The sequence below is a fragment of the Bubalus kerabau genome, chromosome 4 (assembly GCF_029407905.1).
Source record: "Bubalus kerabau isolate K-KA32 ecotype Philippines breed swamp buffalo chromosome 4, PCC_UOA_SB_1v2, whole genome shotgun sequence".
Classification (NCBI taxonomy): Eukaryota; Metazoa; Chordata; class Mammalia; order Artiodactyla; family Bovidae; genus Bubalus; species Bubalus kerabau.
Window position 1 is genome coordinate 180803768 of NC_073627.1, and position 139160 is coordinate 180942927.

The 139160-nt window shown below is 56.7% G+C and overlaps 3 protein-coding genes across 6 annotated transcripts in view; 2 read left to right on the plus strand and 1 right to left on the minus strand.

Moving 5' to 3' along the window:
- The window catches only part of ADI1 (acireductone dioxygenase 1), a 7200-nt gene extending 6753 nt beyond the window's left edge, over positions 1-447 (plus strand). For both annotated transcript variants that reach the window (XM_055579542.1, XM_055579543.1), the window contains exon 4: positions 1-447. This exon is cut by the window's left edge and continues 835 nt beyond it. The gene's annotated coding sequence lies outside the window, so the exon portion shown is untranslated.
- An 8603-nt stretch (positions 448-9050) lies between these two features.
- TRAPPC12 (trafficking protein particle complex subunit 12) lies at positions 9051-45798 on the minus strand. Of its 2 annotated transcripts, XM_055579529.1 has the most exons (13): positions 45685-45798; positions 44844-44986; positions 37730-38944; positions 31891-32007; positions 27786-27899; positions 26404-26542; positions 18523-18635; positions 15361-15433; positions 14600-14673; positions 12870-12968; positions 11481-11581; positions 10789-10876; positions 9051-10678 (listed from the first exon to the last, which is right to left on the minus strand). In XM_055579529.1, exons 3-13 carry the CDS (start codon positions 38936-38938, stop codon positions 10436-10438), a joined length of 2370 nt encoding a protein of 789 aa, XP_055435504.1. In that variant the 5' UTR covers positions 38939-38944; positions 44844-44986; positions 45685-45798; the 3' UTR covers positions 9051-10435. The 2 variants fall into 2 exon arrangements, with proteins under 2 accessions (XP_055435504.1, XP_055435503.1); XM_055579528.1 differs by lacking the exon at positions 44844-44986 and having other exon boundaries at positions 45685-45791.
- A 3817-nt stretch (positions 45799-49615) lies between these two features.
- Positions 49616-117161, plus strand: EIPR1 (EARP complex and GARP complex interacting protein 1). Of its 2 annotated transcripts, XM_055579544.1 has the most exons (9): positions 49616-49792; positions 57075-57158; positions 64442-64574; positions 92739-92895; positions 102781-102880; positions 109819-109955; positions 112363-112530; positions 113851-114018; positions 116716-117161. In XM_055579544.1, exons 1-9 carry the CDS (start codon positions 49751-49753, stop codon positions 116888-116890), a joined length of 1164 nt encoding a protein of 387 aa, XP_055435519.1. In that variant the 5' UTR covers positions 49616-49750; the 3' UTR covers positions 116891-117161. The 2 variants fall into 2 exon arrangements, with proteins under 2 accessions (XP_055435519.1, XP_055435520.1); XM_055579545.1 differs by lacking the exons at positions 49616-49792; positions 64442-64574 and having other exon boundaries at positions 57140-57158.
- Positions 117162-139160: the final 21999 nt, after the last annotated feature.

Below are 139160 nucleotides of genomic sequence, written 5' to 3' on the forward strand. Positions count from 1 at the left end.
CTCCGTTGCCTGACGTGTGTACATGTGCGCCCCCTCCGCCTCCGTTGCCTGACGTGTGTACATGTGCGCCCCCTCCGCCTCCGTTGCCTGACGTGTGCACATGTGCGCCCCCTCCGCCTCCGTTGTCTGACGTGTGCACATGTGCGCCCCCTCTGCCTCCATTGTCTGACGTGTGTACATGTGCGCAGTTATGTCTGTGTTTCCGGGTCAGTGCTGTTACATGTGCGATTTCTAGGTTAAACTCGTACAGTAAACGTCTTCTACAATCAAGCCTTTGAATTTTAACAAGAATTGGTACATCGTTTGTATTTTTAATCAACAGTTTTGAGATACAATTATATCTCATTTGTTACAATCATAGAAAAACCCTGAATTAGCCTCAGATGTGAAGGGCAGTTTGCTTTGGGTATTCTTTTAAACTGGATTAAAAATCTTTATGTGGAAACGGATATGTCATCGCTTCCACGTTGGTTTTGGCACATGTCCACACACGGAGGGACCCCAGGCCTCGCCGTGTGGGTGAACGCTGGACTTAGGGTCAAGCTGTGTGCCGGCCACACGGGGGTAACACCGTCAGCCCCCAGGGTCGGGCGCTGCCCCTCCTCCTTCTTGCCGAGACAGGGCTCAGGAGATGAGAGGGAACCTCGGAGCAGGGGTGGCTCCTCCTGTGGGCACCGTCAGTCATACAGAGGGTGGTGGTTTACAGATTTGCAGTTGTCAGGGGCTCCCAGGAGCACACATCTGGGAGCTGAGCTGTCCGTGTGGACCTAGGAGCACTGCTTGTTGAGTAAGACACGTCTCAACGTGTTACTTGACAGACGTGTCCTCCCTTTAAAGGTGTGCAGCACTTGGGGGGTGGCACGTGGCTCACGAAACTAGACAGCATATTAAAGCCAGAGAAATCACTTGGCCTGCAAAGGTCCGTATTGTCAAGGCTATGGTTTCTCCAGTGGTCATGTATGGATGTGGGAGTTGGACCATAAAGAAAGCTGAGTGCCGAAGAATTGATGCTTTTGAACTGTGGTGGTGGAGAAGACTCTTGAGAGTCCCTTGGACTGCAAGAAGATCAAACCAGTAAATCCTAAAGGAAATCAGTCCTAAGTATTCATTGGAAGGACTGATGCTAAAGCTGAAACTCCAATACTTTGGCCACCTGATGTGAAGAGCTGATTCATTTGAAAAGACCCTGATGCTGGGAAAGATTGAGGACAGAAGGAGAAGGGGATGACAGGATGGTTAGATGGCATCACCAACTCAATGGTCATGAGTTTGAGTAAACTCCAGGAGTTGGTGATGGACAGGGAGGCCTGGCGTGCTGCAGTCCATGGGGTCGCAGAGTGGGACACGACTGAGCGACTAAGCACAGCACAGTAAGGAGGTGAAGTTAACAGCAGAAACGCAAGCCAAAGGCAGTGGGGGTGCCCCACGGGCAATGTTATTTGCTCTTTTGCAGGAAGTCAGGAGCAGAGCCCGACCTCACAGACCTCAGACACACCTGGGGCCGTGAGCATCACTGTTCCTCCAGGCCCAGCTCCTTGAGGGGGTGGGGTTGGGGGGGTTGGATGCTGAGGGGAGCTGCTGTGCCATGCTTAGTTGCTCAGTCGTGTCTGACTCTTTGTGACCCCGTGGACTGTAACCCGCCAGGCTCCTCTGTCCATAGGATTCTCCAGTCAAGAATACTGGAGTGGGTTGCCATGCCCTCTTCCAGAGGATCTTCCCAATCCAGGGATCGAACCCCGGTCTCCCACATTGCAGGCGGATTCTTTACCATGTAAGCCACCAGGGAAGTCCAAGAAGACGAGTGGGTAGCCTATCCCTTCTCCGGGGAATCTTCCTGACCCAAGAATCGAACTGGGGGCTCCTTCATTTTCAGGTGGGTTCTTCACCAGCTGAGCCACCAGGGAAACTCTGCTGGGGTGGAGGGGAGGGGGGGGTGGGGGTGGGGCACATCTCAGGAGGCTGAGCACAGGGGGTCTGCCTCCTCCCCCGGACACCCTGATGTTGCTTCTCCCAGGAGCTCAGGCCGAACAGGCTGGCAGGAGGGCATCTAGGTGACCCTGGAGCCCTAACCCTCTGGCCTCATTCTCTGGTCCTTATGGAGGGGACTTGGTGTAGCCGGGTTTGGGGGCTCGTTCCTCACACCGCTCCCTGCCCAGCTCTGGTCTCCCAAAGCTGGGGGCTTTCGTGTCTGCCGAGGGGGCCGAGGACACACAGCCTCGGAAGAGGGGCGCCGGGTGTCTACCTGCTGGAGGGCCAGCGTGCAGGATGTGACCCCCCCTCCCCCCGCAAGGTTCTAGACTCCGGCTTCCTTCCAGGGCGAGAGGCCGGCCCATTGCTTTGCTCGGGGAACCTGTCTCCCTGGCTCTGAGATGTCCGCGGCAGCCCTGGGGTCGGCGGGCCGGTTCTGGGAAGGCCCCTCCTGGCTGCGTCCTCACTCAGCGCGGGGCGGGAGCGGCAGCCCCGCCGGGTCCTCCTGAGACCACCGCCTGGGGTGGTGGAGGGGGGGCCGTGAGCCGGGCCCCGCAGACAGGAAGCTGACTCCGCAGGTGGACAAGGCGGCCGGGACTGCTGGGCTGGGCAATCGGCGCTCCTGATTAGAGACCACAGGCAGCGCCGCCCGGGCGTCATCACCAGCGCTAGTGCTGTGGGTGCAGGTGTGGGGGCAGTGTGTGTGTGTGCATGCATGTGTGTGTGTGAGGGGCAAGTGTGTGTGTGTGCACGCGCAGTGTGTGCGCACGTGCAGTGTGTGCATACGTGTGTGTGCGGGGGAAGTGTGTGTGCACGTGCGCATGTGCAGTGTGTGTGTGCATGCATGTACAGTGTGTGTGTACGTGTGTGCGGGGGAAGTGTGTGCATGCATGTGCACGCATGTGCAGTGTGTGCGGGGGAAGTTTGTGTGTGCGCGCATGTGCAGTGTGCGCACGTGTGTGCACGGGGGATGTGTGTGTGTGTGCTGGGGTCCAGCCCCGGCTGATCCAGGGTAGTCGAAGGAGAGACAGCGTAGGCGAGGATCAGGAAACAACTGCTTAATTAAACATTAATTAAGGATATAAAGAGTAATAGAATGAGGATAGCTCAGTAGGAAAATTCAGTGGAGAAAAGAGGCTGAGTAGCTTGGTTTATGCGGGAGACCAATAAAACTTCAAGACAAGAAGTTTGCACCACTTACGTAGGCCGCAGGCGTCCTTCCGTTCTCCCGAAGGAGAGGAGACACTGAGGCCTCCCCGGTCGGATCTTAGAAGCCCAGGCATAATTAGCAAGCATGGCGGGTTCCGCGCTCCAGATGGAGACTCAGCCAGAATTTGAGAGAGAGAGCGACATGGGGAGACCAAGTTTCGGTGAACAAGGCCCGCACTTTATTTTCCAAAGTAGTTTTTATACCTTAAATTGTGCATAGAGGATAATGGGGGAAGGGGTGGAGTCATGCAAGGACAGCAGTTCCTGGTTCTAATTGAAGCCAGGCTTTCAAACTTATCATATGCAAAAGTTCAGGGGATTGACATCATCTTCTGGCCAGGAGGCCTGTTAACATTTTAAGAAACTTATTTTTCTCTAAAGGTGATTATTCCAAAGTCAGGCACCAGCCTCCAAAAAAGCACTGGACAAAGCTGCATTCCTATAGGGCAAAGGTGAGGTGGGCTCAATCAAGAAAAGAATTAACTCAAGGGTCCAAGGTTACAAACATTGAGGTTACTACTTACATTTCTATACACCCATTATATCAATCAATACACTGCCAAGGACACAGTTGGTAAGGAGTATGGAGACTTAGCAGCAAACATTGGCCCAACAAGTGAAAAACCCTTCACCAATACAATTTCTAATCAATCTTTTAACTATTCAAAGGAATCTGTGTTTAGGCAGTTTAGAACATCTCCTGCCTCTCACAGTTGGGAGGCTCTGAACCATCACATGTGGCCGTAAAAACCTATTCAGGCAGGCTAGAGGACTTCCAAAGGAGTTTGTAGGTTGAAACACTGTCACACCCAGGAATTGTTAACTGGAGCTGTAAGCTAACTCTTTTTTCAGAGAGAGGTAGTGGGGGACAGCCCCCATAAAGTCAGAGGTGTAGGTGAGAGCACAAAGCAGAAAGTAGGCAGACTCTGGTTTGGGGGGTAGATGCTCGAGAATTTCCAGGGGGACTCCTGAGGCTCGATCCCGCCTTTGCGTATGCCGAGCCTCCTTCCTCATGACCTTTGCCACGGGCGGACTTCCTCACGCTGGCTCCCGGCAGTGATAGAATTCCAGTTGAGCTATTCCAGATCCTGAAAGATGATGCTGTGGAAAGTGCTGCACTCAATATGCGATATGCCCTCAATATGCAATCTGCCGGCTTCCGGCATGTGTGTGTGTGTGTGTGTGTGTGTGTGTGTGTGTGTGCACGCGCGTGTGTGTGCGTGTGCGCGTGCCCACGCTGCTGATGCAGATGCACAGGAAGTGCGCTGTCACCCCGCTTTTCCAGGTGTTCTCCAGGCTCCGCCTTAGGAGGCCGTTTTCCCAAACATGCTCTTAGACGTCCAGGTGGTTGCCGAGTCGGCGGCAACTGAGCCACTGAACTGAACTGAGCTCTTAGATGCGGTGGCGACCGGGAAGAGGAGGACACCCAGGTCGCCCGGGGCCTCTGTGCCCCGCGGCCCCTTCTGGAATGGGGCCTGCCTTTCTAAGGAAGGAGGCCCCCTACTCGGCCCCCGTCCTTTGGTTTCCCCTCCTGATTTTTAATGAATGCCTTTTATTTTTTGGGCTTCAAATGCTTGTGTTTGATTTGAGCAGACAGTTCCAAGAAATCCCGGGGCCAGACAGAGTCTCATCTGAAGGATGCAGGAGCCCAGCAGAGGCGCATCAGCGCCGTCCGGGCAGCCTGCTGTCACGCCCGTCTTGGGGCCCGTGCCACCGTTAACTAATCCTGATGGCTGGCTGGTGAGGCAGGTCACTGAGGGGGGCCCACAGGGACACGCGGGCAGAGGCACACCCTGGGGGTCTGTGGAGAGCAGAGACCCCAGGGGGCGTCCGGGAGGACCCTGGAGCGGAGCAAGCCTGTCTCCACCCTCCCGAGTGCTGCCAGCAGCTGTCGGGGGCTGAGTGCCCAACACTGAAGCCTCCCGTCGTTGGCGCCTGGGAACCTGACCTTACTTGGGAATGGGGTCCTTGCAGGTGTGACTGCATACGGCCCTCAGGGAGGTCCTCCTGGGTGGGGGCGGCCCTGAACCCGGGCCCGGGGTCCTTACCGAAGAGGAGGCGGGGGGCAGAGGCCATGTGGGCACCCTGAGGGCTGGGCAGGGCTGTGACCAGAGCCCCCCAAGCCAGCATCACAGAGCCTGGGAGTGCACCGCCGGCCTAGACTGAGGCGCAGACTCGGGGCGTGTCCAGCCGCCTGTCTGTGGGTGTCTGCTGTGGCAGCGTCAGCAGGCTGAGCCCAGCCTGTCCCCCATTTCTCAGGCGAGACCCGAGGCTCCGACTGCTCAGCTCTGCACCCGAGCTCCTGCAGGTCCCCTGGTCCCCGGACGCCCCCACGCAGGTGACCCCAGTCACGTCCTTCCTCGAGAACCCCAAGTGGGAGGCTCCCAACATGGCAAGCCCAACCTGCTCACCAGCCACACGAGGCCGCCCGGCATGTCAGTCATCCAGGGGCGCCCGTGCGGTCTCCTGGCCAGATCTGCTGTCCCCGGACAGGGCTGGGGGAGCCGTCCCCACGTCTTCCTGAAGTGAGTCCTCCCCGCTCCCTCACCCTCCTTGCCCAGCACCCACCAAGTACCCTGCTCTCTGGAATAACTGGGGGTGGGTATGGGGGGAGTTCAACGTGGGGACGGTGCTGAAACTGCAGCAGGTCCTGGGTGAGGGACCCTGAGGTCCGAGATGCTCTGTGATCAGTAACTGGAAAGGTTGGATCCATTTTCTAGGAGGGGGTCATGGACGGGGGGAGGCTGGCATGTACTTTATCTGCTTTATTTATGCGTCTGTTGTGGGTAACAGACTTGTCTGAGGTTCAAGTAGGGCCACATTTGCACATAATTCCCAACGCCTGAATTGGCCGTCTCCTCTCACACGTGAGACCAGCTGAGAAGGCTTGGTCACCAGTAAGCTGGGCTGGATGCAGGCACGGGCTGGGGGTCCTTCCCGCCTGGCCCAGGCCTAGCCCTGGGGGCGGCCTGGGTCTGCCTGCTGGTGAGGAGGTGGGGGGGGGTGGGCGCCGCCCTGACGTGCTGGGGATGGAGGGGGACGTGAGGAGCCCCCTGCCCTTACCTCCTCTGGAAGGACAGAGGCCCCCTACCCGGGGAGGGGAGGGGATGGCCTGCTCCACCCTTGCTGGGCATGAAGCCCTGCCTGTGAGCGGGTGCCCCCGGCCTCCCCCCCGACCGCAGCCTCTTTGCTTGATGCTCTCAGGACCGCTGGCCTCGCTGTCCATGCCAGGCCAGGGTGGCAGAGGGCACCCCTGTCCTTAGACAGCCCCTGGTGCCTGTGCCGCCGGGACAGTCACTCTGAGCCACGAGGCTCCTGCATGTGTTTTTCTCCAGTTCTGCAAATGTGTATCTACCTACAGACGACTTCCCTGGTGGTCCAATGGTTAAGAATCTGCCCGCCAATGCAGGCAATGAGGCTTCAGTCTCTGTTCAGGGAAGATTCCACACGCAGCAAGGCAGCTAAGCACGCGTGCCACAACTGAAACCTGTGAGCCTAGAGCCCATGCTGGGCAAAAAAAGAGGCGGCCACCACGAGAAGCCCCTGCAACTGCAACTAGAGTAAGAGCACGCGGCAAGGAAGGCCCAGCACGGCCAGGAAACAAATTAAAAACAACAAAAAAAACCCACGAAGAAAATCACGTGTATCTACAGTGTATTTGTTGCTGTTCAGTTGCTCAGTCCTGTCTGACTCTACGACCCCATGGACTGCAGCACGCCAGGCCTCCCTGTCCATCACCAACTCCCGAAGCTTGCTCAAACTCCTGTCCATTGAGTTGGTGACGCCATCCAACCATCTCATCCTCTGTCGTCCCCTTCTCCTGCCCTCAATCTTTCCCAGCATCAGGGTCTTTTCCAATGAGTCAGTTCTTCACATCAGGTGGCCTAAGTATTGGAGCTTCAGCTTCAGCATCAGTCCTTCCAATGAATATTCAGGATTGAATTCCTTTAGGATGGACTGGTTGGATCTCCTTGCAGTCCAAGGGACTCTCAAGAGTCTCCTCCAACACGACAGTTCAAAAGCATAAATTCTTTGATATCAGCTTTCCCTATAGTCCAACTCTCACATCCATACATGACTACTGGAAAAACCATAGCTTTGACTATGGGATATTTTGTTGGCAAAGTAATGTCTCTGCTTTTTAACATGCTGTCTAGGTTGGTCATAGCTTTTCTTCTGAGGAGCAAGTGTCTTTTAATTTCATGGCTGTAGTCACCAACTGCAGGGATATTGGAGCCCCCCAAAATAAAATCTGTCACTGTTTCCACTGTTTCCCATCTGTTTGCCATGAAGTGATGGGACCAGATGCCATGATCTTAGTTTTCTGAATGTTGAGTTTTAAGCCAGCTTTTTCACTCTCCTTTCATCAACAGGCTCTTTAGGTCCTCTTCACTTTCTGCCATAAGGGTGGTGTCATCTGCATATCTGAGTTTATTGATATTTCTCCCAGCAATTTTGATTCCAGCTTGTGCTTCATCCACCCTGGCATTTTACATGATGTACTCTGCATATAAGTTAAATAAGCAGGGTGACAATATACAGCCTTGATGTACTCCTTTCCTAATTTGGAACCAGTCTGTTGTTCCATGTCCGGTTCTGACTATTGCTTCTTGATCTGCATAGAGATTTCTCAGGAGGCAGGTCAGGTGGTCTGGTATCCCTATCTCTTGAACAATCTCCCACAGTTTGTTGTGATCCACACAAAGGCTTTAGTGTAGTCAATGAAGCAGATGTTTTTCTGGAACTCTCTCGCTTTTTTGATGATCCAACAGATATTGGCAAATTGATCTCTGGTTCTTCTGCCTTTTCTAAATCCAGCTTGAACATCTGGGAGTTCTGGGTTTGCATACTGTTGAAGCCTGGCTTGGAGAATTTTGAGCATTACTTTGCTAGTGTATGAGATGAGTGCAATTGTGCAGTAGTTTGAGCATTCTTTGGCATTGCCTTTCTTTGGGATTGGAATGAAAACTGACCTTTTCCAGTCCTGTGGCCACTGCTGAGTTTTCCAAATTTGCTGGCATGTTGAGTGCAGCACTTTCACAGCATCATCTTTCAGGATTTGAAATAGCTCAACTGGAATTCCATCACCTCCACTAGCTTTGTTCATAGTGATGCTTTCTAAGGCCCACTTGACTTCACATTCCAGGATGTCTGGCTCTAGGTGAGTGGTCACACCATCGTGATTATCTGGGTCGTGAAGATCTTTTTTATATAGTTCTTCTGTGTATTCTTGCCACCTCTTCTTAATATCTTCTGCTTCTGTTAGGTCCATACCATTTCTGTCCTTTATTGAGCCCATCTTTGCATGAAATGTTCCCTTGGTATCTCTAAGTTTCTTGAAGAGATTGCTAATCTTTCCCATTAGACTAGCAATCAGCAATGCATCTATTTCGTTTTAAACGTGAATGGTGTTTCAGGGCACACGCATCCTAACCTTGACACCTGGAGGCGTGGGCATGCCCACGCCCACACATGCTTGGGTCTCCCCGGTAACCGCTGTGTGCCGCTCCTCAGCTATGGAGCATGGCACACTTTCACCACCTTCTTTAAAGCACTGCCTATTTTTTAAAGGCAAAACATTTACCAGTTTTGGTGACTTTTCCCACTGCTTATAAAAATCACACACACACACACATTATGTAGAAACATAAGCTCAGTCGTAAAAGGGAAAATAAAACTGCGTTTCAGCCCTCCTTCCTGTGACTGTAGTTGGACACCAAGTACCAGTTTTCAGCCTTTTCTATCAACATACGCGTCGTGTAAGCACACCTTTCAGGACTTTTCCAGGTCATTAACTTTTTAAATGATATGGTCTTTCATGAATGCTTCTCAGGAATATGTGGTGATGAATGAAAACACTCTATTATAAAAACTTCTGAGTCAGTTGCCAGTTTATTTTCCAGAAATGCTGCATCATTTTTCTGCTCACACACGTGTGAGCATGTGTTCCCACGAGGCTCCCTGACAGCTGCGGGGGGTGCGGTGGGGGGTGGGGAGTGCGGCCCCCAGGGGTGTGGCTGTCTCAGCTCGAGTGACAAGCCCCGCAGACAACAGCTTCAGCAACAGACGCTGACCTGTCATGGCTTGGGGGCTGGAGGCCTGGGGCCGGGGCTGCAGGGTGGTCCCTGGGCCTCGCTCCTCGCTGGGTCCTCTCCTGTGCGCCCCTGGGCGCCCACCCTCGGGACTCCATCCCACCTGAACACCTCCTCGGAGGCCCATCTCTGCAGACGGCCATGCTGGGGTTTGGGGAGATTCCGGGAGAGCAGCTTTTGGGGTGCTTCCTGGGTGTGTGATGTGCAGTTGAGGCCTGGATCTGGGATCCGGGGGGCACAGGGTGTGGGTCTCCCTTGGGCTGGGACCCTCCCCCCTGTCCCGGGAGGCAGGCCAACACTACTTGATGCATTTGATTTAGAAACTTAAAGGAAAACAGAGTATAAAGCAGGTAGATCCCAAGTGTTAGTCCAGAGGCTGCAGATGCTTTGGGTGGGGGTGGGGGTGGGGTTCTCCTCCCTGCCTGAGCCGGAGGCGCCCCTCATTCTCTCTGGAGGTATAGGCCCGGTTGTTCTGGCAGCCTCTCCTGTCTCTCCTATTTCACAGGGTAACTAATTTGTTTCGACGACTGCGTTGAGACCGTCTGCCCAGGAGATGCTGCATTTGTGTGTTTACCACAGAAATGACTAGAAATAGAGCTTGGCTCTGCTTTATGCAATACATGTTTATATCAGAATCTTAAGTGAACTCTGTTTTAAGATGTATTAGCAGAGCTGGGAAACTTCAAGAGCCCCTGCCAGAGTTCTTTAATCCAGGTGCGTTAGACACTTTAAAGGCAGGCGTGACCATGTGAACACGAGAGCAGACACTGACCCCAGGGCTGAGAACAGTGACCCCTGTCCTGGCCCCACTGCACACGCAGGCCCGCGTGCTGGAAACGTGCAGGACGAAGAACGGATTTGCTCCCCTGGCACCAGACTCCTCCGAGGGGCTCAGCAGAGGCTGGAAAAGGCCCCGGGGAAGCCAAGTGCAGCTGCAGCTCTGGGGCGGGGGGAGCGGGCCCTCTCCTCCCCATCTATGAATCCCTAGAACGCTCCGGCTCAGGGCGAGAACCGTGTGTTACGGGTCGGCTCTCCCCCGAGGCTGCTGGGAGTGGCCCCGGGACGCCCCCGGCCCCGTGCGTGCGCGCCCCGCATCTGCAGCCCGCCTGATGGAGGCGGCGGCGGGCAGACGCCGGGCGGGAGGCCCGGGGGCGCGCGCGGGGGCGCTAGGCCAGCTTGAGGCACTGCGTGTTGAAGCAGTCGCCCTCCGTGCTGGCCACGGCCTCCAGCAGGGCCTGCTTCTTCTGCAGGCTGCGGGACGACTCCAGCTCATACATGGTGGTCAGGTTGAAGAGCACGCTCTCGTGCAGGTGCTGCCGCGGCTCCCGCTGGGCCATGGCCTCCAGCTGCCGCAGCGAGTCCTTGAGGCGGCCCAGGTACAGCAGGCACACGGCCGCGTTGTTGTTGGCCTGGGGGGCGGGGGCAGGGCTGGGTGGGCGTGTGCAGGCGGCCCAGGCCCCCCAGCCCTGGAGGGTGCCCGACGCCAGCGGACGCACCACCTCTGCCCAGGGCGTCTTACCACTGCATTCGAGGGGTCCACCCTCAGGATCTCTGTGAAGAACCTGTGCGCTTCCGCGAAGTTATTCTGACCGAGGTGAAGGAAAGCTCTGCAAATAAGCGACACGGGAGGGGTGATTCGGAAGTCGGGATGCAGGCGGGTGTGCGGAGGGGACACTGAGGGGACAGCTCCAGGAAGCGGAACCTCGCGGGAGGGCGCGGGGAATGCAGTCCGTAATAACGCCCTATCTTTGTGGGCGGACAGACCATACTAGACTAGCCGTGCTGCAGTTCGTGAGAGAGAGAAACATCAGGTCACTATGCTGTGTAACAGGAACGAATGGTGTTTCAGGTCAAGGACACTCCAAACTAACTCACAGAGAAAGATTCAATTTGTGGTCACCGGGGAAGGAGGGCAGGAATTGGATGAAGGTGGTCCACAGGTACAAACCTCCGTATGAACAGGTACCCGGGGCGCAGCGTACAGCACCGGGAACATCAACACCGCTGTCCGTTAGGTGTGAACGCTGAGAGAGTGCGCCCTGTCTTTAATTTTGTATCTGTATGGGATGATGAGTGTTCGCTATTTTGTGGGCATCACTTCCCAATGTCCCAATGTATGGAAGTCAAGTCGTTATTGTTCACACCTTAAACCTGCACTCTGCTGCAGGTACAGCTCAGCAAAGCTGGAGAACACAGAAAAGAAATACACACCTGTTCATCAAAACCATGGTTTTGCCCTGCAGTCCATCCAATTTCTGGGTTACTTTCTCTACGTCTTGAAAGTACTTTTCAGCTGTTTTTATGTCTCCAATCTGCTTTGACAAAATGAAGCAGTCAATTCATGTGACGATGTTAGACCTACATCCACACATACAGTTCCCCAATGTCAGGTGGGGACACTGAAGACATACTTACGTGTCAGGCAGGGTGAAACTTTGGTGACCACTTACTAACTGTCATTTTTCATTAAAAAACAAAAGGCAAAAGCCATTCAGGACAGAGCAGGATGTCAACATCTGTCCACGTGTCAGAAAGTGAGTGATTAAGTTATATATAAAAAGGCAATTAAAAAGGCAATATAATAAAAAGTACTGTGATATATCTAGTAAGCAAATAAACAAACCCAAACTAGTTATCTGAAGAAAAAACATGAGATAATAAATGGAAGAACTAGTCAAGGAAAAGAAAGTGTAAGTGAAACAGAATTATAGATGAGAGAGGAGAAACGCCCTCGGGTAAAAAGAAACTGAAGTGATTATGAAAGAGGACGACTTTGCAGAACTCCAAGCAAATACACGTGAACACACGGAGCAGACATGTGATCTGTATTTTGGCACTCTAAACTGCCAAAATTGATCCCAGAAACAGAGAAGAAACCTCTCCCACACATGGAACACTAAAGCTGTTAATAAATTGTCCCACAAGCCCCAGGAGTGTGGCTCAGGCCTCTTTGAGTCAATTATTCATATCTTCCAGCAACAGATAATTCTAGAATTATCTGAGAACAGAGAGAGAAAAAGCAAGCCACTTCTATGAAGACAGAAAACAGATACCAAGTGCTCCTGAGAATAGTGGGCACACACGCACGCGCGCACACACACACACACACACACACACGTGTACGCATGCACACGCACACACAAACCCAGACCAGCCTCAGCTGCAAAGAGCTGGGGCCCTCCCCTGGAGCGCAGGGTTTTGGAGGCTGCGCCCTGAGTGTTTCGGTGGTGGAAATTGAAGACGCTCCCACACCTGCTTCTCCCCTCCTTCCAGGGAGGAGGGCGCGAGGGGCCCTGGGGGGTCTGGGGCGGGAGAGGAGCCCACGGTGGCCGGCTCCTCGCATCAGCACGTTTCTACAGCAACAGGGCGACGCCTCAGGCACCTGCCTGTGCGCTGCCTGATGGAAATCCACGTACATTCACGTGCAGCAGCTGGCCTCCCCATCACATCGAAGCTGGAGGCTTGATACTCAGTAGTCAAACCAGGACCAAAAAAGAACCCGCCTTCTGACAGCAACAGACATCTGACTTGACACCCTTCCTCGCTTTCTCAGACCCATAGGACGCGCTGAGGTGCAGCCCCCGCGCCCGCCCCTCGCACCTGCAGGAAGATGCGGCCGATGCAGCTCAGCACCTGGGGCTCCTGCTCTGGGTGGAACTGGACGACCGCGCGGTACGCGTCCACGGCCAGCACGTAGTCCTGCGGGAACACTCAAGAGTCAGGAGATCCCGCTCTGTGTGCACGGCACGCACAGACCTCGTGAGCAGGGGACACGGCACCCGCCAGGAGCGGGGCAGATGGCCCAGCGGGCCCGGCTCTGGGGTCTGGGCGTGGCCGCGGTCCCCAGAGCCCTCCTCTCCCGGGGGTCTGGCTGTGCACTTGGCCTGGGGTCTTGCTCCCTCCATCTGCTGAGTAGCAACTAGCATTTCACCCGGACCAACTTTTTCCTGCTTATCAGCCCCCGGGGCCTGAGCTTGGACGGCAGGTGGCCTGTCCAGTCTACGGACACTGTTTGGGGCTCGTGATAACAGCTCGCTATCTCTTGACGGGTGTAGGCGCAGACCACAGGCCTCCACGGCAGTTTTCTCCCGAGCCTCCGTCAGACCCCTCAAGGTACTTCTCTTTCTTTATTCGCCTCCATCTTCACGCAGACCAGGACTGGAGTCACTAGTTTGCTAACTAGGGTGTTAGGTGACCGGGGACGTTCCACAGGAAAACCAGGCGCAGACGCGCCAGCCTAGCACCTTTGAGTGAAGCTCATCCAAGTGAACTGGGCCCCCGGTGCCTGCGGGGAGCCGGCCACACCCGCTGCCCGTGCCCCACGCATGTAAGTGCCCGTGTCCATGAGAGTGTGCAGTGGGCGAGGGCCCTCTCCTCAGGGTGCAGTGGCCCCGGGCCCCTCAGACCTGGACGGGGGCCCCGGGGCGGCTGCAGCGCTGGGCTCAGGCGTGCTCCCAGGAGCCCGGCTGCCCGTGACCCGGAGCCCGGCCCAGAGCTGCTCTTGGCCGGAGGCTGTTCCCAGAGACGGTCCTCTGCTGGGTGAGGACTCGCCGCCCTTTCAGGGACTTCAGCTGCACTGAGCTCTCCAGGGAGCGCGCCATCTACTCTGGTCGGGCAGCCGCGGCCTGATGGTGCCGTGAGTGGCCAGGGCGCAGGGCTGGGCAGGGCAGGTGACCCGTCGAGGGGCTGGGGGACATCCAAGCTGTGACTCAGGCCACTCTGCCTGAGAGCATTCCAGGCGGACTTTCAGGGCTGAGGCATACGGACAGACAGCTCATCATTGAAAAGGTAAGCGACCGTCAGGTCACCTGGCAGAACTGATGCCAGAGCCCACTGCCCCCCACCCGCGAGGCTAGCTCGGCACCATGGCCTCACGCTGCTGTCCAAATGGGCTTGCCCGAGGGGGCAGCTGGACACACAAGTGTGCCGAGGCTATGACAGCAAGATGCTTCACTCCTTTTAACTCAAGAATACTCAAGAATTATCTAAAATTTCACATTAACCCTCATTTGTAGTACAGGCACTCCTGAAGCACTGTGTCGGTTCTGTGCTGGGTTCTGAGAGCGCGGATGGCAGGCAGAGTCAGGGCGAGGGGACCCCCTTGGTGAGCACGGGGCCGGGACCCCGAGGAGCATGGAGCGCGAGGACTTCAGGAGCCCCGTTCAGACCCGCTGCAGCACCGAGCGTCAGCGCTGCACTCTGCGGACATTCCACTTAGTAGAAACTGAAGCACGTGGACCCCAGGCATGCCCCTGGCCCCTCTGCTTGCAGGCCGCACAGGGGCCCTTCCCCCCTGAGCGCCCAGGGCCCCCGCCTCCGGGAAACGGTACCTTCATGAGCAGCAGGCAGTTGGCCATGGAGCAGGTCACGCGGCCCAAGCGGGACCGCCACAGCTGCACGGAGGCTGCAAAAGAGGAGGGGTGAGTGCCCGGGGACGTGGCCAGCAGCCCAGCCACAGCTGCATGGAGGCTGCAAGAGAGGAGGGGTGAGTGCCCGGGGACGTGGCCAGCAGCCCAGCCACAGACGGATGGAGCCCCCACGTCTGTGGCCCTGCCCAGGCCATGGCTTCCTGTGCAGCTTGGCGCATTCCTTGGGCTGTGCTCTCAACGGCTGCCCAGCCTCAGGGGGACAGAGCCTGACTGGACCAGGAGATGAGCCCGTCGTGTAGCAGGGCCACCCCGGCGGGTTGTGGACGGGCGGGGCTCCCCGCTGTAGGGCTGTGGACAGTCACACAGGGGCGTCAGCACCGCAGCCCTGGTGACAGCAGCCTGCCTGCCCGAGGCCTGGGTGTCCCACCCGCTTATGTGGAAGCATCGGTTCCTAACCCAGCTGCCTCGCCAGGCTCCGAGGGCTGGCTGGGGAGGAGATGTGGGGTGGGAGGGTGGAGAGGCCGGGGCAGAACAGGCCCCAGGAGGACCCTCCTCCTGCTGCCAGGACCAAGGGGCAACCCTGAGGTAAGAACCTCCTAGAAAGGATGCTCGTTCTGGGAGGAAAGCAGCGAGGAGATGCGCGTGGGAGAGGTGAGCGAGACGGACAGAGGCTGAGACCCAGAGCAGGCCTGTGCCGGCCTGTGGACACGTGCGGCACTGACCTTGCCTGTTCTCCTGCGCGATGCTGCTTGTGGTCCCGTCCTCTGCCAGGCCCTGCTCCAGGTTGGCCAGGATCTGCGGGACACGCAAGGACAACAGGAGTGAGTCTGCTTTTGGACGCTCTGCTGAGACGCTCAAGGAGCAGCTGGTTTCTCTGCTGAGGAGGGTCTCCCGGGGACATGAATTGAGCGTCGCTGCTCGGGATGCACGGGGTGGACGGCAGACAGAGTGGTGACCCTCTGGCTTGAGGGTTAGGGTTGACGACGCCCGCAGAGCGCCCAGGGAGCCCGGACGTGTGGAGCGCGCGCCTGCTCTGTCTGGGAAGCTTCGGGTATGGGACACAAGAGGACGATCATTCACTTCTGTGAAAACATCAGTCTCGCTCCTCCAGGACCCCTGAGGCGTGCGGCCTTTACTGATCTATCACTTAAGCTCTGAGCATCTGTCACTTTACACCGGTTTTACTGTTTGGCTAATGTCCTTGAATCACTTCTTTTGTGACTGTTTCCCTGAAAGAAAGGAAGTTGCTGCCCTGGTGATCTGGGCAAAGGACGGATTCTCATGGAGGGCAGAATGAGGAGAACAAAACTGTTAACAGTGAACACTGTCTGCTGGAGAGAAAAATAAAGACGTGTCAACAGGCGTCTGGGGGAGAGCTCCCGGTTCTGTGACGACGGGCTTCAGGCACGTGCTTTGCGGAGACACCCTCGCTCCGTGGCTCACCCTGCCGTCAGCAACGCCCTCCGCGGCTCACCCCAGAGGGGAAGCTCACCGCCAGCAAAGCAGCTGCTCCAGGCTCTCCCTGGTCTTGTCCGTGTACCCGGGAAGGGCCACTGGACCTCCTCGCCCTCAAGGGTCTGCGCTTCACACCAGGAGGAGGACGACCTGCCATGAACACAAAGGCCTGTCCTACCGTGACTGCTCAGGACACACCTGCGTTTTACAAGCGTAACGGCTGCAAAGATGAGCTAGTTGGTCCAAGCAAGGCCACGTTTTCCAGCTACTCATCAGCCGTCTCCTGACCAGGAACAGAAGTCTTGATGGGCCACTGATCGGGGACAGTGACAAAGCGAGGGCTGGAGGCGCCGAGGAAGGGGAGCGGGGGCCTGGCTCTCCCAGCCCAAGGGCCGTGCAGGCTCCCGCGGGCCCTCCAGGAGCACCAATGGGGCGGGTCGGAGGCCGTGAGCCTCTGCCTCCCAGAACCACCCAGGTGGGCTGCACCCAGCGTGCGCAGCCTGGGAGGTGCTCGGGGGCAGGTCAGCCCCACCCCGGCTCCAGGCCAGAGCACACAGTTCCCGAAGCAGCTGCAGTACTGAAGTAACAGTGGCTGTGAAAAGTGAGGATGCTGCCTCGAGGTGAGGCGGGAGGACTCAGGACAAAGTGTGGGTCTGGGAGACGGTCCTCCACCCTGCGGGTGGGGCTGGCGTGACCAGAGCTGAGAGGCTGTGCGGAACTGACCACCTTGCCCCCGCCCAGGGTACAGCTTGTCCTGGGTGGGGCAGGCGCCCTCAGCACCATGGACAGCAGCGGAGGGAGGCCCAGGGTCCCGGGAGGCAGGCGCTTGGAGGTTCTGTCCAGGAGAAAACTGTCAGCCTCTCCCGGGCTGCAGGCGGGGACGGGTGGGGACGGTCTAAGGACGGGGTTTATGTACGAAGTGTCCAGTCCTCAGACCCCTGGGCGCAGCCCTGATGACTCAGTAGTGATCCACTGAGTCCACAGAGGGGCTTAGATTCCCCTGGAGCATCCTGGGACCCCCCCAGCCCTACCAGTCTCTTCTAGACTTCTGGAAAAGAGGCTTTTCAAAGTGAGCAGAGGCTTCTTGGAGCTTCCCCAGGCCACTGAAGGAGCATTAAGCACTCCCAGGAGCCAAGCGCCGGTCCGCATCCATCATCTGACCCCATGGCAGCCTGGAGGAGGCCGGGGACATTCCTCCTCCTGACACAAGCCGCTCAAGGCTTCCAAGGGCTAGTCATCCTGCTAGGAAGAGTCTGCTTGGCTCCGAAGTCCCTCCAACCACAGCCTGTGGACACACCCAGTGTCCGTTATACTTTGAAACAATACTCTTCCCAGTCAGCTCAGAGTGAGAAACTTCAGTGACAAGGTAAACCAGCCCTCACTTCCTGCTGGGAACCCAGAGGACCACCCAAAAGCTCCAGAAGCATCCACCAAGAGCAACTGGGGACTGGAGGAGTTCAGCAGGTACAAATAACCCCATTTGCCAATCTGTCAAACGTTGCTGCTCCTAACTGCTCACAGTCACAGCTCTGAAAGCCCCTACCTTCCAAGAGCACTGCGCCTGGGCGAACTGGCAGGGGGCGGGAAAGGGGCCAGAGCCGGGGAGACCCCAAGCCAGACATCTCCACCCCAGCGCTCAGTGGAGCAGTCTGATCCGCTGACGCCACTCTACGCCTGCCACATAACTGTTGCTTTACAACCAAGAACAAGCCGGGACGCCTGCGGAGCCTCGGCTGCCCGGGACGCCTGCGGAGCCAGGACTACGAATGGCAGCTGTCGTCATGACGCAGTCGTCATGAGTGTAACTTGCTTTCATTCTGCAACATTTCCAGCCATTATCTCCTTAAATCCGGCTCCAGCACCTGTGAGACATGGAACAGGCGCTCGGGGCCTCCGCAGGATGTGAGAGCGGTCGGGAGCCCGGGCATACATTCACAGGTGTGATTTTATATGAGAGGAAACGCTTCCGCTTTTCATTTACTGACAGCACCAGGAAGAAGGGTAGGCCTCGAGCTTTGCCAAAACCCTCCCAGCGCCCCCAGAACAGCTTCAGCAAGAAGAGCAAGTAGCGTGGCCACAGGCAGCTAGGCCACCTGCCTTCCCAGAGGGGCACGCGGAGCTGGGGGTGGGGACAGGGCGCTGTGAGGGCGGGCAGCGGGTGAGCACTCCACCAGGCGGGCAGGGGGTGAGGGCGGGCAGCGGGTGAGCGCTCCACCAGGCGGGCAGGGGGTGAGGGCGGGCAGCGGGTGCGCGCTCCACCAGGCGGGCAGGGGGTGAGGGCGGGCAGCGGGTGCGCGCTCCACCAGGCGGGCAGGGGGTGAGGGCGGGCAGCGGGTGCGCGCTCCACCAGGCGGGCAGGGGGTAAGGGCGGGCAGCGGGTGAGCGCTCCACCAGGCGGGCAGGGGCGGCCTGGCCGTAGCGGGGCTTACCTTGCTGCAGACGGCCTTCACCCTGTGGAGCCGGTCCAGGGACTCCTGGGGGTTCCCCAGGTACTGCTGAAGCTCCGCGTGCAGGATCCGCATGGAAAAGGGGACCATGGAGCCTGGAAGCAGAGCCAAGGTGGAGTCAGTCTGTCCGCCGCCGCCAAGCACAGCTGGGAACCCGCGGGTATTCCCAAAGCAGGGAGGACGGCGCTTCATTTCCTGGCAAAGTGCACAGTGATGCCAGTTCTCAGACAGGTCCCAGCTCTCGGTGAAGCGCGTGTCCCAGACGATGACCACAGGAGGCTGGCCGCCACCCCCGCCCACAGCTACGCCCCGAACGTGTGGAGGCTCTCACAGAGTGAGAAAAATGGTAGAGGCCACCACCTGCTCCAGAACAGGATGCTCGTGGACCCTCTGTGAATAGGCCAGTATCTATTTAAGAAATTAAATCATTAAGTAATAACTTTCCAAAACAGAAGGCACCAGGCGCAGACGGTGGCACTGGTGAGTTCTACAGAGCACTGAGGGAGAAGACGCACCAATTCTCTACAGTTTCTTCCGGAAAATAGAAGTGGAGGGGATGCTTCCTAACTTACTCTATGAGGCCAGCATTACCCGCGTATCAAAACCAGATACCATCACAAGAAACGAAAACTACACATCAACACGGCTGATGAACACAGACACAAAAGTCCTCGGCAAAATTAGCAAGTCAAATCCAACTAAATCTAATCTACCAAAAAATTAGTAAGTCAAATCTAACAGTGTATAAGAGAAATTATCCACCATGACCAGGTGGGACTCATTCCAGGTGTGCAAGGCTGGTTCAACATTCAAATATCCATGTAACCCATCATGCCAAACAAGCTAAACGAGAAAAATCACACGATAAACCCAAAGGAACAGAAAAAGCATTTGACCCGTCAATGGGGTCGCAGAGTCGGACACGACTGAAGCGACTTAGCAGCAGCAGCAGCAGCAATATCCATTTATGATGAAAACTCTCAGCAAATGAAGAGTGGAGGAAAATGTTGCCAGTTGGATAAAGAATGTCTAGGAAAACCTACAGCTAATGAACTGTGAGAAACTACACGCTTTTCCTCTACGCGCCCGAGTAACGCAGGGATGTCCCCTTTTCACTGCTCGTACTGAACGTGGCACCGGAGGTCCTCACTAACGCAGACAGAACAGGGAAGCCAAGAGATCGTGCCTGCACGCTGTCTGCCCTGGGCCCTCACGCCGTCGTCTCTCCATGCAGTGTCTTCCGTGGACTCGAGCCCCCACCAGAGCACCTGCCCCAGACTCCCGCAGCCCGGGAGGTGGACAGCGGTGACCCTCCATGTGCCCCCGTGACTTACGTCTGGAGTTGGGACTCTACTCAGACAAGAGTAGAAAAGGTGGGCAAGGGAGAGCCAGCGCTGGCATCCCATAAACACGTCACCCTTTGCCCGTGACTTTCCTGGGGGGGCCCCGAGACAGCCGGGCTCAGGTGAGAGGCGGCTTCCCCCTTCCTGGGGGACCCGAGACAGCGGGCTCAGGTGGGAGGCGGCTTCCCCCTTCCTGGGGGCCCGAGACAGCTGGGCTCAGGTGGGAGGCAGCTTCCCCCTTCCTGGGGGCCCCGAGATAGTGGGCTCAGGTGGGAGGCGGCTTCCCCCTTCCTGGGGGCCCCGAGATAGTGGGCTCAGGTGGGAGGCGGCTTCCCCCTTCCTGGGGGCCCCGAGATAGTGGGCTCAGGTGGGAGGCGGCTTCCCCCTTCCTGGGGGCCCCGAGACAGCGGGCTCAGGTGGGAGGCGGCTTCCCCCTTCCTGGGGGCCCGAGACAGCCAGGCTCAGGTGGGAGGCGGCTTCCCCCTTCTCTCTTGGCACCTCTGGGCTGGTGCAGCTTCCACATCTCAAAGGACAGAAGCCACAAGGGAAGCACACACAACGTCACGACACACAGGGAAAGTGCCCCTCCCTAGAGAAACACGGCTCGGAGTCGGGACAAGAAAAGGGGCGGCAGGAGAAGCGCCACCGGCTGCGTCCAGCCTGAACAGCGCAGTGGGAGAGCCACCCCTCGGCAGGCTTTGGTGCCAAGCACAAGTGCAGGCGCTGGACGCGCAGACGACGGGACGCGGCCGCCGGCCCCAAGCGAACCCTGCAGGCCCTTCGGTAAAACAGCAGACGCTGCTGTGACATAAGTCAGGCCTTTCCTACTTTAAAGAAATACAAACAAAAGTACCTTTAAACTGGCTCTCTCGGTCCGGCAAACCCGGCCTCGCTGCGTGTGAAGAGTCACCGGGAATCGGTGAAACCCTTCAGGCCAGCGGAGTCCAGCAACACCACCCGTGTGGCGCCGTGCCAGTCAGGGGCCCGTCTCCCCGGCAGGGAGCACGCGCCTTGAAACAGGGCATGTGTCAGAATCTGGAAGGAGACCGACTTGCCGGAAGGTCCCGTGTGTGGTCATGACCCGCCGACTTCTAGCTCGTCGTAAACCCTGTAGAAGCGCTTCCAGGAATCATGTAGGAAGCACTAAGAGCAACCGTTCCTACACCGCTCACGCTCTGGAGTCCCCGCAGGACTGCAGGCCCGCTCGGCCGCCAGCACCACAGCAGGTGCCCGAGGAATCACAGCCCGCCGGGCAGCGGGCCTGGAAGGCAAGAGCAGGGATGCCGGCCTGACCCCAGTGGCCTGCCTCCCTCAGCAGGCGCAAGACTTCCCGGCGTGGATGGGCTGGGCCTCCGGCCACCCACTGGCCCCATGTGCTGGGCAGGCGGCGCCTTCCCTCCAGCGCTCCGGCTACCGGCACGGGACAGGGAGCTGGACACAGCCAGGCGGCTGTGAGGCCCGAGGGGCAGATGCGACAGCATGGTGCCTGACGGACGCCCAGCAGAGCACAGACTCCACGATCAGCAGGCCCAGCTCACCCTCGCAAAGCTGGGCAGGGCCTCTCGCTGTCCAGGCGGCAGGGCCTGCTGCCTGACCGCTGCTCTGGGCTCGCTTCCCTGGACCCTCCCTGGTCTCCCTGACCCCTGGCACCCCAGCTTTCTATGCTCCGACGTGGGGACACAGGTCGGGGACGTCTGTGCCAGGCTGATGGCATAGTATGTCTCACCCGTGCAGATGCTGGAAACAAAGAGGCAGCCCGAGCAAGTCCTAGATAACTCATTACTAAGGGGTCATTCGGTGCTGCCCCCAAGCCCCACGGCAGACGGGGAGTTCCGGACGGCCAGGCGCCCAGCAGCGTCTCGAGCGCTGTATCTGATGCAGGCCGTGGGCACGCACGCGTCTCCCTGTTTCCTGCGTCTGGAGGAGGGCAGAGGCGGCTTCGCCCCGCTGTCCTGATGGAGATGGAGGCCGACCGAAGAGGCCGTGTCTCTGACCGTCTGTTCCAGGAAAAGACTGCAGACGCCTGAGTTCGCAGAAAGGGTGAGCCATGTGAAAGGCGGCAGGACCCAGGACCAGCCTCTTCGGACTGAGGAAGACCCGCCTGAGTTGCCCAACTCAGAAGAGTGCTGGCAGAGGGAGGTGAGCCGGAAACCCGACCGGCACAGAGGACGTTCACTCCGGGGGTGGTTCAGTCGCCTCACGGGAAACAAACGGGGACACCTGGAACGTGCCGAGGGGTTAATTCTCGGCCATTGTGTGAGCTCCCCTGCTCACAAGTGTCTGCATCCAGCCTGGGAACTAGACATGTGCGTTGTGTGATTCTGGAGGGAGAGCAGGCAGGGCCTAGAGAGCAGCGGCGGTTCACCCTTGCGGACGCGGGCGGGAGGGGCTGACAGGGGCCTCGGGGCCGTCAGAGCCGGGTGTGGGGTCACGCGGGCCCAGGGGAGGCGCGAGCTGTCTGCTCATGGCCCCCAGCCAGGGTTTGTACACGCCGCAGCCGAGCACTGCGCAGACGTGAGCAGCCTCTGACCCAACCTGTAGGCCCTGAGGTACAGGGCTGCACCCGCAGTGAGGAGGAGCGGCGATCCAGGGGGAGGACGCGGGCCAGGGCCCCGTGGGGAGAGGGCCGCAGGAAGGGCTCCCTGGGCCCCGGCCCAGCCTGCTCAGGCCTGGGTCTGTTCAGTGACCGGCATCACTGTTTCATTAGAACAAGGAGAGACTCCGAACAACCAACTAAAAGGCAGCCTGAGTGTGTGGAAACCACAATCCCCTGCAAGGAACTCCATGAAATTGCTACAAGTATCAGAGACATACAGAAGACCACAAAAGTCTTCCTTTCTTGGATGAAAATGAAAAAGGGAAATTTCATGATATTAGCTAGTGATTCATTATGACTTGTTTTGAATACTCTGAATGGGTAAAAACTATGCCCAATATTTAAATAAAACATATTAAAGCTCATTCATAAAAGTTATTTGTTTATATCGTTACAGCTTCTTTTTTACAGCACAGTTTAATGACCTGCTTTGCTTACGTATTGCAAGCTAAAATGAAACGAATGAATCAAAACATCACATTTACGCTTGTTATACCACAAAATGGAAAGAAAAATTGGTAAACATTGAACATACCATTATGGAGGAATGTTAGCACGCTTTAGCTAAAATATACGTATGATTTATGTCTATTTCATAACTTAAATTAGCTGCTTAATGCTGCAGGGCGACCAGCTCCTCTTTATCCTAAGACAACACGCTGCAATTCCAGCCGGGATGGGAAGCCTGCTCAGTCTGCGTACTGATGTCCCGAGAGCTGGGGGTGGGTGGGCAACGCACCGTCCCATGCCTGGGCCCGAGGGCCTGGGTTCTCACTTCACGGGAAGCTAGGTGTCATCTCCGCGAACCTCTGTCCCCGAGGAGAGGGAGCAGTGCCCAAATGGACCTGGTCCAGCACCCTGCCTGGCATCATCAACCAGGACCCCAGGGCTGCTGAGCACTCGGCGTGGTCAGGGCTGGACGTGTTCACTGGCCGCCCTGGAAATACCTCCTTCTCCGTCTCCTATCGTTCTTTTTTTAGGAAAACATGTTTATTTAGCTGTGCCAAGTCTTAGCTGCGGCACATGGGATCCAGCTCCCTAAGCAGGGACTGAACCCATGTCCCCTGTCCTGGGAGCTTGGAGTCTTAGACACTGGGCCATACGGGAAGTCCCAGCTCGTCTCATTCTTAGCCTGCAGTAAATTAAAAGTAGCTGATGTATGAACAGTTGTTTGAACTTACAATTTACGTGGGTCTCAGCAGGAAAAGAAAATCAGCATTTTTACGCAGCTGTGAGTCTTACGGCGCCTGCCTGTGTGCTCGGAGGTCTGACTCTGTTAGTAGCAGACAGACCGGCCGTCAGCACCGGCTGCCCACCCCTGGGCCCAGCACGGGGTCCCGCTCACGGCATGGCTGGGGGCACCCAGGGGCAGTGAGGCTGGCGGGGGCACGCACGCAGGCCAGGCGGGGGCTGACCTGGCCAGAGCTGGGACATGGTGCCAAGAAACTGTTTTTCTTTTTCCTAGGCTGGAGGAAAACAGGGCTGCTCCTTGTCAGAAGCACGGGAGAGTCGTCTCCCGATCATCAAAGCTTTCAGGTGGAATCTTTTGAAGAGAAACGTCCCAAACCTCCCCTGTAGGTGCCTGCTGCGTCTCCACAGAACGCCTCTCCCTGCAAGCAGAGGCCACAGAGCCTGGCGCTCGGGGGGCAGGAGGCTGCCCGCTGTCTTTTCTGGGAGGGACAGACCGCGAAGGCTTGGAAATGTGAACAAGGAAGTTCTGGCACTCACTCCCCAGTGGGGACGCGGCCCCCGACAGCCAGGGGACGCTGGGCCCCTGTGACGCGCACAGAGCTGAATGCATGGACGTGCCTTATGGAGCAGAGGGGCAGTGGCCTGCTCCCTGGGCTGAGGGGCGTCCCAGTGAGTGTGCGGGGGTCACAGAGAGACCAGGTGGGGGGTCCTGGGGAGAATGTGGGGGGGGTCACAGAGGGATGAGGTGGGGGCTCTGGGGTGAGTGTGTGGGGGACACTGAGAGATGAGGTGGGGGCTCCCTGGAGGAGTGTGGGGGGGTCATTGGGAGAGGAGGTGGGGGCTCTGGGTGAGTGTAGGGGGTCACTGGGAGAGGAGGTGGGGGCTCTGGGGTGAGTGTGTGGGGGACACTGAGAGATGAGGTGGGGGCTCCCTGGGAGAGTGTAGGGGGGACTCTGAGAGGAGGTAGGGGCTCGCTGGGAGTGTGGGGGGGTCACTGGGAGAGGAGGTGGGGGCTCTGGGGTGAGTGTGTGGGGGACACTGAGAGATGAGGTGGGGGCTCCCTGGGGGAGTGTGGGGGGGACTCTGAGAGATGAGGTGGGGGTCCTGGGATGAGTGTGGGGGGGACTCTGAGAGACGAGGTGGGGGCTCGCTGGGAGAGTGTGGGGGGGACTCTGAGAGGAGGTGGGGGCTCCCTGGGGGAGTGTGGGGGGGACTCTCAGAGAGGAGGCGGGGGTCCCTGGGGTGAGTGTGGGGAGGACTCTGAGAGACAAGGTGGGGGTCCTGGGATGAGTGTGGGGGGGACTCTGAGAGGAGGTGGGGGTCCCTGGGGTGAGTGTGGGGGGGACTCTCAGAGAGGAGGTGGGGGTCCCTGGGGTGAGTGTGGGGGGGACTCTGAGAGGAGGTGGGGGCTCCCTGGGGGAGTGTGGGGGGGACTCTCAGAGAGGAGGTGGGGGCTCGCTGGGAGAGTGTGGGGGGGACTCTGAGAGAGGAGGTGGGGGTCCCTGGGGTGAGTGTGGGGGGGACTCTCAGAGAGGAGGTGGGGGCTCGCTGGGAGAGTGTGGGGGGGACTCTGAGAGAGGAGGTGGGGGTCCCTGGGTGAGTGTGGGGGGGACTCAGAGAGGAGGTGGGGGTCCCTGGGGGAGTGTGGGGGGGACTCAGAGAGGAGGTGGGGGCTCCCTGGGGGAGTGTGGGGGGGACTCTGAGAGAGGAGGTGGGGTTCCCTGGGGGAGTGTGGGGGGGACTCTGAGAGGAGGTGGGGCTCCCTGGGGGAGTGTGGGGGGGACTCAGAGAGGAGGTGGGGCTCCCTGGGGGAGTGTGGGGGGGACTCTGAGAGGAGGTGGGGCTCCCTGGGGGAGTGTGTGGGGGACTCTGAGAGGAGGTGGGGGTCCCTGGGGGAGTGTGGGGGGGACTCTGAGAGGAGGTGGGGGTCCTGGGATGAGTGTGGGGGACTCAGAGAGGAGGTGGGGGCTCGCTGGGGGAGTGTGGGGGGGACTCTGAGAGGAGGTGGGGGTCCCTGGGGGAGTGTGGGGGGGACTCTGAGAGGAGGTGGGGCCCTGCCCACCCCGTGCAGACACTGTCAGACCCGCCACAGGAGTCACACCGGGTGAGACAAAGCCGGGTGGGCACAGCTCCCACCTACCCCTTAATGACCAGGACCATCCCCTCTGCCTGGGGCCGCACCCCTGAATGTTGCTCACGGGGCTCCTGGCTTTGGTCCCTTCCCCCTTGGTCTTCTGGAGACCTTCTGGACCTGGGGGGCCACTGGGGGGCCGGATGTTTCACTAACGTGGGATGGGGTCTGCTGCCCCTCCTGCATCCACGCTGCCCGGCCGGCGGCCTCATCAGCACCGTGAGCCAGCTTCATCAGGGCGACCGCCGGACGCCTGCCCTGTTCCGGGCTTGAAAGCCTGCCTCCCCTCCTCCTCCACAAGGGCGAAGTTCCCGCAGTCAGAAGAGGAGACAGAACTTTAATGCCAGGGGTCTCAAAGTCCCCCACGCTGCAAATCCTCCTCCAAGTCTGGGGAAACTCGGGGCAACACAGACCAGCTCCCATCAGCCCATTACGTGAGTGAGATGGTGACAGAGGAGGAAGCGCCAGGAACTAAGACAGTGCAGCCCCAGTCTCCCCTGCATCCCCACAGAGATGGGGCTGAGCTTCAAGGAGACACAGCGCAGAGAAGCAGCTGAGCCACGAGCCGAGGGGAGCCCACGCCGCCCGCCACCGCCCCTTACCCCTGCGCCCCGGGTACACGTGCGGGTAGTACTCGTAGTAGAGGTCTGGCTGGTCCAGGTCGCCGAAGGGCTCGAACTCCATGTCGGCGTTCTGGAACAGGCCCAGCTTCACCAGCAGCGCCAGCCTCACAAACCAGAGCTGAAAGCACAGAACACGAGGCACACAAACCAGAGCTGAAAGCACAGAACACGAGGCACGCGACGGTTACCCAGAGGCTCCTACACCCCACTGAGTGCTTTAAACGCAGGCGCCTCTTTAAATGCAGTTTACTGTCATTTAGGCTGTGCTGAACGGCCTGTAAGACCACCTACCGGCAAAGTCCCCGAGGCTGTTAATGTGATGTCAGAGCTTGATTTCAAACAGATTTAAACAAGGGCTAAACTAACACTTCCTGGGGGCTCATGAGGGAGACTGGGTTCGATCCCTGGGTGGGGAAGATCCCCTGGGGAAGGGAAAGGCCACCCACTCCAGGATTCTGGCCCGGAGAATTCCATGGACTGTGCAGTCCATGGGGTCACAAAGAGTCGGACATGACTGAGTGACTTTCACTCACTTCCCAAACTAACGCTCTTTCTTGGAAATTTGCATAACTACAAGTTTATAAAAATGGGTATAAAAAAAGACGCTCCCTGCCTGAAGGAAAGCATAGTCCAGCTGGGGAGGTGGCGGAGGCGGGGCAGCTGGACCGAGCGGGGGCGGTAGGCGAGGGCACTGGTGCGGGACCTGGACTCTCCACGAGAAGTGGGGAGACCCGGGGCACCTGATGGAGCAGGAAGGGGTGCACAGCCGACTCCAAGCGGCTGGAACGCAGGGTCCCTTCCGGAAAACGATGGCCGCCAAGTGAGAGGGCAGGACTGGAGACCCTGGCAACTGCAGGGGCCGCGGGGGTGAACCCGAGTCAGCCTTGTCCCACTGATGAGAGAAGTGAGGTTCAAAGAGACCTGGGGCAGGGGGCAGGGGGCTGCCTGGGGCAAGGGAAGGGGACTGCCTGACAGCGGGGCCAGGGGCAGGACTCAGTGGTGCTTTTGGAGCAGCAGTGGAGAGAGCTGCTGGCAGCTGAAGCCACGTCCGCTGAGGACTGCCCTGGTGGCGGGCACGGTCGGGGAGTGCGGCACAGCTGCTGTGCCTGGGGCCTTGGAGTCCCTCCCCTCCCCGGCTGTTGAGGGACCCGGAGAGCCTGGGGGATGGTCTGGCTGGGGAGGGGGCTCCCAGGGACGCCAGCATGAGAGACCGCGGCCGGGGCGGCGGGCTCGAGGACTTGGGCAGCTGCCCCCTCTCCTCGGAGGGCTTTCCTGCTGTTCAGAACCCGCTCTCCACACGTGAACCACTGCAGCCTTCGCTGTCCCCAGGTGACAGTGGCCTGGGGAGGACGCAGCCGTACCTGCAGGGAGTCTGCCGTGTGGCTGGTCGGCAGCCCGCTCTTGCCGTAGCCTTGGCCGTGGGCCGTGAGCAGCCGCCCGCACAGGTCCACCGCCGCCCGCCAGTTCTTGCAGCTCTGTAAGACACGGACGGTCACCATGGGGTCACCATGGGGACGGTTACCATGGGGGCCGCCCTGGGGATGGTCACCCTGGGGTCACAGGGATGGTCACCACAGGGGCCGCCCCAGGGATAGCCACCACGGGGCCGGCCACCCCGGGGATGGTCACCCCGGGGATGGTCACCTAGGGGTCATGGGGACGGCCCCCCTGGGGATGATCACCCCGGGGTCACAGAGATGGTCACCATGGGGACGGCCACCCAGGGGTCATGGGGACGGCCACCCTGGAGATGGTCACCCTGGGGGCAGTCACCCCGGGGACGACCACCATGGGCTTGGTGCTCAGACGCGCAGGCCACACAGGCACCAACCGCAGACGCCCTTCAAGACGAGCCAAAGATAAACCCTTAAAACGTAACCACGGATAGAACCCCAGGAGCAAAACTCTTGTTGGAAAGCCCCGCTCTGCCCCCAAACCCATCAGGCTGTTTCCTGTTTAGCAAGGTAACTCCATCTTGTGAGTTTTCTTAAATTAAACCGCAGTCAATATTTCATTTTAACCTGCCCTGGAAGCGTTTATTTGTGCCTAAGGTCTGCATGTGACTGTCAGTGGTTTAAAACGCTTAACAGGGTTCTGCGCTGTCAACACCAAAGACGACCAGCGAGCCGCGCTGACGCATCACGACCTGGGCCGCGTGTCTGCACGCAGCTCCCTGTCGGGACGGGACCCACAGGAGCCCCGCCGAGGCGCTGCAGGGGCGCAGGGACTCGGTCTCAGCTGCTCATCGCTGCCTGAGGGATGCAGGAAGGAGGGCCACCAGGCCGACGGGAGGAGGAACGTCATCAGAGGGACCGTCCGATCCCTGAAGAGGCTGCAGGAGGACGCTTGGTGTGCGGTCCCCAAGGACAGGCACTGCCTGCTGCCCTCAGCGCACAGGCCGGGCCTCGGGGCCGCCCGCGTGCCGGAGCAGGTGAACACTCACCCTGGGCCCTGTTAACCTCAGGTCCAGAGAGGGAGCCGGAAGTTAGCCCGCTGGGTTCTTTTTAAAGGATGCTCTGGGCATTCTGTGCTTACAAAGTGCTTCTAGAACAAGAAGCTGAGGGCGCCTGGAGAGCGGGCCGGGCCTCCGCTGCCGTCAGCAGGAGCTCACGCTTCCTCCTCTGGTGCAGCCAGCACCAGCTCCGTGAGGAGGAGGCCCCTTTCCTCGTCTTCCTGTGTGTGTGTGTGTCTGTGTATCAGTGTGTGTCTCTGTCTCTGCGTGTGTGTATGTCTTTCGTGTCTGTGTCTCTGTGAGTGTGTCAGGGTGTGTTTCTGTGTGTGCATGCACACAAACCCAGCATACCGAGTGCAGCTGGATCAGGAAGCATGCTGGTGTGCCTTACTCCCAGCTCCGGGGTTATGGGCCATATGCCCTAATGCACCCCACCTGACCCCCCGGCCCCAGGCTCCTCAGGGCTCCTCTTGACTCAACAATCAAGGCTTGTCAGTGCTGAATGACGGGCCACCGTCATGGGAGTCATCGCCACCCATTCATCTGCTGAAAGGCAGCTTGCGTGCCTGACTGCTAGGTCGCTTCCGTCGTGTCTGACCCTGCGACCCCATGGACTGTAGCCCAGCAGGCTCCTCTGTCCGTGGGATTCTCCAGGCAACAAGACTAGAGTGGGGTGCCATTCCCTTCTCCAGGGGGTCTTCCCAGCCAGAGGCCGACCCTGCGTTTCTTACGGCCCCTGCCCTGGCACGTGGTTCTTTAGCACTACTGCCACCGAAGGCAGCCTGACTGCTTCCCACTTTCGGCCACGGCGACTCGGGTGCTGTGAGATGCGTGTGGAGCCTGTGAGTGTAGGGCCGAGGTGGGGGCGGCGGCTGAGTCAGGCGTCGGGAAGAAGAAACTAACAGGAATATTAACACGTTTGCTTGTTATCTTCAGTCAGGGAAGAAGCCACTTTTTAAAACACTTACGTTAACTAAAAAAGCGAATACTAGGGTAGCAGGTTTCTGCTTCATTTTTAATAATGGTCTGGTTCGAATGACAGAAAACACATCTCAGTACAAAATTTATAGCAAGAGCATAAGGCTTTTCACGTGGTGCATTTTACTATTTTTAATCATTTATTCAGCTCAGTCGCTCAGTCGTGTCTGACTCTTTGCAACCCCATGGACTGCAACACCTCGGGCCTCCCTGTCCGTCACCAGCTCCCGGAGCTTGCTTAAACTGCATGGACTGCAACACCTCGGGCCTCCCTGTCCGTCACCAGCTCCCGGAGCTCAAACCCACGCCCACTGAGTCGGCGATACCATCCAGCCATCTCGTCCTCTGCCGTCCCCTTCTCCTCCTGCCTTCAAGCTTTCCTAGCATCAGGGTCTTTTCCATGTTTGGTGAAAAAATTGTTTTTTAAAGCTAGAATTTAAATATACCGTTCTAATCTTCAAGCACTGTGGAGAAGATCTTATGAAAATCTCTTCATTACTGTATATGACATGCAGAACTCTGATATTAAAGGTAGTTATATATGAGAAAAAAGATCTACATTTCAAAATATTGTTTTAAAACTAAGAAATAAGATAGAGACTCTGTTTGAGAAACTGAACATAACTGAACATTCCAGAACTTCCAGAAGAGGAGAAAAACAGTCCAATAAAAATCATTCAAGTAACCAACAGTATGCACCTAACTTTTCCCGCCTGAGACTCAAACGCAATCATCAGCGTCACGTGTGACACCAAGGACGCGATTAAAATGTCCCTCTCCACGGGCCGCGACGTTCATTCCCCCAAAAATGGCAATCTTGGAACACTCTGACGTTACTTAGGAAAATGTGCTGAGAAACTTTCCTAGTCTTAAAGACGAATGCGATTGTTTTAGGATGTAGTTAAAATACCAGGGCAAGGTAACGGTCTTTCCTCGAATACACTTCCCGCCTTAAACAGGTCTCCTTGCTAGCACTGTTAATATAATTTCTACCGGCCTCAAATATTTGCAAAGTGTGAGAAAAATCAAACCAAACTGCATATACTTGACACCAAGAATAACGAAGAGACGTAAAAAGATCGCCTGAGGATTAACGACAACGCCTGTGTGAGGCTTCGTGTGTCCCGTCCGAGCTCACAGTTACAGGTCACGCTTCAAATACAGCCGCCTGCTCGTGGCGCTGCCGCACAGCAGGTGCTCAAGGCCACGGAAAGGGAGTGAGAGCGGCCGCCCCCAAGGCAGAAGGGCCATTCCACCAGACGCACACGGCCGTGCACACCGTCACTCCCACACCTGCGGCTCCATGAACAGGGGCCAGTGCACACTTACAGATGAGCTCTCCTCTCTCCCTTTAAAAACTGAGTATCTCCTCATATTCCCTTCCCACAGCTTCTCATTCATGGGAAGAATTCTAGAATCACTTCAATGAAAGAAACTCAATGAAACATATGATTTACATTTACTAAAAAAAAACCAAAAACCTAAACTTTAATGTGAAAATGTCAGCAAACCACCTGAGCAAGTGTTCACTTGCACTTTTGTAACATCATGAAAGATGCTGTGGGGCAGATGGTTTCCAGCGGCCCACAGGCCCCCGGAAGCACCGCCCGCCAGGGTCAGGGTGCCTGCGATCAGAGTCCCCCCTTCTGCTCCATGACTGCGGCTCAGCCAGGGCGCCTACACTCAGTCTTGTTAATGAATAAAGAAAGGCTTTTGTGTGCGCTTCTGGGGAGTCTGCTAATTTAGTAATAAACCTTCTACACCAAGTGTAGAAAACAGAGTTCTTTCAGAAAATCAATGTATGATTACTTCACTCTAGTTATTTTGATGAAGTATATTTAATAAAAGTATATACTGCCTCAAAGAATTCACATATTGTATGATGCTCTCTGTTGCTCAGGACTGGTTATCTGATCCAACAGAACCCCATCTCTGTGCAAGGGCCAAGGATGAGACACTGAGAGTGACTGGCCTTCGGAAAAACATCACGAAGGGAGGAAGAACTTACACGGAAAATCAAATACACTGTTACTTACAATGAGCTGCTTCAATCCAACAAAAGATTGTTCCACCGAGCTGGCGGTTAGGACTTGTCTCTTTGCTGCAGCTTTTTCACCCAGGAAGCGAAGCATTAAGTCTTTAACTGCATCTCCCTGGAAAGAATATAAGAGAAATATGTCAGGACAATAGAATGCTAATTAAACTCAGCTAAGTGAAACTCACAGCTAACCAAAATTTCTTTTATCTTCCCACTGGTGTATCGAGGCTAAAATGCAGTTATGAGCTGCAACTAACCAGACGCTATAGCGCCCCAATCGCTGGTAAGACTTGTTGTTTAGAGTTGCTTTCTCCTGGAGAGGAGGTGGTAAGTCAGCAGTGGCCGTGGTGTGCTGGAGGGGGCCGGGGCTCGTGGTGTGAGAGGGGACGCTGCCCCTGGGAGGAGCCCAGGCTGGGCGGGCAGGCCTGAGCCTTCTGCCCACAGCCCACACCACAGCCCCCTGGCCTGGGCCTCCGGGGGTCCCCGGGGCTCAGCCAGAGCAGTGAGTGGTGGCCCGGGGCATCGCCATCCCCTAGGGCCGCGTCCCCCCAGCCCAAGCAGGGCCGTCTGTTGGGGGGCAGCTGCACAGGACTCTGCACAGGGGCCCCCGACCCAGCCTCGGGTTAGCCCCGCCTGCGCCCGGGCTGAGTGACTGTAGAGGGAGCACGGACAGGAGTGACCATCTGTGGCCCAGTGCCCAGGGAGAGACCGGGGAGGGGCAGGGGCGGACCGCTGACACAGACGGTGACAGAGGAGAGCCTGCAGCTCGGGGCGACCTGCGCCCGCCATGCTGAGGAAACAAGTCAAAGCAGCTCCGCTCAGAGGCAAGGCTCCTCTCCCGCAATCGCCCGCACGGCTGGTGTGTGCCGGGCACGCAGGAAGGCTGCGGCAGGCTCAGCTGCCTCCTGCTGCTGGAGGAGGGGAGGGCACAGCCTGGCAGTGGGGGTCCCGGGCCCTGAGCCTGGATCTCAGAGGCCAAGCTGCACCTCTTCCTCATGCGGGGCAGAGGCCTGGAAGCAGCAGGGTTACAGCTTCTGCCTCCAGAGAATAAGGTGAAATAGTTCAAATGCCCTGGCAGGAGCTGACTGATCCAGGAGGGTAATCAGAGGGCGGAGCAAGGAGGCAGGCGCACGGCTGCACAGAGCTCTGCACACAGGCGCCTCCGAGCAGACAAAGAGCTGCATCCGGGCAGAGGGCCTGCGAACCATGGAAGGGCAGACTCACCCTAAAGCCGCGGAGCCTGGAGGAGCAGTCTGAGTCCTTCGACCTTGCAGCACCCTTGGTAGCCAGCCCACACTGCAGACGCTGCCCGCCCTTTCGGTTCTGCCAGTTAGTTAGCACAGGATGCTCGAGACAGGGGCACCGTGGGGCTGACCAGCACTCACCCTGAAAGCCCACAGACGACAAAACGTCCTGACTTGACGGGCTCCCACCGCTTGGCCGGGGCGGTTCTGATACGGGGGTCCTGGCGCCTTGGCTGCAGACACTCCACGGTCACTGGAGTGAGGCGAGCGGCCCCCTCCTGTGATGTTTGGAGAGCTATCTCCCTGCACCTGGGGGGGACCCACCTAGAACCCCACGGACCCCTTCCGCTCAGCACTCCCTCGGGTGTGCCCAGGGCGGGGCGGTGGCAGACCGCGCGAACGGGAGTCTGTGGCTGGCCCTCCGTGTGCAGAGGATGGGCCGCTTCCCTCCTGCTGCGTGCGGACGGCTTCATTGGCACCTTCGAGGTTTTAGTGGACGATGTCCACGTGGAACATAAAGCGGCTGACTCACGGGGCATGGCCTGTAAGCTCTACCGTCAGGGACGCCCGGTCACGGGCAGCGGTGCTGGAAGGACAGCGTCCGGCCACGAGCGGGAAAGCGGTGACGGGGTCTGCCTGCTTCCCGGGTGGGACTCCCGTCACATCCACAGTGTGGGGGCCGGGGGCAGGATCCGGGAGCAGAATCAGACCCGGGCGGAGGAGAGGCTCAGCCTCAGGTGCAGATGTCGGGTTCGCAGAGCCCCCTGCGAGGCCAGAGCACCCCGAGGCCCCTGCTGTCCCCGTCACCCCCTCACAGTTGGCACCGACTTGCTGCCAACTCTGGTCTGTGGAACTGCCCCCCCTCACTGAACGACCTTCATAGAAATACTCTCCAACTTCCATTCTTTCCTGGTTCTAAACGTTTCTGAACAGTCATCTCCCCACCAACTTTGCATCCAGTTCTTCAAGAATGCAGGCTAGCAAGACTCTGAATAGTTAGAAATGCCGACACTCCTCTTTTGAAGCTTCTGCGGTTGGATGCAGAGTTACATGCTCACCTGCGTGGCCTCTACCTTAACTCAGACTGCTCTACGAGGTCACTTCACAAAGAAACAAGGTAACACTTCCCCTCGGCCCATATTTCATTTCTTAAGAAGTGAAAGTGACAGTGAGGTCGCTCAGTCGGGTCCAACTCTTTGTGACCTTGTGGACTGTAGCCCGCCAGGCTCCTCCATCCATGGGATTTTCCAGGCAAGAGTCCTGGAGTGGGGTGCCATTTCCTTCTCCAGGGGATCTTCCTGACCCAGGGATTGAGCATTGCAGGCAGACGCTTTGCTGTCTGAGCCACCAGGGAAGGAATCTTTCATTTGGCACCAACAGGGGAGCAATTTGGAAAAGCTGCCAAGTGTCTCAGAAAAGCTGGTGCAGCGTCGCAACAGCAACAGTGGCGAGGGCAGGAGCGCGCGAACAGGCGAACCCAACACACCCTTGGTTGGCATCTTAAAAGCCTGGTGTGCACAGCGAGTTACCACGCGTGCTGGACCGACCTAACTCCTCTGGAAAATGAACACAGCATTTCTGGCATAAACCACACACTTTTTCTTTTCTATGAAAAGTTCTTTGAAGAGTAATACACGACTGAAGAGACACAGGTGAAGAACCAACCCGCACACTGGTTCCACGGGAAAGTCAAAGGCCTTTCAGGAACCACTCTGAATTCATATTTCAATCCACCATGAGGTTTCCAAAACAATCACTGTGGACCACAAGAGGGAGGAAGACACCGCTCAAGGACTTAAAGGGAGCAGAAAGGACACGCAGCGTCTCCCGGCTGGCCGCAGGGTGCGTTCTATCCCGGCAGCGGGCGCCTGGCCCTGGCTGACCGCCGAATGCCCTGCTTACTCCACGATCAGCCCCATGGAAGCGTCCGAGCTCTGAGGGGCTGTCACAACCCATGCTTCCCACTGGCGGGAACGGCCTCCGAGCTCGAGTCGCCTGGGCTCACCCAGCAGCAAGCATCAGCACGTTGTTTCTTAGCTCAGGAGTGACTGACCTGCTTCCCTGAAGGGCGTCACGGGGCGTTCAGCGCCTCCGGCCCATGAGTGCCGCACTCAGCCCAGCCCTTCAGGCGGCCAGAGTGAAGCAGCTCTGCGTGGCCCCAAACAGACCTGAGGAGCCCTGGGCCCGGGACCGCCCCGCGGACCACGGGGTCAAGGCATCAATGCTGACCCACAAACGCCCCTGACATCTGAGCCTGTAACTGGGATTCACTGAGGAGGCCGGGGAAGGCAAATTCACGCCCAATACGTTCTGCTGGAGAGGGCGGGGACGGTGCCTGGCGAGCCCCCAGGGAAGACGTGTCTCGCCAGCAAGTACCCGAAGAGAGCACGCAAGGACGTCCACATCTGCAGGCTCTCGCATCAGCTCCCCACAGAGACCTGGGTTGGGAAGATCTGCTGGCGAAGGGATAGGCTACCCACTCCAATATTCTTGGGCTTCCCTTGCAGCTCAGCTGGTAAAGAATCCGCCCACAATGTAGGAGACCCTGGTTCGATTCCTGGGATGGGAAAATCCCTGGAGAAGGGAAAGGTTACCCACTCCAGTAGTCTGGCCTGGAGAATTCTATGGAGTGTATAGTCCATGGGGTCGCAAAGAGACTCAGAGACTTTCACTCACACTCCCCAGAGAGACAGCTGGGGAGTTTCCAGCAAGGGAGCTGCATGACAGCTCTCTGGAGAAGTTGTAAACTGTGTGATCAGTTTATTATAGCAGCTGAGCTCCCGTAGATGATAAATCCCCTTTCCTCTCCTTTTAGATATGGAAAAATGTGTTTGTGTTACATGCGAATGTGCTTTATATAGAAAGAGTTCTTACTGATTTGGTTAAAAAAAAATACAGATGGTCTCTCAATAAATTACAAGATATATAAATATGTAATCATAAAATAAATAAATACTATATATTGTAAATAACAACATTAAAAAGCTCAATCTTATCAGTCATCAAAGATGATGACGACTTCTTCTTTGGCTCACCTCTCCAGCAGCCGCGTTGCTTCTCCACAGGATCGGCCTCGCAGGGTCGGGGCCCCAACCCGCGTGGCTTTCTGACCAGGCCGTGGTGGGGGAAGGGGAACGCCTGGCCCGGGAGGAGCCCCTTCAGTTCCCGGAGCGGACAGCGCGGGACACAAGGCACAGACCCTGCAGATCCCACCCAATACGCAGCCGAGCTCACCTCAGGGGGACGTGCGCACACCCATGAAAACGTTACCATGTAAGGCATGCTATGTGCCTTCCTGTACCTGGGCTTTCAAACTTAACAAATTATGAATCTCACTAAGTATTTTATCATAACATTATCTTCATGTTTTCATAAATAAAAATACTTATTTGAATATAACATTATTTTTGTGCGTGCATGTGTGCTAAGTCGCTTTAGTCGTGTCCGACTCTTTGTGACCCCATGGATCATAGCCCACCAGGCTCCTCTGTCCATGGGATTTCCCAGGCAAGAATACTGGAGCGGGCTGCCATGCCCTCCTCCGGGGGATCTTCCCAACTCAGGGATTGAACCTTACCTCTGTGTCTCCTGCATTGGCAGGCGGATTCTTTACCACTGGTACCACCGACGAGACCATAACATCATTTTTTCAGTTAAATATGTAAACATTCCACTGAAGAGACGAGATGTGGCGAATGTATTCAACTAGCCTCCTGACAATGGACTCCGAGATGCTTTCAGATTCTTTCCAATTTTAAACCTCACTCTGATGGGCATCCTGAAAGCTGGCTATTCATACATCAGTGAGATTGTTTCCTCATAAGTAACTACTCAGGGTGGGATTTCTGGTCAAAGCACATGCACGTTTGGACACACACTTTAACATTTGAGAAAGTTTGTGCCGAATTATCAGTCCCCTCAGGGCTGCCGAAGCTGGCTGCTTCCTCACATTCTAACAGACACAGAATAATTATAAATACTCAGACAACAGAAAGTGAAAATAACTTCATCTACTTCGATGACTGCTAAGATTGAACTTTTTAATGTTGTTATTTACAATATATAGTATTTATTTATTTTACGATTACATATTTATAATCTTGTGATTTATTGAGAGACCATCTGTATCTTTTTTTAACCAAATCGGTAAGAACTCTTCCAATATAGAGCACATTGTGTGTAACGCAAACACATTTTTCCATATCTAAAAGGAGAGGAAAGGGGATTTATCATCTACGCGAGCTCAGCTGTTATAATAAACCAATCACACAGTTCACAGCTTCTCCAGAGAGCTGTCATGCGGCTCCCTTGCTGGAAACTATTTCTAAGACTCTTTAAGCACCTTAAAGACCTTTGATCAGAGAAATCAACAGGGTTTCAAATTACCTGGTGACATCACAGCAAACACTCTCAAGATGAGAACCTTGGGAACTGCTGAAAACAATCAGTGTTTTTCAAAGCTCGACAGGCCTTTTCCATATGAACATACACGAAACAGAGTCAGATGAGAAGCAAGGACATTGGCCGGGACTTTCCCAGCTCACCGAGCGCGCCCACCGGCCCACCTACGCGCTGAAGGCCCTCTGCCCTCACCTGGATGTTGTCGAACTTGAGGCCAGGCATGGTGAGGTCCTCCTTGTCCACGAACACCGTGCCGTACTGCTGTGTGGCGACCGAGGTCAGCACACTCCTGGTTGCATCCCCGGGGATCCAGGCGTCGCTTCTCCGGTCCATCTCGCTAATGCTCAGGGCAGTGGCAAAGGGGTCCTCGCTGCCAGCGAACACCGCCTGGATCTGTGAGAACGGCTTCGGGGACTGCGAGATCTCCAGAGGAACCGTGGAGACACTCGACCCTGACCTCTGCACCCCTGGGGAGGAGGCAGCTTCCACGGAGCCCGGCGAGCTTCCTCCCACAGGGGTAGCGGCCAGCGAAGACAGGCTTTCCGGAATGGAAGGGCTGGCGTTGGGGTTACTGACGGAGATGAAGGTGGAGGTTGTGAAGGAATCAAAGAAGTCCGAGGCCAAGGAGCTGCTGCCGGTCGGATCGCCAAAGAACTTGCTCAGGCTGGGGCTTGGCTGGACCACCTGGGGTGGGGTCCTGGGGGCAGCCTCGCTGGCGCTGCTGAAGCTGGGGGATTTCACCATCTGGGACTCAAAGCCGTCACGCAGGGCTGGGGGCTGGGCGCCGGGGGGTGGCTGGCTAAAGATGGTGCACACGGGCACCGGCTCGTCCTTGGGGGCTGGCTGCCGGGGTGGCGTGCCGGATGGTGGCCCTGCCGTGGGCACCCGCGCAGCCCCCGGGCCTGGGTCCTCTCCGCCCCTATGTTCAAAAGCAGGCGGGTCTTCCACATCGCTCCGCTCGGGGTCCTCTTTCAACGATGCTCTGCCGTTAGGGGTCATGTCCGAGACGTCCTGAGGCATGTCCCCGCCATCACTCTCACCGCCGTCACTGAGAGAGCCCAGCGCACCCTCTTCTGCGCCGGGCCCCAGTCTGTGATCGCCGCTGCCCTCGGCGGGGTCCCCCACGTCCTGCAGACACCCCAGGTCACCCGCGTCGTCCTCGCTGTTGTTTGGGGAGTCGGAGATGAGCACGCTCTCCATCAGGGGCTCATCGAGCTTATCCGCGAAATTATTCGAGTCCTCGGACTCGAACTCGTCTCCGCCGAGATCGATGGTTTCCTCGTGGTAAAGAAGCTGCCCCTGGTCTCCCTGAGGCCCCTGCGGAGCGATGCTCTGCGCTGGCCCCTGGGCAGGCGCACTCTGCTCGGGCACGTGCTGGCTGGCACCTTCGGTATTCTCCATGGCCACCTGATACAGACAAAGACACGTCAACCTCAACAGCTTACATCTCGGTTACTATTAGAATGCTTTTGTCTTACTGGAATCATAGATGGCCTTGAACTACATTCCACAGGGCAACGGCAGTAAGAGGAGACTCGTCACTAACCCATTGTTATGTAGACTGGATCCTTACGACAAGAAGCAACGACTTCAGCAACAATTAAAGAACCCCAGGTTAAAGCTATGATTTTTCAAAATCTGACTTGTGAAGTAGGCAAAGATTTTTAGAATTGACAGTTTTGGGGAATTTATGGGACATTTACTTATTGATAAGGGAATGCAACCTTTCTCAAACACCCTCTTCCAACAACACAAGAGAAGAATCTACACATGGACATCACCAGATGGTCAATACCGAAATCAGACTGATTACATTCCTTGCAGCCAGAGGTGGAGAAGCTCTATACAGTCAGCAAGAACAAGACCTGGAGCTGACTGTGGCTCAGATCATGAACTCCCTATTGCCAAATTCAGACTTAAATTGAAGAAAGTAGGGAAAACCACTAGACCATTCAGGTATGACCTGAATCAAATCCCTTACTATTATACAGTGGAAGTGAGAAATAGATTCAAGGGACTTGATCTGATAGAGTGCCTGAAGAACTATGGACAGAGGTTTGTGACACTGTATAGGAGGCAGTGATCAAGACCATCCCCAAGAAAAAGAAATGCAAAAAGGCAAAATGCTTGTCTGAGGAGGCCTTACAAATAGCTGAAAAGAGAAGAGGAAAGGAGAACGGAGAGGCAAAGGAGAAAGAGAAAGGCAAAGGAGAAAAGCAAAGATATACCCATTTGAATGCAGAGTTCCAAAGAATAGCGAGAGATTAAGAAAGTCTTCCTCAGTGATCAATGCAAAGAAATAGAGGAAAACAATAAAACAGGAAAGACTAGAGATCTCTTCAAGAAAATTAGAGATACCAAGGGCACAATAAAGGACAGAAATGGTAGGGACCTAACAGAGGCAGAAGGTATTAAGAAGAGCTGGCAAGAATGCACAGAAGAACTATACAAAATAGATCTTCACGGTCCAGATAATCACGATGGTGTGATCACTCACCTTGAGCCAGACATCCTGGAATGTGAAGTTAAGTGGGCCATAGGAAGCATCACTATGAACAAGGCTAGTGGAGGTGATGGAATTCCAGTTGAGCTATTTCAAATCCTAAAAGATGATGTTGTCACAGTGCTACACTCAATACACCAGCAAATTTGGAAAACTCAGCAGTGGCCACAGGAGTGGAAAAGGTCAGTTTTCATTCCAATCCCAAAGAAAGGAAATGCCAAAGAATGCTCAAACTACCGCACGATTGCACTCATCTCACAAGCTAGTAAAGTAATGCTCAAAATTCTCCAAGCCAGGCTTCAGCAGTATGTGAACCACGAACTTCTAGATGTTCAAGATGGATTTAGAAATGGTAGAGAAACCAGAGATCAAATTGCCAACATCCACTGGATCATCAAAAAAGCAAGAACGTTCTAGCAAAACATCTACTTCTTCTTTACTGACTATGCCAAAGCCTTTGACTGTGTGGATCACAACAAACTATGGAAAATTCTTCAAGAGATGGGAAGACCAGACCACCTGACCTGCCTCCTGAGAAATCTCTATGTAGGTCAAGAAGCAACAGAACTGGACATGGAACAACAGACTGGTTCCAAATAGGGAAAGGAGTACATCAAAGCTGTATATTGTCACCCTGCTTATTTAACTTATATGCAGAGTACATCATGCAAAACTCTGGGCTGGAAGAAGCACAAGCTGGAATCAAGATTGCAGGGAGAAATATCAATAACCTCAGATATGCAGATGACACCACCCTTATGGCAGAAAGTGAAGAGGAACTCAAAAGCCTCTTGATGAAAGTGAAAGAGGAGAGTGAAACAGTTGGCTTAAAACTCAACATTCAGAAAATGAAGATCATGGCATCTGATCCCATCACTTCATGGAAAATTGGTGGGGAAACAATGGAAACAGTGAAAGAGTTTATTTTCTTGGACTCCAAAATCACTGCAGATGGCGACTGCAGTCATGAAATTAAAAGATACATGCTCCTTGGAAGAAAAGCTATGACCAACCTAGAGAGCATATTAAAAGGCAGAGATGTTACTTTGCCAACAAACGTAAGTCTAGTCAAAGCTATGGTTTTTCCAGTAGTCATGTATGGATATGAGAGTTGAACTATAATGAAAGCTGAGCACTGATGAATTGATGCTTTTGAACTGTGGTGTTGGATAAGACTCTTGAGAGTCCCTTGGATGCAAGGAGATCCAACCAGTCCATCCTAAAGCAGATCCTGAGTATTCATTGGAAGGACTGATGCAGAAGCTGAAACTCCAATACTTTGGCCACCTGATGTGAAAAGCTGACTCAACTGAAAAGACCCTGATGCTGGGAAAGAGTGAAGGCGGGAGGAGAAGGGGAGAGAGGATGAGATGGTTGGATGGCATCACCAACTCGATGGACATGAGTCTGAGCAAGCTCCAGGAGTTGGTGATGGACAGGGACACCTGGCGTACTGCAGTCCGGGGGGTCACAAAGAGATGGACACGACTGAGTGACTGAACTGAACTGAGCCTTTCTGAATAGCTCGGCAAAGAATAAAGCTCTCTGACAAGCAATTCCATGTTTACCAACTCACTTAAAATATGTTTTTAAAGAAAACACCATCTGAAAGGAAGCAAGCCAAGTAAAAAGGAACACTCAGTCTGTAACAATACTTTGATTCTCTCCAGTATCTTTGTTTCTATTCCAATCTGACTTTGAAAAGTCAAGTCCACCTCTTTCCTAGTGACACCGTCTACACAGATGATGCCCAACCCAGGGTAAAAATTAAATTGTTTACTGTAATCTCTAAATAAAAGCTACACCTTTGTTAGAAACCATTACCAGAGGTTGAAGAGTTGGGCCGAAAAGTCTTGCAAGTCAGTAATCACTGTCATCTGAGTGCCCCCGTGTCTGAGTCATTACCCTGCACTCCACGCAACGACAGAGAAAACGAAGTTAACTGCGACACACGTGGCACGGCCTCTGGCCCCGCCGCGAGAGAAAGAGGGATCCAGGTGGCAGCGGGCAGCGGCGAAAGCCCCGCCTCAGCCTTCTGACGTCTTTCCCTAGAAAACCTGAGAAGGTTCTTGTCACTCTCTCTGACTCTTCTGAAGGCAAATTTTCTATAAACCATTTTTATCAAACACTGAGTGCTACAATATTTATAACCTGTAGCTGATATAATACGTCCTAACTCCCTTTTCAGACCTAATATTCTGAGATCTGTACTACTCTTGTTCTTCTTCCATTTTCCAAGTGTATTTCCTCAAACAACATGTTCGATTTTTGCTTTTTACTTCAATTTCTCCTCCACTTTTAACCTTGAGACTCATTCCTGTAAGCAGCATGAAGCTGTGATTCCTGTTTTGATGATGATGCTCTGCTGTGTGATGGTTCCACAACCTAGTATCCATTACTTTTTTTTTTTGGCCCCATCATGCGGCGCGTGGAATCTTAGTTCCCTGACCAGGGAGCGAACCTGTGCCCCATGTATTGGGAGCACAGGGTTTTAACCACTGGACCGCCAGAGGAAGTCCTGATATATCTATTCTTCTTGAGGTGTTACGTTTTTGAATACAAACAGTGCTGCTATGACTATTCCTGTACATGCCTCCTGCTGTATGTGTGAAAGCTCATGGGCGCTTTGTGGAGAGTACAGTTCTTCATCAGGTAACACCAAACTGTTTAACTAAGTGCATGTACCAGTTTACACACCTGGTGGTGGTGTGTGTAAGTAATCTTCCTGTTCAACACAGTCACCTACGCTTGATATTGTTACACTTCTTAATATCAAGGTGTAAAAATTCCTACAAATCAACAGGATTATAAGTGATCCAACAAAAAAGTATCCTGAACAAGGTGAAAGGGATACACATTCACAAGCATGTGTCCTGTGACTTAAACAGCCGTACAATTTGACTTTATTAGGATGATTCCACATTGTACCAATGGTTACAGTAAAATTCAGCACCTTTTTTCAATCTCAAGAGTCCTGGCTGAGCCAAATATGGTCCCATTACTTATGTGTCATGGAGGAAGTCCTGCGCACGGGAAGTCCAAACAAAATACCGCCCTTTTTCCCAAGATTTAAACCCTGGAAACAACTGCCTGTAGATGCCATAACAAAGAAACAGTAGTATACTCAAACTGCGGTGAAAATGAACGAGCTATCCTACAGCGAACGCTTCAATGTCTGCACCTCACAAATCTAATTCTACACACCGAATGGGTAGGAAAATAAACAGTATGATGACTTTCTACCTGAAGTTCAAACAAGAAACTCAAACAATATATTATTTTAGGAATACAAACAGAAAAACAAGGTGATAATAACGCACAGTTGGACTGGGGAGCGGGCTGGAAGAGGCCTCGAGGAAAGGATCGATGGGGGCGGCGCATGGGTCTAAGCCGTCGGCAACGCCGGCGCCAGAAGCCAAGTCTGCACTTGACTTTGTGTTTTCCATGTCCGTTACATGCAGCCTTTGCATTTCATACTTTAAAAACTGAAAAACACATGTATCTGTCCTTGATCTGCATGAGATATAAATCTTCGCTTCTCCTGCTACTGATTTAATAAACGCTCACAGGGCACTCGTGGCAAAGTCCACACCTGCCAGTGCAGGGGGCACGAGACACCGGCGTGACCGCTGGGCTGGGGAGACCGCCTGGGGAAGAGTGTGGCAACCCACCTCAGGGTTGTTGCCTGGAGAATCCCACGGACAGAGGAGCCCGGTGGGCTACAGTCCACAGTCGCAGAGTCAGACACGATGGACCAACTAACACACAGCACACATGGAGCCACAGACGTGGTTTTAAGCGGACATCCGGCATCAGGATGCTGGCAAAGAGGTCAGACTTTCTCTTTGTCTGGTTGAGTTCTTTGCACATAAGCTTAATTAATGCCTTAAAATATTTTTAAGTGATTTAAATGCACTAAGAACAATGAAAACTATGCTCTTTAGGCTCCCTTTCTGGACACAAGACTGCAATTACAAATCTTTTACCAGATTGCAATAATGGAAACCATATTTCCATGAAAGAACTGTGCCATGAGGTAGGAATCTAATTAGTATACAATTGGAAAGGCCCCCATGGAGAGAACACTCACCACAGATCAAGCATTTTACATGTATTATCATATTTAAGCCTTAGGACCAACTTACAAGGCATAAGCTCCATCACACAGCAGAGGTCAACTGATTTGCCTGATGCTGTCAACTGATGGAGATGAGATTCCTACACAGGTTTTTCTGCCTCTGCTGTCCTTGTATGGCTGCTGAGACAGGTCAAGACTGAAAGCAGAGGGTAAGGCAGGGAGAGCTTGGAATGACTGCTTGAGGCTTGGGCTCACTACCAAGTGACCTCTGAAAATGACTTAATCCTTTAGTCTCTGCTTCCTCATCTGAAGATTGCGGTCATGAAGATTAAACAGCAAGAGGTGCACATGAACTGGTAACTATCATTTTAATGATAAAGGAGAGTGGTAACAGGCTGTCCTGGAACAGTGAAGATCCTGTTAGGGGTCACAGAACGTGAGGACTGGTGACTGTATTATTCTATTTGCAGCCGTCCTTCCCCCCAGCCCATTACACAGAGAGCTGCACTCACTGCCGTACAGTACAGCCTCCTGAATTTGCAAAAAGAAACAGGTATTTAAATATGATGTTTCCCAGTAGCCATAAGAAGGTGTAAACTGCAAGTCCAAGGAAATGCTTCATTGGGGTTAAACTCTTGTGGACTAGGTGAGAAAAACAGGCACATCTAGAGCACTTCTTTGAACCTTACGCTCTACATGTTTTCAATTCTTCTCAGTATACATACTCCACCAGTCAGCTTTGTCCTGCAAGATGCTCTGGAAAGCGTCAGCCAGCTTTTACATACAGACTGATAGGCCTTTACACAGACCGTCGCGTTCTGTCCTCACGACCCTGAGTCCGCTTGGGCAGGTTACTGTAAACGTCCATCTACAGAAGAGGCCAGGAGGAACGAGTCACTGAGTACTACAGCTGGGCCCCGGGGCGCAGACCCTCCTGAGCTTTCAGCGCCCGGTGTGGGGGCCGCTCCAGGGATGTGGAGCCAACGGCCGCCCCTGCAAAGGGCAGGCACCCAAAGCTCACGCTCCGGACCCTCAGGGTCATGCTGGGCCCGGAGGGAGGCGGGACAGAGACGAGTCCCCGGGCAGGAGAGACCCCCGGGCAGGAGAGACCAAGGAGCAGCGGAGACCTGGGGGGAAGAGACCCCCGGGAGGAGAGACCAAGGAGCAGCGGAGACCTGGCGGGAGAGACCCCTGGGAGGAGACCTCCGCGGAGGAGAGACCTCCGCGGAGGAGAGACCTCCGCGGAGGAGAGACCTCCGCGGAGGAGAGACCTCCGCGGAGGAGAGACCTCCGCGGAGGAGAGACCTCCGCGGAGGAGAGACCCAGGAGTAGGGGAGACCTGGGTGGAGAGACCCCCTGGGAAGAGAGACCCTCTGGATGCGAGACCTGGGAGGAGAGACTCCAGGGGAGGAGAGACATGGGGGTAGAGACCTCCTGGGAGGAGAGACCCGGGAGCAGACCCTCCCACCCCAGGGGCTGAAGCTGGAGACGGCACTACCCCCTCTCCACAGCCCGGGCCCTGTCCTCATCAGCCCCCTCGCCCCCCGGGGTTGGGGGAAGGGTCACCTGCGGCTGTGACCCGGGTCCGGGAGAAGCCGGAGGAAGCCGGGACGGGACTCGGCGCTTCCGCGGCGTCTGCGCCTGCGCGCGCCTGCTCCCGCGCATGCCCGGTGCAGGAGCCGAAGGCCGGCGCGGTTCCGGTTCCGGCCGTGGTGGGTGGGGCCTGGGGGGGGGGGCGGGAGCGAGGGGGCGGGGCGGAGCGCGTCCCTGAGAACCAGAGGGACGTCGCTAAACCTGTGGCAGAGGGCAGCTGGGAGGGAAACGGCTAAGCGTTTTTTAAGTTCGTGGCCAGTGCATGCTTGAAATACTTACTTTCAGGGCTGTGTCTCTGCGCCTATACGTGTTTTCAACTTTTCTTGTTGAGAGTACATCCGTCTGTGCTACTTGTGTAATCCACATTAAGGGTAAAAATGGTAATAATACCACTGATAGCTGGGTGGAATTAACCCAGCAGTATGAAGATCCTGAATGCCTTAGCGCCACAGCGCAATCTCAGGCAAGCGGAGCGGCCGAGGAGGATGCCGCGTCTGTGCTTCTGCATTCTTGACTTCCGATGTCACCCTGGAGATACCCCGGTTCATCACCTAGCCTAAGTGTCAGGCTCGGCGCCAGGAGCTGGAGCACAGCTGAACCAGGCCACGCCCAGCCATCTCCTTCTTATTCTTTAATGATTTAAAATAGTTTTATTTTGACAAATAAAAATCGTTTGTATTTAAGGTGAACAACGTGACGTCCTAATGTATCTAAACACTGTGAGATGGCCACAATGGAGCTAATGCCCTTATCCATCGCCCCGCTCATTTTTTGTGTTTGTGGTGAGAAGATTTAAAATCTATTCTCTGAAAATCACAAGTATAGGATACATTATTATTAACTATGTCTCCAGAACTTATTAATCTTTTCATTGAAAGTTTGTATTATGTGTTCAATAGCTTCCCTTTCTCCCAACCCTCAGCCTCTGGTAACCACCATTCTACTCTCCTTTACAATGATTTCAACTTTCTTTTTTAGATTCCACCTGTAAATGGAATCATGCTGTATTTGTTTGTCTGTATCTGGCTTATTTCGCTTAGCACAATGCCTTCTAGGTTCATTTATGTCATATATAAAAGTTAAAAAATTTCTTCCTTTTAACAGGCTGAATAATATTCCACATATATGAAAAAGCATGTAAAAAAATATTGGCCAGTTTAAAATAGTTTTCCTCCTTAAATAGAATAATTGATTAACCAAATCTTGAGTTACTTTACAGACAGCACTATGCAGGTACAAAAGGGGAGCCCCTGTCTCCACAATGATCTTCACGTGAAGAACCTTCAGAAAACTAACACAACTGCCACTGGAGCCCTTTACGAGGCAAGAAATCCTTCAATAAGGAGAACCTGGCTTCCAGCAGACTGCCTTGAGACTAGACAATCAGTTCCCAAGTTTGAAATTCCCCTAACCCCTTAAATTTCACCCTGAATGTTGGATGGGGGAGACAGATCTGAGACCTGTCTCCCATTTCCTCGCTGGTCAACCTCATGATAAACCTCCTTCTTTCCTCAAAAGCCGATGTCACAGTATTGGCCTCTATGATCACTGGGTAGTGATCCCTTGGTTGGTAATGCAGGTGTGCACGTGTGTACACACACACACACACATTTTCCATCCAGCTGTGGATGGACACTTTGGTTGTTTCCGTATCTTGGCTACTGCAACTAATTCTGCAGTGAGCATGGAGTGCAGGTATCGCTTCAAGATAGTGAGTTCATTTAGGCTGGATCACAGAAGTGGGATTTCAGGATGATATGGCAATCTATTTTCAATTTTTCGAGGACCTCCCATACTGTTTTCCACAGTTGATATATCAACTTACATTCTCACCGACAGGGTACAAGGATTCCCTTTTCTCCAATCCTGCCAGTGCTGCTTATCCTTTAACTTTCTGATGACGGCCACTTTATCGTGTGGGGTGGTGGTTCACTGTGGTTGATCTGCACTTCCCTGGTGATTAGTGAGCCTGAGCATCTTTTCATATACCTATCCTGCCGGGGTCCAGCCCCGGAGGATCCAGGGAATTCGAAGCGGGGACTGCGTCGGCGAGGATCAGGAAACAATTGCTTAATTAAACGTTAATTAGGGATATAAAGAGTGGTTAAATAAGGATAGCTCAGTGAAAAAATTTAGTGGAGAAAAGAGGCTGAATAATTCAGCCAGAAAGTGAGAGAAAGAACGACATGGGGAGACCAAGTTTCGGTGAACAAGGCCCGCACTTTATTTTCCAAAGTAGTTTTTATACCTTAAGTTATGCATAGAGGATAATGGGGGAAGGGGTAGAGTCATGCAGTAAGCCAGGCTTTCTTCCTGCAAACTTATCATATGCAAAAGTTTAGGTGATTTGCATCATCTTCTGGCCCGGAGGCCTGTTAACATTTTAAGACGCTTTCTTCAGAAAACTTATTTTTCTCTAAAGGTGATTAGTCAGGGGCCACCCTCCAAAAGCATTAGATAAAGTTGCATTCCTACAGGGCAAAGGTGTGGTGGGCTATAACAAGAAAAAGAATTAACTCAAGAGTCCAAGGTTACAAACATTAAAGCTACTACTTACACCAATTATATTAATCAATACACTGCCAGGGACACAGCAGGTAAGGGATACGGAGACTTAGCAGCAAACTTTGGCCCAACAAGTGAAAAACCCTTCACCAATACAATTTCTAATCAATCTTTTAACTGCTCAAAGGAATCTGTATTTAGACAGTTTAGAACATCTCATGCCTTTCACCGTTGGGAGGCTCTGAACAATCACATGTGGCCGGAAAAACCTACTGAGGCAGGCTAGAGGACCTCCAAAGGAGTTTGTAAGTTGAAACACTATCACACCCAGGAACTTTATTAACTGGAGCTGTAAGTTAACTCTTTTTTCTGAGAGGTAGTGGGGGACAGCGCCCCCGTAAAGTCAGAGGTGTAGGTGAGAGCACAAAGCAGAAAGTAGGCAGACTCTGGTTTTGGGGGTAGATGCTCGAGAATGTCCAGGGGGACGCCTGAGGTCGATCCTGCCTTTGCGTATGCCGAGCCTCCTTCCTCATGACTTTTGCCACGAGCGGAGCTCCTGCTCCCGGCACTATCCCAGACCTCCTTACCTGAAACAAAGATTCAGGGGCGATGAGAGGAAAGTGAAATGATCACATTGGTGGAGAACCTGTGCATGGCCCTGGAACCTACGGAACCCAGGGTAGTGAAGAATGTGCACACGGCATTCTGGGGCTACATGCAATGCCACTCCTGTCTGCAAGGGCACTGCCAAACGTCAAGGCGTGCGCTCTGGCCGACTCCTGGACGGAGGCAAACCTCTGCAGCGCTGACAGTTCTTGAAGACTCAAAGACGCCAGAGTCTGTCCACCGGACTCCCTTCAGAGGCAAATAAATGTCAGGCGTCACTTACCACCCCAGCACCGGCAGTGCGACCCCTTGGCCACGCCACGCACAAGGCCGGTCGCCTGCAGACACGAACAAGCCCGGCCTCTGACTCCAAGGCTCCTGGGCCCAGCCCACCCGAGGTTGCCAGCCCAAGCGCATCCCCGAGCCCTCCACTGAACACCTCTGTGCCCCTCAATGTCCCCAAAACGATCAGCGGTCGTCTGTAAAGCCTGAGGTTCCGCCTTGGCTGCTGGGCCGGAGAGGACTTGACAGCGCCTGCAGAGCGCTTCCCGGCGCCCAGCCGTCCCACGACCGCGTCAGAACCCTAGGGGAACCGTAGGAAGGCGGAGCTGGGGAGGTTCCGAATTGCAGCCCGCCCAGCAGGCGCCTCTGGCAGGCCCTCCGCTTCTGGTCCTACCGGGCGCATAAAGCCCGGAGGTAGCCAAGTGCGCATGCGCAGGAGCTCGGCGCTGCGTCATCGGCGGCGGCCGCCGGCGCCCGGGAGCGCGTTAATGACGCGCCCGGAAAACAGGAAGTGAACCCTACGGGAGCCGCGGTGGCTCAGAAACGGTCGCCGCGCGGCGCCGCCGGGGCTGGGGCGCATGAATGGGAGTGGAGCTGGGGCGCGTCGGCCCAGGGGACCCGCCTTCAGCGAGGGCGCTGCCGCAGCATGGAGGACGACGCGCCCGTGATCTACGGCCTGGAGTTCCAGGTGGGTCCTGGAACGGCCCCGCGGCGCCCGGTGCCGCCGAGGTCACTGCGGGGAGGCCTCGGGGGGCCAAAGGCCGCGGTCATCCAGGGGCCGAGGGCCCGCTAGACGCCCGCGGGGCGCGGCGGTCCGGCCCGCGACCCCTGGCCGTGGGAGCCCCCGCCGCCTGCCTGCCGCCCCCGGCGTTCCTTGTGGCCTGACTCTCACGGCTTGCTTTGCTGTAATTGCTTGTGAACATTTCCGAAAGCCTTGCTGTTCTTGGAGGCAGACGCTGTATCTGTATTACTATTACTGTTGTAACTTGGACACAGTGTTTAAATTTACATTAAAATTTGCCAAGATGCAGGGGGAGTTCTTATGTCCCCTTCACCGAGTTTCCCCTAATGTTGGCGTCTTCCTGTGGTCCGGGCACAGTGACCAAAGTTTCGAAATTAGCTCTGAAATCATCCTGTTACGCTTCCCTGGTGGCTCAGATGGTAAAAGAATCTGCCTGCAATGTGGGAGACCTAGGGTTCGATCCCTGGGATCAGGAAATTCCCCTGGAGAAGGGCATGGCAACCCGCTCCAGTATCTTGCCTGGAAAATCCCATGGACAGAGGAGCTGGCGGGCTCCAGTCCATAGGGTTGCAAAGAGTTGGACACTACTGAGTGACTTTCACTTCAGTTCAGTTCACTTGCTCAGTCGTGTCCGACTCTGCGACCCCATGAACTGCAGCACACCAGGCCTCCCTATCCATCACAAACTCCTAGAGTCCACCCAAAGCCATGTCCATTGAGTCGGTGATACCATCCAACCATCTCATCCTCTGTCGTCCCCTTCTCCTCTTGCCCTCAATCTTACCCAGCATCAGGGTCTTTTCAAGTGACTCAGCTCTTCGCGTCAGGTGGGCCAAAGTATTGGAGTTTCAGCTTCAACATCAGTCCTTCCAGTGAACATCCAGGACTGATCTCCTTTAGGATGGACTGGTTAAATCTCCTTGCAGTCCAAGGGACTCTCAAGAGTCTTCTCCAACACCACAGTTCAAAAGCATCAATTCTTCGACACTCAGCTTTCTTTATAGTCAAACTCTCACATCCATACATGACCACTGGAAAAACCATAGCCTCGACTAAACGGACCTTTGTTGACTAAGTAATGTCTTTGCTTTTTATATGCTGTCTCAGTTGGTCAAAACTTTCCTTCCAAGGAGCAAGCGTTTTTTAATTTCATGGCTGCAGTCACCATCTGCAGTGATTTTGGAGCCCCCAAAATCAAGTCTGACACTGTTTCCAGTGTTTCCCCATCTATTTCGAAGTGATGGGACCAGATGCCATGATGATAGTTTTCTGAATGCTGAGTTTTAAGCCAACTTTTTCATTCTCCTCTTTCACTTTCATCAAGAGGCTCTTTAGTTCCTCTTCACTTTCTGCCATAAGGGTGGTGTCATCTGCATATCTGAGGTTATTGATATTTCTCCCAGCAATTTTGATTCCAGCTTGTGCTTCCTCCAGCCCAGCGTTTCTCATGATGTACTCTGCATATAAGCTAAATAAGCAGGGTGACAATATACAGCCTTGACACATTCCTTTCCTTATTTGGAACCAGTTTGTTTTTCCTTGTCTGGTTTGAACTGTTGCTTCTTGACCTTCATACAGATTCCTCAGGAGGTGGGTAAGGTGGTCTGGTATTCCCATCTCTTGAAGAATTTTCCACAGTTTTGTGATTCACACAGTCAGAGGCTTTGCCAAAGTCAATAAAGCAGAAGTTTTTCTGTAGTTCTCTTGCTTTCTCTGATCCAACAGATGTTGGCAGTTTGATCTCTGGTTCCTCTGCCTTTTCTAAATCCAGCTTGAACATCTGGAAGTTCTCCGTTCACATAGTGCTGAAGCCTGGCTTGGAGAATTTTGAGCGTCACTTTGGTAGCGTGTGAGACGAGTGCGCCTGTGCAGTATTTTGCACATTCTTTGGCATTGCCCTTCTTTGGGATTGGAATGAAGACTGACCTTTTCCAGTCTGGTGAATTTAGCATTCAGTAAATGTTATTCTGATTATTATAATGAAACAGAATTCTTACAGGTGAATTCTGAACAAGTATCTCAGTGCCCTGTGAGTCAGGAACTGTTGGGCTTAACAGCTGGCTCTATCACACAGGGCTTCCCTTGTGGCTCAGCTGGTAAAGAATCCACCTGCAATGTGGGACACCTGGGTTCGATCCCTGGGTTGGGAAGATCCCCTGGAGAAGGGAAAGGCTACCCATTCCAGTATTCTGGCCTGGAGAATTCCATGGACTGTATAGTCTACGGGGTCACAAAGAGTTGGACACGACTGAGCGACTTTCACACACGTGCTCTATCACTCAAGACTGGTGCCTTAGCGGCCAGTTGAGAACAGAGCTGTGTCTTGGGCACTCTGCTTAACATTGCACATGTATTTTGTTTAATTGTGACATCGGTCATATTGTTAGATGTTATTTTTCCTGTGGGTGGAGTCCTCTTAACTAGTAAGGGATGGGGATTCTGGCCTACGTGGGCTTTACAGAGGTGCGCATGTGGGTGCGTGCAGAGGGCGCCTGTGGAAGAGACGTGCTTCCCTGACCTTGCGCTCCCCAAGTGTGCATCTTCTTCCAACACCTCTTAATAACTTTTCAATCTCTTTAATCCCCCAAATAGCCCAGAGGTTTTGATCTTCAGTATTGGATCTTCGAGGTAACTAAAATGTTGTTTCCTGGGATTTTGGACAAATCAGTGGAGTGGATTCTTGCCTTGGGCCTCAAGTATTTTATCTGAATATCTTTTCTTATCTTAAAAGAAGGAGCTGATTGTTGCACTTCTGTACACAGCTCTTTGGGCCCCAGCTTTCTTGAATCTGAAGAGCAATTACTGCATGTGGGGAAAGAGCAAGTTAGCCAAGATGGTGGTGCTCAGGCTCTCTCGCCCCACGTTTTGTAGCTACGTGGTTCTGTAACAGTAGAGATAACTTATAGCTCTGTGCATCTCAATGTCCCCACCTGGCCACTGCCCTGTCTGTTCTGTAAGCGTGTATAAGCTCCACCTGAAAAGCCCTTGAGGCTGCCTGACGACTGTCCGCTGGTCAGCCCCAAGGGAACACGGCATTTCTGCTGCTGTGGCTTCTGCACCAGTCAGGAGAGAATCAGCATGTCGGCAGTTCTTAGGGCTCCTCGAGTTTTCCTGCAGGCTCCCCCCTGGCACCGTGCCTGCCCTGGGTTCGGCTAACAGTGTGCACAGCCAGGAGCAGTGGGACAGCTGATGTAGTCAGCAGGATGAACAGCCAGACGCACGACCCGCCCCAGTGGAGAAAAAGAGAAAGTGCAGCCACAGTGGAGAGTTTAGAGCTGGATCAAGCCTGCCAAACCCATGCCTGCGGAGCCCCGAGGGGCCCCTGGGCCTGCAGACAGCCAGAGGGGACGCTCAGGAGGGCAGGTGAAGTGCAGACAGTACAAGGAGGGCCTGGGCGATGATGGGGAGAGCAGCGCCCTCAGTTTCTGCTCTGGCCCGGGAGGTGCAGGAGCCTCTGGAAGAGGGCGGGCATCTTGCAGCGGCACGCGGGAGGCCTTTCTGAATAGCGCCCCATCCACCTCTTCCGGCTCTTTAACTGCTCCCTCCACGGCGGCAGGCTTGGGAACGTCTAGGGATGGCAGCAGGCAAAGGGGATGCATGTCTGGGCTGCTGTGCTGGCAGCGGGAGTTGACAGATCAAACTGAAACAGGGGCCGCTGCTTTGCTCCTGGAGCAGCAGAGGCAGCTGATGCCAGGGCAGCAGACACTCGGTTTGGGAAGGGCCACAGCAAAAGATGCGGGCAGGCCAGGCAGAAGATTACATGGCATCCGTGGACCCTCCTTCTGATGCCTTTTACAGGCTGGTCCTTAAATTGGATGGCTCCTGTGCTGAGGAATATGGTAAAGGCTGTGTCCTTACCTTTGGAAACTGGATCCCTCCCTGTGTGGAAGCAACTGTACAGGCTGTGTGCTGTGATGTGCTACTAACCTCTGAATTCTCTCGCAGATTTAGGACAGTGTGAAAGCATTTGGAATCATGTGTGTAGGCTGTGAATGCCACAAGATTCCCTCTTTCAGGGGGAGGGCCCAGCGCCTGTGGGGAGTTAGAAGGTCCTTAATAAAACCTGTCAGAGAAGGCAATGGCACCCCACTCCAGTACTCTTGCCTGGAAACTCCCATGGACGGAGGAGCCTGGTGGGCTGCAGTCCATGGGGTCGCTAAGAGTCGGACATGACTGAGCGACTTCACTTTCACTTTTCACTTTCATGCATTGGAGGAGGAAATGGCAACCCACTCCAGTGTTCTTGCCTGGAGAATCCCAGGGACGGGGGAGCCTGGTGGGCTGCCGTCTATGGGGTCGCACAGAGTCGGACACGACTGAAGCAACTTAGCAGTAGTAGCAGCAGCAATAAAACCTGTGGAGGCTTTCCTGCCATCTCACAAGGACAGCCGGTGGACTGGACTTGGCCATGCAGATAAAGTCACTCCACGTGTGCTGGGTGGCCCTTCTAGCCCCATGAGGGCAAGGACTGCAACACGAATTCAGGTGGCAGCTGACATTGAGTTTGCAATGTACTGGGGGCATAACTGTTTGCTGTAGCGTCTACTGCTGTTGCAGAATGTTCTTTCAAGGGTCAGCGTTACTCACCAAGGAAATACCACGAAAATGGACTGTGTGCAGATTTTGAGGCGAGAGACCCTGAGTGGGTAGAATGTGGGGAAGGAGCACATTGGCCAAGAGGGTGGTGGCCAGACGCTGTTGGCCCACGGCCTCTCGCTCTCGCCCCACGATCTGTCAGTGTGGTCCTGTCACAGCTGGGATCACTCACAGCGCTGTGCGTGTGCAGCGCCGTGTACCCCTTCGGCCACGGCCACGTCTGTCTGTAAGCGTATATAAGCTCCACTGAAAAGGCCCTGAAGCTGCGCTCTGTCTGTGTGCGCCGGGTCAGCCCTGAGGGGAGGGGACGCAGCGCGTCCGCTGCTACAGCTGCAGCCCCAGTGCCTGCAGCTCCCAGGCTCCTTGCAGGTTCTCCCAGCTTCCCCGCTCGCTCCTGCCTGCCCTGTTCAGCAAGCAGTGTGGACAGAGTGACAACTGGTGTAATCGGCAGGATGATGCAGCGAGACGTTGACCACTGGCTGAAGGTCATGAGGTCTGGAGGGTAAAGTGAGGCACCGCTGTGCCGATGAGAGGCAGAAGCACCGAGTGGAGCGGCCGTTGAAACGAGACAGTGCTGAGCACATCCGCCTTTCTGCAGCACTTTGACTTGTGTTCACGGTTTTCGTTCTTTTTTGTGTGTTTAAAAAATTTTAAACAAGCAGTGCTTTCGAGTCATTTAAGTCAGTTACTGAAAGTCTGGTTAAAATCAGCAGACCCTAAACTTGCCCTTTCCATCTTATCTGGTGAGGATAACCTCTCTCAGCCTTTCCGAAGGCGTTTCTTCTAGTTGACCTGCCCGCTCTTAGCTCCCGGACGTAACCTGTGACTGGACGCCGTGGCGTCTGAGGATTTTCAGCTTTTCCCCTGCTCTCCTGTCTCCAGTCAGACTCCCAGCAGTTAATCACAATCTTTCGCCAAGTCTTTACTCAGGTTTCTCCTGTTTCTAATTGCAGAATGTTTTGTTGACTGCTGATTCAGGTGGGGTTCTCTGCCATGTTTAGCCAGCATTTCAGGATTTTTGCTTGGGAACAGTGTGAGTTTTAGGTTCAGTACCTTATTGTGTGTGTCTTGGCTTCTCCGGTTAATGCCTTGCCCACCAGCGGTGCTCACGCGCCAGGTTTCTCTCCCCGGAGTTTCCACTCCCGTGTCCTGCGTGCTTTTGAGCCGCTGCCTAAGTTCTTGTGTTTCTGTCACCACAGTGAAGAGCAACTGCCCAAGATGGCCGTGGTCAGGTGCCCTCGCCCCCGTTTTTAGGGCTGATACTTTAGGACATAACAGTAATCGTTGTCAGTCCGTCAGTGGATCTGCTGCTTCCAAACCAACACACAGGGACGCTGCCTTTTAACCTGATGAACTGAAGCTCAGGGCCAGCCATCTTACAGTCCATTTCATAGACCTGCTGCATCTTCAGAGGTTGCGTGAGTTCCTAATTCGCGGTTTCTGTCCTTGCACGGCACGGGGTCTGGTTCGTGGTCCCCCCCGCCATGCCGGCTCGGGTTCAGTTGTCTGGGTGGCCTTGCCAAGCCTCTCCAGTCTGTTCTAATCCCTCTCGTTTGAGGAGGTGATTGCTCTCCAGTTTTGTGAGTGTCCCTGTGTCTGATCGTGGGTTCTGGCCCTGCTGTGGCCCTCAGCTTGGCGTCTGCACCTCCTGAAGCCTTTTCCCTTGTCTCCCTCCAGTCCTCCTTGTGGAGCTCCAGTGCTGAGCCCTCCCGCTGTGGGCTCTGCAGGTGGAGGCAGCCCGGCCTGGCCCAGGCCGACAAGTGCTCGCGGCTCCGGGTTTTGCAGCTCTCATTTACCCCAGGGCAGCCCCCTGCTCTGCCCCACGGAGCTCTGGCCACCTCCTGAGATGCTAGTAGGTCCCCACCCTGCTCTAGTTGGCGCCCTGGTGTGTGGGGGACCCCTGTTCTGGCTGCCCCCTCCGGAGGTTCCCAGCACGGCCCCCTCTTTGCTTGGGGCGTGGCCGCCAGCGTCTTCCTCAGCATCTTCTCTCAGCGCCGACCTTCCCCACCTCGGAGGCTGTGTTCCCTGGGTGCTTTAGGATTGTAGACATCTCCACGTCTCCACGTCTGCTCTTCACGCCCCTTCCTGCCCTTACAGGGCTTCCGGAAGTCTGAGGAGGGAGGGGCGAAGCCCAGGATAGGGTTAGGGTTAGGGAGGACGTGGGCAGGCGGTCAGCCCCTCCCCCAGCTTCCTCCTCTGCCGGACCTTGCAGTTCACGCCTGTGGCAGCTTCCTGAAGCCTTGAAACAAGCTCGGGGTTTTGGATTGAGTTTTTCCAGTTGGCTCTGCAGGAGACTTGGCTCAAACCCCCTGCTTTGCCCTCAGTGGGAGCCATCTTGTGCTCTGTTATTGAAGAATAGTTTGTTCAACCAGTCGATGACTTAAATAATTTTGTTAAAAACGGTTTATATCTTTACTGTTTAATTTTTGTGTCCAATTACAGTTGTTTCCAGATTCGGAAGCGCAGTTTGGTCACAGATCGTACAAGAGACGAGGGCTTCTCCTGCACGTTTCTAAGCTGCCTGGCGGACCCTCTGCCCCAGGGGCTCCCCCAGCAGTGGTGGAGGCGTCGGCTGCCCGCTTGGTCTGTCCGTCCGCCTCCATCCACATGTGCCCTCTCCTTCCCCCTGCAGGCGCGGGCCCTCACGCCTCAGACCGCGGAGACAGACGCCATTCGGTTTTTGGTTGGGACGCAGTCTCTCAAGTATGATAATCAGGTAAGTATTTCTGACAAATGGATACATGTTAATTACCAAGCCTGTTCTTAGTTTTATAGCCATTTTGTTCTTGATTTTTCAAGCAGAACATGAGAATTAATGCCATGCAAACAAAACAGAGCTTTCATTGGGATTTACATAGCCAGCTGCATGTAACGACTGGAGGCGAGGATTTAAACTTACTCTGTGTATCGTTGCAGCCCTTGGGTAGTGTTTTGTGGGTGCATCGGGGTCACCATGCAAGGGGTCGAGGGCACCAGGGTACGTGGTCGGTGTCACCCCTTTGACCCCGGCCAGTGGAGGACTGGTTTGATGGCTCACAGCACTCTCTAGATGAGGCTGGACGAGGCCATAATCCCGTCTCAACATGGAGTCTAGGCCGTCACCGCTGGTCGATCCAGGGAGAGACACAGGGTGTGGCCCGTGTCTCTAGGTTAGGAAGAATGTTGGGTTCTCATGAGGTCGGGTTTTCGGCTTGGCCTCGGCCAGACCTCAGATGTCTGGCCTTGAACAAATGGACCAACCTCGCCGGACTTCATCTTCCTCGTCCTCCAGTGGTGACGAAGCCGTGGACGCAGGTGCGGGGATGTTGCGGAGACTCACCCGCCTCAACCCTGGGGGAGCACACGCGAGGCTGTGCCACGCGGCTCAGCCAGCCTTCGTAACCCTGCCCCCTGGGGGGTGGCGTCAGTAACCCCGCCCCCGGGGGGGGCATCAGTCACCTTGCGGGACTGTCTGGTGCGGATGGGCGTGGTGAGCCCGCTCCCGTGCAGACGCACGGCTTCGTGTTGGCACGGTCACTGGGAGGTCATTTGGTGATACCTGTCTAGAGCTTCACGTGTAAATGTTCACAGTATTTAACGTGTATTCCATACACTGAAAACGTCAAAAAAGGTTTACACGCAAGGAGCATTATTGGGACGGTACAGAGGATGGGGAGAACCGGGAGGCAGTCACACTGTGCACAGGTTAGGTTGCAAAGTAGGACCTTCCAGTTGTGACGGCAGAGCCACGTGGGTGCCCTGGCTGGATCTCCTTCCTTTCAGAATGGTGTCACTCACCGCATGCATGGCAGCAGGCTTACGAAAGCTGAGTCTCCTCAGAGCCATCACAGCTGAAAAATCAAGTGATTCTTAGATGTTAAGATCGTATGTAGTGTGTGATCACTAGTGTGTAAAAAAAAAAAAATTGTAATATATACAAATATCAAATCACTCCATTGTATGCCTGAAGCTAATAGAATGTTCTGTCAATTATACCTTTATATAAAAAACGTATATAAAGTACAAAATTGCATCTCTGCATAGAATAAAGACTAGAAATAGGTCAAAAGGGCCCACACCCTGAGCCATGGTTATCTTTGGAATGTGAGTGTGATGTAAGTTGTTTCCTTACAATTTCTGGTTCTCTGAGTGTGTGTTTGTGTTTGTGTTGCTTTTCTCCTGGAAGATGTCAGATGGGACTGATTTACTTATAAAAAGAGTTAGCCGTGGCTGTCCCAGAGGCAAGAGGAGAGTGGCCCCGTGCAGCCTGGGGTGCTGCTGGGGGATGGGGGAGGAAGGCGCCCAGTGCCAGCGGGGACGCACGTGCCTCCTCTGGAAGGAGCAGCGCAGCGTGTGGTGGGGGCGCTGGGGCCCGGGCCCAGAGCCAGTGCACGACCGGCTGTCTTCTCCCCAGCTACTTGCGCTTTAGTTCCACTCAGTTCCGGGCCTGTACCATTCACCTTTTCAGTAGAACATCAGTTTTTATTTTTTTCTGGCCGCATGTGAGTTCGCCAGCCAGGGGTCGAACCACGTGTGTTTTAGATGATGAGCCCTCCTCCCCGAGTGTCCCTGTCCCCTGCCCCGTCCTGCCCTGCTTCCCGCGGCGAGGGCGTCCGGGGGCCTCCCTGTCCCCTGCCCCATCCTGCCCTGCTTCCCGCGGCGAGGGCGTCTGGGGGCCTCCCTGTCCCTTGCCCCGTCCTGCTTTGCTTCCTGCAGCGAGGGCGTCCGGGGCCCCGCTCTGTGTCCTCCCCACCCAGCGAGTCGCGAGTGTCTCCGTGTGAGTGCTGTGTGCATCCCCCTCCTGGGAGCGCTCGCAGCTGCCTGCAGCCTCAAGCTGATGAGAGAGAAACGCGGTGACACCTGGTCCTGGCCGGGGACGCTGGGGAAACGGGGGCTGGACAGGTCCCTGGGGGGGTGTGTGGTGGGCAGGTGCCCTGGCCCCATCTTCAAACAGAAGACTTGGCCCTGAGCAGCCGCGTGGTTCCTCCCAGGGGCCCAGCTGGACTGTGGCGAGGTGGCCACTGAGCACCCCTGTCCACCCCTCCCCGTGCGTGCCGTGACTGTGACGCTCGGGCTGCTGAGGTTTGCTGTCCGGGCAGCCCCAGGGCCAAGCCCCCCTGCCCTGCAGCTCTGGCAGTGACAGTGACGTCGCGTGACCCCCCAGCCCACCTGGAAGCCCCCCGCCCCTGCCCAGGCTGGGCCCTTGCTGGGAAGGAGGGCTGCTGGAGGGTCTCTGGCCCCAGGCTTCGCCTCAGGCCGTCAGCGCCTCCCCGCAGCTGGCGATTCCCGGGGAAGTGCCCGGTGCTGGACTTCATGCTCTTAATTCAGCTCAGCTCTTTTTCCTGAAAATTTCAGGAGCCGTCACAGTTGCTGGCTTCTCTGTGTCTGATGAGCTGCTTTATTTTCTTTCCCTTTTCTGTTGCCTGGGGCCCTGCCTGTGGTCAGAGCCGGTCAGGCCATCCTGGAGCCTCCTCTGTCGTGGGCTCCCCTTCTCCCGGGGGGAGGTGTTCCTTTGGTTGGGAGCTGGGCTTTTGCAGCGTGGGGGTTTATTTGCTTCTGCACTGGGCTTTCCCTGCAGAGGCCGCCTGCACATTGCTCGTCCCATTGAGGAGCGCCAGGCTAACCACCATGGGGTCTCCATGAAGCCCTTTCAGGTCTGTGCCTCGAACCCACCCCACCCCATCCTCCCATCTCACTCCCAGGAATCGCTCCCCTCTTTGTGGTCTGAGGGCTCTGGTCTCGCCATATTGATCATGTCCTGTGTGTCCTTCTTGAAGCAGTTCTGCTGCGTGTGTTTCTAGCTTATAGGTGTACGTGTGGTCACGAGGAGTGAGCCGGCCGATTGTCCCACTGACCCGCTCGCGCCCCAGCTTTTCCCTGGCCCCTGACCACATGTGCCCTCACTGTGGGCTGAATGCTGTGTCCCCCTCCAAACCCGCACATGGGAGCCACCCCCAACGTGACAGCGGCAGAGGGGGCCCTCTGGAAGGCACTGGGGCCGTGAGGATGGAGCCTCCTAAGGGTAATCTCCTGGCTGGTGGAAGGGTTGAGATGTTATGAGAATCCCCAGAAAGTGACAGAGATATGAAGTGAGCAGGCGCTGCTGCAGAAGGGCCCCCAGTGGCCCTGCTGGGGCGGCGTGGCCCCAGACCTTCAGCTGGGAGCCACGAGGAGCCGTGGGCGCAGTGCCTGGAATCACCGCAGCACGAGCCTGCATGGCTGAGGTGTCACCTTCCCAAGCTGCAGGCTGCACGGCCGGCTTTGGATCTGGATGAGAGGTAGGGTGCGCCGGTGGGGAGGCTGTGGCGTCTGCTGGGGGTGGCTGAGCTGAAGCTTCTCGCCCGGCAGCCTCGCGGAGGGCTGTGGTCAGTGCCAGGAGGACTTCCCATGGGAAGATGCCGATGCTTTACTTTTCCTAGGGGAGAACTTTCGCTTTTTAGTTTCCAGTTTTGCCACTTTTTTTTTTTTTTTTTTTGCCTCTGAATTTTTGAGTTTATGAGTTCAGTGAGAGATGAAACGGACAGGGTGCTTCGGCCTGGGGTCACATGCTCGCTCTCAGGATGGGGGCCGCTTTCTCTGAGCCCTGATTCTGTGAGAACACGAGCGGCCTTGATTAAGAGCACCTTCACAGGCTTCCTAGTAAGTTTGATAGCCCTGGCTCCTAAACCCTTACAGAGTGTTATCTACGCCCTTAGCCCTGCATTGCCAAGTCCAGCGTTAAAATTTTAATAATAGTAACTCAAAATATGAGTTTGAGCTTCATTGAAAGTAAAAGTCGCTCAGTCATGTCCGACTCTTTGCAACCTCATGGACTATACAGTCCATGGAATTCTCCAGGCCAGAATACTGGAGTGCGTAGCTGTTCCCTTCTCCAGCAGATCTTCCCAACCCAAGGATTGAACCCAGGACTCCCACATTGCAGGTGGATTCTTCACCAGCTGAGCCACCAGGGAAGCCCTTGAGCTCCATTCTGAGCTGTTAACAGCATTTTAAAAGCTCAGCAGGGCCTTGAAGACCGCAAGTAACACTTGCACCCCAGCCGAGCACATGCGTTCCCCCCTCGGAGCCAACAGGAATTGCTCTGTCTTCCTCATCCCCATCGTCTTTTGCTCTCACCCTAACCATACTGTTTTCTCCATGATGTAGCTTGTTTTTGTGACCGGCCCGCAACTGCATGTGTCAATGTGTGCTCACTGGACGTGAGCAGCGTAAATGGTGGTGCCCTGGGCATAGGCAGTTGGGTCACAGCCTCTCTCCTGAGATGCGGAGCTGCCTGGTCCTCTGCTGACCTGCTGTGGTGCAGAGCCCAGCGTTCTGGCAGGTGGGCACCCCCTGCGCCCCGACCATGGGGGGTCCACGGCGCATGTTCTGGAAGGAGCCTCACTGCTCCAACTTTGTCAGCCCAGGTTTCTTCTCCTGTAACTGTGGCTAGTAATGATAGATCATCCTGTCACCATTGAGCTCTTTTTAGGATTAAAGGAACCAGCGTGGTACAAATAGCTCAGGTGCCTGTGGCGTATCAGTCCCCATTCCTTTGACCCCTGCTTGTCTGCGGTGCTGACGTCCCCTGCCTTGCCCGAGAGTACCTGAGGACAGCGTCTCCGGAGGACGTGTCCCGTGGCCCAGTCCGTGAGCCTGCTGTGGGCGAGGACGTGTGGAAAGAGCCTAGACTCTGAAGCTTAAAGGGCACATTACTAGAGTGTCAGATTAGGAGAGGTGGGCCTGGGGGTGGTGGACTCTTCCACACCCCGCCGTGGAGGGTGGAGGCTGACGTTTCCCTGCTGAGCGCCTAGGAGACCCGCGGAGGGTAGACGCCCTGCCTGCTGGTCCTCACAAGAAAGAGGAGCCTGCCCCAGGCGGGCGCGGGGACTCTGCGGCAGCTGAAGTGCGGGAAGAGGTCAGGCTGGAAGGACGGCTCCCCAGCCAGGAGCCGCCCGTGTGCAGGGGAGGGTGTGCGCGCCCCTGGGTCCACAGCCCCAAAGGAGGACCCGGAAACCGGCGCTCCCGTGCTCCCCACGTGGCGGTCCTGACGGTGCTCCCGGCCGTCAGGACATCAGCTCAGCGCATCCTTTTCTCAGCGCTCACGGATTTTCTGATAAGGAGGAAACGTGTCAGATACTTAGAAAGAAGCTTCTTGCTCACTCTTACAGAAATTGTTCCTGGTTTTGTGTGTTGCCATTTAGTCTGTGTTCCCATGCGACTGTTATAAACTTTATATAGAAGCTGTCCACCCAGAGTATTCCCAAACCCACCGTGAAAGCTACATTGGGCTATGAGTGCTGGAGAAACTGACTGAAAATAGTTTCCAAGATTAAAAACAGTGTTGCTGGTGTTTAATCTCCTCACTGTCCCCGGAGAAGGGTGGCCTCAGCCGGGCCGCATAGTCCCAGCAATCCCGGGACCTTCGTCCCCGCATGGTCATCGCACTCAGGGACACTGCGGCTCGGGTCGCACAGGCTGTAGGGGGCAGTGGTGGGCTTTGAGTTCTGCCCAGGCCGGCCCTCGAGGGACAGGGGAGCGATTGCATGTGAGAACGTGATACGAGGGAAGCAGCCAAGGACACAGCCAGAGGCCCTGGGCCAGCAAGGGGAGGTGCTTCAGGTGCCATGGAAACGTTTTTTAAAATAGCATTTTAGTGTTTGTTCTGACTGCAAAACAGTGCTTGAAAAAAATTTAAAAATAAAGCCAAACCACAAAGAGGTAAAGGAAAAGCCTCTATAATTTCATCACCCAAAGGTAACCAGTCACTTTCTGATTCTCTCACTGGGACGTGCTTACTTTTTAGCAAAAAGCGTGTGGAGCATTTGTGCGGCTCTTTTACTGCTTCTTTTTTCCTTTTGTCCCCTGGAGAAGGGATAGGCTGCCCTTTCCAGTATTCTTGGGCTTCCCTGGTGGCTCAGCTGGTAAAGAATCCACCTGCAGTGCAGGAGACCTGGGTTCAATCCCTGGGTTGGGAAGGTCCCCTGGAGAAGGGAAAGGCTTCTCTCCGGTATTCTTGCCTGGAGAATCCCATGGACTGTATAGTCCGTGGGGTCGCAAAGAGTCGGACAGAACTGAGAGACTTTGCCTTTCCCTTTCCCTCTTGTGTATGTTATGGACCCTTTTCCTGGCACTGAATGGTGTTCAGAGAAGAGTAGCTGGCTTCACAGTGTTGTATTACAGTCGGCTCACCTGAACAGTTCCCCGTTGCTGGGCACATAGGTGGCTTGTGTGTTTCATTATGACAGTCAGTGCCATGGCGAACATTCCTGATTGGATATAGGTCTTTGTGCAGATCCATGATTATCAGTATAAATTGATTTCAAAAACTGTAAATTGTATTTTCCCCAGTGACTTGACTGTTGCTGAGAGAGTGAATGTGGGCATCATTTTCATCCTCCAGAAATTATCCGGAAGAGTGCGGCACCAGCACGTTCAGCTTTTCCTTCAGTGGCTGAAACACGATGCTGTCGTCTCCGCTACATGACCAGAGGTGTCGACGGCTGTCGGCCTTGTTTTTAGGAAGCGTTTTAAGCGGTGCTGACCTGACCTGCAGCACTCTCTCACCCCTTCCGTCCTCCGTTGCTTCCAACATGAGCTGTGTCCACTGCGGAGGGGCCCGGTCGGGGCTAAGCCTGGTCCTCGGCAGGCAGCAGCGCCCTGCTCCGATCAGCCGAGCTGCAGGCCTGGGACGGTCGCGGCGGGCGGCCCCCTCCTGGGGGCTCTGGCCGTGACACCGGCTGTGGCCTGCCTGCGCCACGTGCGGGGCGGGGGTCGGAGCCGTCCCCGTCTCCCCTCTGGAGGGCTGGGCGTGGCGGGGATGGGGTTCTGGGTTCGCAGGCTTAATACTTGGCAGGGATTTCACACTTGTCTTCTGAGAGGCATAGAGTCAGAGGCGCGTGTAGAATGAACGCTGTTAGCGCAGTATGGAACTGGTAAAGGTGTCCAAGGTGCGTTTGGTTCTCCTGTTGGTCTCTGTGGTCTGTGAAGGCGAGTGGGAAGTGTGTGAGCTTCTGACCGGCTCTTTCCTTGTGTCTGTAGATCCACGTCATAGACTTTGACGACGAGAACAACATTATCAATAAAAATGTGCTCCTGCATCAGGCGGGGGAGATCTGGCACATTAGTGCCAGCCCCGCAGACAAAGGCGTGCTGGCCACCTGCTACAACAAGAGTGAGTATCTCTGGGGGTCTGGGTGCCCGCGGACCACCTGCTTCAGTGAGAGTGCGTGTCCCGGGGGTCTAGTGAGTGTCCCCGGGGGTCTGGGTGCCCGCGGACCGCCTGCTCCAGTGAGAGTGCGTGTCCCGGGGGTCTGATTGTCTGTGGAGGGGTGGGTGTGTGGTCCCTAAGCTGTGCGCTCAGGGCAGTGCTGCTTCACAGAGCAGCTGTTACACTGTGGGTGGATGGAGACTGGAATAAGCGGCTATTACAGTCCAGAGCCCAAGAAAGGAAGCTGGACCCACAGTTGTGCCCTGAGCATTGACCCCGAGGCAGGGGAGGGATGAACCTGAGGGTCTCCACTGGGGGGCAGCCACACTCACCCTCACTCTCCCGCACCCTCAGAGGGCGGTGGGCTTGCGTCTTTCTCACCATCTCTGTGCGTGTGAAACAGCCAGAGGGTGACGGGTCAGGGTCTGGGAGCCACGCCTCTCACTGCGCATGCGGACTGCGGGCTGCATGCTACGTGCCTCCACGGGCTTCCGCCCGACCCGCCGATCGCCCTCCAGTCTCTGGGACCCTTTACCGTGTGTACAGCCTACGTCACTACAACCTGCAGGTAGACAGCATCTTGCAGAGTTCTGTTCTGTCTTGGAAAATGATAGCGAATTTGCTGTAGGTTGAAGTAACCTTGACGTTCAGACACTTTCTCCGAGCAAGCCGCCCTCCCACCCATCCAGCGCCCATTGGTGTCACGGGAGGACTGGAGACAGATGCAATGTGTGCCCCCCATGCTATCGATAGGGAGCTGATTCTAACTTTAGCTGTCACCTGTGAGTTGGGGAACTATTTCTCAGTGCCCGGGTGCTGGAGGGGGAGCCGTGTTAGTAGTAATTTCTTGGGACCGTCTTCCGTGTGGAGCTTGCTTGGGGCTCCTGGATTCAGGGCACAAAACTGCCAGGGCCAGGCATGGGGTGCTGGGAGTCACAGCATCAACCACGTTCGCTCCTCAGTAATCAAAGTGTCACGTGTCGTGTCCAGTGAGCGTCGTGCTTCCGAAGGGGAAGGAAAGCGCTTGCATCTGCTGACCCCCGGATTCACGGGGTCCTTCAGACAGGTCTCCATGTCTGGCAGGCAGACGCAGGCTGGTCTGTAGGATGGCTCTCTGCCTGGCTCGGGCGGCCTGGCGTGGCCTAGGCGGGGCCTCTGTTTAGGGGACGGAGGCTTCTTGTGTCGCCGAAAGTGCTTCGCGATCACCCGCCCTTCCCTCCCCGGCCCTCCTCCCTGCAGGTGGCCTCCAGGTCCAGCCACTGTCTCCTGCCGACGGGTTGGCGGGTGTCCCTCCAGAGACGGCCTCCTCTTCCCTCGGCCTGCAGTCGAGCATCCCCCCTGTCCACACTGGACCTGTGGGGGTGATCCGGGCCGCAGCAGCGCCCCAGGCCCGAGCCGGCTCCTCTGAGGGGTGAAGGTGACCCAGGGGGTCCCAGTGCCCTGGCTGGTGCAGCGAGCCACTTCTTAGGCCTGAAACCTTTCGCTTCTCCCCAGTGACCTGCTATGTGGAATGGGTGCGACCATGGGCAGGAAGTGTGGCCTTTTATCACTCCGAGAGGGTGTGTGTGGGCTTCAGGGGCTGGAGTTCCTCCTCCTCCTTGTAAGCACCGACAGGAACCGAACTGCGGTATAACTTAGCTCACCTGCCAATTTCTAGGTCCCCAGCAGGAACAGAGGCTGTGCCGGCTTTATGGTCTTGTTACTTTTAAAATTGTTTATTGAATTATAGTTGCTTTTCAATGTGTTGGTTTCTGGTGTGCAGCAACGTGATTCAGTTATACGTATGTATGTATGTATTCTTTTTCATAATCTTTTCCATTAGGTTTATTACAACAGATACTGAATATATAGTTCCCTGTGCTGCACAGTAGGACCTTGTGTATTTTACACATAGTAGTTTGTGTCTGCTAATTCCAGATTCCTGATTTATCCCTTCCCACCTTTTCCCCTTTGATAGCTATATGTATTTTTTTCTGTGTCTGTGAGTCTATTTCTGTTTTGTAAATAAAAAAATTTGTATCATATTTCAGGTTCCACATATAAGTGATATCATATGATATTTGTCTCTGACTTCCTTCACTTAGTATGATAATCTTCAGGTCCATCCATGTTGCTGCAAATGCCATTATTTCATTCTTTTTTATGGCTGAGTAGTATTCCCTTCAACCCACTCCAGTACTCTTGCCTGGAAAATCCCATGGATGGAGGAGCCTGGTAGGCTGCAGTCCATGGGGTTGTGAACGACTGAGCGACTTCACTTTCACTTTTCACTTTCATGCCTTGGAGAAGGAAATGGCAACCCACTCCAGTGTTCTTGCCTGGAGAATCCCAGGGACAGGGGAGCCTGGTGGGCTGCCGTCTCTGGGGTCTCACAGAGTCAGACACGACTGAAGTGACTTAGCAGCAGCAGTAGCAGCAGTATTCCTTTATGTATACATACCACATCTTCTTTATCCATTTATCTGTCAATGGACATCTGGATTGCTTTCATGTCTTAGCTATTGTAAATAGTGCTGTGATGAACATTGAAGTGCATATATCTTTTCGAATTAAGAGGTTTTTTTCCCCCCAGATATCTGCTCAGGAGTGGGATTGCTGGATCATATGATAATTCTAGTTTTAGTTTTTTGGGGGACTTCCTCCTTACTGTTCTCCATACTTCTGCACCAATTTACATTCCTACCAACAGTGTAGGAGGGTTCCCTTTTTTCCAGCCCCGGCTGATCCAGGGTATTCGAAGCGGGGACGGCGTCAGCGACCTATTTATTTATTTATTTATCAAAGATATAAAGAATAATAGAATGAGGATAGCTCAGTAGGAAAATTCAGTGGAGAAAAGAGGCTGAGTAGCTTGGTTTACGCGGGAGACCAATAAAACTTCAAGACAAGAAGCTTGCACCACTTACGGAGGCCGCAGGCGTCCCTCCGTTCTCCCAAAGGAGAGGAGACACTGAGGCCTCCCGGGTCGGATCTTAGAAGCCCAGGCATAATTAGTAAGCATGGCGGGTTCTGTGCTCCAGATGGAGACTCAGCCAGAGTGAGAGAGAGAGCGACATGGGGAGACCAGTATTTCGAGAAACTGATCCCAATTCTTTATTTTCCAGAGTCTGTTTTTATACACTGAGATGTTATACAAAAGTCACGTGGGGACAGCAGTCCTGACTTTTATTAAAGTCAGGTGCTTCATACAAATGTATACAGAGGTCTTAGGGGTGTTACATCATCTTCTGGCCAGGGGACCTGCTGACAAATTTAGGACCCTCTCCTTGTGACGGCGGTCAGTCAACACTTATTTCTCCAGGGGTGATTATTCTTAAAACAGACGCCACCCAAATAAAGTTACATTCCTATAGGGTGAGGGTGTAGTGGGTTTTAGTTAAGGAAAGAATTTATTTGGCCTACGGTCTAACGTGATTTATATCAAAGGTTAATACTTATTCTATATATTCATTAATGTGTATAAGGGCAGGGGATGTGGAGACTTAGCAGTAAACATTGGCTCAACAAATGAAAAACCCTTCACCAATACAATTTCTAATCAGCCCACTATACTTATACTAATAGTTTTCTAACTTCTCTAAGGAACCTGTTTTTAGAAGGTTTAAAGCATCTCGTGCCTCTCACGGTTGGGAAGCTGTGAGCAATCACATGTGGCCGGACAAACCTGTCAGGCAGGCTAGAGAACCTTCAGAGGAGTTTGTAGGTTGAAACACTCCTATCACGCCCAGGAATTATTATTAACTGGAGCTCTAAGTTAACTCCTTCTCCGAAAGAGGTGGTGGGGGACAGCCCCCCGTAAAGTCAGAAGTGTAGGGGAGAGTACAAAGTAGTAAAGTAGGCAGGCTCTGGTTATGGGGGTAGATGCTCGAGAATTTCCAGGGGGAATCCTGAGGCTCGATCCTGCCTTTGCGTATGCTGAGCCTCCTTCCTCATGACCTTTGCCATGGGCGGAGTGCCTCACGCCGGCCCCCAACACTCACCCTCTCCAGCATTTATTATATGTAAACTTTTTGACGATGGCCATTCTGACTGGTGTGAGGTGGTACCTCGTAACTTTAATCTGCATTTCTCCAATAATTAGTGATGTTGAGCATCTTTTCATGTGCCTATTGGCCATCTGTCGGAGAAGGCGATGGCACCCCACTCAAGTACTCTTGTCTGGAAAATCCCATGGACAGAGGCTGCATGCAGTCCATGGGGTCGCTAAGAGTCGGACACAACTGAGCGACTTCACTTTCACTTTTCACTTTCATGCATTGGAGAAGGAAATGGCATCCCACTCCAGTGTTCTTGCCTGGAGAATCCCAGGGATGGGGGAGCCTGGTGGACTGCCATCTATGGGATCGCACAGAGTCGGACACGACTGAAGTGACTTAGCAGCAGCAGCAGCACTAGCCGTCTGTATGTCTTCTTTGTATAGGCTTCCCAGGTGGTGCTAGTGGTAAAGAACCTGCCCGCCAATGCAGGAGACATAAGAGATGTAGGTTCGATCCCTGGGTCTGAGTCAGGAAGATCCCCTGGAGAAGGAAATGGCAACCCACTCCAGTGTTCTTGCCTGGAGAATCCCATGGACAGAGCAACCTGGTGGCCTATAGTCCATGGCGTTGAAAAGAGTTGGACACAACTGAGTGACTGAGCACAGCACACAGCACATGTTTTCTTTGCAGAAATTTCTGTTTAGACCCTCTGCCCATTTCTTGATTGGGTTATTTTCTTGATGTTGAGCTGTATGAGCTGTTTGTATGTTTTGGAGCCAGGCCCTCGTCAGTCGCATATTTGTGAGTATTTCTCTCCACTGTTAGGCTGTGTTTCTGTTTCGTTCATGGTCTCCTTTGTTGTGCAAAAGCTTATAAATTTGATTAGGTCCCATTTATTTATTTTGGCTTCTGTTTCTGCTGCCTTGGGAGACTGTAATGTTCTTGGTTTTAATGGATTTTGCCACGTTTGGTTTATAGACCTGGTTTGGTGAGTGATAACTTGCATGTAAGCTCGTGACAGTCATTAGAGCAGAACCATCCCTGCTTTGTCAGCAGCCACAGGAGTGGCAGCAGCTGGCATGAAGGTTGGTGGCCCTGGACATCAGACGCTGTTTTAACATTTCAAGGAGCGGCTGCTCGTCACGCTCCCATTTTACTGATGAAACCGAGGCATAGGAAGGCTGAACGACTGTCCAGGTTGCGTGTCTGGTGGGGACAGGGTTGGGATTTGGCCCTGGATCCTGTTCCGGGTGGTGCCCTTGACAGCTGACAGTGTCTGTTCGGTCAGAGTCCCACCTGGGGAGGAGGGGGCCTGTTTAGAGCCGGCTGATCCATCTGGGGGCCCCACACTGGCGCAGCACGAGTCTCCGGCTCCAGACACGCACGCTACTCCCATGTTTAAACTCACCATTCTTCTGAGTTTTTCATGTACTTTAACATGAGATGTGGAAAGAGGGAACGCCTTTCATTCAGGCGGTGGGTGCTCAGCTAGCAGGCAAGAGGTGAGTCTTCTCCCCAGATCCATGTGCCGAGGATGAGCATGTTGAAAAGAAGTCAGAAAGTTCTCTGGGGAGAGCAGTCTCTGGGGAGCCCCCGGGAGCTCTGTGCTGACCCCAGCCCTGCAGATGTGGGGGTCCCCACAGGGCCAGCCCCAGGTGTCCTCTCCACCCCAGACTGAGTACAGCAGGGCAGGAAATGGAAATGGTCTGCACCCCGTTTTAACATGTACAGGTTTTCTGGGCTCTCTTGCTCTGTGGCTAACAGATCCGACGGGCTTCTCACTGGGAGGGCTGTGCGCTGACCAGCATCACCCAAAGATGACGTTGCCTGGGGCAGGATCCTGGGTGAGGGCCTGCGGTTCCGTGGGTGCCGTGCATGGGGGGTGAGTGTGCTGCGTGATCACTAGGTGTATGTTTCGTCAGCTCCTCTTCCATCTGGGGTTCAAGTGGAGGTCCTTCACTGGGGTCACCGTGTCTGGTGAGAAATGGGAAACCAGCCACGTGGAATATTATTTTGAGATCAAGTTACTGTTTTGATCCAATGCTGTTTCTTTCAGGTTGTAGATACGATTAACTCTTACTTGCCGAAAAAACTGTGTTTCTTTGTTGCCTGTTCCCCTGAATGGCTCATCTGTCATTGAGGAGTATAAGGTGGCCCTGGCAAAGAGAACACACCCCTGCTCATATCCGGCTCACCCGCCACTTGCCTGCCTGCGCAGAGGAAGCAGAGCTTCTGCACGGCCTGGACTGAGGGGTGCCGGGCTGAGGGGTGGCCCATTAGAGGGCCTGGCTGGAGGCCGGCGCCGGGCACGTGGGGCATGGTGCTCGCCTGGAAGATTCAGGCCGAAGCCCCACCCCACGGCTCATGGTGGGTGCCGGGCAGGTCACACACTGCTGCTGGCTCTTACCAACACACCATCCCGTTCTGCACGTGAGGAAATGTGGTGACATGACAGCCACCTCTGAATGCTAAGGTGCCAGGCGCGGGCAGTTGATTTACTAGAGGTTCTTTCGGTTTACTGAGATGAATTGGCATGTGACCCTGTGTTCATTTCTGGTGTACACCGTAACGGTTTGAGTCACACACAGTGAAGCTCTCTCAGCAACCTTCAGATACGCAGTTCAGATGAGATCAGGCGCGTTCATCAAATACACAGTACAGTATTGTCAATTGTGGGCTTTCCAGGTGCCGCAGTGGTAAAGAATCTGCCTACCAGTGTAGGAGATGCAAGAGACATGGGTTTGATTCCTGGGTTGGGAAGATCCCCTGGGTCTTGGGAACAGCTACCCACTCCAGTATTCTTGCCTGGAGAATCCCATGGACAGAGGAGCCTGGCGGGCTGCAGTCCATGGGGTTGCAGAGGAGTCAGACACTCTGATCACCAAGAACAGACACGGTTGAGCGCACAGCACGCGCTGGCACCTGGAGGCGCTGTGCTGTGTATCACATCCCAGGACCCGTTTATCTCATGACTGAAAGTTTGGACTTTCTGACCCCTTTCCCCCAATTCTCCACGCCCCCCAAACCACCTCTGGCGACCACTGCTCCGTTCTCTGTAGCTGTGAGCTCTTTTGTTTTTTTTCTTCTAGGTCTCACATAGACGTGAATTCATACAGGGTTCGTCTTCATATGGTGCCTCTTAGTGCGGTGCCCTCCAGGCTCACCTGTGTTGTTGCTAATGAAGGTTGCCTCCTTTTTGCACTGAGTAATGGTCCGCTCTGTGTCCACACCACGCCTCCTGTGTCCACTCACCTGGTGATGGGCACTTGGGTGGCTTCCACATCTTGGTGTGGTGATGACCCTGCTGGGAGCATGGGGTGCCCAGTGCCTCGTTTAACCCTGAATTACCGCACTTCCAGCAGGACCTTGCTACGGTGATTCGTCGGTGATTCCAGAGCCCCTGACCCACATCCTTTCAGGCTTCGAGGACATTGTTTCTGGGGCAAGGATTTTGTAAACACTTCTTGTTATAAAGATATTTTCTTCTTGTTGGTTTTTGTCACCAAGAACAGAGACATAACGGTCCCTACTTTTGAGTGATGTTTGTGATAATGCTCAAATCTTGGCGTTTAGAGGCCGATGAGATCAATGATCTTAACACAGGGCCTTGTTCTCTCTTTAGAAATCGATCATATTTTACAGACCCGGTATTTCGTTGCTTGTTCCAAATATCCCACACCCGCTGGGGTTATTCCTCTTGGCACCGAGTTGTGTGAGCTGCACCATGTTACCAGAGCCTCTGTTGGCCTCTTAGTTTTAACTGGAGGATAACTGCTTTACAATATTGTGTTGACTTCTGCCATACAGCATCGTGAGTCAGCCGTAAGTACACATCGTCCCCTCCCTCTTGAACGTCCCCACCCATCCCAGCCCTCTGGGGGTCACAGAGCATCCTGTGTTATACAGCAGCTTCCCATCAGCCATCAGGCCTCTGACTTTTGGCCTCATGCAGGTGAGGAGGGTTCTGACTGCCGGGTTCATCTGCGCCAGGCTCACTGCTTCTGGTTTCCGGTTTTGGGTATGGGGGCCTGGACAGTGCGTTCAGACAGCAAGGCCGCCTGCAGCGTGCTTGTGCAGCCGTCTGACGGGAGTTAGATGGGGTTCCACAACATGGGGGAAGTTTTTAATTAGCTTCTTTTCTTGGAGACGGAATCCTGGATTGCTTCTTACACTCCTGACTAACCTCTTTGGATCCCATCTGCCTCGTTTCTCTGTCCTCACTGACTTCCTGTAGCACCTCCAAATTTAGCATCATCTGGAAATTTAATTAATGTGCTGTTTACCGCTCCTTCCAGATTGCAAATGAAGATGTTAACTGAGATGTGGTCCCCCGGGCTGGCCGCTGGACACCTCCTCACGGCTTCATGCTCCCGTCATTTATCAGTGCACCTTGTTTATGGTCCTTTCTCCAGGTTTCAGGCCATGAGGGGGTGCTTAGACAAAGCCCAATTTGAATTAATTTTTCCAGTAAGACTGTAAAAAACCCTGTGCCCGATTTCTCCCTCAACCCCAGCCGTGTCGTTGGCCTTGTTCTTCCCTGCCCCGCTCCCCTCCCCCTGCCCCCCTCTTCCCGGAGATGCAGGCGGGGCCACCAGCTGCCCTGGCTTTGTGAGGCTGGACCTTCTCAAGGTTGCTCCTTCCACAGTGCTCTGCCCTGCCCACAGTCTCCATCTGCTCCGGTCTGCACGACAGAACCCACAGACGTGCATGAGCAATTGCAGCCTGAGGTCCAGGGGTCCCCCGAGGGCCCTCCCCTCGGCTTCTGCTCCCGTGGTCGTCCCTCTGGGCCTGGCTGTGTCCCAAAGCCTTTTCTCATGTGGGTGCGGTCCTTTCGAGTCTGGGCTCCACCCTAATGACCTCATCTGAATCGCCTCTTCAAAGGCCTTGTCCGCCTGTACAGTCACATTCTGAGGTGCTGGGGTGAGGACTTCAGCACGTGAGTTGTGGGTCGGGGGGAAATAGTTCAGTCCTTGAGAGCGGTGGATTTGTGACTCGTTTGTTTATGTGAGAGGTTTGGAAAGAGGTTTGGGGAGGGCTTCTATCCTGGTTAGGTTCTCAGACCCAAAGGTAGTAACCAGCCTCCATCACTCGGTGTGTCCCTGGGTTCCAGAAGTCAGCCCACCCATCCGGTGCGCCTCAAGCCTCCCTGCAGGCACTTTGCTGTTGTGTTTTGACTAGAGGTGAGACCTTGAAGGCCTGCCTTCTATTTTGATGACACTGTTTGGGATGTGGGAGGGGGCATGGCCAAGCAGGGCGTGGCCTTGAGCGCTGCCGTGGGGAGGCGTGGCTAGAAGGGAAGGGGGCGTGGCTGGTAAGGGGGGTGACCTTGAGAGCCCGGTGGGGGCGTGGCTGGGGTGGACGTGGCCTTGGAGGGCTGCCGTGGGGAGGCGTGGCTAGGAGGAAAGCCTGGCGGGGGCATGGCTAGAAGGGGCGGGGCCTTAAGAGTCCAGTGGTGGCGTGGCTGAGTGGGCGTGGCTTGGGCCCGCCCCTTGGCCTGCCTGGGAGGGGCCGGGCGGCGAGCTGGTGGCCTCCGGGAGAAACGCTGTGCTTGAGGGGGTGGGGGGGGCAGGCGCTGTGCATGCATCTGTAGACAGCTGGGCCTGGGCGGTGACTACCATGTGGTCTGGGCCCCCGGCAAGAGCAGGACTTTCCCGGAGGAGGCTGGGGGTTAGGAGCAGCCACTGGAAGGGCAGGCCAGAGTGATGCACCCCAGCCCCCCCGCCCCCAGCCAGGCGGTTTCGGGGTCAGATCTGCAATTTTACGAAATCTCAGAGGGACGAGAGGGGGCGGAGGAGGGGGCCCTGACCCTGAGGACGGTGGGAGACCCCGCTCCTGCTTCAGTCAGTGTATTCGTGTCACTCTGGTCCTGCGACTTGCTAGACTTAAAACCCTGTGAAGATGGTCTTTAAAGAAAGGTGCAAGTATCTGAACATGAGAAAAATCTCTGTGTGCTGGTGAAATTTCAGGAAGACTAACAGGCGCTGCATTAAAAAAAAAGGTGAACTCAAGATGGAGAACACAGGTAAAGCGTGCACACAGGGGCGATGAATTGGGGCTTTTAGAAGCGCCGGGCTCCGCGCCTCCCGCAACCCGGGAAGGCTGGCTGAGTGGCAGCTGGTATTACCAGCAGTGGAATCAATCTCGCGCCCCCGCGCGCGGGGGAGAGCAGCCCACATCAGGACCAGATGAATTTTTCAGCAGCGGAAGGTGAAATGTCAGGAAGACTGTAGATCACGCCGGCACAGGGTCCTCGGGAAATTAGAGCAGTGAAGGGCTGACAGAGCGGCGGCGGTGAAATACTGCTGCCGCGCCTGCCTGCTCCCGCTACAGTGAGCTGAGGACGACGGCCCGGCAGACCAAGGGCCGCTGCGTGGTCCTGGATCCAGCGCCTCTCGGGCCCATGGTCAGGCGCGCAGTTTGGGGGTGGCCCAAGGTCTTGCTGGGACTGGGGAGGGGTGGGAGTGAGAGGAAGCCTGAGGGAGGCTTGGGCCCGCTGATGAAGACCCCAGGGTGAGGGGTGAGGGTCAGATGCACGTGCTTAACTCTTCCTGGCCTCGCCCCCCACTCCTCCTGCCACCTCCCATCTCCTCTCCTGCCCAGGCCCCAGCTTGGGCCTTCAGGTCTCACCTTGACCACTGTAATTTGACTCCTACAACAGATTTTTTTTAAAGCACAGACGCAGGCTCTCATTTGGCTTCACCACCAGCCCAGAGCATCTGGGAGCCTGTCCTGGCCCCCTGTCTTCCCCTGACCTGGAGCACTTAGGGGCCCTCCTGGGCCTGTCTGTGTCTGTGAAGCAGGAAGTGTAACTGTGGGCTTCGGGTACCTGGTAAGGGGCTGTCCCACCTGCCCCGAGTTCTCTGTGGGCTGGCCCCACGCTGCCCTTCTGCTCCCCTGGTTGCTGCACTCTGCCAGTTCTCTGGCTGATTTTCATGCTAATCCCTCCTCCTTAAGCATTCTTCCAGTTGCCTGCCTGTCACAGTCTGCCTGTCCTGAGCCAGCCTGTTCCCTCCACCACCGAGCACCGGGCTGTGTGTGTCGGGAAAGGTGGGGGTGGGAGATGGGGGCTCTGCTAAAGATGGAATGTTCTAGAGTTTCCCTGACCTCCCGGTGCCGTCCAGGTCAGGGGAGCAGACTTCTCTGGAGGTGTGTCTGTACTGATGCTTTCTGTCTTCCCTGATCCTCTCCTGGGTTGCCTCTACTACTGCTGTTCTGTTAAAGACAGCGTGGGTGTCATTAGATGAGAAGGGGGTGTGGGCCCCCTGAAGGCGTCTGTCCTGGACCTGGGCGGGTGGCGGCCGCAGGGGAGCCCCTCCCTCCGCTCTTACCCAGGATGCCCTGCGCTTTTGGAGGCGAGCTGTTTTGTTAACGCCTGTTTGCGAGCTGTTTATTGTTGGAGCGTGTGTATGTGTTTAATTCATCCTGCTGCTCTCTTTTAACTGGTGTATCTAGACTATTTATGTTTTAAGTTCAGGGTCTGTTAAGGCTTTCCCGGTGACTCAGTCAGTAAAGAGTCTGCCCGCAGTGGGGGTGACCTGGGTTTGATCCCTGGGTTGGGGAGATCCCCTGGATAAGGAAATGGCAACCAACTCCAGAATTCTTGCCTGGAGAATTCCATGGAGAGAGGAGCCTGGTGGGCTACAGCCTGTGGGGTCACAAAGAGTCGGACGCGACTGAGCGGCTGACTTTCACTTTGAGACTGTTTGTGTTTAAGTTTTGCATGTGTTGGGCTGCAGCGGCTGTTTTGTTGTCTGTTTTTTGTGTCTTCCCTTCGTTTCTCGTCACTGTCCCTTCCTTACCTTCCTGTGGTTACTTCCACAGTTTGTGAAATCTCATTTATTTATGATGTTTCTGAATATGCTGTTTTGTATCATTTTCTTGGTGTTTGCTCTACATACATGACTTTTCAAGTCTACTTCTAGAGAAGTACAGAAACCTTCTATGTAGGTCTCTCTGCCCTCCTCAGTGAAAAAATATAATTATCTCAAGATTTTCTTAATAGATGTTGACATCAGGTGTGTCGTTTTCAATATACGTATATACTTTTGTTTGTATTGTTTTCGTCTTTTATTTTGCCTTTGGTTAAAAAATAGGAATTTAGTTTCCTAAGTGGTCCTCCCTCTGCAGCGTGTTACCAGATGTGCCCCCCGCCCTCTCCCTGCCACGGCCTTGAGCCACTTCAGCCATTCCAGTCAATGTCCTTACCTCTGTGCTTGGAGACGGTACTCATTCCTTACCGAGTTATTGTTAGAAAAACAGGGAAAGCGTGGCAATTCAGAAAGTCTCCATCTTAAACCATAAAACTGTTTCTGCAGGTTGGTTTTGAGTAATGGGGTTTTATGATGATTATTCTTCATTAGTCAGTCTGATGTAATTATATAAGATTTAAAAACCTTCCATTTGAAATCATGCAGGAGCTGTTTGCCCAGGTCTCACGCTTGTTGGTCGCCTCTTTCAGTTTCTGTGTCAGGTGGTGTGACGGGCGGAGCTCTTCCAGGATTCCCTGGTTTCCCTCACTGGTCTGGAAGTTTCCCTCAAGCCCAGGGCATATCACTCAGAAATCAAGTCAGGGACTTATTTGTGGTGCCTCATCATGTTTTGAATTTTCTTCATGTATTTGGGGGAAATTCCTAGGTTATTAGTCCCGTTTCCCCTCATGGAATTAAATCAAGTTTCCAGTTTCCCTTGCGGCTGGGACACAGCACGTGACCTAGGCTCCTCGGGTCAGATGTGGCCATGCAAGAGGGCGGTGGGGTCGCCGGTGTGGGGCTGCAGAGCTGCCGGCTTTGGGGGTGGGGGGCTGGGGGGCCGCAGTGCCGTGGCCTCCAGGTGGGAGCGGGTCCCCGGCACTGCGGTGGGCCTGCCTGTCAGTGCTGCTCCCGGGCTAGTCCCTGGTGTGTTTCCAGCACTGCCCTCGACGGCCGGACGGGGCCCAGTTCTCGTCACAACTGATGCGCCCTCTCATTCTTCTGTGTCCTAACGTCATCTCCACTTTCAATCGATGGAGGCAGCTTTGTGGATGCGGCTGAGGCTGGAGGGCTGTGCGCTGTGCCAGGAGCTGGGTCACCTCCAGTTACCACCCCGGGTCTGCAGGGGTGACGTGGAGGCCCAGCCTGTTCCCATTCTCACTGGGCTGCCCAGGGCCCCACGTGCCGGCCGCCTGCATGCCGTGTGCCCCTTGCCCTGTTGGGAGGAGACCCCGCCCTGCCGGGAGCTCGCGGTTGGGCGGGGACGACAGGCGCTACCCAGTACCCCCGCAGCGGTGGTGCCTAGGGCAGGGGCTGGTGGGGGTGGTCAGAGATGGGCTGCGGGCCCAGCGCCAGCTCTCCTGGTGGTGACCACTCGGCCGAGGCACAGGCCTGCCCGTCCTGGACGTGCCCTCCTCCCTCTTCCTCCATACATTGCCTGTTGCTGCGCTCGCTTCCTGCGGCCCATCAGTGTGCTGAGAGGCCGCACAGACAAAGTAGGGGACAGAGAGGAGAGCCCGGGGCAGGGAGGAGGGTGGGGTGGCCTGGCGGAGCCGAGGGCCTGGATTCGGAGGAGGGGACCCTCTGAGGGGCGCCTGGGAGACGACAGTTCTCTATTTACCACACACATTGCACTGGCTCCTTCCTGTGAGAGACTTGGAACCAAACACATCTTCCGGCGTGTTGGTGTCTGTTTCTCCCTGCTGAAGATCAGCTCTCCCTGTCACCTGAGAGGGCAGGGCCGTCCTGCTCCCTGAGCACGGACCGGGCAACAGGCAGGGGCTCCCTCCTCCAGACACCCCACGAGCACCCGTGTCGGATCCGGGGCTGGTCGGGTTCAGGGGAATTGGTTTCTTTGCTGCGGACCCAGAAGTTTCCGAACGCCTAGCTCCAGTGTCCCCCTCCCTTGCCACGCAGATATTCTCTGCAGGGGTTCTTCTCCTCCCTTCCACTCTGGAGGTTTTGTGCAGCTGTGTGGACTCTGGAGCCCCATGAGAAAGTCCCCTGGGACTCTTCTCTAGCGCACCTAGACATGAACTCTCAAACCGATATAACGTGACCAGAAATACTTTCCCGAGAGTTGGTTTTTAAGCCAACGTGGTTCAGCTGTGTTCGCTTGAGGGCCAGCATGTGCATCGTGAGCCCCCGGGTGAAACGGGCTGCCCCAGCTGGAAGGGGCGAATGCGCCCTCTGACCAGCGGCCTGCTTAGGAGAGTCCCTTGGCCAGCCGTGGACGCAGGCCTGTTCTCCTTGGGGTCTGAGGGCCCCCCTCTGCCTGTGGAGGGCGCGGGCCTGTGGAGGGAGAAGACATGTTCTCCTCGGGATCTGAGGGCCCACCTCTGCCTGTGCAGGGAGACCACCTCTCTCCATCGAGTCCCCCGTGTGTTGCTAGGAGCCAGGTTGATCCCAGAAGGTGAGCTTAAGAAGGAGGTGATTTATCATCTTCGAGTGGAACCCAGCCGGTGAGGACTGGCTCGTCATCCCCTGACAGTGCTCTCGGGGTGAAGGGGCATGCCCTTGGGGTGAAGGGGCACATGGGCTCTTTCAGGAGCACCAGCCCCGTCACGCGGCTCCACTCACGACCCAACATCTCCCAGAGGGCCCCCTCCTGACACTGTTGCACTGGGGGCTGGGATTTCAGCGCAGGAACTTGGCGGGGGTGCAGACTTTGAGACTGGTAATCTGTTATGACGAAATAGGCATTGCTTCCATCTCTCCCCACTAGAGTCGTCGTCTTGGCAGAAGCTGCCCAAGTGCAGCTGGTGATTTTTAAACCTATTGTCTTAACGGAAGTTACATTGTAAATACTTGGGTAAAACTTTTTAAAAATATACCTTTTTTATAGTATTATTTTGACCTATATCATAATGCATTTAGCAAGCAGCTATCTTTCCTAGCTCCCCTTTGAAAGCAGAAAGGTTATAAATGATAAATATTCAGGGCCCAGCAGACTCAGATACAGAGAAGGCATTCAGGTATGTAATGAACTGCGCACTGTTCACATAAGATGCCATCCCATTCTGCCTCCATGTGAATCCTAATTACAAAAAAATTGAATTCTTGACCTCCAAGTGTCTGTGTGGTGATGCTGGGTATGACCGTGAGCTCTCCCTGAGCTGCGCCCCCCGCCCCAGCCGTCCCCGCCGCTGTGGGCACTGGTGCTCATACCCGGCGGGCGCTCAGTCCTCGACGTGGAGACTGGGTTCAGGGCCACCAAGCACCCTCATCGAAGCCGGGGAGTCTCGGGAGCTCGAGAGAAGCTGAAGGTCAGGTCTCTTTTCCGTCCTGACCGGAAAGCGGAGGGCTGGCTCCCCGAGGGTGGAGAGGTTCCCCAGGCCTGGGTGCTTCCCTGTGGAGCCCCTGCTCCTGGCCTGGCCTGTAGCATGAGGGGATGAGACGGGCTTCCTCTGTGTCCCTCTTGTGGCAGGAACAGACACATGTGGTCCGGTGGCCTTTAGCCTGGCTGGTCACAGAAGGACGGGAGACATGGGTGTCCTGCCCCTGTGTCTTGTCCCCTGTCTGTCCCCGCCTTCCCTGGGCCTGCTTCCCCTCACCCCCCATCACCTTCCTCCTGGGCAAGCCCTTGGGCCAGATTCAGCACGGACAGCCAAGTGGCAGCCCATGTCTCGAAGCCCAAGTCAGAATTAACACCCTTTAGGAAACACTCCCAGAAGCGTCAGCCGGAGTGGATTGCTGTTACCCTGGCTTAGGGGCAGTTCTCTCTTGATTGTGTTCCGGGTCCCCGGGAACGTCTGACTTTCCAATCGCAGTCTGACCAGCCCCCCCAGTCCCCAATACGTGTTAGTGACAAAAAGCACCTTCACTGTAAGGGCCGTCGCTTTGTATCCTTCTGCGTTTAAAGACGGGTTTTGCGTTTCTGATGTGACGTGATGATGACCACTTGGCTCTGTCCTGGGCCGTTTCTGCCCACCGGCCTGAGTCTAGACCTTGGGGTGGGCACTGGCTCACATGCGCGCGTAAACACAGTCCCTGTGGAGGAGAGTGTCGGGAGGCGCAGCAAGAGAGGCCTGGGCCCTGCGAGGCTGGGCGTGGCCGCGGGGCAGGCTGCTCCATGACGAGGGGCAGTTTGAGCGCCTGCAGGAGAGGGGACAGTGCGTGTGTGCGCGTGTCAAACGTGTGCACAGATCTGGGAGACTCCCGCTCCAGGGCCTGCTGAGGGCCTGAGCTGGGCAGCGTGCAAGAGTCCAGGGTGTGGGAAGCGGCCGGGCTGCTGTGTGGGCGGGAGGCTGGTGGCCTGGGTTCTGGAGGGCCCGGCAGGCTCGGCTCTCAGGACGGTGGGACACGTGGCAGGCGAGGGAGGCGCACGCATCCGTCCATCCCATGGGTGTTTGTCCAGCTGCTGTTTGCTCTGCATGTCCAGAGCTTGAGGAGAACAGGCCCTCGCAGCCTCCCCTTGTCCGCACCCAGCTGTGGGGCAGAGGCCAGACATGCCAGCCGGGGCCTCTGGTGTGTGTGATGCCCCGTGTCAGGAGCGCCCTGGCCTTGGCCCTGATTGTGGGGGTGGGACGCTGGGGAGCCTGGACGAGGAGCGGTTCGGGTTCAGCGTTGGACAGTGTCCTGCATCCAGCCAGCGGGGGGTGGGACGCTGGAGAGCCTGGACGAGGAGCGGTTCGGGTTCAGTGTTGGACAGTGTCCTGCATCCGGCCAGTGGGGGGTGGGACACTGGGGAGCCTGGACGAGGAGCGGTTCAGGTTCAGCGTTGGACAGTGTCCTGCATCCGGCCAGCGGGGGGTGGGACGCTGGGGAGCCTGGACGAGGAGTTGTTCGGGTTCAGCGTTGGACAGTGTCCTGCATCTGGCCAGCGGGGGGTGGGACGCTGGGGAGCCTGGACGAGGAGCGGTTCGGGTTCAGCGTTGGACAGGGAAGCGTGTCCTGCATCCGGCCAGCGGGGGGTGGGACACTGGGGAGCCTGAACGAGGAGCAGTTCGGGTTCAGCGTTGGACAGTGTCCTGCATCCGGCCAGCGGGCTACAGGGAGGCGGGTGCGCTGCTGCTGAAAAGGAGGTGCCGTGGGCATCTCTGCGGGTTGAGAGCCGAGGTGCTGGCCCCGGGTTGGGACCAGCCCTGGGCCTGCGGTGCCTGCCTGTGGTGAGGGCGGAGGGCTGGTTCCATGCCCCGCTGTTACGAGTCCACGCTCGCTCTGCTTGCTGCACGACAGGCTGATAATGGAGAGACGAGCTGGTGGGGCAGAGAATAGCGGCTTTACACAGAAAGCCAGCAGACAGAAGATGGTAGGCTTGTGCCCCCCAAGGAGCCATCTTGCTAGAGTCAGAATTCCTGCTGCTTTGATACTAAAAGGGGATGGAATAAAGTCAGATGCTTCCTCCTTCCCTTTGGGCCCCCAGAGGAATGTGTGAATTTCTTCCTCCTGGAGCTGTTCAGAGGTGGTCAAGAGAATTCCTGTGAGCTAAACCAAGCTCACTTCATGCTCATTACCTGGGAGCAGCGTTCCCGGAGATGGGCCATTACGGATAACTGAAGCCTGGAGGCAGCATCTCTTTAGTGATGAACATGTGATGGAACGCAGAGGTTCTTCCTTATGACCCTTGGTATCCCGGCTAGGGCGTCAGCACGCAGGGCTCTCTCAGCCCTCGCCCGCCTCCTAGGCCTCCGTATCCGCCCCAGGTTCCTGCTGTTGGTTGTGGAGGAGTACCCGGGCATCTGGGTCGTGTCAACTCTCCTTCCCCCTGTCCACACAGAAGGAAGGGACATTCTGAGGCTGGCGTCCTTTGTTTAAAGCCAGATAGAAGGCGGGAGTGGCCTCAGGGTGGCTGAGAAGGGAGGCAGAAAGTGGGGGCCCAGAGGCCAGGGAGGACAGTGGCAGGGGCCTGGCTCCAGCCTCCCTCGCCAGCTGGTGGGGAGATGGAATAGACAGTTCTGTCCTGGGAAGAGCCCCGCGGGCAGTGAGCGCTGCAGAGAATGAGACTGGGTGGGAATCCTGGGCGTGGAAGACAGCGTCTGATCCAGGAGACAGTGGGGGGCGGGGGGAGCGCTCTGGCTGTGGCAGGGTGGCTGCTGCCCATCCACATCCAGGCCTGGGGACACGGTGGCCTCGAGGGACATCCAGGCTGCGTTCTGTGAGTGCCCCCACAGTCACTCGCTTCCTGCGAGAGGAGGGCTGGTGGAAGGCCCTGGGCCCTCCTTTGAGAAGCCCCCCTCCCAATAGACCTTCCGCAAGCGCAGGGCCCGCTGTTGTGTGTTTGGAGTAAGACGAGTCTGTTTTTAGAGGTCAGGTTCTGAGGTGGGGTGTGTCTCTGCCGTCCTGCAGTGTCTGACCCAGTTTTCAGCGGAGGCTTTTCTCCGAGATGGTGAGGATTGCCCCTGGGATCTTCACGTTTGGACTCAAGTGTCTGCCACCTGGACGTGGCTGAGGGTCCAGGAGTGACACTTGAGGAGCCCGAGGGAGGGTCGGGGAGGAGCACGGAGGCGGGCCCTGTTGCTTAGCGACATTTCCAGCCAGCATCTCTTCTTCCAAGAACCTGGCCATGGCCTGGCTTTGTAGTGGGAGCACTTTGGTTTTTCACAGAAGCGTCCCTGCATCACTGATGGCTGTCATCTGCTTGACGCTGCCAGTCAGAGGGGCAGAAGGGCTTCCCAAACACCCTAGCAGACTTTCCCAGCCGTAACGTTTGCTGTTTCACCATCGTCTATTTTCAGAGGAGTTGGTAACTTAAATGAAGATTTCTGAAACTGCTGAAGGGTCCCCAGGTCTGCTCCAGATTCAGTGTCTGAGCTCCCTTTCTGTTTGGGGGTGAGGTCGTGGTCTGTGTTTTATGGGACCTCTGTGTCACTCAGCAGAGGTCCAAGAGCAGTTGGAGAAGGCCTGCTTTTCCAGTGAGGAATCCGGGTCACATGGGGCCCTCTCCGCCTGCGGCTCCTTCAGCTCCTCGCTGACTAACTCACCTTCGAGATTTCTCTACTCGCGTCGGAGGTGATGGGGGGACAAAGCCCTGGGTTGGGAGGACACTGGCAGGCCCCCTGGGAGCCGGCGGGGTCCTGTGGTTCCACCCCAGAGGCCACGTGTCCGGGGTTTCAGAGGAACCGCTGCGGGGGAGGGACAAGAACGGTCTCTGGAGTGGCCGTGGGGTGCAGGTGACATGCAGCGTGGAGGCCGGCGGCCTGGGCGGGGCCGGGGGAGGGGACAGAGTGGAGCTCGTCCCCCTGAGAAGGCCTTCCTGGTCGTCCTCTGCTCTCGGGAAGACAGGCGGCGCTTTTACTCAGCTCTCGTGGTGGCTCCCCGCGCCGAGAGGGAGGCTCAAGGAAGGACCCACACTCCTGAGAGCAGCGCTGGGGAGGTGCTGCGCGCGGTGGGGGTTGTGGGGAGGAGCCTGGAGGCCGCGGAGGGGGCGGGGCGGGGGAGGAGCCTGGAGGGGGCGGGGCGAAGGGCGGCCTGGATGACACACGTGCGCGCAGGTGAGCAGAGGGGGCGGGCGGGCAGGCCTGTCTCCCGCGCGCGACCACGTCTGCGGACTCGGATCCTCGGATCTGTCCACCCAGCCCTTCCCCACCGTGTCACTTCTCGCAGGGGAGGAGGGTCAGGTCAGTCAGCGGGGAGTGTTACCTGGGTCCACCACGCAGACACTCCCCCGCACCCGCCCGCTTCTCAACCCTCCCTGTCAGGAGCTTTTCAGCATGAAAATCGCACAGTGTGACTAACTTCAGCTGCCTTTGGACTTTGCAAAGATCTGAGCACTTGAAGCTTGTCCAGAAGAAAGTACTGTAAATATGTAAAATGTTATCAAACCTTCCAAGTAACGGGTGTGTGTGTATGTTTCATGGAAAGATCCAGAATTTCCAAACAGTGACCCTGTTCATTTACAAAAGACTGATGATCACACAGACGTGGTTTAAGTTGGTCTCTTACTTCTGTGTTTTGGAATCCCCCCTTCACGTCCTGCGCTTTGAGCCGTTCTCAGTAAAATAAAGAGAAGAAGGAAGGAGGAGCATTTCCATTGTTGGTCGTTCCAGGGCTGTGCGCTCATTTCTAGTTGGCAGGGGTTGTTTCATGAGTGCATGGCCCAGAGATGGCTCCTCTCTGCTCTGTGCTTTGCTGGACCGGTGAGGGACGCTGTGTCTGCTTGTCAGGCTCCAGGATGAGCCTGCGTGTCCGCGGGCAGAGTCAGGCTTCTGAACTGGCGCCAGCCCCATCACCCCGAGAGCAGTAATGGGCACCAGTGGGGTTCCCCGCGCCTGTGAAGGGCACATGCTTCAGTGGCCGTTCCCTGGGCAACAGCGACCCGAGCCAGCTGGCTCCATCCCCGCCCGGCAGCGCGCGCACCCGCCAGGACCCAGTGCCGCAGCCATGACCGTCTGTGGGCTCCGATGGTGCACGTTTGCAGTCAGGTGTCGGGGCCCAACACGAGGAGGAGCCCCTGGGCGGCAGGCCTCGGGGCACTGGGCCAGACATGCGGCCGCAGCTGTGGGGCGTGGGTGCCTGAAGGGAGCTGCGTCTGCAGGAAATCAGGTCAGAGAAGGGCAGAGCTCTCTGGGGTCTGCAGTGCGCCTGCTGGAGGGCGAGGCCTCGGAGCAGCCCTGCCCCGCAGAGCTGCAGGGTCGGCGGTCAGGAGGGGGCCCTGGCTGGCCTGACCTGCTCTCTGCCGGGTGTTAGCATTAGGGCTACGGGGCGAAAGGCAGGTGGCCTGGGTGTATCCCTGTGGTTGCTCAGCACACGCTGCCAGACAGACCTGGGGAGTCAGGACAGTGCTGGAGCTGCATGGAGTCCAGCTACGGCTGTGAACATCCCTGGGGGTCTCAGGAGTAAGGATGAGGGTGGTCTCAGCAGAGCTGGGCACGCAGGGCTGGGCTGGAGCTCTGGGGTGAGTGAGATCATGGGTGTGCACCTGTGCCTTTGGAGTCACTTGGTTCCACCTGGCTGGGTGTTGGGATGATACAGGGCTGAGGAAGGGCCAGCAGGCCGGCTGGGGTGGGCAGCCGGGGCTCTGGGCTGGGAGGCCACGGAAAGGTCGCTGCCAGCTGGAGGCAGCGGGGTCCCATAGGGATGAGGGTTCTGGCCCACTTGGGGGTCAAGCTCCCAAGACACCTGGCACCACACCACTCATGGGACCCCTTGCAGAGCCTGTCCCCCTGCAGCGCCCAGACCCCTCCACCGGGAAGGCCTGGGAGGTGCCCGGGCAGCTGCCTGGTCGTGACGGAGCAGGCTGCGGCTGGCACCTCCGGAGCTGAGACAGGAGCGCGCGGAAGGCGGCATCCCAGCTTTGTGGGTGCGCGGGCCCTTCTCAGGCCCTTCCCGTCGCCTCTGCGTCTCCTTTAAAAGCAGCCCCATCCTCTGGTGGGCCCCCGAGACAGGCAGCCCTCCGCCTGGGTCGGTGGCTGTGGCAGGGGCACCAGGACGATGCACTGGGGGTCAGGAGCCGCCCGCCCTGTGGCGATGGGCCGGCTGCTGGTAGTCCTCTCAGAGGTCTCTGTGTGCCCGCGCTGCCTCTTGTCAGGGACAGCAGCACGCTGCACAGCGGCCTCACCGGCTCGGGGAGCCGCCGCCTCCTGGAACCTTCTGCTGCCTTGCAGGTTCCCTGTGGGTTTAGCGTGGGCGTGAAGGAGCTCCGCACACAGGGGCCCCCAGACGTGCTCTGTTCCCCTGCCCCACAGAGTTCCGAGGGGAAGGGGATGCCCCGCTTCTTGCCCCACTGGCTCTGCTGTCCCTGGAAGGGTGGGGACCCCGCTCCCTTCCTGTTATACCGTCTGGAGTCTGCACGCAGTGCCTGCCGGCCCTCTGAGAGGGGGCCCAGGCCTCCGTGTGTGGGTCTGACGGTGAGATAGGGTGCGATGTGCTGGGCAGGGACCGCGTCAGCTCTCACAGGGCCCTTTCCTCCTGCCGCCGCTGCCCTGGGAGTGGTTGGCTTTCTGGGGGAAAGCCTACAGGATGTTCTTGGGGTGCTGCTATGGGGTCGTTCCTCAGTGGAACCCAGGTTTCCTGGAAGGCAGGGCCCTGGCCTGTGAACTGTCTCAGGAGCCGAGTGAGGGGCAGTGACTCCACCGTGGAGGCTCAGGGCAGGTCCCACCTGGTTGGTCCCGAGTCTGCGGTCACACCCACCAGGTGCTGGAGGGCCTAGCCCACCTCCTGTCTCCTCTGCACAGCCGGAGCCCAGGGCTGGCACGCTTCCTCCCTGTGCCTGCTGGCGCTCGTGGCCCGTCCCTCTACCCTGCTCCTGCCAAGGCACCGCCTGCCCGCCCTCAGGCATCTCGGGGTGCAGGGCTCCCACCACTGGGGCAGATGCCGAGGCATCACCCGGCCCACCCTCAGGCATCTCGGGGTGCAGGGCTCCCACCACTGGGGCAGATGCCGAGGCATCACCCGGCCCACCCTCAGGCATCTCGGGGTGCAGGGCTCCCACTGCTGCGGAGACACCTGGCTGCCCTTTGTTCCTCACTGCAGGCTCCTATGGCACCTGAAGGCCAGGGCTGGTGGGGAGGCGTGGCGGGCACCTCCCTGGGCTGGCGGGCCAGCCGGGTTACACCAGCTCAGCTGGATCCCACCTCATCCATCTTGCTCAGTCTGTGTCAGCCGGCAGAAGTCTCTGAAAATAGCCTGAGATTCCGAGTCACCACGCCCCACGGAAGCCTCCTCCCCCGCGGCTGCGAATCAGACTGTATCCCCAGCCGGGCTTTGCTCAGGCTTACAGAGGCACTAATCTCCTCCGAGTCCGCGAAGCCTGGACTGCTGCTCCCCACCGTGGTCCGCGCCTGGCGTGGGTGCACTTGGCACCCTCGAGGGCGCTCTCGCATCCATTTGCCCAATTGCCTTTTTATCTAAGTGCCTTCAGATTGAGTGTTACACGTAACAGTCAGGCTGGCGTCAGATGGGCCTTCGAGACACAGCTCACAGCGCACGTTTTCCCTTTCAGAGTTCCGGGCTGTTCCCAAGCCAGGAGGCTTCAGCTGGCTTTGGACTGGTGTGAATGAGCCCCATGAGCTGGGGGTGGACAGCTGGGTCCCTGGGCCTCGGTCTCCTCATCTGAGAATGCGGGGCATGGTGGGGAGTTGCCTGCACTGAATCGTCTGTGGGTCTGAACCTGCGGTGAAGACTGGGCTCATAGGTGGTGGCCCTGTCCACGGGGTGTGGGGTGGGGGGCTCCCGGTCACCGGAGTGGAGCAGTAACTCTGGCAGTTACACTGCGGGGCCTGACTTCAGGGTAGCTTTGAAAACAGAGATAAAAGAAGAACGCCTCGGTGGTCATTACAGCATCTTCCTTCTAAAGATCGGGTTTTCCTTCTTAAAAGCACCTTGGGTTCTTTGATAGCTGGTGGATGTGTGTTGAATGCTCAGTTGAGATCCATACAGATATGGAAACCCTCAGAGTTTCAGAGCCAATTTGCATGTCTCGATGGGTATACCTCCAGCATTTCTCATTTAGCACTGTTTACCTTCCATTTCATCTGCTTTGATGACTTGGAGAGTTTCGATAATGCCTACCATATTCCTTGGACCAAGAGCGCACCCTGACAGTACTCTGCAGCCCTGCACATCTCTCGGGCGGGTGATGTCAGCAGGCGCCTCCCCGTGGCTTTCTGGTCTTCCTCAGGATGGTTCTGGTGTTTGTCTTTCAGTAAGGGGCTTCGGACTTGCCTCGTGTTGATGGAATTCTTCCTGCCAGATGCGGTCCGGTTTCAGAATCGCCGGCCTCCATCCCTGGTCTGGAGCAGGCCCTCCACCCGCCCGACTGGTCCCCCGGGCCCTTCCTGGTCTGGTCCTCGGAGGCTCCAGCCCTCATTTCTCTTGGCATTAGTTCACCTCGTTGTATCCCACATGGGAGTGTTGGCCATGCTCCACGCCCCGAGGTCCCCGGGCCTGCGATCCTGCTCAGAGTGCCTCTGTGTCCACTTCCACGTGCCCACACCTTCCTGGGGGCACAGGTCAGGTTGCTTCTGTTCCCAGCGGCTTCCTTTGACTCCCCCGCAGGGAGGGCGTCTCCTCCCTTCAGCACCTCGCCTGGATTTGCAAAGAGCTGGACCTCGTGTTATGCAACCGTTTGATCATGTTTTGCGTCCTTGGGGACCGCGTCTGGTCTGACTGGGCTCCGTGTCTCAGTCTCCCAGTCTTCTCCTCTGGGCTTCTGGCTAGACCGTTGGCCTCCAGCCTCAAGTGCACACGGCGAGGAGGGGCAGGGTGCGCCTGTCCTCTTCCTAGTCCCCCGAGTGCAGCTGCTCTGTGGCTATTGTCCGTAAGACCCCGGCCCTACATGCCTTTAACCGTTAAAGTAGGCCCATGTCTCCACTGCCTCTGACAGGGAGAGGGACACTTTCTGAGGTTTCCACCCGCTGACCCCAAAGGCCACGGGGAGGTGGGCTTTTTACCCCCTGCTGTATGTCCGCCCCGTGGAAACGGCCTCTCTGGGTGGGTCTGCAGGGCTGGCGCATCTGCTGTGGCCTGGCTTTGTCCATTTATTGCCTAGCCCCCCAGTGCCCCAGTCTGATGGGGACGTGGGACGCTTTGGGTTCAGTGAACCTTGAGCTGCCAGGGTGTCGCGCTCTGCCCAGCATGTGAGCAGCAGCAGGAGATCCCTGGAGGCCGATGGGGGTGGGGGTGTCTTGTTACACACCTGCCTGGTGCTGCGGGGTCCTGATTGCGGGGCCTCCGGCCATGTTCCCATCAGTGGGTCCTGTGTCTGAAACCGGCCCAGCCCAGGCCTGTGTAAAGGATTATGCCTTCAGTGGAGTGACTCCCCTCAGCCTCCTGCTCATTCACTCCTGTTTCCCTTGGCATTTGTGTGAACGCGCGCGCGTGCGCGTGTGTGTGTGTGTGTGTGTGTTGGCAGGGGCAGGGGCAGTGATACAGGGGTGGAGGGCCATCTGTTCCGTTCCTTGGGGGACGTCTCCCGTTGTCTGTCGGCCAGTTGGCCTTCCTTTGCTGGTACCTTGGCCTGGTTGGTCGTTAGGATAATTGCTGCCCCCTGGCTTCTGGCAGTCACCTACCACCAGCAGGCCGCTCTCGCTTTGGGGACAGGTTTAACTGCTGGGGTCAGAGAGTGGTCACAAAGCCTGTTACCAACAAGCCACGCTTCCCGACAGCGTCTCCTGAGAGTAGGGTTGCTGGGTCCCCTGGTACATGGATGTTCAACTGCCAAAACGTTTTCCAGAATGTTTGAGTTATTTTACACTCTTTCCAGTAACACTTGAGGGTACAGTTGCCTTTACATTGAATTTTAGCCATCTGTCAGTTATGTAGTATATCTTGCTTTGGTTTTATTCTGCAATTACTGTTGATGTTGAGCATCTTTTTTGGTGCTTATTGACCATTCAAATGTTTTCTTTTGTGAAATGTCTGATTCAGTCTTCTGCCTGCTTTTGAAAATTGGGTTACTTGTCTGATTATTAAGTTGTAGAAATTCTTTATATGTATTAGATACAAGCCCTTTATCAGGATACAGATATATGTATCCTGAATATTGTCTGCAAGTTCTGCTTTATTTTTAAAGCTGAGTTTTTCCAAGAGCGGCAGTTTTAAATTTTGATAAAGTCCAATGACTTTTGGTGAATGAAGTTCTTAATTATAAAGTAGCCTGTTATCAGTCTTTTTCTTTGTCATTTGTGGTTTTTCTGCCTCATTAAGAAGTCTTTGCTAATTCCACAGTTAGGATATTCCACTGTGTGTTCTAGAAAGATTCGTATGGCTCTGTCTCACTCATTTCAGTTCCCAGTCTACCTGGAGTTAGTTTCTGGATGTGTTGTGAAGTAGACGCAGCTCATTTTTTTTTTTTTTCCACATGGATACATAACTGATCGGCATCTTTTACTGAAAAGACCACCCTTTGTCCACTCCAGTAAGTATCATTCTGTCATTTTGTTTTAAATCAGGTGACCATCTCTGTGAAATCTATTTCTGGGTTCCATTGTCTTTCTCTGGGCTATTTATCTAACTGGGTATCAGCAGTAAATTAATACCAGGTTGTAAACCATCCAGTTTGTTCTTCTGCATGACTGTCTTGGCCATCTGGGTACTTCACATTTCCGTGTAAGTTTTAGCATTTCTTCCAAAAAAAAAAAAAAAGCCAACTAGGACTTTGAGGGTTCAGGGCTCTTTACAGTGAGAGGTTTCCCATCCATGAACATGGTGCCCCTCCCACTAGTGAGGCCTTTGCTCTGTTAGCAGCGTTTTGCATTTCGTACCTCTTTTGTTTGAGATATTATTGGATATTTCATTTTTTAATTAGATCATTAATAGTTTTTCAAATTTTGTTTTTAAAAATCTTTGTTTCTCTATAGATACCAGTTGAATTTTATACATCATCTTTGTGTCTAGCAGTTTTGCTGATTTCCCTTTGTATTTTTACCGTCTGTGTGTAGATTCTAAGTTTGTTACACATATAATCGTTAGCAAGTAATAGTTCTTTTAGTCTTTTCTTGTTCTTGCAGTTTTTTTTCTTGTCATGTTGACGTAGTTAGGACCGCGGGTGTGGCGTTAGCTAGACGTGGTGGCACAGAGTATCCTTGTCTCCTTCCTCTTCTCACGGGGGAAGCGTATCATGCCTCACCCCCAGCACTCACGTTTGCCGGGTGAGCAGGCAGCTGTGGGAAGAGCTACCTTCCCGACTCTGGAGCAGAGCCCCCAGAGGGAGCTGTCCGCCGGGAGCCCAGCACTGGCCGGTCCCCCGCGCACCAGCTGTTGCTGCTGTGTCGCCTGCCGTCACATGCGGCACACTGCTCGTGCGCACAGCCAGCGTTTCGTTCTCAGGTCACTAGTCCCATCACTTTTCAGGGTAGAACTTTCTTTTTCTGTCATTTAGGAAGATTAAAATAATCTGTGCCTCTGCTGGGTGGATGTTTTGGGCATTTGCTGCTGCCTTCCAACTCAGAGTTACCAACTGTATCTTCAGTTAGTTTTTCTCTTTTCAGGAGTTCCATTGCCAACCCCAGGGGCTCTGCAATGAGACTATGGAACTTAAAATCTCAGCAGAAAAAATCCATTTCGCTCATAGACAGAAACTGTCATGTTCTACTTTGCATGGTTAAAAGTGGATGTGTTTACATAGAATTTGTATGTAACATCCATGATTCTTTAAGCTGCAATTCCCTGATCTGTCAGACCCAGTCAGGTGCATGAACAGAGTGCTGAGACTGGGATCAGAGAGATGTGGGTGAAGTCCTGATCCTCCTGCTGACCGTTTGATCGTGGGTAATAATGGTGTTGTGATAACAGCACCCTGGGGGGGCCAGGCATTTCCCATGTGGTTACTGCTGTGGGGTTCTTGGTTGATTAGTTTGGTGTTTAGATTGAAGGACCGTTGCATGTATTAAGAAGTGGGACATTTTCTAATGTATGGTAAGGTCCTTCCCCCCAACCCCCCGCCTTAATTTTTGTGTAGGAATTACTACTCATGGGGCATTGTTTTCTACAATTATTTCATATTTTTCACTTGATACCAATTACTGTTTAATGTTGAAGCCTATTCATTGTTTTATTACCATTTATTAAAGACCGTTTTTAAAGGGGAAGGTGTTTAGCACATGTGCTGTTCAGAACCAAGCAGCAAATTTTGGAAGTTTATATATAGGAGTTTGTGGTTCCGCTTTTAATCATATAATGTTAAATCTGTTTCTTTCATCTCATTTGTGTCTTTTCACCTTATTTTGTGTCTTCACTGCAAAAATCTGTTCACAAAAGAGGACTTGTTTAGAGGGCAGAAACCTGGAGCCGGCGTGCTCCTTGCAGAGGGGACCATCCTCTCTGTCCACACAGGGGTCTTGCGTCAAGGTCGGGCCCCACGCTGCTCTCTGCCAGGGCTTGGCCTGTGGCCCCCGGCCTGCACTTCACGGCTTCAGTGGGCGGGGGTCTGCACCCCCACTGACACCATTTAACATATATGTGTGAGCGCTGCACACGTGCTCCCCCACCCTCGAGTCTGGTGCCTCGCGGGGCTTCCGGGAAAAACGTGTTTGATGCGGCCGTCTGCACTCGCAGTGATTATAGCTTTAGCTGTAGCACCACCCCCCACCGCCCTGCCCCGTCTCCCTCCCTTGTTTGAAGAACTATTGAAGAAGAACAGGAGGAGATCGATTTTGAGGAAATTAAATTTTCTTCGGCAGAAGGATGATGTGGGAGCAGGGGATCAGGGGCTTGAGCTGCGCAGCTGGTCCGGTTTCTTGGGGCAGGGGTGCAGGCTGGGGGGCAGCATGCTTTGCTGACGTCTCCCTTGTCCTGTCCCGCAGCCGCAGACAGCAAAGTGGTGACCTTCGCCGCCGTGTGGAGGATGCCCGCGGAGCTGGAACCCGGCGGCCAGGAGTCCCCCGAGGATGCTGCAAGCCCCGCACACGCTCTGGAGCTGCTCTGTCACCTGGAGCCTGCGGCCCGCGGCAGCACCGCCTGGTAGGCCCCGCCCCGCGCGCCCCTGGGGGCAGGTCCCCCTGCAGAGGCCACTCTGTGTGCAGAGGGGACGCCAGCAGCTTGCCTTCGCTCTGTTTAGTGCCAGTTGTTTTCCAGATGACGCGTCTCCGAGGGCCCTGCTGTACACACTCTGAGCGGAGCTGTGTCCGGGCCTTTCCTGCTAACGTCAGTCCTGCTGGTACCTGCCGGGAGGACGGTCAGGTGCCGGCCAGCCCTGAAGCACTGCAGTGCTTTCTGCCTCACAAGTGCGTGTCTACTCGGCCATCCTGTACATGAGCTGACCTGTCGCCTTGGGCTGAAGCCTTCTGGTGTCACCTTCTGTGGACCCCGTGGATGCCCCTGTGCGGCTCACGCTGTGTCCCAAGTCCTTGGAGGCTTTGTCCCGAATTTATTTCCCCAAACGTCCCACACAGTGTCAGGACAGAGAGACGCCACCACCCCCCTCAGGCTCCCTGGTGTGTGGCTGCCCGTGTCCGTGGTGACGGGGTGGCCGTGCCGCTGGGGCGACACACAGACCGACCTCAGACACGCCCGGCTCACCCTCAAGAAGCCGCGCTTCCTGCGCGACTGAGGGCATGTGCCCTCGTGATGAGTGTGCACGTTACAGCAGGAGTTGTCGTCCTTGGTACAGTAGCACTCCCGAGGTGCGTGTGCACGCACAGTCCCTTCTCGGCCACCCCCGCCAATTAAACGCATCTAGTCCAGCAGGTGACTATTAGGCACCTGCTGCACACCCTGCCATGCTCCAGGGTGATGGGGCCGGGCACCTGGCCTCCAGGAGTCAGGCTGTCTCGGGGGGGACGTGGTGTCAACATCTACCCGGGACCCAGGCGGGCAGGCGGGGGGCAGGCTGGAGTCATGAGCCCTGTGCATGGGCCTCAAGGGAAGAGACACTCATGAATTGGCGAGGGGGTCTCTGAGGAGGTGACGTCTAGAGCTGGGGCTGATCCTGGTTTCCACCGTCTCCCCATCTGGGTGTGGGAGGCCTGTCAGCCTGGGGGCGGGGGAGGGGTGTCAGCGTGTACTAGGCCACGCAGGTCTCTCCTGCCCAGGGGATGAGCTGACTGTGCAGCAGAGGTGTGCGGGCCTGTCCTGTCCTCCAAGGCAGAGCCGCCCTGCACCCCACATGGAGCTGTTTGGAGGCGCGTCTCAGATGGCAGCCCTGTCAACAGCCCCATCTCCCCAGGAAGTGTTTGCACATGTGTGTGTGGTCCTGCTCGAGGAGGACCCAGGGGGATGGACAGCCCGTGGACACGTCCTCGTGGAAGCGCCTCTGGGTCTGCAGCCTCGGGCTGCTGTGAGCTGACTCTGAACAGTCTGTGAGCACCCGCGTCTCCACTCCCCTGCCCAGCGCCCAGGGGCAGCTGCTGGCCAGGCAGCGCTGCATCAGCATTGTGGAGGCAGGGGCTGCGCCTGGGGTGTGTGCGGGCCCCGTCTCGGCGCCCTCGCTGGCACATGGGACGGCTGCACCTTCTCTGGAGTGTCTTCAGTCCAGTCAGTTCCCTCCTAACATACAAACTTGAGTCTGGAGAGCTTTGGGGGTGAGGGATGCTGCTGGTGGTCACGTGCGGCAGGCGGTGGTTCCGTTCCCTTGTTTTCTCTTCTGACTTGTTATCTGTGCTGAGAGCAGATCTCAGAGTGGGGCTCCCAGCCGTCCTGACCATCAGCCACTGCTGCCCGTGGGGGCGTCCAGGAGCACTGCACAGTCCCAGGGCCTCAGAGCGTGGCTCTGTCCACCAGCCGAGGCGCAGGCTCCTGTCCTCAGGGCCACTGAGCTTGTTCTGTCCCAAGCAGCCGAGACTCTGGGCGGACGGCCCTCATGTCTCCACCGCAACAGTCATGGTTGGGCAGTGCCTGGCGGCTGATGCTCGTGTCCTGAGGCCCCTCCAGGGACTGGCCAGAGCTGAGGGGGGACATTCTAGAGGGCCTGTGACTCTGTGTGCTTGGTGGGCATATGCTGCTACATGGGGGACAGAGTGCTGACGTGTCCCATGTGGGCCTGGTCTCTTGTGCTCACCTGTCCCAGGTGGTGGTAGGATAACTGGAAAGTCACCAGTTTCTCTAGAGCAGGTCTCCATTCCTGCAAAGGAGGTGACGTTTCTGGTTGTGGTGGGGCCCTTGGATTTGTGGTATTGTCTGTAAGTGAGGAAGTGAAGGGGCTGGTGTAACGTGCCCCCCAGACCCTTTGGGGCCTGACTCCTGCCCGTGGGGACACAGGTCCTGACGTCGCTTGGAGGGACTGCCTGGGGACCTGCAGCCCTAGTCTCCCGTGGGCTCACTGTTGCCTCCTCAGAGAGGCTCTTCCTAATGGTTCTCTCCAGATGACCCCTGCTCACCCCCACTCAGGCCTTTCTGTCGTTTTGCACGATTTCATCTTTTGTCGCAGCCGTCGCTGCTCCCTGGCGCTCCACTGCGCTCATACTTGCGTGGCTTTCTGTGTAGGCTGAGTTGCTTTCACGGAGGGGACCTCAGCACCAAGGACAGCGCCTGGCGCGAGGCTGCTCGGGTGTTGCGGGAGAGGGGCGAATTCAGCACCAAGGACAGCGCCTGGTGCTGCAGGAGAAAGGGGGAGAATTCAGCACCAAGGACAGCGCCTGATGCTGCGGGAGGAAAGGGGGAGAATTCAGCACCAAGGACAGTGCCTGGTGCTGTGGGAGAGAGGGAGCGAATTGGGGCCACAGTGACAACGCTGAGTCCTGATCTGGCCCTGGGGGCGGGGTTTACGCGCATCGCCTCGTGAGTTTCTCACAGCGACCCCATAAGCGGGAACCACCACAGACCCACCGAGTTCCCCTGGCTCCTGCAGCCCACCTGTTCTCTGTTCACCCCAGTGTCTCTTGCAGCCCCGTGAGGGGGAGGTGTTTGGGAACACGACAGGCAAGAGCAGGAAGGGGTGGCGGTCTCCTTCGCCGGCTCCCATGAGGTCTCGGCAGTATCACGGTCGCCATTGGCTGGAGCGCTAAGTAGCCTCCACGGGTGACTCGGCCCTGCGTCTCCTCCCAATGCTGGAGAGGCTCTCGGGCTGCTGAGGGGGTGCACTTCGGCTGTGGGCCAGTCCCCCCGCCGACCCGGGGAGCAGAGTCCAGGTGGTGGGAGCAGGGCTGCTTCCCAGGTGATGTACAGGGGGCACACACACAGACCGTGGGATCTCGTGGGTGGTGAGCATCTGCTTAAAGGAGGCGTCACTGAGATCAGAGCCCAGCAGCTTTGGGGATGGAACACGGTTATGAAAGTTGGCTGCAGCCCCCTTCCCATGTGCCCTGCTTCTCCTTTGAGTGGACGGGCCGAGACGGCTGGGAAGTCTCACCCCAGGGTCACGCTGGGTCTCCCTCAGGTCCTTCCAGATGCTCTTGGCCCTCGATGGGGGACCACTGGCCTTTGCTTTCTGTGCCAGCTTTTAGGGGAAGTTCCCTCTTCAGTGTAGGCGGAGGTAAATGTCACACTGACATGCCAGCCCGGCTGAGGGGTCGGGGATCCCGGAAGGTGGTGTCCACATTACTGGCCTCATAGGAGGAGGAGAAAGGCGGGTGTTGGGGTTGAGTGTGGAGGCAAACACAAGAAGAGAAGCTTGGGCGTGTCCCCGAGCACTTGCGGTGGCTTGGCCAGAAGAAGGGACGGGGCCTCATCTCTGGTTTTGTGGCTCTCCATTTCAGTCCACATAATGGAGGGGTTTGCTTTGGTTCAGGTGAATGTTACACACAGTGAATTCTAAGCCATCCTTAATATTTTTTAAAGCTGTCTTAGAGGATAAGTAGAGAAGATGTTTGAAGTTTTCAGAGAGCTGACGGTGTGACTCTGCTGTCAGTGAGGGTGGACAGGTCTCCGTGGTTACGACAGCATCATCATGGGAGACTTAGTGGGTTTTTATAAGATGCGCGTGTGTGCGTCCTCTCTCACCCAACCTGGAGTCCTTAGGTGTAAAGCTTATGAACTGGAGCTGAGAAGTCGCTCTCCTGCTGGAGTGGTCTCTGAGCTTTGAGAGAAGTCTGGAAAGATGCCTGTGTGTGTGTATTAAGTCACTTCAGTCGTGTCCGACTCTGTGGCCCCATGGACTGTAGCCCACCAGGCTCCTCTGTGCATGGGATTCTCCAGGCAGGAATACTCACATGGGTTGCCATGCCGTCCTCCAGGGGATTTTCCTGACTGAGGGATTGAACCTGTGTCCCTGTGTCTCCTGCATTGGCAGGTAGGTTCTTCACCACTAGTGCCCCCTGGGAAGCCTCACAGCCTTACTTTGTACAGGGAAAGAACAGTGGGTGATCCCACGGGACAGCGTAAAGACGCCCTCCCCTTTCCCTGTGGCCGACGTCTCCATGTCAAACGGGACGGTTGTCAGAGCCACCCTGTGGAAGGAGGACAGGACAGGAGCCCCAGGGGGTGGTGTCCATCGGCTCCATGTCCACCCTGCGTTGTGATGGGGCCTCAGACGAGCCCACCCAGGGGGCTTCTGGGGAGGGCAGATCTTCCCACCCACACACCGTCCATGGCTGGACTCTCAGTGTGAGGGTGTCTTTCTGTTGAGCCCTGCACGTGGGTGATGGACCAGTCAGTCTGTGCAGGCAAGCGGCGTTAGAATAAACACAGACCTTCAATAAGTAGCTCACTGGTGCCCAGAGCCACACCGCACACCCCTCTGTTCTCAGGAGGGGCCCCTGGCTGGGCGTAAGTCTTCATGTCACCACAAGTGTCCGCATGTCACAGCACAGGAAACCTCGCATCCATAGATTTGATCAAAGGGGGCTTCCTGACTTAGTGGTGTAATTCTTAAAGTGGTCTTTTTTGAAAAAAATCTTTGTAGCATTTACGAAAAGCTAACTTACATTCTGCTGTGAATTTTTGAGCAGGAAGAATTAATCAGGTTGCCAAATCTGTGTATTTTAGAGAGAGATACATAAATTGAGGAAATAACGTATTACGTTCTTCTTGTAAAAGGTTTTCAAAACTTGGCTGGTAACCACTGATACAGTCACCAGTGACTTAATAGATGTGTTTCTTATTGAAGGTTTTCCCGTTTTCAGTAAAGTAACAAACGGGAGGGTTTCGGAGTGCCACTGGAGCGTGGTCCTCGCCTAGCTCTCGCGCGCTGTCTCAGCTCCGTGGCATGTGGTAACGGCCGTCTCACGGGTCTCGCATTCGGTGGTCTCTATCCGTCTAGCAGCTGTGCTGGCCCGACAGCCGCCCTGCCTGCCAGAGGGGCTTCAGGGGGTAGGTGGAGAGGTAGATGAGGTGGATTAAAAGTAATCGTAGCTCAGTTGGTAATGAATCTGCCTGCAGTGCAGGAGACCCGTGTTCAATCCTTGGGTCAGAAAGATCCCCTGGAGAAGGAAAGGGCAACCCACTGCAGTATTCTTGCCTGGAGAACCCCACAGACAGAGGAGCCTGGCGGGCTTCAGTCCGTGGGGTCGCAAGAGTTAGACACGACTTAGCGACTGAACCGCCACCAAAGTCATCTTCCACTGAGGTCATTTTAAGAGTTTCTCAGTGTCCGCAGAGTGTCCTTAGCCCAGGCGTCGAAACCTAGCGTGTGAGTCACTCATTTTGGAACCACTTGTCTGAGGAAGAGAAGTGTGTTTTGTTTGATCACGTGCGGCCTGTGAGATCAGGACCCTCGCTCCTGCTATCCTGGCCTTGTTAACTGCACAGAGAGCTTTCGTTTCTCTCGCCTGGGTTTATTTGCAGAGACGGGCCTTTCCTTGTGTTTCTCTCTCAGTGATAATGAGGGGGTGCAGTGTACATACATTAGGTGGTGCTCTCTGGCTCCTGACTTGTTAATACAGTTTTACGTCGCTCACATCTATGGAGAGAGAGTGAAAAAGCAGGAATGTGGATGACTTTTATGAACAAAGAAATAAATGCCCTAGTTTGGAGCAGCAAGTGTGGCAGAAACTCTGTGTCATTTTCCTATGTTTATAGTGCTGGTTCCCTGGTGATGATGCGTGATGCAGTAGAATTTCCTTTTTTATTGCACTTCGCATGCCCTGCTTATTCCTGCCTTTCTCCATCACAGGGCTTGCTCCCTGTAAACCCACCGCACGTACTGTCAGATGCGTCACCCCTGGGTGGACAGTAAACAGCAGCTCTGCTCAGTGGCTGGGCCCGAGTGAGAGGGGGCATCTCCTCTAGGGACAGTCCTGTCTGTGTGCACCTCAGGCCCGCTCTTTTTTAGCAAGGACCCCGATCGCCTGGCCGTGCTGACTGTCTGGAGATGGACACACACACACCCTGGGTTTGTTGCTTCCGTGGGGGCAGAAGTTGTAGGACAAAAGGGAGACACCTGGGAGGAGTGCAGTGGGAAGGTGGGAGCCGGGAGCTGGGTGAGGCTGGCAGGAGGAGCACAGTGGGAAGGTGGGGGCCCGGAGCCAGGTGAGGCTGGCAGGCAGGAGGCGAGGGTGCGGGGCGTGTTTCCTCAGTTGTGACCGTGCGGGACGGTGCACACGTCAGGACCGCGGTTGCCCTGCTCAGTGGCTTGAAAAGTGCACTCGTTTTACCTTCTGATCCTCAGTCCTGGTTTTCCTTGATGCGCCTTTGAGTCGCCCCCTCTGTGTGTGCTCCTGTGGGGTTTGGTTTCTTTTTATAGTTTTCAATAGTGAGCTGTCCCGAGTCACCCATCGTGTCAGGTTTGGCAGACGCAGGTCCCGACCACAGCCTCCCCCAAACATGCCAGGTGCCGGCCCCTCTCCCATCCGGGGCCTCTCTCCAGGCCCTGTGTGGGAGCCGGGGCTGTGGCAGCAGTGAGAACATGTCCCAGACCTGGACCGGCGTGTCTACCTGTCCTTCCGTGCCCTCCCCGAGGCCTCACACCTGGGTTAGACAGAGCTTAGGTTTCCAGCGCATGGGGTCTCTCCCCCTCCCACGACAGTTGGTGGCTTTCTCCTTAGTCTCGTCTCTTTCACAGGAAGTTAACAAACTGTTATTGACGTGATTCGTGTTGGTTTTCTGAGGTACCTGTGTTTTCCTTCTGCTTTTCTACTTTGGCCATCTCTGGTCATGCAGGTGGGCTGCCCAGGGGCACAGTGGTAAAGAATCCGCCTGCAATGTGGGAGACTCTGGTTCAACCCCTGGGTGGGGAAGGTCCCCTGGAGAAAAGAATGGCTACTCACTCCAGTCTTCTTACCTGGAGAGTCCCATGGACAGAGGAGCCTGGCGGGCTGCAGTTCATGGGGTCACACAGATTTGGACCTGACTGAGTGACTGAGCAGCAGGCAGTGTTGTGATAAAAGTCATAACAGCTCGTTGACAGTCTTGAGGGGTCATACGAGGGAGGTGCCCCCGGTCGGTCAGCATCGTGTTCTGTGTGGAAGAGAAGCCATGAGGGTCTCCATCAGTGTCTGCAGTGGTCACATGTGGGAGGATGTGAAATGAAGCTCTCTTCATAAGCTCGAAAGAATTTCATTAGGGAAGACAGAAATCCCAGTGGTCACACTGAAAAATTCTCAGCCTCTTCATGGTTTTATCGCATGGGCGATATGATTTTTATCTTGTTGGTTGTTCGCATATCCATTGCGTCAGTTAAGACGGCTTTGGCTGCAGGTGACAGGAAACCGTGGCTCACGTGGGCTGAGACAGAAGGACGTGGTCTGCCGTCTCGGGCCTGGCGGGTGACCAGGGCTCTCAGCTTTGCCCTCCCAGGAGGGGGCAGTGGAAGATGTGGGCACCACCCACCTGGGCCCCTTCAGACCCAGCCCCCAGCAGGCCGCTCAGCATCTCAGCAGCCAGGGTCTGTCAGCTGTCTGTGCCTCAGGTCCTGGGAGAAGGCATCAGCAGTGCCTCAGCTCAGGTGCCCTGATGAAACCTACGGCTGGACTGCTCACAGCTCCCGGGGCTAGAGAGCTGGGGTCAGGGTGTGGGCAGGTCAGGGGCTGAGCGTGCTCTTTTCCCAACTGGCAGGTGGCCGCTGTTCACCAGACAGTAAGAGAGAGATGGAGACGCAGAGAGAGACGGAGACGCAGAGACGCAGATGCGGAGAGAGATGGAGACACGGAGAGAGACGGGGACGCAGAGAGAGACAGAGACGCAGACGTGGAGAGAGACGGAGACGGAGAGAGAGATGGAAACGGAGAGACAGAGACGGAGAGAGAGATGGAGACAGAGAGACGCAGACGCGGAGAGAGACGGAGACGGAGACGGAGACGCAGAGAGAGATGGAGATAGAGACAGAGACGCAGAGAGACACGGAGACGGAGAGGCGGAGAGAGACGCAGATGTGGAGAGAGACAGAGATATAGAGACCGAGACACAGAGAGAGACGGAGACACAGAGAGAGACGGAGACGGGGACGCAGAGAGAGATGGAGAGAGAGACGGAGACACAGGGAGAGACGGAGACGCAGAGACAGAGACGGAGACGCAGAGAGAGACAGAGATATAGAGATGGAGACGCAGACGTGGAGAGAGGTGGAGACGCGGAGAGAGGCGGAGACGCGGAGAGAGGCGGAGACGCGGAGAGAGGCGGAGACGCGGAGAGAGGGGGAGAGAGATGGAGACGCAGAGAGAGACTCAGACGTGGAGAGAGGCGCAGACGCGGAGGGGGCGGGGACACGGAGAGGGGTGGGGACGCAGAGAGAGATGGGGACGGAGAGAGAGATGGAGACGCGGAGAGAGACGGGGATGCAGAGAGAGACAGAGACGCAGACGCGGAGAGAGACGGAGACGGAGAGAGAGATGGAGACGGAGAGAGAGACGGAGACGCAGAGAGAGACGGAGACGCAGAGAGAGATGGGGACAGAGAGATGCAGACGCGGAGAGAGATGGAGACGCAGAGAGAGACCGAGATAGAGACGGAGACGCGGAGAGAGACACGGAGACGGAGAGAGACGGAGAGGCGGAGAGAGACGCACATGTGGAGAGAGACAGAGATACAGAGACTGAGACGCAGAGAGAGACGGAGACACAGAGAGAGACGGAGACAGGGAGAGAGACGGAGACGGAGACGCAGAGAGAGACAGAGAGAGAGATGGAGACACAGGGAGAGACGGAGACGCAGAGACAGAGATGGAGACGCAGAGAGAGATGGAGATATAGAGATGGAGACGCAGACGTGTAGAGAGGCGGAGACGCGGAGAGAGGGGGAGAGAGATGGAGACGCAGAGACGCAGACGTGGAGAGAGGCTCAGACGCGGAGAGGGGCAGGGACGCGGCGAGAGCCGGGGATACGGAGAGAGACAGAGACGGAGAGAGAGATGGAGACGTGGAGAGAGAAGGAGACGTGGAGAGAGACGGAGACGCAGAGAGAGACGGAGACGCAGAGAGAGATGGGGACGGAGAGACGCAGACGCGGAAAGAGATGCGGAGACGGAGAGAGACGGAGATACAGAGACGTAGACGCAGAGAGAGACGGAGACACAGAGAGAGAGAGAGACGGGGAGAGGGAGACGAGGACGCAGAGAGAGACGGAGACAGAGATGGAGAGAGAGACGGGGACACAGGGAGAGACGGAGATGCAGAGAAAGACGGAGATATAGAGATGGAGACGCAGAGAGAGATGCAGACGTGGAGAGAGGCGGAGACAGAGAGAGAGATGGAGATGGAGAGAGAGATGGAGATATAGAGACGGAGATGAATAGGAAGAGAGAGAAGTAGAGAGACAGAGACATATGTACACAGAGACAGGGAGCCTGGGAACTGGTGTCAGTCCACACCAGGGCACTTACCCCATCACAGGGGCCCATCCTCTCGACCTCAGTGAACCCTGGGGAGGATGTGGGCACTCAGGCCTCAGGAGCATGGTAGCTGCGCCGAGTCACTGCCCCAGGTCACGCTGCCTCCCCCTGCTGACGGGGGCTGGGCCGGGCCTAGCTGAGGGCCATGTGTCCAAGCTCCGGGCCTCGGGGTGGGCACCTTGTAACTCTGGGCTCCCTCCTTCCCTCAGCGTCGCCTGGGAGCCCGCGGGAGACGGGAAGAGGGTCATCTCACTGGCCGACAACCACATCCTGCTGTGGGACTTGCAGGAAAGCTCCAGCCAGGCCATGGTGAGTAACTCAAACCACGAGGTTTCTGTCCTCTGTCTTCCTGATTAGACCCTTCAGGCGAGTTCAGAATACACTCCTCGGTTCATACATGTTTAGAATCTTGACACTGATTTTGAAATCACTAAGAAACGGACTGGATCATTGTCAGTCAGATGACTGACTGACTGTCTCTTTCGGGCAAAAAGATTCCAATTCTGGTCTCAGGGCCTGGTGCAAATATGACAAGGAACCTGGATGTTGACAAAACTCTCCCCTTTGGCTGTAATTTGCCCTGAATCGTAGTCTTCTGTTTCAGGTGTGAATCTTTTTAACGAAGGGTTTCCAACATGTATTTGGTTAAATACATGCTCCTCCTTTCAGAGAGGAGCATTCATGACACAAAGGTTTCCTGGTCGTGAAAATAACTGTTGACCGTGACCCCGCTGGCCCGTCAGCATCTCAGGGTGTGGCTGTCGGGCGCATCCGCCTTTCCGTCTGGGTGGCTGTGGCCGTCGTCTTGCCCTGTCAGGTGCCCATGTGTCCCCTGAGGTCTCGCCCCGCGGCTCGGGGGCAGCTCTGCTACAGGGTCCCGACCAGGAGGCGGCGTCTCCCCCGACAGCCCGTTCACCCCCAGACCTGCTCAGTACTATGTGCCAGGCTTCTTGGGAACCAGTCTGGCTTTCACATCCTCCTCACCTCAAAGAGTGTGTCTTTTAGAGACTAAATATTCTACCCATTGGTAGGTATTTTTTCATATATGATTCCTTAAAATGTCCTCTTATCAAATGTCTTGTTTTACATGGATTCATAATTTCAGTGCATTTGTTTGTCGGAGCTGCAACTCTGGAGAGAAGGTGAAGCACTTTGACACAACAATGCCTCTAATGCCCCCCACGCCTGGGGTCCTGCTGCCGCCCGCCGGGGCGTGAGAGGCACGCCTCCGGGAGACCCGTTCAGGGGCCATGTTCGCCTTCTGTCCGCTCATGCCTGGGACGTGTGCTCAGCTCTCTTGCCCCATGTCTTCACCTTCTGGGTTGAGATTGCATGTGTAGTGATGGGTCGTTATCAACACATGACCTAGAAGTCAGACTCGTCCCAGTGTGGAGTGACCTGTCCACATACAGAAACCGCCGACTGGAAGGACCTCTCACAGGCTTCAGTGGGAGGTTAGGAGTCAGCTGGTTCCCCAGCACAGTCATAATCCTTCAGGAAAGAAATCACTGTCTTTATTAAAATTAAGAAAAAAATAAGACATCTCTCTATCCTGGAGCAGAAAGCAGATTTCACCCAAACTGAGGCCCAAGCGGGAACCTGAAGGAAGCTGGCTCCTGACGTTGCCCCGTGGGCCCCTGAGTCCGGGTCAACGCCTCCACAGTCCCCCCATACCTCCGCCTTCCAGGGTACTCGGCAGGGCATCCAGACCAGAGTCCAGGGTGCCTCCTCCTGCTCCCTGACCCCGCCTGCGCTCAGGGGGCTGGCTGTTCGCCGAGACCACCCTTGAGCCCAGAAAGGGACATGGCTGTCCTGTGAGGGTGCCGGGCCTCATGGCAGCGCTGGGCAGGACGCCAGCCCTGGTCCGGGGATGCGCGGAGTGACCGAGTGGCCACTGCCACCCGGCAGGCGATGCCGGGGGGGGCGTTAGGAGTCCACTGCTCTGGGGTCCCAACTTTGTGGGCCTGTGCAGTCATCAAAGTGTGAACAGCTCTTCAGACCCTCCGTCGTCTCAAAATGCTTTTACGGTAGGGTGATTAATCTGTAACTGATTTTCTGCAGGGACCAATTTCGTTTCTCTCCCCTTTTTTTATCTGCTGTCAGCAGTTCTGTCGATACCACTTTGCGACCCTGGGGCCAGAGTATTTAATACCGAAACCTTCCTATCGATTCCAGCCATCTTCACACCCAGCTCCTCAATTTTTGTCCTTATTGTTTGAGGATATTGCCTTCTGTGGTGAATCTAATCTTATGCTCACTGCATCATTACCTTTTGCAATTAAATCGGAGGCTCTCTGCCATTTGTAATCATTAGTGGAGCCCCAGGGAGGCCTGGAGGGGGTGCTCCCTGGGTACCAGGACCCCAAGGTGGTGCCCGCCAATTTGGGTCTGCGTGTGCTCACGCCCGGGTTCTAGGGCTTTCCCCGGCTGTGGGAAGAACTAGCTTCCGCAGGGCGGAAGGGCGGCTGGCGTCACCCGCATACAGGCCTGAGGGCCGGTGCCCAGGGGAGCACTTCCTGGGAGGAAGAGAACAGGCTTCAAGGACATGGTGTGCTTCCAGAAACCTCTAGTGCAGGTTTAAAACATGCTGTAGGAGGCCGCAGCCCACGCCGGCGGGGAGGCGCTCCCAGCAGCCCTGCCCCCTGTGCCCACACCCAGGACCAGCTCACTGCCCAGGGACAGAGGCTCAGGGTGCAGCCCAGGCTTCCCGCCTCCTTGCCCACGACCCCCCTTCCCTCAGCTTCCGGGGCTCTGCGTGTGGCCAGCGGGGAGGAGGGCCGGCTCCCAGAGCCCCCAGGTTAAAAGTGGAAGGCGCAGAAAGCCCGTCTCTCCAGCACCTTGCTCGTGGCTCCTCACTGGGACAGGAACACCCATTACCTTCTCGCCCATCTCGGCCAAAGACCTTAAATCCTCCCTCACAGCCTTCCCTGTTTGGAGTCTGTTTGGAGATCACACCGTGTCGGTGGGTGTCAGACACAGTTTCTGTCCATGAGGAGGGGTTGGCTTTTGGTGCCACAGAGGGATGCCCTTCTCGCTCTTCTTCCTGCAGTATCAGTCCTGCTTGAAATGAACTGCAGACACATCGAAAATGACCTCGGGGTCCTCACCTTTGTTGGCACCTGCTGCTGTGCGTGCATTTCCTAAACACGGGGACTCTGGTTTCCAGGAGGCCGCTCTCAAAACCTGTGGAGCCAGAGCACTCCTGGGGTGCAGAGTCCTTCACGGGTGTGGGAGCCACCAGCCCTGCTGGGTCTCCGGCCTTCGTGGGCCAGGGCGTGGCACACAGGGGGTAGCCCTCCTGCCCTGTGACCCTGGGGCAGGGGTGGGGGTGGTGGGACCCTTTCTTTCCCCTTCTGAAGGCAGCGATGGGCCCGGGGTGTCCTGCCGAGTTGCGTTCCCAAGACAGTCCTGAGGCCCCTCCCTGGGCCCAGAAGACAGCACTCCCTGTCCCTCCCCCTGGGTCCCTGAAAGCAGAGCAGAGCTGCGGGTAGGGGTGGTGCTTTTTAGGGGTTCGTCTTGGTGAATCCTCATAGCCTTGGGGGCAGATTCTTTGATATCTGTCTTACAAATGAGACACAGGAGAGAAAGCCAGGCCTTAGAGAGATGCAGTAACTCGTGGTCACTCACTGGGAAAGTGGGGACCCACTCGGCTGTCTGGCTCAAAGTGGGGCTGCCCTTCCCTGAAGGCACCCCTGATGGCGTCGGCTCAGAGGGGCATCCTGGGTGTGTCGGTGAGAACGCAGTTGGCTGCAGGACATAAGAAGTGACTTAGATAGGAGGTTTTATTGTCTGCTGAAACAGGTGGGGGAATAAAGCTCCCTGGGGTCAGCTAATGCAGGGTCTTCATCAAATCGAGGGCCCAGCGACTCTGCATGGCCTCTGCCATGTCCGCCTGTCACTGCTTTCCGCATCATGACTGAAAGGTGGCTGCGAGGTTCCAGCCATCACATCCAGACTCCACAGCACCCTTGGTTTGTAAGGAAAGCCTTTCCTGAAGTCCCTTTGTCACCTTTTCATGCGTGACTGTGTGTCCAGGCCTAACCCCGTCTTGGAGAGGGGAGCAAGCCCACCAGGCCTGGCTCAGGGCCGTCTTAGCCCCTGGGGGCTGTGCAGGGTGTTCCAGGGAGAGGGGCTCCCACAGTGGGGGCTGCTGTGTGACCGGCAGCCGGGGCCAGGCTCACGGTGGACTTGCCTGCATGGACGCAGCGTCTCTTGTGCTGGAAAGGCCACAGCCCTGCAGTTGCTTCACATTGGTGGGGTGAGGAGGTAGGATGGTGGCGCTTGCTGACCTCTCTGGTCCTGAGGGGCATGTGCTGGGCCCCAGATTCTTGAGTCCTGCCCCCTCTCCATGCTGAGTCCTGCCCCAGCTCCACGCTGAGTCCTGCCCCCTCTCTATGCTGAGTCCTGCCCCTGCTCCACGCTGAGTCCTCCCTGTCTCCACGCTGAGTCCTCCCCATCTCCATGCTGAGTCCTGCCCCCACTCCACGCTGAGTCCTCCCCGTCTCCATGCTGAGTCCTCCCCGTCTCCACACTGAGTCCTGCCCCTGCTCCACGCTGAGTCCTGCCCCCTCTCTATGCTGAGTCCTGCCCCCACTCCACGCTGAGTCCTCCCCATCTCCACGCTGAGTCCTCCCCGTCTCCACGCTGAGTCCTGCCCCCCTCTATGCTGAGTCCTCCCTGTCTCCACGCTGAGTCCTCCCCGCTCCACGCTGAGTCCTCCCCGCTCCACGCTGAGTCCTGCCCCCTCTCTATGCTGAGTCCTGCCCCCTCTCTATGCTGAGTCCTGCCCCCACTCCACGCTGAGTCCTCCCCGTCTCCACGCTGAGTCCTCCCTGTCTCCACGCTGAGTCCTGCCCCCTCTCTATGCTGAGTCCTCCCCATCTCCACGCTGAGTCCTCCCCGCTCCACGCTGAGTCCTCCCAGCTCCACGCTGAGTCCTGCCCCCTCTCCATGCTGAGTCCTGCCCCCTCTCTACACTGAGTCCTGCTCCTGGCCCAGGTCTGCCCAGTCCTGCCCCCGCTCCATACTGTGGGGCTTGGTGATGGGGGTGCTGCTTGGGTCTCTGGAAACCTCACGCTGAGACTCTCCTTGAACTGCCCCCGCTGGCTTGAGTCCCAGCGTTTTGTTCGTCGGCGGTGCCTTCTTTGTTCTTGTCCTGCACCAGTCGCTCTTCTGAGAGGGTTTGGGGGAGCCTTTCATCACTCCTCCTGGACCAGGAAGCACTGAATATTTCTCTTTAATGCTGGAAGCAGATTACCGTGTGCACTGCACCCTCTGGAGTTCTTGCTGAGTTCTGTCTCCATGTCACCAGGAAACCAGAAAAAGTGATTGATTAACCTTACAACTTGCACCATGCTGGCTGCCCCAAGAAGCCCCTTAAAAAATTGATGGTGAGCTGTCTTTCAGGTTTTCATTAAAATCTGCCTCGCAGACTTCTCGGCACCCGTGGGCACGGCGCTCTGTGGCCCTGGTGGTTCCTGTGTTAGAGTGAGGGGTGGAGCGGGAGCCGGATGCATTCTGCAGGGCGGCTGTGACCTTGGGCGGGGCCCCTGCCCTCTCTGTGGGGGTCTCCACTGCTGAGTTCACGTGGGGTCTTGTCAGTTACCCATGCTCCCTGACAGGTGCCCCCGAGTTAGCGCTTTCCACTGGCCATCATGCAGTTTCTGTGGGGACCGTCAAAAGTCTGGAACCTCAAGGCTGGCGAGGCTGCGGGCTAGGGGTCTCATCAGAGAGCTCTTGGATATGCTTGGACAGAGGGCCTGGGTTCCTCGTGGACTGTTGGCCAGAGGCCACTCAGTGTGGGTGTTGGAGGCAGGGTGTTGGTCAGTTTTGCGGCCTTTCCTTCCCTTGGAGGCTGACAGAGTCCGCGTAGAGGCAGCGTGGGGAGCTTGACTGGCGGTGACGTTTGTTAAGGGTTTGACCTGGCGCTTGCTCCTGGTCATGGAGTGGGGGCCAGGGCGGGCACCCAGGAGGACTCCCTGTGAACCCGGATGGGTGGCTGTCTGTGAGTTTCCTTAGAGACGAGACGCTGTCCTAACCCTGCGGGCCTCTGTCCGGCACTCGGGGCACGGACTCCAGGTGTTCTGTCCCTGGGAGAGGAGCGCATGTGCCCACGAGGACTAGCGCCGAGACGGGCTGGCACGAGGCCTGTCGTCCACATGGTTTGCAGAGTCGGTGAGGTGGGAAAGTGGGTTTTGGGGAGAAAGGTTTTCTGGGACAGGTTGAGACTGTCCAAGGAAGAGGTGAGGTGCCTCCAGCTGGTCAGTGCCTCCTGGGCGGTGACCCCTGATGCTGCGGTCACACCGTAAGTGGGGCCCTGGCTCAGAGTCATTCTTAAAGACGTCTCTGCTGTCAGACTTCTTAACCGGGCCAGGCTCCCGGGAGAGGAAGCGGGTGGTTTTCCCCAGGTTCTGGTCGAATCCCCTTGCACTGACCATCTGCCTTCTGGGCCACGCCTGGTGGGGCTGAGTCTGGGCCTAATAAATTCCTGGGGCCTCCATCCAGCACTGCGGTGGCCACCCCGGGCCCCTCTCAGAGGTTCTGCAGGGCAAGGCTGGTGTTCAAGGTTAAGTGAAGTGGGTCACGGAGGAGCGAGTGTCTGAGGGCCACAGACAAGCCCAGAGCCCCCTGTGTCCGTCCCCACCAAGTGACAGGCCTTTGTGCGGAAGATCGAGGGCGGGTGGGCAGTGGGATGGGGCGCCTGTCTCCCAGGCTCCCCCAGGGCTGGTGGTCTCCAGGGTCTCCACTGTTACCTACTGGGGTTAATTAACCCCCAAGTAACAGAGCCAGAGACCCTCGAGGCCGGGCGGGGGCTGTCTGAGCATGTGTGTGTCCAGGTCATGGCCGTTGGTCCCTCGGCACCAGGGGCTTGCGGACCCCTGCCGCCTCAGCCTTGTCTTTGGAGGAGGCTGATGCTCGGGCTGTTCCGTATGATTGCCTCAGATTTGAGCAGATCCTCTAATCACACATCGGCAAATCCTGTCTGGGAGAGGCTCTATTAATACCCTTGCTATTTTTTTTGCTGTGCTCCATTTTATAAATGTATATATATATATATATACGTTTTTTGCAAATATGGTTCAAACATTCTTGCCTTTTAAGGGGAGAAAACAAAGACAGAGCTTCCTAATTATTTTCAATAATTATCTTCAATGATATCCTGTACAAGATACCCTCTTAAACATTCTGAATAGAGTTCGAATTACTTATCTTTCCTTCTTCCTTTGAAAATATCCCCAAACCCACAGCTGGCCAGCTCAGCGTCCCTGGAAGGGAAAGGACAGCTGAAGTTCACGACGGGCCGCTGGAGCCCGCATCACAACTGCTCCCAGGTGGCCACGGCGAATGACACGGCCATCCGAGGGTGGGATACGCGGACCATGAGGTCAGTGCCAGCGGACCGGACTCGCGTCCGGAGCCCCGCCCCGCCCCGCCCCGCCCCGCCCGCCCCGCCCCTGTCCTCCTGGCTCGGGTCGGGTCAGATCTGTTGGGGGCCACACGGCCGGTCTGTGTCCGTCTTGGTGTCGAAGGGAGTTGCACAGCCGCCTTCCTCCTCTGACCCCGCCTTCAGGACACCAGGGGCTGTGGGTCCAAGCCCCTCACTGGTGGTCTGGCTCCTCTGGGTGCCCTTCGGCGGCCATGGTCGCCCTTGGAGATCCGGGTCAGGCTTTCGCAGCAGCTCAGGCTCCAGACGGTGGCCGCAGGCTCCCGGGTCCTGTGATGGGCAACTCCAAGGTGAGGGCTGCTGTGTCTCCGGGGCGCATGCCAGAGGGTGATCACACTTTGTCACCTAAGTCATTACACAGACAGCCCGCGCTGCTAACGGAGCAGAGAGAGCAGCTTCTCTGCTCCAGGTGTGGTGTTGACGGGCAGAGGAGTGACGGGGTGCGCTCTGTTGTCATGGCAACGGGAGCACGGCAGTCTTTTCTAAGATACAGTTTATCCCCTCAGCACACCGTAATTTATCACTAAGCTGCAGAGACGGAGGTCGGGAAATAACTCCTGTTGCCTTCAAGGGCGGGGGCACCACCTTAAATCTCAGTCCGGGGCCCCCTGAAAGTGCAGGGGGTAATCCATAATCGACGTGTGTGTCTGTGCCGGGCTGTGCGGGGTTTGCTGTGAGGTGCTGAAAGCTGTGGGCTCAGACTGTGGGGACTCAGGACAGAATGCATGCCTCCAGGGCCTGTGGCCGTCTTTCCCTGTTCTCAGTGTTCCCTGAAGGATGCGAAGATTTTGGAGGTCTATATGAAAACCTCGAAAGCTAAACTCACAGACCCCAAATCCAGGGCCTAGGGGGTGGCGCCCTGCAGCCCCCTTGCCCACCGTCCCTGGAGGGCGTCCCTGGGGTGCTGGGCAGCGGGTGAGCCGGGCTTTTCTCGACACAGTCTCTCTCCTGCCCACAGCCTGTGCACCTCCTCAGCTGGCTGCTTCCGGCGCTGCTTGGGGGGTTCACGGGGCTTTTGTGTTCAGGCCGCCGCGCCTAGAGCCGGCAGGAAAGCCTGGGTCAGCACTCCGCAGGCCCTGGGACCTCAGCAGGCTTGGTTTTATCCATTTCCCTGCTTCCCTCTCAAGATCTTGAGGCTTGGGCTTCTTGTTTTAGGAAGAAATTACTAGGCTATTGGAAAGGCACAGGATTAGAAACCAGTTCCCGATTTAAGTGGCTTTGGGCCGGAAAACCCAGCCTGGGAGCAAAGATGGAAAAGACTAAGTCGTTGCTGTGAGTGGGAGCATGGAGGCCTGGGGTGCTGCTCCCTGGGGGCTGCAGGGAGCACGTGACCCAGCGCCTGAAGGAGGGGATGCTCCCTCCGAGTAGCACGCGGAGAGGGCGGAATGATGGGCATGTCCTGGGGCCGGGCTAGGCCTCGTCCATCCTGCTGGACGCAGGCCTCTTGTCCAAAGCCGCTGTCCCGCCTCAGGATGACCGCTCCTCTGGTTTGGGTGTGTGACGTGAGAGGGGGTCGCGGTAGAGACGGAACAGTGTAATTCCACACTGTGTGAGAGGCGGCTTGGAGCTGGGTGGTGGGGCATCAGTCAGGTCTGTGTGTGTGTGTGTGCGCGCACCTGTGTGTGTGTGCCTGCTCTTCTGTGCACATGTGTGTGGGCATGTACACCCGTATGTGTGGGCACATGTACGCATACGGGCACACACGTGTGTGCGCTATGTGCATTCCGTACATATGTGCACACCTGCACGTATGTTGTTCTCCTCTGCACATGTGTGTGGGCATGTACACCTGTATGTGTGGACACATGTACCCGTGTGGGCACACCCGTGCATGTGTGCTGTGTGCATTGTGTACACGCGTGTGTGCATGCACACACATGTGCACGTGTGCACTCTAAACAGCTGTGGCCGACTCAGCCCCTCCCACCGCTGTGTCGGCTGTGTGTGTAGGTGAGGGACGGGCCTGGCCGTGACAGGCAGTCTCCCTCAGTGTTTCTATAGCTTCTCCTGCTTCTCCTTCCTTTTCTGTCTCTGCGTCTCCCGACACCGTCAGCACCGTATCCTGCTTTCCACCCCCTTTCTGTGTCTCTGGTCTTTCTGGACGTGGGCTGTCCAATCTGTCTCTGCTCCTCCGTGACAGTCCCCTCCCTCTGGCTCCCTCTCATCAAGATGCCAGGTCACCCCCTTGAGAGCTGCCAGGCAGCCCCCATCTGCAGGGTCACAGGTGCGGACCGCGAGCAGGAGCCCCCAGCCTGGACCCCACGCTGGCCAGGGTCTGGGAGGGGATGTGGGGGGCAGTGCTTCCCATGTCCCCCCTCTTACCTGTGTGTCCACTGCCCGCTCCCAGCCAGATCTACTGCATCGAGAGCGCTCACGGCCAGCTGGTGCGGGACCTGGATTTCAATCCCAACAAGCAGTACTACCTGGCCAGCTGCGGGGACGACTGCAAGGTGAAGTTCTGGGACACCCGCAACGTCGCCGAACCCGTCAAGACCCTGGAGGAGCACTCCCACTGGTGCGTGCCTGGCGGGGGGGGGGCGGTAATTAGGTGATTTATCTTGCTGATTACGTCACCATTTGGAAAGGCAGATACCAGCCTAGTTTGTGCTGCTGTGACTCATTCAATCAACCAGTTTTATTTTTGCTGAAGAAATACTAATTCCAAATCTGAATGTGATTCATAAATGTAGGAAAAGAAAAACATTAGATTCTGTCTTCTCTTGAAATAGTGCTGGTTCATGTATGCAAAAATGAACGTGCACAGATGTTCCTGGGGCATTGTGCGCCACGCAGGGGTGCAGACCCCCAGTGCCCAGTGGCAGGAGGTCAGATAGGTCAGTCCAGCAGCATCCATGTGGGGGATGGTGAGGGTGTGAGGCAGGGCTGGGCGCGCAGCACGAAGTGCACCCAAGACCCGCCGTTCTCCCTAATGTGTCGTTTCTGTGCGTTCACCACGTGCTGGGGGCTTTTTGCTAAGTGAAAGAGATCAAGTTGGAGAAAATCGTGCATAGTGTGAGCCAGTTTTTATCCAAATAAAGCATGTTGTGTGTGCATATGTGTGTGTACGCTTGTCTGGATGCATATGTGTGCCTGTGTGTGCTTATGTCTGTCTGCATGTCAGTGTGGACTGCTGTGTGCATGTACGTGTGTGTGCTTGTGTCTGTGTACTGCTGTGGGCGTGTACACTTCTGTGTGTGCACATGTGTGTGCTCATGTGTATTTACCATTTGAATGCTGGAGTACAGTTGAGACAGTTCGGTCATTCCTGCAATCCGGGAAGAAGCTCCCGTCCCCTGGACCCGAGTGGGCTGTCTGGCTGTCTGCTGCCCATCCCCCAGCCCTGGGTCTGCAGCAGCTGCTGAGCGGGCGGCTCAGCACAGTGAGCTTGGGTCCTGTGGGTCAGAAGGAAGCTGGGCCTAGTGACCAGACCAGGCGTGAGGGCAGCCCTGGCCGGGGCAGTGTTCCTGGAGGCCACCCGGGGCGGGCTCGTGTCTCGGTCGTCTCTAGTCCACGCTGTGCTTCTCAGGCGGTTACGACCTTGGGCGCCCTGGGAAGCCCGCGTGCACGCTGCGCGGTGAGTCCCGTGGGCCCCCCTGCGGTCCCTGACCTTGGGCGCCCTGGGAAGCCTGCGTGCACGCTGCGCGGTGAGTCCCGTGGGCCCCCCTGCGGTCCCTGCTGCCGTCTGGTTGTCTCTCTGTCAGTCGGGATTTACAAGGTTTACGGCTGCGCTGCGAGCCTGCCCCTGCTGACCACCACCCGGTGTTGGCCTCAGCGGGACGAGGCTGCCCCGTCCAGGAGGGCCGGTGGTCCCAGCGCCCTCTCCCTCTGCCCCCAGGGTGTGGAACGTCCGCTACAACCACTCGCACGACCAGCTGGTCCTCACGGGCAGCAGCGACAGCAGAGTCATCCTCTCCAACATGGTGTCCATCTCCTCCGAGCCCTTCGGCCACCTGGTGGACGACGACGACCTGAGTGACCAGGAGGAGCGCCGTCTGGAGGAGAAGTAAGCACGTGCGACGGGCGGCCCAGGATTGCGGGAGCGTCTCCGGGTCCCTGTGGTGGTATCGGGCGTGTGGGTGATGGGGTCGGGTGGCTCAGCAACGCCGTCTGGTGTGGCCTCTGAAACACGTGTCTGTCCACGTTCTTGCCGAGCTTCACAGGTGAGGTTGTGAGGACCACGGCTGGTCTGTGCCCTTGGGAGTGAGCCGTGGCCCCCGCTGGCCCTCAGGATGCCCCATGGGGCAGACTGCACTGGCGTCCCTCCTCGCTGTGCCGTCCTGGGTCAGGTTGTGGCCCATCTGCCCTTGCTGCCAGGTGGCAGGGTGGGACTGCAGGCCCAGATGCGCTCCGTCCCCCACCCCGCTTCCCCTGAGAGACCCCGAGTTGGTACTGGGACCTCTTCATGGAGCCTGCCCTGACAGCCACACCATCTTGTCTTGGTGGTGTCTTTTCCCTGGACCTTCCAACCCTGCTTGCGTCTGCTCAGGGGCCCTCTCTTCACCCTGGGGCCCAGGCCCCAAGACTTGTGGGGCCCTGGGCTTTGGGGCTCACGCAGGGCACCCTGGTCCAGGGCGGCGACACCCAGGAAGGCCGGTGCCCTGTGTCAGCAGCCTGCGTATTGAAGGAGACGCCCCTTGCTCTGGGGAGGAAGTGTCTCTGTGTGTGGTGGCTGGCTTCTGGTGTGCGGGAGCATGATTCAGGCCTCCCTGGAGTCGGATCCGGGGCTGGGGGTCTGGAGTAGAGCCCATTGAGTCAGGCAGCCTGAGCCCTGGAGCGCAAGAGGGCTTGTCTTCCTGTCCTGACCTTCCTCGCTCTCTGCTGTCGTCTGATTGCTTCCACTGCCCCATGACCGCCCAAGTGAAAGTGAAAGCTGCTCAGTCGTGTCTGACTCTTTGGTGTACCGCATAGATACACAGGCCATGGGACTCTTCAGGCCAGAGTACCGGAGTGGGTAGCCTTTGCCTTCTCCAGGGGATCTTCCCAACCCAGGTATTGAACCCAGGTCTCCTGCATCGCGGTCTGATTCTTTACCAGCTGAGCCACCAGGGAAGCCCAAGAATACTGGAGTGGGTAGCCTATCCCTTCTCCAGTGGATTTTCACAACCCAGGGATCTAACCCGGGTCTCCTGCACTGCAGGAGGATTCTCTACCAACTGAGTTACAGGGAAAAATCCCCATGTGAGAGGCTGACTTGGCAGTGACCTGTCGATCATCTCCCTTGACGCCGTCATTTTTCGTTCAGATGCTGGGAAACACAGCATTTAGACACAACTGCGGTGGCTTCAGTCCAGCGGCCTGCCACGTGCAGGGCTTGGGGGTTCTCTGCTGTCCTGTCTGCTCTCGGCCAGGCAGAAGTCTGCGTCCTGTCTGTACCGGAAACAGAGCCAGCAGCCGCCTCGTTGGCCCTGAGTGGTCCAGGGGTCCCACCTGCCCGTGGCAGCTTCAGACAAGCTCACCAGGAGGGGAGGCAGGCATGCGGCTGGCAGGCGTGCCCGGTGATGGCATCATTGTGAGCTGGCTCAGTTTCCTGCCAGCCTGCTCCTGGGTTTGGTCCACACGTCTTAGTGATTCGGGGGAACGGAATCCCCTTAAGGACTTGTAGGAAGGGTTTGTACCAGGCTGCCTGCTGGCCACTGCAGGCCGGCTTCCTGGGAGGACAGGGCTGGGGGACTAGTGGGATCCTGAGCCCAAGACCAGGGGGCACGCGTGGCAGGGTCTCCTGAGAAGGGTCCCGGAGCCCAGGACCAGGGGGCACGTGGGGCGGGGTCTCCCGAGAAGGGCCTCGGAGCCCGAGACCAGGGGGCAGGCAGGGCAGGGTTTCCTGAGAAGAGTCCTGGAGCCCCGGATCAGGGGGCAGGCGGGGCAGGGTCTCCCGAGAAGGGTCCCGGAGACCAGGACCAGGGGGCACGCAGGGCGGGGTCTCCCGAGAAGGGTCCTGGAGCCGGGGAGGAGGGGCTCGCGGGGTGGGGTCTCCCGAGAAGTGTCCTGGAGTGCAGGGACTTGGGGTACACGGGGCGGGGTCTCCCGAGAAGGGTCCCGCGTGCTGAGAGTGCGGATGAGATGGGAGGCAGCGCCCAAGGCCCTCCGGCAAAACAGCTGCAGGCCTGTGCTCTCTGCAGCTGGGTGGGCGGCGCAGCTCCGCAGGCCCCCAGGGGTCTGCGTGTGTGAGTGCCGTCCGCCCGGCGTCCCAGGGAAGGGACACATGAGCCCCGTTTGTAGGCGTTGATGGGAAGTCAAAACCCCAGCTAGGACCTGCTGGCCCTTCCCGCCGGTTCCGGCCAGCCCCGCACCTGGTCCAGGCTGGGGCTCCCTCTGCCCACCCCTGGACTGTGCTGTTTGGTCCCCAGGTCCCTCTGTCAGACGCCACCAGACCATCAGCCGTTCTCCACTCAGCCACCGTCCGCTGAGCACAAGCACGTCCTGCTCCAGGGCTAATGGAGGAGGTGTCGGGCAGTGGATGGCACCCCACCTTGCCCGTAGGGCCCTCTAGGGGTGGCCCTGGGCTCCTGCCCCCAGGAGGAGGTGTCGGGCAGTAGATGGCCACCCACTGCCCTGAGACCCCTCTGGGGTGGCCCTGGGCTCTGCCTCCAACAGGAGGTGTTTGGCAGTAGACGCCCCCCTGCCCTTCCCCCGGGCTCCTGGGACCAGGCCTGCGGCTGGGGCAGGGCACCCGCCCCTCACATGTGTCTGTGCCTTGCAGGAGCCAGGAGCCCCCGCAGGACAGTGTCATCGCCACCTACGAGGAACACGAGGACAGTGTGTACGCCGTGGACTGGTCCTCAGCTGACCCCTGGCTGTTCGCCTCCCTGAGCTATGACGGGAGGCTCGTCATCAACCGTGTGCCCCGGGCGCTGAAGTACCACATCCTGCTGTGAGCGCCGGGCTGCTGCGGGACTGCAGCCGCGGCGTGTGGGGCCCAGGCTTTCCAGGCAGAGCCCCGTCAGACGCAGGTGCCCATGAACAGTGACAGGGCTTCTGCCCGCTGGCCTCTGTGCCTGCCATCTCTGCCCCGGAGACCAACACAGGTGCCCAGGCCGAGCGGGGCGCACGCGCTCCTCCTGCTCTGAGGGCTGTTGGGCGTTTCCCTGTGATTTGTTTCCCTGACGTCGACTTCGTCTTCTCGCGAGAGTAAATGGAATAACAGCAGCGGTGCCCGCTGGCGTCCTCCCTGGGGCTCCGCTCGGTCTTCCTTGTCTCAGCCCGGAGGACAGGCCGGTGGGCCTGCCCCACCCGGGGGTCGCTGACGCTGCCGGTGCCCCGAGTCTGCCCCGGCCGAGGCCCCGTCCCTGGCCGCCACGCTCCCTGGGTCCCGCGCTGTGAGGCTGATGGCCTCCTTGTCACCGCGCGGTCACGGCCTGCCTCGGTCACCCGGACGCCTTCTCGCTAAGCCCTAGGTTGTCGGTGAACCCCTCTCCCGGGTGCCCTCCGTGGGGCCAGCGCGTTCAGCTTGGAGAGGCTGGCCCTGCACGCTCTCCCCCGACGACGCTGGAGGACCAGCAGCGTCACCTCATTCACACTCGGCACCGACTGAACGCGTGTGGACTCTGGTGCTGGGATGCAGGCCTGGGCTGGCCCTCCGGCTCTCGGCAGTGGGTCCCTCCAGTCTGCGGGCCAGGTGGGAACCCAGAGTCAAGGCAGAGGGAAGGTGGGCTACAGACCCTCGGTCCTCAAAACTCAAAAAATTGAAGCTTGCTCCCCGGTGGCTCCAGCCAGAGGTGGACCTGAGCCCTGCCTGGGACCGTCCACGTGGCCACAGCAGGGCAACACCCAGGCCCACGCGCCCAGGAGGGTGGCCCCGAGTCCAGCTGCCCTGACGCGGACATGCGGTGACCTGGGGTTTCCAGCGTCACCGTCACCCAGTCTTGGCGGCTGCCCTGCCCCACCTGTCCCGCCCACCTCCCCTCCCCGTTGTCCCTGGCCCGTCCCGCCCACCTCCCCCCACCCCCGCCCGTCCCGCCCACCTCCCCTCCCCTGAGACCTAGTCCAGCTGTCACTTCTCCTCTGAGGCGCCTCCCAGGACTCCAGCCCCTTGGTCAGCCTCGCGTCTTCCTGCCTGAGTAGTGTGCAGAGGTTCCTCAGCCAGCGCACCCTGAGCCTGCCGGGGTCCGGCAGGACCGCACGAGGCATGCCCCTTCTGCAGGGCTGGGCAGACAGTGAGGGCTCCCTGCACAGGGTTCTGGGGCGCAGGCCCGGCCCAGCGCCGGTCATTGGGTGTCCCCAGGGACACCTCGGTTACCTCTGGTGAGAACTGGATGCCTTCACAGCTCTATGTGGGAGTAAATTAATTTATCACTTAGGACCCTAAGTGTGTATGGCCATTAATGGTCATCTTAGTAGGAACACATGCAGGTCAGTCCATTTTAAAATATTCTAAAATTGCAAAAGATCAGAAATCATATGTGTTGGGAAAGGTAAAATCTCTCTCCCCTTTCTAGTTTCTTCTGTCTGATTTAAGAATTAACAGGAGACAGACGACAGGAGAAAATCAGATTTAATTCCATAGGTGCAGAGTCCCTGTGAGCAAACCGGGACCCAGGACGGGCTGGGCACGAGGCTCCTGAGCATCTGGCGGCGGGGAGGGTCTCACGGGGAGGAAACGGTTTGCTGGGCCACGCGGAGAGGCAGGACGTGGCAGGACTTTGGTCTCTGTGAGTCCCCCCTCCCGGCCGTGTACTGTGCGGACATCTCTGGTGATTCTGCACTCTGTGGGCTGGACTCCCCTAGGTAGGAATAAAAGTCAGACTTCCGGCCCGCATGTGGGCTGCCTGGGCCCTGGCTGGGCAAGAGGAGACGCTGTCACACCGCGAGCAGGGCGGCGCCAGGCTGCTCAGCAGGGCTGCAGGCTCCCTCCACGCTTACACATCCGGATGTGAATGTGGTGAAATGCCGTGAGAACAGCGCGTGTTCCCTGGGTCTGGCTGCACTCGGGATATGTTTCTCCCTGAGCTGGTGTGTCCAGAGCTCGGTGTGATTCCCCCTCCGACTCCCACCCCGGGGTCAGCAGGAGAGGGGCCAGCGGAGAACGGCAGGTCCCCAGCACCCGGCCGGCGTGCGGCTGTAAACTGAGTCGCTTCCGCCAGGCGTCAGTGTTGGCAACGTCGGACCTTACTGGTCCCTTTGCTTTGTCCGCTGGCGGTGCCCCAGTGAGCTGGGCGACCCTTCTGTCTCCTGAGACCCACATCACCCCTGAGTGCAGGGCTGGGGCAGGGAAGGCCCCCGGGAAAAAGCCCAGCTCGGGCGGAGCAGACCCAGGCCAGAGGCTGGGCAGAGGTTGTCAGATGTGTGCAGAGCCCTGCCGGCCAGCATGGTTGCTGACCTTGGGCCTTGCATGCCTCCAGGGGCAACAGATCTGATCTTGGGACACCCCCATAAAGTCTCCAGGTTACCAAGCCTGGGGGTACATTGGATGGGCAGGAGTGGGGCGGGGACGTGCGTCAGAACAGGACCAGGCTCTCCCATCTGAGGTGGGGGTGTCCAGAGGGGCTGCAGCTGTGGGGGGGGGGAGGGGGAGGTGGGGGTGAGGGGGACAGGTCGGAGGGGGGGTCTTGGGGGTGGAGCCCTGGCCCCTTTGCCCTGGGGTCCACGTGCTGGGCTGAGTAGGGGTGACTTGGACTTCTTTTCCAGCATCGCTGCATTCTCTGCCCAGCTGATGAGCCCCCAGCCAGGCCCGAGAGCTGCCCCTGCCCTCTGCCGGCCCAGAGCTGCTGCTGCCCTCCCAGGACCGGCCTGTGGGGGGAGGGCCGTGGGTGGGGGCCTCATGGGGCCCCAGAATCCTGCCCTGCCTGTCAGGTGTCTTCACGGGTTCGGCAGGGATCCCTGCTGTGGTTGATCACTAACCTCGGTTAGGAGGAGCGGGGGTGCTGTGTACACACCCACATTAGAGAGACGGGCCCGGGATCGACCCGCGTCCCATGCACACCCTAGGAAGCCCCTCATCGCCACGGCTCACCTGGCTCAGGTGCACAGGGAAGTGTCCTCGTCTGCGGCCCCGAATGTCTCTGGAGGGAGGCGCTTGCCCTGGAGGCGGGCGGTGAGCAGCAGTTCACAGGGGCCAAGGCAGGAGGACATCAGCCTGCGTCCTGTCACCGCAGGACACGAGCCGCTCAGGCTAAGGGAGGGGAGAACTGCTCAGCAGCCTGGCCCGGAGGGGCCAGTGTGGCGTGGGTGAGCCTTGGGCCTGCGGCTGAGGGAAGTCAGCGACTGCCTGACTACCCGAGGCGGCACCCTGCCACCACCCCTCCCCCCGACGGGCAGCTGCCGGGTGTGCAGCGGGTCAGCGGTGCGGATCTGTGCTTTCCCTGCCTCCCAGCTGTGCGGCCGCCTCTGACCTGCTAGGAGTCAGAGCCGTCAGGAGGCCAGGGCGCTTGGCGGGCTCTGAGTCCTGGGTGTCCGCGGAGCTCCCCACACGTGGTGGGGCGTGAGGGAGTCCCCGAGGGCCCGGAGGCTGGTGCCTGGCCCGAGGAAGGGCTCGTCTGCGCTGCAGAGGCCCCGCCCACCTGGCACCCCTGCCCCCGGCGCCCCTCCCACAGGGCCTTGTACAGCAGCTTCTTTCCCCAGCCTTGTTTTTTAAGTGCGATAAGAAACAGGCTATTTATCATGCTCTCCAGTAACAGAATCCAGACCCGGAGAGAGGAGCTCGTGAGCGCTGTTCCCGCCCAGCAGCTGCCTTATTTTCAGCCGTCCGAAGCTGATGGCCCATCCACTTTTTGATGTAGCCATGATCGGTTTAGGAGATTTAGACAGGATTTTTTTTCTATAGCGTGCAAAAAGAAAAATAGGACTGAATATATGAGAATGATGAATCCTCCCGACTTCTGTGTCTAAAATTGCTTCGAGGCAGGAGTTCTTGCACAATAATTCATGCCCTGTTGTGTCTTATGCTTAATAAGCGTGTGGAAAACGGTTATGTCGGAATTGCCTTTCCCTTGTCATTTGGTGCCGTCTCAATGGTGCTTGTGTGGTGGCTGCGGTGGGGGGGCTGGGTGCCCCCCACAGGAGCTGCTTGGGTCTGGGCACCTGCGGCCGGCGGGGGGACAGCTTGGCCTGTGGCGGGACACTCCCCGTCCCGCCCCGGGGTGCTGCTGAGGGCATGGCCAGCTGGCGCTCGGCTGTCTCCAGACCGCAGGGCGGCCTTCAGCTCTGACCGTGACCGGGGACGTCGCGTTCTCCCTGGGAGGCACGGCCATCCTGCGGGACTGTCCTGGAGCCAGGCCTTGGCATAGATACTCATGTTTATATAGGGAACCAGGTCTGCTGCTGGCCCTGGGGGAGGTTCATTGTGTCAGATGGAGACGGCTGCAGGGCTCCACGGCGCCTTCGAGGGCAGAGGATGGCGGTGCTGTGGGCAGGTCCCTGACGCCACCCGGACTGCTGTGCTGCTTGCCTGGGTGAAGCCAGGCTCTGCGCTGATCCCAGGGCCGTTCACACCCAAGACCGCCCTGCTGACCCTGCACCTCTCACACCAACCTCACAGCAGCATTTCAAGCAGAAACGGGCAACATGGGTTTGTAGCCGGAGGGCCTGGGTTAGGCTCACAGCCCCTTTGCTGATGGGCACCCGGGGGAATCTCCATGTCCCAGGCCATGTTTCCTCATTTGTAGAAAGAGAAGGCCCTCGTCCTGAAGGCACAGCTTAGACTGATGAACACAAGGTCCAGGTGTTCAGTGAACTTACTCCAGATGTGATGATGGGAGGGTTTTGGTGACTGGTTCAATTTCCTTACTCATGGTTGGTCTGTGTAGGTTTTCCGTTTCCTCTTGGTAGGCTGCATGTTTCTAGGAATGTTCCCTTACCTTCTGGGTTACCCCGTCTGTTGGCATTTAATTGTTGATAGTGATCTCTTATCCTTTGTGTTTTTGTGGTATCAGTGATAACGCCTCCTCTTTCATTTCTGAATTTTTTTTTAATTTGCATCCTCTCTTTTTTTCTTGGGGAATCTGGCTGAAGGTTTGCCAAGTCTGTTTAACTTTTCAAAGAAATGGCTGGTTGTGTCGGCCTTTATTGTTTTTCTCACCTTTATTATTTTCTTCCCCCTGCTAACTCTGAGCTTAGTTCTTTCTCTAATTCCCGAAGCTGAAAAGTTGCTTATGTGAGACTTTTCTTTATTCTTAATGGGAATATTTTATGCTTATCCTCAAATCATCTGTACCTAGCACGGTGCTAAGCGAACACTGGGCGTTTGGGCAAACTCTGGGAAATGGTGAGGGAGATGGTGAGGGACAGGGGGCCTGGCCTGCTGCAGCCGTGGGGCTGCAAAGAGCTGGACCCAGCTTAGTGACTGAACACCACTGTGGCTTAGCTGGCAAAGAATCCGCCTGCCATGGAGGAGACCTGGGTTTAATCCCTGGTTGGAAAGAGCCCCTGGAGAAGGGACAGGCTACCCACTCCAGTATTATGGCCTGGAGAATTGCATGGACTGTACAGTCATGGGGTCACAAGGACTTGGACACGAGTGAGCGGCCTTCACTCACTCACGAACAGCAACAACAGTCATACCAACGTGCAGCTGGGCCCTAAACCTCGAGAGACGGTTGTTACTCAGCGAACAGAGTTCACACCAAAAACAATCTGCACCTTAAACAAAACTGAAACACTTTAAGGGAATGTGTTAAATGGTGGTGTGACGACAGCTCGATGTCTTGCAGGTGGTCAGGGCAGAGCGCCAGAGGGCGGCCACACAGGTAGCAACCGAGCTCTTCCCTTCAGCAAACACGGGCTTCCCACGTGGTCAGTGGGTGAAGAATCTGTCTCCCAATGCGGGAGAGGCAGGTTTGATCTCTAGGTTGGGAAAATCCCCTGGTGGAGGAAATGGCAGCCCACTCCAGTGTTCTTGCCTGGAGAATCCCATGGACACAGGAGCCTGGCGGGCTGCAGTCCATGGGGTTGCACAGAGTCGGTCACAACTGAGCGTCTGAGCACAGCACTTGAGCAAATGTGTAATGGGCTCAGGCACTGGAGATGTGAAATTCTAGGGATAGAAGCAGGTAAAATTTTGTCCTGGTCAGAAGAGCTCACAGTTTAGTATCATTCAAAGCAACAGAGGATGTCAGCTGGGGCACCCATGTTGGGGACACTGAGTCTGAGCCCGGGGACCCCATGCCCTAGTGGCGATGGTCCCCACGGGGTGCTGGTAGGCGAAGCAGGGACGGGAGCCCTGGGCCCTGCGCCTCCTGTAGCTGCCGTGCGCCTGCCTGCCTGCCTCCTCAGGGAGGTTCCAGGGCTGATGCTCAGTGCTCCCCTGCCTGGGTGATTAAGACACGAGTAACTGGTTCACAAAATGCTGATGGGATCAGGACCCCACGGACGTCTGTGCCCCCGCAGCCAGTGCAGACCCCAGCTCACGGGGACTGCGCGGACTCCCCGGGGACACAGCCCCTCGGGCGCGCACACCGCGGGCACTCTGTCTTCACGACAGTCAGGCCGCATCCATCATCCTGCTGCGGGGATAAATCCATGTGACCTCACACATCCTTGTCTAAAAACTGCTAATGTGTGCTCCTTTTGAAATATTCAAGATGTTGGGTGTGATTAAACGGGAGACAGGTTAAGGTGAGTTACGGCTTTATTTAAACTTCAGCACGTTGGGGTCGACCTATTATGTGAAGGGACTGAAAGCGCTTAATAATCCAAGAGGGCAGGCACGGTGGATCAAGATGTGATGCATCGCCGTGCGGGTTAGAATCCATCCCAGGTGCCTTCAGGCAGGCGTTCTACCGAGACCTGGACGGGAGCCTGGCTGTTGCGTGCCCCCCGGAGGACTTGGCCTCATTCCCCATGCTCCTGGAGGCCCAGGATGGGTGGTGGGTGGGCGTGTGCCTGGGGCTCAAGGCTCCAGGGCAGCGTCCTGGAGCCCCCCCAGCCTCATGTTCTTGGAGCCCCTCCTCCCCAGCTGGTGGCCAGCATGCCGGACAGACCAGCCTCTGAAGAGCAGAGGGTCCACCTGCAGCCATCTGAGTTTCGTGAAGTCCTCACTGTCAATCTCCCTGCCTCATGCGTCGAAAATGTCCCCTGCCCCCGGGACCCCCTCCAGGGGAGGAGGAGCTGGATGAGGACTGAGCAGTCACTGTCGGCGTCTTCACTGCGCGCACGCTTCTTCACCCAGGGGGAGGGGAGGATTCGCTCAGCCTGCCTGTGGGGTTGCCGGAGGTCTGGACAGGCTCTGCGTGTGCAGGGGCCTTGCGGAGCTGGACTCCGGCCTGAGCCTTTTGCAGGCGGGTGACCCACCTCCTGTGTGCCTCTGTCTCCCCATCCGTCAAGTGGGGACAGTGGTACCTACATGCGTAGCTGTGTCCTCTGGGTTCATGGTGTAACGTGTGGGAAGGACAGCACCTGGCTCGGTGCAGAACCTCAGCAGGTGGCAGCTTCTTACAGGTGGTCCCCACGACGGCACGGTCCCCCAGACCCTCGCTGCTGCTGTGCACCTCAGAGCCTGAGCCCAGGACCCTGGTTCCTGGGGACAGTCCCCTCCTGACGGGCCGTGTTTCCCAGGTTGGGTTGCTGTCTGTAACCGCACACACGGCCCCCACAGGGTCTTACCTTGTGCATCCGGAAAACTCCCCCATTGGATTCCTCTGAAGGGTGTGTGTTATGCTGCCCCCCGACCCCGTCACCGAGTAGAGTTAATTTCCTGGTGGGAGCGACCAGGGCGTCTCCCCCAATTTCTCCTATGACGAGTCAGCTCTGATTGGCACTTTGTAGTTACACACACTGGCATGGAAATGACAGGGACAGAGTGAAGGGACAAAGTAGGTGATGAGATAGTGAATCCCACTGGGTGATTGTAAATAGAAAAATACAGGAGACCCCTATAAGTTAATGATCACTCAAGAAAGCAGGTTTGTTTACCCACAAAACCACACAGGCTTGCTTAGCAACAAAACCATGCAGCAGAGGCTTGAGTGAGTGAAAGGTGCTCAGTCGTGTCCGACTCTTTGCGATCTCATGGACTATAGAGTCCATGGAATTCTCCAGGCCAGAATACTGGAGTGGGTAGCCTTTCCTTTCTCCAGGGGATCGTCCCAACCCAGGGATTGAACCCAGGTCTCCCGCATCCATAAGGGAAGCCCAAGAATACTGGAAGCCTGAGACGTGTCCCCAGACAATGGAACAGTGGTGGCGTGAGCCCCACATCCTGCCCATTGAGCTCAGCAAGTTCATGATCCCTATGTGTGGTAGTCGCTCAGTCTGTCTGACTCTTTTGCGACCTCATGGACTGTAGCCTGCCAGGCTCCTCTGTCCATGGGGTTCTCCAGGCCAGAATACTGGAGTGGGTGGCCTTTCCCTCCTCCAGGGGATCTTCTTGATCCAGGGATTGAACCCACGTCTCCTGCACTGCAGGCAGATGCTTTACCGTCTGAGCCACCAGGGAAGACCCTAGGACGCATGGAAAACAATAATGTGTGGACCTAGTTTGACCATGCAGGACAAGAAGACTCCGCTGCCCAATTTGGAGGAGGAGATGATGATGGAAGCATGATGTCTACTCAAGAAAGAAGGTCTTTTCCCCACCCCCACTTTGTCACGTTGATCACTGATGTTGGCGATTGCGGCCAAGATGGAGGACACACGTGAATCGGTCTCACTCAAACGTGAGTGTTGCACACGCCCACCTGCTGGTTTACTGAAGTGAGGAGTCTGGAAGGCCGCTGATTTACACTCTTACGAGGCCCCAGTGGGCCGGCTCCCTCCCCGGCCTCCCGGTCTCCAGGCGTGGTAGACTGACTCCCATGCTGCAGTTCATGCAGCATGAACCGTTCCATGTGCAAGTCCGCACCTCTCTCCTCCTCTCCCCATCCACGGGGGAGACAGACAACTCTCATTTACGTCTCCTGCCTGCTGTGTGTAAACTGTTTCTTCCTGTTATGAAAGAAAGAGGAATCTGACTTACTGCCTCGGAACCACCCAAAGACCAGAAGCTGCAAGTTGGGATTCGGCCTGGGGGATGAGGTGGGGAGGTGCTGTCGACCCCACACCGTGGGACCCCTGTGAGTGTGCACGTGGCCTGAGCTCTGGTAGGGGGCACCTTCGGGACGCACTGGGGGGACCCAGGGGTCTGTCAGGGAGGGCCGCTCAGCCCCTCGCACCCGCTGCCATCCAGTGGGGAACGGCACCCACGGGTGACCCTCATCTTCCTCTGGCTTCCGGCCAGGGCGGGGGGTACGGGTGATGCGGTGAAGGGCGCTGCCCTTTGAGAAATAACATGAAAACGTTCCAGAGTGAGACCTCTGCTCTCACCAGGGCCTTCAGTTCGGTCGCTCAGTCGTGTCCGACTCTTTGCGACCCCATGGACGGCAGCACGCCAGGCCTCCCTGTCCATCACCAACTCCCGGAGCTCACCCAGACTCACGTCCATCGAGTCCGTGATGCCATCCAGCCATCTCATCCTCTGTCAGCCCCTTCTCCTCCTGCCTTCAGCCTTTCCCAGCATCAGGATCTTTTCAAATAAGTCAGCTCTTTGCATCAGATGGCCAAAGAGTTGGGAGTTTCAGTTTCAGCATCTGTCCTTGCCTTGGCTCCTCTCAAAGCCTTGCTGCACTTTCCCACGCACGTCCCCTGCCTGCACAGCTGCAAGTCAACCCCCTACCGAGGCAGTGCTTCTTTGGGGGCCTCTCCCTGCAGAGTTCCCCAGTGTTCCCCAAACCCCAGTTCTTTGGCTGCAAAGTCCTGGTTCAGCTGAGTCTTAGATCCAGCCCTCTCCCTCCCAAGTTGCTCAGGACTGGGTGGATTTCAAGGTGTATGGCAAGAGAAAAAAAGAAGAAAAATAAGCAAGGTCCTCCCCTTCCCCCCCGCAAATCCTCTGGGATGCAGGAGCCAATGTCCCAGTTACCCAGAGAGAGGTGGTTTTTTTCTGGGCATTTTAGGCGCTTCCCCCGTGGCTGAGACTAGCTTCGCAGTTGGAGCCCCTGTGGGGCAGGTCCAGGAGACAGAAGGGGAAAGAGACCCCGGGTACTGGACCCTCTGCCTCTCGGAGCCCCTTCCGTGCCTCCTGGCTCCCTGGGATTCTGAGCCCGGCTCATGGGGCGGAGCCGAGGTGGAGGAGGGAGGAGGTGCAGCCGCATCCAGGGCCAGCTGCTCCCTTCTTGCCCCCTCTTTCTGGCAGCGCTGCTTCATGGGGTCCTGCACGGCTGTCTGGGTCCCATCTGGGCGTCCAGCTCTGATCAGGGCAGGACAGCTCAGGGGGACCCGCTCCCTCTCAGCTGGCCCCAGAGGCGACTCCTCATCTTTGTTAAGAAGGAGAAAGGGAAGGAGTGAATCTGGGGGGTAGGTAGGCTCTCTGTAGAGATGAGTGGACCCCGCTTTCTTCTCTTGCGAGACTGAAGTTCCGTGTGGGTTGGCACGAGGTATTTTCGTGTTTTCTCTTCCTCTGATGTGCTTCCTGAAGAAGGGGATGGGTCCGGTAGCAGAGATGTGGGGGCGAGGCAGCGGACACGCTGCTCCGGGTTCAGAGGCTCACCTGCGTCACGGGGGCCTCGCAACTGAGGCCCAGGCCTGTGCGGTGCCCGGTTCCGCGTCCCACAGGCCTCGTCCTTCCTGCTGCCGGGAAGTTCTCACTGCCGGCTGAACACGGAGGGTCAGCAAGGCCTCCGTGGCCGGTCTGGTCCAGCCACACGTCGGAGGAACCCTGGGTCCCTGGGGCCTCGTCAGCCCGTGGCGTGAGCGGCAGCGGGTGTGGCCCTGGGCTGAGACCTGCAGACGTCTGCGGTGCACCAGGATGTCTACCCTGACGGACCCCGCCTTACTGGGCCATCGCAACCCCTCCCTGCGTTGACCCCTGGGGAAAACAGCGGACTCCGATGCACTGCTTTCCATCTCATCTCAGTTTAGCCCCAGCTGATCGGGCACATGAGTTTGACCCCTTAGTCTTGCGTTTTTTTCCTTGGCACAGCAGCATGGTGAGATAAGCTGCAGGAATCTCTGGAAGGTTTTGAACTCCTCGGAGCAAAGACTCCCTAAGACAAGGTCTTATTATTCTCGTAATTTTGAGGCAAGTACCAATCTGCCAAGTACACAGAGAAAAATTATTCATCATCCCTTAACTTGGACAGGACGTAAGTACCGCCTTTGCCATTGGGATCTGCGGATCATTAAAAAGCATGGAGCTCTGCCTGCCAATCCCCACCCACCCCCCCATCACCGCCGCGCCCTTGAGTCCCACCCTTCAGGGGCATCGAGCCCGCCACAGCCGTCGGGAGCCCAAGACATGGATCTGCTTGGGGCGAGCCTGGCACGTGTGGGCCGTCCCTGCTACTGGTGAGACACAGGTTCATTAGGCCAGGCAGGCCTGGCAGGGAAGACCACGCCACCCGCGATTTGATGAGTGAGGTGCTTACCGTGTTTGGAAGCTCCTTAAAGAAGCCAGGTGCTGAAAGTGATCAGAGAACCGCTCACCAGCCTGGTCACATGAGATGCAGCCACATGCGCTCAGCTCGATGCCAGGCGTCCCGGGGCACGGCCGCCCCCGCCTCCTGTGAGATGTGCTCAGCTCGATGCCAGGCGTCGTGGGGCATGGCCGCCCCCACCTCCTGTGAGAGGGTCCAGGCTGCGGGCCGTCATTGCCCTGGGGTGGCCCTCGGTCCCGATGACTGCAAGTCCCTGGGTAGTTCATTCTGTGTCCCTCCCTCTTCAGACCCAGCCAGACCCACAGCGTCAGGACCTTGGGGTGGGGGGTAGGAGAAGAAATCCGAGTCCCCCCCTTTATTTTGGGTTAGTGTCTTAGTTTGGTGTAGCTGAGGATGCTCACTGATCGTAAGAGATAACGCAGAGAGCCGCCTCCTCCATACTCTCTGCCCGGCTTCCCTCAGGCCTGGCAGGCCTACAGTCAGTCTCGCACCTGGATGGGGACGTGGATGCCGCCCCGTGGTCTCCTTCCCACGTCCCTGGTCTCCTCTGGGCTCGTCTGTAGCACCTTACACAGGTCAGAATGGCCGTCATCAAAACACACCTACACAGAGTAAGTGCTGGAGAGGGTGTGGGAAGAGGGAGCCCTCCTGCACAGTGGAGGGAATGTGAGCTGAGGCAGCCCCTGTGGAGACCCTAGGAATAAACCCCCCTGTGACCTGCGGCCTAGATGTCCATCGCGTTCTCAGTGGTCTCACCCCGTGTATCTGCCCCTGCCTCCTGGCTGGGAGACGTCTCCACCCCTGTCTGCAGTACCCAGAGCACCCTGAGGATGGGGGACGGACCCCATGAGGCTTTGCTGAGCGAACCGTCTGGCGCCCGTGGGTGAGGGCTGAATCAGAGTGATCAGGATGCACTTGGCAAAATATGAGAGACCCTGCAGATATCTCATCCGGCCACACGGTGTGAGACAGTGTGCGGTGAGCCTCTTCTGACTGGAGGCGTGGGTCTGTCTTGACGTCCATCTGCGTGTGTGACGTGAGACAGATGCAGGTGGGTCTGCGTGAAATCATTAAAATTTAAGGCCATTCAAAGCGTCTCCAGGTACCCACTGCCGGGACTGACACCGGGCTACTTTTGTTGAGTTCCACTGAAGTCGGGGACCGTCGGCGGACGTGTCCCTCTGCAGATGCTCTGGGCACGCTGGGATCTGGTCTCTCTTTACCACTCCCCAGGGAAGGGAACCCCTGGGACCCGTATGGGAGGCTTAATCAGTCACCCGGCTTCATGAGGGTTTGGACCAAAACAGCTCGAACTCAGGTCCTGTAGGAACAGGGCATGGAGCGCAGACCTCTGTGTCCTATCCACGTCCAGCAGCGTTTTCCCAGCGAGGGGCCCCTTGCCTCCTGCAACTGATCCGGCGGCAGTTGTTGATAGTAACTTGGTGGTCGTGTGTTGTCTGGAGACGGCTCAGATGTGCTTCCAGGAGCCCTGCCTTTGGAGCCGAGCAGACACAGGTTCAAATCCTGGTCACACTGTCCTCAAACCCCAAACTCTGTGCATCAGTTTCCTTTTTGTGCATTTTCAGCAAGGATGCTCTTTCTTTCCTGGGGAGCGTGAAATGAGAGCGCTTATGAAAAGGCCAGCGCCGTGCTTGGTCTATAGTTGAAAGAGGTCTCCAGGTTTCCCACCCTCAACTGGTAGGAACCAGAAATCACGGCCCAATAATTTCTGGAGCATTTAGTACGAGGCAGAGCCAGAGGCAGCGTGGGTCAGCTCAGGGGCAGCCCGGCCCACACGGGTGCTGGCACCACCCAGGACTCATGAGACCTTCCAGTGGTCGGAAGGATAGAGAAGCTGGGTCATCCTCTGTCGTGAGGAAGAGGAGCTCACAGTTTCAGGGGAAAACCTCCCTAACAAGCGTGCACCCGGCGTGGTCTGCAGAAACCAGGGCCGGTCTCGACCACCGGCCGTGTAAGGAGGGACCGCCCCTGGAGTTAGCCCTGGGACCCTCTCTTCTGACGGAGGACGTCTGACCCGGAGGCCGCCCGGTGCACGGTGTCAGGACTCACGCCCCAGATGCCGGCCTGTGGGCGGGGCAGGTGGGGTGGACACGTCTTCCCTCCGGCGTCCGTGTGGGCGGGTCCCGAGGGCAGGCGCGTCCGCGTGCATGACGTCATGCCGCGTCATGCCGCGCCCCACGCCGCCCCGACTCCCGCTCTGCGGAGGCGGACCCCGGTGGTGCGGGCCGAGCGTCGTGGTAGGTGGGTGCCCCTTCTGAGGGACCCCGCGAGCGCCCTGCTCCTTGCCCGAGGTGAGGACACGGCGGGAGACGCCCTCGGTGAACCAGGGTGAGGGTCCTCACCGCGCTCGCGTCTGCCGGCTCCATCTTCAGGCCTCAGAGCCGGCGCTTCCGCCCCTGCGAGGGGCGTCCCATACCCGCCACCGAGCAGGAGGAGAGGGTGGGGAGGCTTTCATAATATCGAGACGTGGATCCCTAGTTTATAAAAGCTCATATTTGAGGTTTGAAGTTCCTTTTGCAATTACTTTTTTGTTCAAGAGCCGTTGCTGTGTAGTCGCCCTTACGCATTAAGGCAGGAGTTCTTTCTGGGGGAGGCAGCACGTGCCCCCAGCCCGCTGCCGGGAGGGGCCCAGGCCCCGGGTGCACCCCCGCCCCCCGCCCCCAGAGACGGGCGTTTCTCCGCACATGTCCCAGGGCTATGCGAGCAGCAGCGTCCCCCCAACCTCGTCCTGCTCCTCTCCTCCCGGTGCTCCCCCACCCCGTCCTGCTCCTCCCCTCCCGGTGCTCCCCTGACCCCGTCCTGCTCCTCGCCTCTCGGTGCTCCCCCACCCCGTCCTGCTCCTCCCCTCCCGGTGCTCCCCTGACCCCGTCCTGCTCCTCGCCTCTCGGTGCTCCCCCACCCCGTCCTGCTCCTCCCCTCCCGGTGTTTCCCCACTCCCACCCCGTCCTGTTTCGTCCCCTCCCAGTGCTCCCCCCACCCCATCCTGCTTCTCCCCTCCGGGTGTTCTCCCACCCCACCCGATGCTCCCCTCACCCCACCCCATGCTCCCCTCACCCCCACCCCGTGCTTCTCCTCCCTTCCAGGCTGTGGGGTCCCATCCTGCTGCCTGGCCTGGTCCTGTTCACCCTTTCCCACCAGCTGAAGCCACCACCCCGTGGGGTGACGTGGTGGGTGATCACATGAGGGGTGATCCCTTCAGAGTCCTGTGGGTCTTTCACGAGGGTTGGAGGTGTATGGCCAGCCTAGCAACCTGCCTGAGCAGGTGAAGGTTGTGTCAGTGGACGTAGACCCTGACCTCTGGGGCCCGCGTGCTGGGGGTCACTGCCTCTAGGACTGGAGGGGCCTGGGAAGCCGTGGCCCTGCTCAGGCCTCCAGGACTGAACACAGGGAAGTCTCTAGAGACAGGGTGGCACCCGGGGATGTCACCTGAGGACAAGCTGGCATCCCCAGGGGAGCAGACCCAAGGCTGGAGGGTCAGGCGGGACCCCCCAGATGCGGTGCTCACCTCTGTGGGCCATGGCGGGGGTCCACACGTCTGGGAGCTGGGAGGGGCCCTGGGTGCTGAGGCAGATGAGGTCTGAGGAAGAAATGGAGTTTTCCAGAAAGCCTCTTCCTGTTGTCTGAGAAAGTCTCTGAGTCCTGGTGCTTTCTGTGGAGGAAACGTGGGCGTCTGCAGGGCGCCTGGCTGCGTCCCCGCGGTGGAGTGGAAAATCGCAGCTGGGTGCAGATGCATATTTAATAAAGCCTTTATCTCCCCTCCAGCCATCAGCCTGTGGCCTCTCTGAACTCAGAGAAGTGCACGCAGGGGGCATTTGAAGGTTACTTGGCTGCTGTTCTAATGGAACGGAAGAGCATGAATTCAGTTGTTAAAAATGTAAGAGGCAGAATGGGGCTCCCGAGAGATCAGGGCATCGGAGGCCAGGCCGTGGTGGGGCCAGCGTGGTGGGTGAGGCTCCTGCCAAAGCTGCCGTCTCAGCCTGGGTGCCTGGCATGGTCTGCAGATTCTGACTGTCCCCGTGTCCCTGCGGTGGGGAAGAGACCCTCAGTCCCTCCAACAGGGACCCCTTCCGGGCCCTTGCTTGACCTCCTTGTGAGCCCATGGCCCCAGTGGAAGCCCAGCATTCACGCTGATTCCAAGCCCACCCTCTCCTCCCTGGAGGACGCGCCGGCTCGGACAGAGACCTTGGCTGCTACTCGAGTTGGCAACCCCCGCCGGTGCCACCGGTGCCTGCAGGGCTCAGGCCAGACCCCGAGGTGGGTGCTGGCAGACAGGGTGAGGTGTGCAGAACATTGCAGACACAGGGGAGCCCTGGTCTGTCAGTTCAGTTCAGTCGCTCAGTTGTGTCTGACTCTGCGATCCCGTGGACTGGTGGTCTATGGAGCCGCCTTGAAGTTCTCTTCAAGGAGCTGCTCACGGTTCTCTTCTCTGCTCCTCACAGCAGCTGCATGAGCTCCAGCCATCATGTCTGTATCACATACAGGGGTCGAGGTAGGATCTGGGCATCAGTGTCCCTGCTGCCCTGGTCCTGGCATGTGGTAGTGAAAGTGAAAAGTGAAGTCACCCAGTCATGTCCGACTCTGAGCGACCCCATGGACTGCAGCCTACCAGGCTCCTCCATCCATGGGATTTTCCAGGCAAGAGTACTGGAGTGGGTTGCCATTGCCTTGGTAGATCCCCAAAGTCCCGACTCCTCTCAGGACGAGGTTCTGCCTCGGTGAGACCCGCAGGGCCAGCACCGGGGGAGGAACATGTGGAGGACTGGCCCATGGTTTGCGATGACTTCTACAGGAAAACAGAAATGCAGTCCTGCTTTTCCAGCTGCCTTAAAATGCCCACCAGCTACCTGTCCACCTGTCTGTCCGTTCAAGGGCTGGGCCTCCCGCCGAGCACCAGGGGTGCACAGACCTGCACCCAGGCTCTTGGGGTCTGTGGGCAGGGAGACAGGGAGCCCTTACCCTGGATGAGGCCGGGCACTGCCCCCAGCCTGGTGACAGGCACTTCCAGGGCCCAGGCTCCCGGGCTTATTGCAGTGCGTCTGGCAGGGACAGGTGGCCAGGACAGCTCACCAGGATGGGGCGGCCTGCTTCCCAGAGCCTTCCTCTCTGCTGGGACGAGGAGGCATGTTCTTGCCCACTGTCCACCGTGGGGAGGACATCACCAGGGCCGCTGATGCTTCCCAGCTGGAGCCATGAGGCTGGGCAGCCGGTACGTGAGTGGTGGGGGCAGCGCTGACCGTGACTGTCTTCTCCGAGAGTGGGGGTTGGGGGCCAGGAGTCAGGGGGAGCGGGGCTAAGGGGCCGCGATCGATGCGGGGTCCTGCACGTCGAGGTTTATCGAGTGTCTTCATTTATTTACACTGGTTCATCTCACCGAGGCCTCAGCCTGCTGATGGAAAACAGTGTCAAGCACTGTGCCGTCAGTAGTGATGAGGCTCGGGTCGGGGGTCATGATGAGGCTCGGGTCTGGGGGGTCATGATGAGGCTCGGGTCAGGGGTCAGGATGAGGCTCGGGTCGGGGGGTCAGGATGAGGCTCGGGTCTGGGGGGTCATGATGAGGCTCAGGTCGGGGGGTCAGGATGAGGCTCGGGTCGGGGGTCATGATGAGGCTCGGGTCTGGGGTGTCAGGGAGGGGAGGTCGGAGCAGGAAGGTGGGAGAAGCACTTTCACCCTTGCTGCCGCCTGCGCTGGGGACAGGCATCCGTGTGTCCATCGGGGGCCCCGCTTGCTCAGGCCCTGTGCACCTGTCCCATCTGCAGGCCGGCCCTGAGGGGGCTGATGCTGCTCCCGCCGCCCTGGACGTGCGGGGAGGTTGGACCCTCGCCTCGCCAGGTCACACGTGGGCCTGACTCGGTCCAGGCTGCTGTCCCGGGTGAGCTCCCGCCCCCACCCCCGTCCCGCCATGTGACTCGCCCAGGAGGAGCCCACGCAGCTGGGAAAGGACGGCTGAGTCTCAGTCCCCTGGGGCCAGGCAGTGAAACTGGAGGGACACCATTACGTCTGTGCTGGGACAGCGCGGCCATCACTGGCTCCCGCCCGGGGGGACAGCTGTCCGCGGCTTTCCTGATGGCCCTGTAAACCGTGTGCGGGCAGACCCTGTCTACCGCCGGGTCCCTGAGGGCCTGACTGACCTGCTCCAGGTCACGTGAGCAGTGCGTGCAGAGCTGGGAGTGCAGCGTGCCCTGCCCCAGATCCAGTCCCTGGGGCGTCCCCCTCCCGGGGCTCAGGTGTCGATAGGGGGCCCGTCCTGGCTCCAGACAAGTGTCCAAGGAGGTGAGGACCGTGGGGACACTCAAAGGCCATGCAGAGGCTGGCCGGCTTGTGTGGCCTGGGGCCCTTTCCCAACCGCTGGGCCAGCCTCCCCTCCTGGGTGGGGCCATGTCTTCTGCCCATGGCCCGCCTCTGATGCTCGGAAGGCTGGGTGTGCTGGCGTGACCCCTTGCAAGCCTGGTCGTGGGTAGGGGGGATGCCTAGCAGTCCTGCTTTTCCTCTGGGACCCTGGCTCCACCCTGTCCCCCTGGAGAAGGACACCATGTGGACAGAGAGACACCACCAGAGAACAGCATGCTCCAGGGACAAACCTGGCAAGACCCTGCAGGTGGGAGGAAGCCTCCGGCCCACTAAGCCAGTGGCAGACACCTGTCCAGTGAGCCTGGCTGAGTCGCTGACCCTCGGTGTTGCTAGTGATAATCAGTTGTGAGGGAAGCAGGAGGTTGTGGAGTGGTTTTTAAGAGATAAACCATGTGTGTTGTTAACTCATGGAGGACGGCAGGCAGATGGGGGTGGGGCGGGGGCTGAGGCCGTGGGTGCTCCCCGACCGAGCTGGACACACACCCAGGGGCCGTGTCTGAATGCCAGGTGTCCGGGGCAGGAGGCGGGGTGGGCTTCCGACTGGTGACCATTCGTGGAGGATAGAATCAGACTCAGATGGGAGAGGCAAGCTTAGCACGTGGGCCTTGGAGGAGCTCTCGGGGGTCTCCACCCGGCCGCCTCTGCCCCAGACCGGAAGGTAAGGGAGGGCTTCCGGGGATCAGAGGGGGACAGGCCGTCACTGACTGAGCCAGGGGCCAGGCGTGGAGGGGGCAGTGAGCGCCTCGCCTGGCTTGGCATCGAGGAGGCCTTGCCCCCTGGACGTTTTCTCGGCAGGAAGGCTGTGTCCCAGGACAGAGACAGGACGCTCTCCATGGGGTTTCACTCCCGCTGATGCCCTGCGGAGCTTATTCAAGCCTCTCGTGTTCACGAGAGGCTAAGGGTGGGTCCGCCAACGAGCAGATTTGGAGACGGGTCAGCTGCTGCTGGAGACGCTGAGAGGCTGCAGGAGGACCTTGAGTGCCTGGGACGCAGGCGGCTTTGTCCTCCCTGCAGACCCGGGGTGAGGGGTGGGGGACGAGGGCTTGGGTGTTCTTAGTGCTCCTTATTGGGGAGGACAGTTCTGAAGGTCAGACTGAACGTGAAGCTCAGAGTTCTTGCAACAACAGCAAACGGGTTAAGAAATTCTAGCTTAGGTCTTCCTGCAGCTTCAGTTTCATTTCTCCTTGAGAAGCTGGCTCATTCCCATCTGAAGAGTGTCCTACTCTGCCTGCCGGCACCGCAGGCTGTGTTTGGTGCTGGCTCTCTCCTAGGAATTCAGCGCTTTTCCCCCTTGTGAGGCTGAAATCCCTTGACAACCTCTCAGCAGCTCATCATCTCCCAGGAAGCCAGGCTCTCAGCATCGGATCTGAACTTGAATGCAGCCTAATCAGGGCTTCCCAGGTGGCTCACTGGTAAAGAATCCGCCTGCCAATGCAAGGGACGTAATAGACGTGGGTTCAGTTGTGGGTTGGGAAGATCCCCTGGAGGAGGGCATGGCAGCCCGCTCCAGTGTTCTTGCCTGGAGAGTCCCATGGACAGAGGAGCCTGGTGGGCTAGTCCATGGGGTCGCAAAGAGTTAGACACGATTCAAACGACTGAGCATGTACGCAGACCAACCACCTTGAGGATACAATTAATTACCTTGTTTCCTCATCTGTAAAACGGGGTTATGATGACCGCAACACAGGCTATCCTGAGATTTAAATGAAATTAAGCCACCAGTAAGCCCTCAGCACTATCCCTGACTCGTGATAAATGCTCAGGAAGGCTCCATCTTTCTCGCTGCTCTTGCTGTAATGATCAGCCTGCTTTTGCCACCGTGATGCTGCTCACAGCATCTCAGATCACAGAGGAGCTGTGCGTCTACACCCGCAGTGCTGACCTCGCCCAGGGAAGTCACGTGGAGATGAAGAAGGCTGAAGCCATCTGCTGGTCCCATGTCCCCTGGAGTCTCTGTGGATCCGCGACTGCCCTCCTTTCAACCAATGCTGTGATTCTGGCTGTAACCTCTGTCTCTTCTCTCATAAAAGATGCATTTTGCGTGACAGCTGAAAAGAAAGAAGGAAACAGCAGTGAGGAAGAGCCGTAGGAGCCTGAGGGTCCTGCCGGGCTCGGCACCCTCTGACGAGCCCCTAGAGCTCCTCTGAAGCACGTGGGTTTCACGATTGAGGTTTTCTGTCTTTCCTGCTGTAGCGCTGATCCTCACCTGACAGAAGGGGCATGACGGTCAGAGGAAGGGCCCTGGTTTGCTGTTACAAACAGCTTTATGGAGCTGAGATTTGCATACACTAGAAAGCTCACCTGCTCCTAGTGTACAATTCAGTGAGGGTTAGTATGTTTGCAGAGCTGTACAGCCAACCCCAGTGTAATTTCAGGACTCTGCTGGCTCCCTGAGAAGTAATGTCAGGCTGCTTATACTCACTCCCTGGCAACATCGGCCCTGGCTTAAAATTCAGCATTCAAAACCTGAAAACCGTGGCATCCTGCCCCCTCACTTCATGGCAAATAGACGGGGAAAAGTGGAAACAGTGACATTTTATTTTCTTGGGCTCCAAAATCACAGTGGATGGTGACTGGAGCTACGAAATTAAGAGACGCTTGCTCCTTGGAAGAAAAGCTATGACAACCCTAGAGAGTGTGTTAAAAAGCAGAGACATCATTTTGCTGACAAAGGTCTGTTTAGCCAAAGCTATGGTTTTCCCAGTAGTCATGTATGGATGTGAGAGTTGGACCATTAAGAAGGCTGAAGACCGAAGAATTGATGCTTTTGAACTTTGCTGTTGGAGAAGACTCTTGGGAGTCTTCAGTCATGTCCGACTCTGTGTGACTCTATGGACTGTATAGCCCGCCAGGCTCCTCTGTCATGGGGATTCTCCAGGCAGGAATGCTGGAGTGGGTTGCCGTGCCCTCCTCCAGGGGGTCTTCCTGACCCAGGGACCACACCGGTGTCTCTTCCATCCCTGTGCTGGCGGGCGGGATCTTCACCGCTGGCACCGTCCGTGCTTCACTCGGGACCTCATGGAAGTGAAGCTACATGTGCCTGTCTGCTTGTGTCTGGCTTGTTCCTCTGAGTACAATGTCTTCAAGCTTCATCTGTGCTGCAGCGTGGGTCAGAATTTCCTTCCTTTTGAAGCGTGAGTAGTATTCCACTGCGTGGATGGACCACATTGTGTTCGTCCACTTATTTATCTGTAGACACGGGATTGCTTCCACATCGGGCTGTTGCCTGAATGCTGCTGTGAGCTCTGTACAGATGTGAGCCCTGTCCTGAGCTCTTTGGGGTGTACTCAGGAGTGAAGTGCTGGATCACTTGGCAGTTCTGTTTTTGGGTTTTTGAAGAACACCCACTGTTTTCCCCTGCCACGGGCGGAGTTCCTCACGCTGGCTCCTGGCATTCCCCAGTGTTGCTTTCCCTTTGGCCATGCCCAAGATGTCCAGACCTGGTTCTCTCTTTAGGGCTGGGAGTAAAGGGTGGACGCAGGTGTCCTGGACCCTCCAGGGGTCCACGGCCTGAGCTTCCAGCTCCAGGGAAGATGGTGACTGCTCAGAGCTGGGGGGCCTGCCTCCTGCTCAGCAGGCTCCTAGGTCTGGGGCAGTGGCGTGGAGGGAGCAGGCGGTGTCCTGCTTGTGGTGGATGTGCTGCGTGGAAGGTGGGTTGGCAGGGCTGAAGCTGGAATCACGGGTCTCCCTGATCCCGGAGACCAGGCTGAGGGGCCACATCCCAGGGTGGGCAAGCAGACACCACTGCCGGGGCAGGACCCCACAGGGCCCCTGGTACGTGGTGTCTGAACCGTGGAGCCCTTGCATGTGGAAGGAAAGGGGGTTAAAACCTCGTGTCTGCTGAGACGTGAGTCTGACCATGATGGTCTCCCAGCCTCAGCTTAGTGAGAAAGACAGACGGCAGTCAGTGGTGCTCAGGGAGGCAGCACCACCCTCCAATCCCGACGCCTCACACAGACCGCTGGCCGAGTCCTGCCAGACACGTGCCACCAGCCGAAAGGCCTCGTGTCACAGCTGGGGATCGTGGGTTTTGTTTTTTTCTCTAAATGAAGTGGGCATGTGGGGCTGGATGGCTGACACCTCTGTGGAAACTGGAGTCATTCCAGCCGTCAGCTTGGTGTGCGCATGTTTATATGTGTACATATGTATGCACACATGCGAAAACCATGCATGTACACACATTTAGGCATGTGTGCATGCACATACGTATGCACGACAGGTGACTACATGTACACGCATGCACACATGTGTATATGCACGTGTGCACACACGTGTATGCACACGCAATGTGCATGTATGTGCACGCATGCACATGTGTATGCACACATGACCACGTGTACACAGGTGTGTGCATGTGCGTACACAAGTGTGTGCATGTGTGTACATGTGTACGTATACACATGCGTGTGCATGTGCATGCACATATGCGTGTGTGTAC

Bases quoted from the DNA above. Each gene is read 5' to 3' on its own strand.
- EIPR1 (XM_055579544.1), top strand. From the start codon at position 49,751: ATGGAGGACGACGCGCCCGTGATCTACGGCCTGGAGTTCCAG. The intron at 57,159-64,441 runs GTAAGTATTTCT...TTGTGTCTGTAG, and splicing joins CTCTCAAGTATGATAATCAG to ATCCACGTCATAGACTTTGA. The intron at 109,956-112,362 runs GTCAGTGCCAGC...GCCCGCTCCCAG, and splicing joins TGGGATACGCGGACCATGAG to CCAGATCTACTGCATCGAGA.
- TRAPPC12 (XM_055579528.1), bottom strand. From the start codon at position 45,783: ATGCGCGGGAGCAGGCGCGCGCAGGCGCAGACGCCGCGGAAGCGCCGA. The intron at 27,900-31,890 runs GTAAGTAACAGT...CGTGTCTTACAG, and splicing joins TTGGATTGAAGCAGCTCATT to AGCTGCAAGAACTGGCGGGC. The intron at 15,434-18,522 runs GTAAGCCCCGCT...CGTGTCCCGCAG, and splicing joins TGAAGGCCGTCTGCAGCAAG to ATCCTGGCCAACCTGGAGCA.